Consider the following 144,179-nt stretch of genomic DNA (forward strand, 5'->3'; position numbering starts at 1 on the left):
GGACTATCACATTCAGATATGTAGTAATTATTGTTCATATGTTCTAAGACTTATGCAGAGGGCTACTTGTAGAAAGTTGCATTGACTCTTCTTTTAAGAATCTTCATAATGATTTTAACTTTTCTTGTCAAGAACGTACTTTTCTTGATAATTTTCCTCATTACTAGATGTTAATACACAAAGAAAACATCTATCTATCTAGATATATATGTATATAGATAGATGTATTTGTCTACTTTATTTCCAGAGCACTTAAAAATGACAGAAACACATAAATGATATTAAAATAATTGTATGCACCATGAGATTGGATGACTATGTGTTTAATCTGTATTTCCAATTTTTCAAGTGACGCCAGGAACAATCAAACTGAGTCACTTCAGTGCTGTAGTTACTGTATATGCATCAAGGCACAGAATTTGTAAGAAGGTGCATATGCACAGAGACATTGTAAAATGGGAAACATGCTCCCTGGCACAGAGCAGAGCACCAAGTATGGACTGGTCCCTGTGAAGGTGAGCATTGCTCAGAACTACTGTTGGAAAGCTGATAGAGATGGTCTGTGGCTTTATCCCTCTGCAAAAACAATATGACGTCCTTTAAGATTAAGAGGGAAGTTAAAGAAGGCAGATACTTTGTTCAAGTGTACCTTAAAAATAATTAGATCGTGATCTCTTTGTTAAAATGTACAGACCTGTGCTCTGCCATGCCTGTCCTGCAGGTGGTCATCAGACATTGTATGCACAGAGGAGTCACTGGGCTGAGAGTGGAGCTGACTGGAAAACATTAATATTGTGGGGCCACGAATTTCAATAATTTATAATTAGTTTTAACTCTGTAACAAAGTGGAATTAGTCTTTGGTTTGTTTTTCTTTTTTTTTTATTCTTTTTAATGAAAAAACAAAGGAAAACCTAACATAGCTAAAAATCTTCAGTATTGTTTTTTGCAGAACAGGAGAGTATGGATCTGATGAATTATTTAGACGAGTGGTTTGAACACAGATTTTGTTCCCATAGCAAATAAATATTAGATCTCATAAAGATGTGACATCTGCCTGTCTGACCATTTTTTCACATTTCCTTTATCTATCTGTCTTTCATTCTCTTATTTTGACCAGAGTTTTCATCCAGGATGTAATAAATGTTTTCTGAACAGAAAATTATAAGTTTCAGGGAAATACTTCGGTTTCATTAAAGACAAAGTTTTCTTCAGGTCTAGCTGACATTGCAAAAATATATTCTTCCTGTAACTTTGAAAAAATTAATGATCTAGTTTTAGAGAAATACAGCAGAAGGATTAATCTTTGTGCTCTTGAGTCACCCACTGATTGGTATCTTCAGGCCACTTTGCTTCTGCTTCTGTTAATGTCACTGCTTGCACTGGGAATTACTGAACAAATAATTTTGCTTTGTTGAGGCTATTTTATTTTCAAATCAGTACAAAATATATGTTTTAGGAACTCTTCACAACAACAAGAAGCAACATTTTGTCATTATCGGGCTAAGGTTTTTTGGTGTTGTTCAGCTTTTCACAGTGGAAAATATCAAAATTTTTACCATGGACTTCAATTTGAAATTTAATTTTAAAGGTAATTTTGTCTTGAACAAGCAGTTCTCCCACCAGAGGCAAGTTGGATCAATGTATTCCTGCTGTGAGAGACACAACATCTGAGAAGAATTTACTAACAAATCTGCATGAGTAAGAAATGTATATTTTAGGAAAAACACTGGGATTTGCTTTCATTCTAAGACTTCTGAACAAGTTCTAAAAATAGGATCATAACTGTTGTTTACTCTGTTTAATTCTTAGGACAAGATTTTCTCTGTTCCAATGAAGTGATTTCTGGTGTAGATGGTGTTTTACTTTCATTGTTCATGACAAAATACAAGGTTCAGCTTATTCACCCAACAGGAATCTATACATGGATTAGTTTTCTGCCAGTCTGTTGAGATGGATCAGCTCAGAGAGGGATCTGCACAAGGTGCCAGAGATAGCAAAAGGCAAACAGAAGGTCAGTGGGATGGAGGAGAGTGGAGCTGAGATGAGGGATGGAAACTCTTCTGCTTGAAGGCAGTGAGTAGCTTGGTTAGTTCACCCCCTTCTGTGAAACAGCATCTACAGTTAGGTGAAACATGCCCACAGTTGGATTTGTATCTTGATTATCTGCATCTGAACAAGAAAATCCAGACAGGTTTCAAAACTGCTGTAAGTGGTCAGTGGTGTCCAGTGACTTCATAGTCTGTAAAGCAGACTTCTGGCTCAGCTCTGAAGAAGGGAAGAAATGACAATCATTTTATCTTGATTTCGCTAAAAATCAGGAAATCACTAATTATTAGATTCTGAATAGCCTGAAATAAGTGTTTACTATCACTTTTCAGGTACCCCTAATGATCAAATGAGATTCCACAGAGACTTCTTAAGAAATAATTATTGTGCAGAGAAGGTCATAAAGGGTTTTTCAACTGAGAGTATTGGAAAAAAGTTATGCATGTATGTACATGACTCTTTCTTCACACCTGAAGATTGAAACACTGAACTTCAAGACGGGCACAGATTTGTAACAGCCACTCAGTTTCACTAAACTATAATAATAATAATGTTTCAAACTTTCATTAGGCATTTGCTGACTTATGCAGCGTTGGGGAGTTTTGGTAGCGTTGTCTTGGAAATGTGCTCAGCAGAAATCCAACAAAATTCATCACAAAAGTAGCTGGTAATTACATGTGATAGGGGTATGAAATGAGCTCCTCCATCCCTGTGGATTTACATATAACAGAACAAAGGTAAGAATCACCTTGCCTTGAAGGTTCTGGGATGTGGGGATGGTAATTGTCTCGACCCTTGGTTTAGGGCAAAGTCCCCACAGACATTAAACAGCCCAGCACAGTGGAGATGGGGCAAGTGGTGGATGGTGAAGGGACTGTAGGCAGGAAAACTGCTAATGCTTCTGAAGAGTTTTTATTGCCAACTAGCAGATTTCCAGAGTATGCTTTGGGACTGGGGGCTGTATAGTTATACAGAACTGGCTTCATCCCGGGGAATTTAATCTCCACTTTTCAGATGTCATTGCAGACTTGAGCATTTCATGTCAATTTGTTGTTTTTTGAAGGCAAACTGCTCCTGCGAAGGGAGAACATACTTGTACTCTGATGTACCTGGTAAAGACTGGCTGGCTAAATATTGTCCTCTCAGGCCTGAAGTAGTTCTTTTCTTTGTGCAACAAAGTTTTCTTTGTTTTTTGCCAAAATGTTTTAATGAAGTATTTCTGTCAGAACTGCCAGAGGCATGAGATGGGCATTCCCAGCTCTCTCAGCTCAGCTCACCCTCTCTGGATGGGATGGGATGTGTCATACTGTCTATAGAACAGGGTGACTTCACAAAGATGGAACACGAATCATGTGTTCTTGGAAAAACTAATCATTTTGGGTTAATCTGAAATTAAGTTTTCTGGAGTTTTAAAAAAGTGCTAAAATATTTCCATTTCATAACAACTTTGTTTCAGCTGTTGTTTTTTTTTCTCTCTTCATTTGGGCATGAACAAAAGAGGCATTATTCATACAGCTGTACATTTTAAGTCACTTGCATATTTTACACTGCACATATCATCGTTGAAGATAAAGGCTTTTGTCTCTAATCCTTTCAAAACATTCTATCATTCTGTGTTTATAAAATCTAAGTCAAGAAAAATAATCCAGAATTTGAGTATTACATTTACAGGATAAGTTGCTATTAGTATCTCTGGGTTTGCAGGTGGAATTCCTGAAATCCTGAGAGATTAAGACACTCCGGACCACACAAATAGCCCAAATGAGATTCTGCATAATTTTTGTGGTATTTGGCACAAAACAGCATCATCTGTGTTTCCTTTGCTATAGGAAGTATAATTACAGAAGTTTATGCAGATAAAACTTCAAGCGCACTTTATCAACTTATTTTTTTCTGAGGTATTGCTCTGGGAAATCGACCAAAACCAGCAGTAAACAGCAATTGATTTACACTGAGTTTTTACTAATGCTCTCCATGTTTTCTATATTATAAATCTTTATTTTATGGCACTCTTCAACTTGGTGATTTGGATAGGAGCACATATGCATAGTCAATTTGGCTCATAAAGTACATAAAGCAACAGCATTTCATCTTACTCTAGGAAAAGATTATTATCTGTTTTCAAGCAAACAGAGGCTGCTGATGCATAGAAGCAGCCTCATACATTTCTCTATTCTTGTTAGTTTTATCTTTCACTGTAGAATTTCCATGATCAACAGTTTGATTTATATCTCTCAGTTGCTGCTCTTTTCCTTTACAGGCAAAACCAGTGTTTAAAGGCTCTGTTCACTTCACGTGCATTACAGCCTCCACAGTTCTATCTGCAGGATGCATTTTAAATTGTCAGATAAAAAAGTATTTCACAAAGTACTGAAAAAAAGTTCAGACATAATGAAGCCTCTGTCAGCTTGTGAAACTTCTCGTTTGGGGATGTTTGTATGAAAAGGAAATATCGCATTTGAATTTTCAAAAATACCACATGATTAACTGAAATGTAAGCATAGCCTGCTATTCTTTCAAGGCACCATCCAACCAGAAGGAGGAGGGATGGGCCTGCCAGATACATTCCTGCTTAAGCATGGGTAAACCATGGCACTTTGCTCTTTCTCCATTCTTGGTTATAAACTGCAGATAATCTAGATCTCATAAATACTCGACATACTTAGTAATATTTCCTTGTAATCCTTTCTTCAAAGTGGATATTGAAGAGAGTGTAGATGGAGTCAGCTGGATTTTTCACATTAATTCTTCTTTAAAAAAAGAAAACAAAGCTTTTTCAAATTTTATTATTCTTTTTGTAGGAATATGTGCAATGTTGTACACAAAAGTTTTAATATGACCTTACCAGAAATCTTTTCTCCCCCTGAATGCCAAGCTATAGACAAACCTAAATCAGATTTGTATGGATTGCGTGTTTTGCATATGGAAATTTATATCATGATATGCAAGTCTCGCTTAATTTTGAAAGATGGTTTGCTTGTGTAAAATAACATTAACATTAGTAAAACATGAAGATTAAACTTCTAATTTTTTTCTTCAATAAAAGACTTTAAGAAAAAAAAAATGCTCACCCACATCACAGAACTATAAACATTTCAGGCCCATTTCAGGCCTGTAGCAGATCTGCAAAAAAGCACAGAGCATGAAAGATCCAGAAATCTGCTGAAAAGTGTTCTAAGAGACTGAATGCCTCATCATTTGGGAAAATGGGGAACATTAAAGAATAGTTAGTTAACTCAGACTTTTGTATAATATTATAATCAGAAAGCTGAATTGTTGCACAAAATCAATGGAAACAAAGTATGTGTTTGAGTTGGTAGTGTTGTGTTGGTGCATCATTCACAAGTCTGTGTGCTGAAAAAACAGGGCTGAGCTTCTGCATCAGCCAAGTAAGGGAGTTCTCTGATTCTGCTGCTGTAAAGCCCAGAGGCTGGGTGGAGTTGGTGAGGAAGCATTAAGGTATATACCATCAGAGGACAAAAAAATCCATCTGGAAGTAGTAGGATTTTCCTTCTAAAAAGTAGTTTTACACCAGATAGTGGCTATTGAGGCAAGGAAAAATTGCTATTCTCTGTCTTTTGTTGGGATTCACTTCATCCAGCTTCAACTATCTGGTTTGTGCAAGGTGACTGGTGTCAACAACAGAATCAATATAGGAGAGGAGAGGAGCTATGAGAACACAATGGAACAGAGCAGTGTGTGTGTGCCCGATTGCAATTTTTAGGACATCCAAAAGAAAAACCAAAAATATTTTAATGAAGTTTTAATATGTACTATTGGAAGGTTCTTTCATGGTAAACTGAACTTTTAAAGTTCCTTTAGTAAAACAAATAAATAAACAAATGGATGGTGTCCTAGGAATTGGTAGTGGTTAGCTAAGTTTGTGCATGTCCATGTGCTTGTGTGCACGGACAGTCATATAAACACATGGACAAAGCTCAGTGGTTCCCTTCAGTCTTTTCACACCCAGAACTGAGAAATCTCTGAAGTGAGTATCTTGTATTTGAAGACCTGTTGTCAATGCTGCTAAGCATATAGAGCACCCAGTGCACTGCATTCAAATTATCTTCTACATGACAGGAAAAGGACGCTGCTGTTCAATACAGGAGAACTTTCTCAACATGTTCGTTGCTCAAAAAAAGACAATGAGCCTTTCTAGAAGGGCTTTAGAGATAGCAATGTTGTTGCTTGTATACATAGAATAGGACAGGACATTCTTTCTCAAGAAAACCATCTCATCTAATGAGCAAAGACGTTATGGACTTGAGAAACTGTAATGGGATCAGACTTCTGCTCCCGAGTTTGAATTTATTTTTAATGACAGTTACTGCCAATTTGAAGACTACAAAAGGATGAAAAAAGAGCCTTTGAGAGGCTTTTCAGGCAGGGACTCATATCTCACACAAAAGATTTTAATACTGCATGGACAGTTGTGGTAAATCATGCAATGGAAGGCACAGGGGAAGAGTTAATATACATAATAGAAACAGAGAAAATTTATTTGGGTGAGTTACAAAGACAACCAGGAATCTTGATGCAGACAGTGCTGTTCTTCTTTCTGCTTCTCATCTGTATTGAAATTGATTAAATCAAAATTCTTCTGTGCCTTCATTTATCCATAATTTATTCTTGTCTCTCGAAGTTGCTTCAAAGATTCATTAATTAATTTGTGTTCATGTAGTAATTAAAGTCCGTAGCTGAAGCAATTTGTAAGTGCTGACATGATAGAAAAAATACATTTTGAAACCTATAGAAACTGAGGAGGGAGTTCAGTGGTAGTGCATTTTATCAGATATCAAAATAAGAAATATAGGATTGTTGGTAGTTTTATTATTTATATTGCATGAGAATGGGACTGTAAAATAAAAAAATATAAAATCAAGCCAGTAATTGCATATGATAAAAATTAAATATAGTAGCACACTAGATTTGACATTTTTCAATACAAGAAATGTAAGAATGCTAATTCCCACAAATTAATTATTTAACACAGATGGTTAAATTATTCCAGTTTGACAATACACAAAGCCATGCATGGCAAAACTTGTTGTGTGTTACACAGGAGGTACTAAATCCTCTGCGAAAAGCTCTGAGATCTTCTTTCAGCCTTTGCTCAGCCCAGACTCCTATCACAAACTTCTAGTGGAAACTTTGTTGAGTGAGGGTAACATTGGAGCATTCTGTGAGGATTTCACAGTAGCTGAAGAAGGTTTAGGTGAAAATAAGTATCAATTGTTTAGGGTTTGATGATTAAGAGAGGAGAAATCAAGTTCTTAAAACTACTCAGATCTAAGGATTTCACTGGGAAATAAAGCTTGTCTGGGCTGTTCTTCTAATACCCTAATGGTAATTAAGAATTAATGGTTTAACGTGACAGCTTTAATGTGCATATGCAAACTGTGATGCAGCACTAAATCAGCACCAAAAAAAGACTGGAACAGACTCATAAAAAAGGAGTGCATAATAATTTCATAATACCATGTTTCAATATCTTCAGAAACAGACTGCATAATAGTGAGTTATTGCTAATGGATAAATAATCAGGAACTTAGATTGCCTCATTTAAATTTGATATATCATGCACCCAATTAGGACTGTTGAACAGGTTCCGTCTCTACCGTATACCAGCAGTAACATCTAATAGCCTACTAAAAAATGGTCATTATGCTTGGGAAATTGTATGGTGCTGTGAAATACCACCAGGATTTCTATGCTTTTGTCACAGCTTCAGAACTGCCAGCGGTTTCTGCCTAAATGATACAATGAAATAGCTAGCAGTGTTTTAAATTTTTAAGGATTCTTATTCAGATAAACTTTCACACCTCCTTTCCTTGATTAAGGCAAAATAAGCAGTTAGCTCTTCTTCAACATTTGTTTTTGGCATGCTTGAGAGTGCTATCTGTGTCATACGGGCGGAGAATGTAAGGCATGGGAAAACAAAATAATATAACATCATACAGCAGCTAATGGCAGAATTAGCAATAGGTCCCAGTCAGATGCCAACAGGTCCCAAGCCTGTGCTCAGCCCAGTAGATTGCGTTTCATCTGTTACTAAACGCCTTCATAAAGTCAAAATAAATGGTTTCAATGGGACTGAAGATGAGAATGGGAATCGTTTCCATAATTCTTTGGAAAGCTTTGTAATTCCTCTGTTGCTATGGTGGTAAATGAGATCCTGTGCATCACATGAAAAAGAAGCATAAATATGGTAGTCAGGGATTCCTTTGTACTGAGGTAGTTACAATACTTGCACCTGAATCTTTATGTCGTTGATATTACCTTTTTTTCTTTTGATTCAACATGATCACTAGTCTTATCATGACTTGTCATTCCCCAGATCAGCACAATCTTTGCAGTCATAAGGTAGGAAGGTGTTGGTATTTGAATGAATCATATAAAATGCAGCACTACCATGAAAATAGCTTGGAGAGCTGCCATAGGCCCATTCAACTCACTCCTTTGCTTCAGGAAGAACTGCTACAAGAGATTCAGCTCACTCCTTTGCTTCAGGAAGAACTGCTACAAGAGATTTTCCAGGTATAAGGTTTAATTCCAAATGTAAAATATAGAATATTTCACTTCAGGTAAAATTTTCAAAAGGTGCCATTTCAGAAGCCAAGCAGCAAGGCAAATGAGCCTATGACTGTACCTTCATTGGTACCTGAAGTAATTTAAAGCTAATGCCTATAACCCTTTACTACTCTGTCATTAAATAGTTGGCTGATAATACAAGGGAGATCAGGGTGCTTTCATGCATTGGTCTATGCACAGAAATTTATTTCACCTTCAATTTGACTTAGACTTTCAACACACAAGTTCAAAAATTACAAATGTCTTTTTGAGCCCAAGTTCACCAGTTCTGAAAATCTATCCAAGATATGTTTATCCAGGAGGGAGACAAGATACAAAAGAGAACTCCTGAAGTGTGTCATCCAAGTTCCATGAGTACCATACCGATTTTTCTCATAACGGACAATTTTTTCAGCTAAACAGAATTTAGCGACATATTACATCTAAAACTGAAATGAGAATGTAAGTAAGGAGCAGCAGGGAACTAGGAAAGGCGCTGTGACTATAGTGGCAGTAGGATCAAGTTTAAAATAGAGATTGTCACCTGGTCTTATGGTATTCAAAATAATAAATAGCTGTGTTAGAAATCCTTAGTGTGAAGAGATTTAGCTAGTATCTGTCCCTAAGGATAGCTTTAAGCTGCTACAAAGCCATCAGGTACCCAACCTTGCCACTGGAGCCCAGAGCAGATGGACTGTGAACAGGGACTCAGGATGCTTTCTCAAAGCAGGCACATCAGCTTGTAATGAAAGCTTAGCACTCGTAAATGTCCAGGCAAAGGGTCAGGACTAAAGCTGTTACACCTGCCCTATTAGGGTTTTTCAGGTAACTGTTACAAAACAGCAAGCCAGTAAAATGGGTCAACAAAGCAATCATAGCTATAGGAACATATCCCACAGTTGTAATGTCTCTGTTAACTCCTTACCTTGAGGATGAACTTGTTTCAGACTTTGGATCCTCTTTCTGCTTACGGTTCTATAGGTTGTATGTATTTTGTAGAACAGGTGAAGTTTGCTCTCAAGGCACTGGAGGAGCCTGTGCAACCTCCCAGCTGTGGAATGAGAGCATTGGTGACATCAGCAAGTGTTAATCACAGAGAATGCTGCACTCTCAGTTCCCCTAGAAAGTAGTTCTGGACTAAATTATTACAGTTGTGTTTAAATCAGAATAAGAATCAATAGTGTAGGAAAAAATATTAGTATTTCTAAGAGTAGAATTTGGAACATATGATTTACGGACTACCCAGTTGTCAGAGACATATATTACCTTGTGTATTATTCTTATATTTCTCTTTCGCATCCTATGCAATGCAGCAATATCTCTGTGTTTGGGAATTTATACTTTCTCATATCCTTGAGCAGTTGCTGCCTGTTCTCAGCAGAATGGCAATGGATGTTGCTTAACATATAATTTTAAACAGAACTGTGTAATTGCATTTATTACAACTAAACTATTTGAATTTTCTAAATCTATTATGACTGATTGTCAAAGGCCAACTCCAAGACTTCTCAGTTCCACAACTGGAGATTCAGCTTTTCTGATTTAAATCCTGAAACCTGCAAAAAGAGCATCTCAGATCTTCTCAATTGCAAGATATGGTTTCAAACACAACACTTCATAGCTGAATATAATTTAACACTAATTTTAACCTATGTGAAAAAAGAGCTTGGAAAGGCCCTTTCATTGCTTTTTCAGTGGGTAAGAACAGAGTATACAGGCAAAAGGAACTTCCCAGAACTGTTGTCTCTAAACTGGGAATCTCTGAATTTATTTTCCCGCTATAACTGGAACCAATTCCTATTCTGCTTGGAGTCAAAATTAATCTTAACATTAATTATTTTTTAACATTATTCCCAAGAGAAATAGGAAGTGGATTTTTCTTTTCAAGTCCATCTTTGCAACTCAGAGTCCTAGAAGCTTTTTTCACTGAGAACCCTCATGCAAGTAACATGGTCCCAAGAGATGATAAGTGAAGATGAGCAGATTCTTTAAGACTCAGGTTTCCAAATAGCAATTTACAATATGCAACACTTTACCCAGAGACAAATAACACCAGAAAACAGTGGTTCAGAAAACAGTTCCATGGGAATTTCATCCATGAATTTATTAAATAAATCAGTTAAACCACAACAACTTAGTGTCTTCAGTGAAAATGAACTTCTGAAGCAAACCATTGCCTGAAAAATCCTCTTTAGAATGCTACTGTGATCTTGGCAACCTTAGCAGTTCTTAGAAATCTCAGTGTTTCAGAAAAAAAATTAAGGGAACAGAACCTGAGGATTCATTTTTTGCAGGTTGCTTATTCCCAGCCTTATAGCTTGCACGTTCCTTTCCAATGGAGCAACATAGACTCTCAGAAAAGTATCACAGTTGAAACAACTTACCAATATTTATCCATGGTAAGTATCTTAGCACAGAGTATTGATACAACCCATTATTATGGAATTTTAAGAGAAATTCCAAAAACCTTCAGTCCTGCATAATTCATGTATTGAGAACTTAGCATATACGTAGTGCCATCACAGTGAGCAAGGTTGCCTACATAGACCTAAAAAACCTATAAAAAGTAATGATGCAGCAACCCATTAGGAATTTGGTGGCTGAATCTATAACTGGTGATTCTAAATGCATCCATCAAACATTCATGATATAACAGATTATAAAATTGCAAGCAAAAATAATTCATACAATGACAATTTTCAAAGTAATTTTCAACAATTCCCAGTAAGCAAGGCCAAAACAATAAAATGTAATCCCTGACTCATAGTTGTCAGAGTTTTTGGTGTTATTACTAAACATTAATAACATAAAGATGCTGATCTAGCTCATCCAGACAGATGAGATTTGCTTAAAACTTTGTCTCAATTCTGCTAATACTCAGGACAAATTCTTGGTTCTGTTGTAGTCCATTGATGGCATGATTTCCATGGATTCCAGTGGGATCAGAATTTTATATCAGTAGTTAGCTTTCTGGTGGACTATCTATGGGGGTTGAAACCCGTACTTTGTCAGTAATTCAACGCTGCCTGGAAAAATAAAACTGCTAATTAATGGGGAAAAAATCGAGTTTATTTGGCTGCTTTAAGTATTTAATTCTGATAGTGTTTAAAGTACTTTGAACTGATTTCAAAATTTCAAGTGTAATTACTAAAATCCAAATAGAGTAAGCACAAAAAAAATAATCAAGGGGATATATTTTGAAGTTACCAAGAATGGTTGTTTTTCAATTAGGAATTTCATTTCTTTCCAAGAAAAAAAACCCCTCTCAAGTAGCAACTGAATATTTTGGCAAGTCTATGTCTGCTGAACATTGCAGAGAAGAGTTTTGTGTGAAAATTTGCATTAGCTCTAATTAGAATATAATTAGCATTATGCAGGTTAGCTCATATAGCTTGGATATGCAAATAAAGATTCAACATTTATGTATTTTTAAATTCTTCAATATCCTTTCTTTCTGACTTTTCCATAGAATTGTTTGCTAAAGGCACAGATTACTTTGACAGAATAAAGTAAACCTGTGGCAATGGATTTGCCATATGCAGGATGGAAAAAGTCCTGTCAGAGATGGGCTGGTGAGGAAAACAGCTCTAACCTTATGGAAACAGAAGTTTTTACTGTAGTTTAAACATGTTTCAACATGTTTGTGTATTTTCTGCAGTGTCACTGTCTCCCTCTTCCAGACACCCCCTGTGAAGCTATTGTCTCCCACACAAGGTGTCCTGGGAAGGTGTCCTGAGGTGTTTCCCATTGGTCCTTTGTTAACCCCTTCCTTATTGGCTGTTGACCCCTTACCTGATGGTTTTTTCCGTGTGACCCTGAACTTGTGATTGGTCCCCTTTGACCCTCCCAAGAGCTATATAAACCCCCATCCCACAATAAACTTCCTCTTTCGTCCGTCCCTCCCTGGTGGTCTGTGTGTGCTCCTTGCGGGGTCACCGGGCCACGTGCAGGGGTGGGGGGAAGAGCATTCACCTCGTAGGTAATGGGGCAAGCAGCTTAAGGCCTGGAGGTCTCCCCCATTCTCCCCAATCCGCCGTATAAACCCTTTCAAAATTAACTTATTGTTGTTATTAATCAACATGAAGCAAAACTAAGGGTGTTGGCTACTTGGCACAATGTGGATAGTTTTGTGGGTACTATGTATTTCAGGTAAGTTTTTGGTTTGCCTTTGTTTTTTCACAGAAATGTGATCTACAAAAATGATTCTGTGGAGACCAGCAGAAAGTTTAGTTAGTTGTATTTTAAAAGATGTAGAGCTAAAAATACAGTGGTTCATCTATTTATATTGACAAGAAGGATTTTTCTAAGAGGAGACTAATTGATGATGCAGTTTGGAGGACACAGACAAGATTAAAAGATTAAAAATATATCATACAGCTCTGGACCCATATAGGTGACATGGAATGTAACAGGATCAGTGCAGGACAGTTGCATAGTTTTTATTACAAATACACTCCTTTTGGAGAAAAATCTCAGTAACATCTAATTTAATAAAAAACATCTCAGAATCAAGGTGAACTGTGCAGAACAAACAGTGTTCCACATAACTGACATGTGGGTAGCTGTGTGCAGTAGATCACTGCTGTAGTTTGCATATCGTTAATGTATTTTTCGCAGTCTGTTTTCTTAAGCTTTAAGGAATCAGCAGATTGGTGAGAATCTTAGAACTGTGAAGTCTGGGACATGATATTTTGCAACTGTGAAGTTGTTTAGTAACTTCACCTTGGTGAAGAAAACAGAGACCTGTTGAATAAACATTCAAAAATCTGTTAAACTTTAACTGGAAATATTGAGTGAATAGCTCATGTCTCAGTACGCCTGATTTATTCAAATTTATTTCAATATATTTCAAATATTTAAAAAATTTAAAAAAAACTTCTTATTCCCAGACAAACTTTCTTTGGGAGAATTTCTTCAATGTATTAAACATAAGTAATCTTTCAAAAATTGACCATATCCATAAGACTTGACTTTCAATCCCATCTTGTTTTTCACATACGTATTCATCTGTTCTCCATTTATCCGACTTGTCAGGAATGAATTGAACATCCCATATTCCTTTTGTGGTGTTTGTGCATATTGATAGCTTGCAGGATCTCATTACACATGGTACATCTGCTCTCAGAGGATAAAAGGAAATCCCTGCGTTTTCACTGAAAGGGAAATGAGCATAACAATTCAATGCATTCATCTTTACATGTTATTTCTTTGCTAGCATTATTTACAAATACACTCACCATGCAGATACTTTACAAAGCCTAAACAAAAGTATCCAACCAGATTTTAATATTGCCATTTTATTATTTGTTGCTACCAAATGTAAGAAGTCAGTATTTTGGAAAGTCTTACTAGATATCAGTTTTCATAAGAAAATGGAAAAAACCCTAACCTTTCTAGAGATGTAGATTTTCTCCAATTCTTAACGAATATTTTTAATCAGAAGGGGAAAACAGTATTCCTTTCTTTTCTTTTCTTTGAGGGTTAAGTGGTCATGGCATGAAATACAGATACTATTTCATCATTGCCATTTGCAAAAGGGGAGTCTGGAAATATATTCCTGTTTAACATTTTCTCAGTTTTGTTTCTCATGCCTTCATGGGATGTGCATACATCTATTACTACAACATGGTCTAAGTTTTATGTGATGACTACTGTGTGAGGGCCTGTATGGTAACAGGTGAATGATGAACTGTGGACCAGAATTTATTTTGCTTACCTTTTATACATTTGCAATGTACGAATCTACTTCTGGGGTACTTATCTAGGCTTCTCTGAAGATCATTGGTGGAAAATTTCTTCCTGTAGTGTGCAATTAGTCTTAACCTAAATAGATAGACAATTACCTACAGAAGAAGCCTAAATAGCTATATGTCTGTGTTGTAAACATCTAAAGATAAGTGAAAATTACTTTCCCCCGATATGATATTCTTAAAAGGCTAAGGACGATGTATCTCTGCCTCCAAACATACCTTACATCTTTTATTCCCAGCCAGTATCAATTCATTGTTACTGCAGATATTTTGGTAACAGATTAGGCAGATGAACACTGCAACGCATTTTGGAAAGTCCATCAGAAGCAAAGCTTTCTTTAGAGAAACTGCAGGTGGGTCATGATCTATTTCATATTTTAACTTTTCTAGATTGAAATAGATTTTACTTACATGATACTGTTTTAATGGATATATTTTTCGCAGCTTTCTGTGGACTGCAAAAATTTTGTATGTTCTTAGTTGTCTGTTATGGTGTTATGTAAATCCTTCCAAGCTGTCAAAATTTTCGCAGAACAAATAATAGGAAATTTCGTAAAGCAAACGTCCTGACTACAAAACAGCTGTGATCCAGACGAAGAGGTGTGTCTTTTATCCTGAAGTGGATCTGAAAATCTGTCTTAAAGAACAGCCTGTTTTATGGGCTTTGCCTTTACTTCCTGGAAATATTAAGGAAGAAAATCCTCAAACCACTAGACTTTACCATAGCTTATAATATATTTATATCAAAACTAGAAGTTGCAAGCCTGAATCTATCCATCAGTTAAACTAATAATACCAGTATAGGACACACTTCAACAGCGGAAGTAGCTTTGTATCTAACAAAGGACTATGAGCCATTATATTTTTTTTAACTAAGTAGTTTGTTCTGGATCAAAGAAATTTCACAAACTATGTAAGTAGTGACCAACTTCCCTAAAGTGCCATGATGTAAAAGGTGTAGGTAAATGCTATGCATTGTGGTGTAGACAAACTTCTGGCACCTGTGAATTACTAAAATAGTGCCATCAACGTCAGCATAAAGTATTTTTTGACACTGTGGTGGCATAGCCATACACAGTGAATAAGCATCTTGCTTATGTCAGTGATCTAAACTCTGAAGGGGATAATAATTTAATATTTTTAGAGTGATCCTGTTTGACAAGATCAACTAATCTGTCAAAACTTGTGTTCTGCATCTGACAGTAATAGATGCCCAAAGACAGTGCAAAATAAAGCAAACATAAAATGATACCTCTCTTTTGTTTTTTTCCTAAAGGTCCAGTGAGTAATGTCTTAGAAGCATTTCCGGGGTCAGAGTTAATATCCTTTGCTTACTGAAAATTGGTATTAATGCATTGAACTAAAAACTCTGCTGTCAGGGTAGCAGTGTTCTCTGATTATAAAGACCAAGCTTTTATCATCTGACAACTCTACAGTGCCCATTCACTATCACTTACACCATCTCAGGGATGCCCAAAACAGCGAGGCTGGTGCTCATGGAATAAAACATGTTTGTCTCTCAGAGGTGCACTAATTGCTAGACTGTCATGCCATGAGCAGAGAAATATTACAAACAGACATGATGATTCCAAGCAAACAAAATGTAAACAAAATCTACAGAAATGCTGCATGTTTTCTGTCCTGAAGTAATGCCATTTTTGCCCCAAACCAATAGCATAACAGTCTAACACTTGTGTAGAGACTGGCAGCATCTAACGTATTTTTACATCTCGTATTCTAGAGTTTATATTTGACTGAATTTTAGAAAGCAAGACTAGCACTTTCAGAATAAATGGGGTGAATAAGACCCTGCCTTCTTTGATAATTGCTACAGAAACTAACAAATTTCCCAAGGGAGATCATGAACAGAAATGTTATGACATAAAACTGAAGGGAAGGAATGACATGAAAGTCTTCCATGCTCCACGTCACAGTTCATACACTGCTACCACATGCAATTTCAGTTTCATAAACTACAGATAAAATTTAATTAATACCTGACTGTCCCATGTGGTGTCAGGGCACAGAGGGACTGCTCACTAAGATCTGAAGTCATGATGGGTAAAACTGATTGTTGAAGCATGTCCTGATAGATGCCACCACCGCTCAAACTACTGGAAGGAGGACACATACAAGGAGAATATATTTGTAAAAGACTTTATCTTATCCAGAATACTGGGTAGAACTTGTCAAATTGTTTGTCACAACCCCACTATGTAGCAGATTGAGTTGTCTTACATTTTCTGCATCAGCCCTGTTTTCTTTCTCAAGATATATGTATAGCTATGTTATATATAGTATGTATCATATATTTTATAATTCAGTTCATAGAATTCAACAATTAAGGTATATAAACAAACTTCATGCCAGAAATCTGTTTGTATGTGTTTTTTCTAAAGTTTTGATAAGCAAATTATTATTCAAATTTTATTATACTATTTCTTCTTTATGAATGCATGGTGGAACTTTAAAAAAAGGAAAATAATCGCAGCAAGTTAAGGATAGTAACTGTCTTTTCTTGAATGATATCAGCCACACGTAATCGTTGTGTGATTACAGGCAGGAATTTTCTCTCAAAACAGTTATTCAAACAAACCCTTACTAATCTAGAAATATGTGAATGACAAATAATGGAAGGTATGAATGTAGAGGAACCAGAGAATCAGTCAGATGCACCACATAATGGAGGAAAGCCTATAGCAAATAAGAGATTATTTGTAGATAACTTAGAAAAGATATCTTTGACAGATAAATGGTTGTGAGTTATCATTTTTAATACAGCAGGATGAAATCAGTGGGATATCAATGATTATAAATTCCGCCTTGAAGGCAGAATGGTGATGCTAATATCCATCATGCCAGGGTCTCTAAACAGTCTCTAAACCTGACATAGCAGTTCAGGAGGTACTCACTACAGTTAGTCTGCTTTTAATATAACGAATCTCTTCTGTTGGTCTCCTTTCAACATGTTTTTCACATTTTGTGTTTTTATCTATTTCTCAAAGGAGGCAGCAAATTGCTAATGTTATGATGGGCAGATAGCTGATAACTTTTATATGAGTATCATTAATAAGTATGATATTTGATTTGAGAACTAGAATAACTACTGGTGTCATCTCTTAATATGACATAGAGACAAATCTTGAAAGGGCTGACTCAAGATTTCTAGTATTCACCTGAATAAAAACCAGAAAACATTCTTTTCTCATTATTAGAAGCTTCACACCTTCAACTTGCAAAGAAAAATTAAAATTAAAAGGAAATAGAAAATTTTGTGACTGTTATGAACCACATCATTGTCATGGCTGTAGGTGATCATGTCAAGTTAAACAGCTTGTTATTAAAACATGCTTCTTTGCCAGCAAAGGTTACACATCAGCAATAGTTGTTTGAATGTTCAAGAACCTATTTTTTATAAAGTTCTAATTTATTTGTCATTATTTATTGTTTATCCTTTATACATTTCTATGTCTAAATATCAAATCTCCAAGATGAGCATCACATACTGATTCTGCAAAGTATGCATGTGAAAGGCTTCAGTGTATCATGTTCTTTACTCCTGTGATAAATTTAGGTGACATGTAGATATGCTTTGAACCACTTGGGCAGGACACAGAAGTTAATATGTCTTGCATGAACATGAAACGGACATTGAAAAGCTCTTATGTTAGTCATTAAAAGGGAAAATTGAAAATATTTCTTTCTATAATGAAAGAAGATAGAAAAAAAAAATCTAATTTTTATTTCACTTATGGTGTAAGTCTATTGATTCCTGTTAAATTCGTCTTGCTTTTCATAACACATGTGATCTCTGGTCCAACACTCCTTTCCATACTACACTAACTGGAAGTTTAAATACTTTTCCATTTCCTTGGAAACTTGCAAGACATTTTCCACTGGATTCTATCTAGTTTTGACTTCAAATGTCCTCCTACTTACTTGGAATAGAGAAAGAGTATCTTATTATCTTTAATGGGAAAGAGGTTTGATGACTAGTAGTGTTCTTTATCTTTGAGCAATAAGCCTCAAACTGGGTTGAAAACACAGTATTTATTCAAAACCTACAAAATTGTGTGCAATGAAACTGAACTGGATTTAATGACAATATTTCAATTGCACTGACTTTCACAGTGTAGATAGAGTACAAGGGGGTGTTAGTGCATTTCAAAATTGTAAAATTAACTGACAATAATTAATTACACCATGTAAACCAAGATAAATGTAGCACGACAGATCTTGTGTGAAGGTGCGTAGAGAACAATTGTGTGTTTCTGACAGCGAAAAAGGATAATGGCTGAGTGGATCCTGTAAGGTGTGTGTGTGTACACACGTGTAAGAATCCCTAGCAGTCCAGCAATAATGATGCTCCTAGAAATCTGTCTCCCCACAGAGTCTTGAATATAAATGTCCATGTAGGAACACATCACTAAATTCATTCTTTCTCATTGCAGACCTTACTTCTCTCCCCTCTCTCTTACAGTGCAAAAATCCTTCAGTATCTCTGGCCCCTGAACATCCCAGGATCTTCTTAGCCAAGACATTTTGGACAACTTTTGACCACGTTCCTACCGTTTCCAACCTCCAGGAAGAGGGCATCCACAGCTCCTCTGGGCAACCTGTTCCAGTGTCTCACCATTCTCATAGTGAAGAATTTCTTCCAAATATGTAATCTGAACATGAAACAGCATGTTGGATCATGGCCAGAAGAGACTATACAAGGGAAGAATTTTAGAAATAGGGGAGGTTTCTTGGTTGGCACAACAGGATTCTGTCCTAATTCACATTTAGACAAAGACTAATCACAGAAATTAGTTGTGATTAGAATTAGTAGTTGACAATGGTTATTCCATTTTTGTTATAAAGAGAACTAATAAAAAGTAGAACGGTTCGATTTTCAGGCTTTCTAAAAGCAAGCCTTGAGTTCTGTACTATGCAGTAGGAAATAATTCCATCAGGCAGGTTACACATCTTTCACACTTCCAAGAAACCAACATTCCCTTGCTGTATAGCATTGCTCTTTTCTTTTGAAATGAGGCTCACACCCACAGCAGTGACACTGCTTAGCTGTGGCACAATTACACTGACTTGCACCCTTCCTGTTTTATTCAACAGTGGTTTTGACAGTATTCCCGACGCAGAATAGAAAACCAGGAAACTGTGACTGTGGCATGTGCTGTAGTACCTTTGTTAGTACACTCTAATCCACTTATGTAACAAGACTTTGGTTAAACATGAGCAACCAAACATCATTCCATGAATCCTTGAAATTTTCCCTGAAAGTACAGGTTAATGTATCCACTTCCCTTTGTTTCTGAACAGGTTTAGGTTAGTCTGCAAGTGAACAACACAGGTGCACATATAGATATTGTACTATATAGAGATAACCTTTATGTAAGTTATTCAGTGAGACTGAATCATGGTACTGTGCTATTCTGCATGGCTTCTTTTGCAACTTTCATTTCCATGGTACCCAAGTGACTTCTAGTAGTACATTAAGCAATCTGCCTTCACTCGTCAGGAGACTTCACTTCATCTCTCCTCCTTTCCCTTGTACAGGGAATAGGAGCTTTCAGCTTTTCTTTTTAATCTTTCTGAGTGAAATATCTCAGTCACTAGACTTGACTGAATGAATGATGATGGAACAGTTTGTAACTTGCTGTCTGTAATAAAACCAATTAAACCAACTCTAAACTACACTTCCATTTCACACTAAATGCATCAGTTCTTATCTGAGAAGACAGATGTATTTTCAGATTATGTACTAAAAAAGGTTCACATAAGGGAGATAATAAGCAGGTAAATGTTGCAGGGTTATATATTTTTTACTTCAAAAGAATGAAAGGTTAACACGTGTACAGGTCAGATAAAACTCAGTGGTGGGTTGACCCTGACTGGATGTCAGGTGCCCATCAAAGATATTCTATCACTTCCCTCCTCAGTGGGAGATTGGAGGCAAAATATAAGGAAAGGCTTACATGTCAAGACAAGGACAGGGAAAAATCATTCACCAATTACCATTATAGGCAAAAGAAACTCACCTTGAGGAAAATTAATTTAATTTTTTACCAATCAAGTCAAAGTACGATAATGAGAAATAAAATTTAAATCTTAAAAACACCTTCCCTGCAGTGGCACTGGGGGACAGGTAATGGGAGTAGCGATCAGTTCATCACATGTTGTGCTGCTCCTTCCTCCTCAGGGAGAGGACTCATCACAGTCTTCCCTTGCTCCAGTGTGGGTACCTTCTGGGAGGTGCAGTGCGTCAGGAACAGGTTGATTCAGCATGAGTCCCCTTCATGGTCTCAAGTCCTGCCAGCAAAGATGCTTCAACGTGGGCTCCTCTCTCCCCAGGGCCACAGGTCCTGCCAGGACCCTGCTCCAGTGAGGGCTTCCCATGGGGTCAACAGCCCTCTTTGGACACCCACCTGCTCTGGCACATGGTCCTCCAGGGGCTGTGGATGGATCTCTGCTCCACTGTGTGCCTCCGTGGCCTTCAGGGGCAGCTGCCTCACCATGAGCTGTACCATGGGCTGCAGGGCAATCTCTGCTCCAGAGCCTGGAGCACCTCCTCCCCCTCCTTCTGCACTGACCTTGGTGTCTACAGGGCTGTTCCTCTCCCATATTCTCGCTCCTCTCTCTGCCTGCAGTTGTTCTTGTGCAGTAATTCTCCCCTCTTCTTAAATCTATTATCCCAGAGGAGCTACCATCATTGCTGATGGGCTCAGCATTGGCCAGTGGTGGGTCTGTCTTAGAGCTGGCTGGCATTGGCTCTATCATACATGGGAGAGGCTTCTGGAAGCTTCTCACAGAATCCATCCCTACAGCCTCCCTCCTCCCACTACCAAATAATACACAAACTATGGGAAATACCACCTTGAAGATCTGATAACTTTTTCCAGAACAGCAATTTCATTGTAATTCAATTTGCAGTTTAAATGTCTAATAAAACACTGCATAAATATCAATAATGACTAATTCATTAAAAACAGCATATGTTCCTCTTTGCAACAGAAATACCAAGGCATTAGCAAAGCCAGAGTAATATATAAATTTCATTTTGGTGTTGGAAAGACCTGCAAGAAAGATAATGAGTACTTAAAGTAATACTCTGATAAGAATCTCCTTTCTTGTCTCTCACGGAAGGAAAGGACCACTCCTTGCTTCTTCATCCAAGCATCTTGGCATCACAAGTAATTCTCTTTAACCTCACTAGCTTTCAGATAGTTACAGAATGGAGTCATCATCCCTAGACTATTACTCAAAAAAGGAAATAGATGCAAGTTCACTCCTCTGCCCTGGAACCATTCCAAAACAAATGTATCAAAAGGACTGTAAGTACAACAGGACACACCACCTTTAGCCAGGGTTCCCATCATCTTGTGACTCAGACATCAGAAGACCTGTGTTTATCTGGCCTCTAGTAGAAGTCTGTCCCACTTCCACAGTGCTGCATGTTTTTACCCTGTAAACAGACAGTGGAGACTAGAGAGTTGCTACAGTATGTTGAAAGAGAACTTTTAAAAATACAAATCAGGTTGAAAAGATTCAGAATTTCAGCTTAGCATCCTTTTCTCTTTCAAGGGTGCTGATCATTTTATGTTCCTATGACTTGGTCTGCCCAATGTTTCTGAAAAATCACACAGCTGTGTCATCACTGCAAGTTATGAGTGTGACTTCAGAGTTTGTGAAAGGTTTAGGACCTATGAGAAAGTAGGAGTACCTCTTGGAATACTAGAACTTATGAAGTTGAAATAAGAATGAAGACCAAGGAAGGTTTGGGATCTAGGACAGGCTGCAACTGAGAAAATGAGAAATGTCACCTGGAAGCTGAGAGAGATGCACAACTATCATGGGGAAGATGGGAAATAATACTAGGGGCAAACAAACAGTAAGCACAAGATTGAAGGAAGCAGCAAAATAAAATGGAGAAAGTGGCCATGAAGGCTCTGAAATTAAAGGTAGGATGGTATTAGCTTTAAGAACAAAGAAAATATTCCAGAGGGGAGCAAAAGAAGAACAGAGGGAAGGGGGGTAAAAAGGTGGCTGGAAGAAAAGATTTGAAATATCTATCAAATAGACTAGTTGAAATGAAAGGGAGAAATAAAAAAAACCTTCAAATATTTTGGGAATATAGAAAAAAACACTAAGTGGAGAAGCACTGTATCTTCATAACAGAGTAGAACAAGTGAAATTAAATGGTTATGCACAAGAGCAGTGGAACACATTAAAATTCCTCCCATCACAACATATTCTGTTACTGGCAAACAATTTTCTTACAATAAAAATGTGAGATATTATCAACAACATATTTCTCAAATGCAAAGACTGCACATAACTTTGTAATATCTGTTTTTATAGTAATATGAAATAAGAATCAGCATGAGAACTATAAAATACACATGGTATCATCGGTACTAAACCTCCTATTTAAAACAAAATATTCTTTAACAGAAAAAAATTATTTGCAAAGAAAGGAAGATTTCTAAAACCCATTAGAGAGTGATTTTAAGAGCCATAACTAGAAGGACAAAAGAAATTTCAGAAATTTGACTACAGGTATTTCTGAACCTCCTCTAAAGACCACATAAATGAGCTGTGGATCTCTTTACACACCTTCTCCTCTTGCAGTTCAGTAGGTGAAACGAGTCTCAGTGGCTCAGGCTCTTGTTAAAACCATGGTCTGGCAAGGCCTGGTGGAGAGCACAGGCAATGTACGCCTGCTTTGTAAATGACTGTACTGGGGTTAGCCCAGTTATTTTCTCAACACATCACCAAATCAGGGGAAGGTGTGCATGCCTAAAGAATATAGGGCTGTGTGCTGTTCCAACACAAACACTGGCAAGAATTTCAATATGTGAACATAGCCAGGAATGAGGGAGCAATTTTATTTAGATGCACTAATTTTTTAACTTTACATTTACATCATTTAACTCTAAATATTCCCTTATGAAATAGCAAGTATTATATTTAATGTTAAAGATGCCTGTAGGTCATATGTTATCTCTTCAGTGCCTTACGTTGTTTCCTAGTAAAGCTGTAATTATGTTAGTATATTTCAAGTATTACGATGTATCTAAGTAAAATATCATCGAACAAAGTGCTACCAATGAAACAGAATTGAGAAATACAAGTGGACTGAGTTTTGCTAAAGGTTATTACTGCAAAACTATTGGGTTTTGGTAGTTCTTTTTACTAAGATATGTGATATTTTGCCCCTGGACTTAACTGAAATTATTAGAGGTGATTCAAAACTGGTTCTTCACTGAAACAAGTGAACAGCACTTGTAAAAGGATGTTTCAGAGATGAAAGAAACAGGCAAAAAGCCTGAAAAGGAAATGGAATTTGCAGGGAAATATTTCAATTTCTAGGGAAGACTTAAAGTTGCAGATTTTCTGCGTTTGCTGGATTAGCATTAATTTTCACTTACGCTCTTCCTAGACTACTTACACCAGAGCACCAGCACAGAGCAGGCTGAATTGCCAAGCCACAATAAAGTCGAGAGTTCTGCTCCCCAGCCGCAGGAGCCACTCAGTTGCTCTGCCGGTCCTGCCGAATTCCCAAGGAAGATTTCGGTGGGATTCATTGTAGACCACCGCGGGCCGTGCTGTAGGAGAGCGGCAGGAGGTTGGCATTGTCCCCGCCGACACGGTCAGCGGGACATGGCCCCTCTCCGGGGCAGCGCTCCCGGGCTGGGCTGCCCAGGGGGCTACGCCGTGCGGTCGCAGGTGAGGCGTAGTCACGGCCACCTCCGCTGTGCTGAGGTGCTGCGGGCCCGGCCGCCACCGCCGTGCTGGGCAGGGGCGGCCGGGAGCCGGTGGGGGCGGCGCGGAGGGGGCACCGAGCGCCCCAGGGGAGCGGAGCCCGCCGCCCTCCCACCTCCCGCCCCTTCCCGCCGGCCGGGAACAGCCGCGCCAGCTGACGCACCGCAAACTTTCCTGCTCCCGCTCCGAGCTGCGCCTCGCCTCCGGCGCGGCGGGCGGCACCGGCTGCCGGTGACCCCTCGGCGCCGGGGCACGCAGGGAGCGGCCCCGCCGCGCTGCCCGCCCGCCCGGGGGACGCGGAGCTCCGAGGGGACACCCGAACCGCGGTCCCGTGCGGCGGCGGCTGCCCCGGGGGAGCAGCGCCTCGGCCGCGGGACAACATGAGCCAGGCGCAGCCCTACGGCCCGCGGAAGAGCAGCTCCCCGGCGCCCGGGACCCGGCGGAACGACAGCCAGGACTACCTGCTGCTGGATGCGGAGCCCTGCGAGGAGAGCGCCCTGCCGCCCTACGCCTTCTACCCCGTGTGAGTCCCGCCGGCCGGAGCCGGGGATCCCTCTCTCTCTCCCTGCGCTGGCGCGGAGCTCTGCGCTGCCTCCCGCGGGAAGGGGGGAGGCGGCGGCGGGACAGGTGGTGGCCGGCGGGGGGCACGGCGTGGGGCTGGGGCTGAGCCCGCGTCAGGGACCTGTCCTCTCCCGAGGACGAGTGGGGTATTTGTGTTTGGGAAAGGCGGAGGAGCAGCGTTGGCACCGCCGTGCCCAGCTGGCACCAGTGTCCTCTGCGCAGCCCGTGGTGCCTGCCCCGCTGTAAGGGACGCGAAGGGTGGCTTGTGTTCAGCTGTGGAGAGTGGGGCGAGAGACGTCGGTTGTAGATAAACCCAGTAGATACCGTCAGTTTTAATATAATTACAGAAATTTTACCTCCTGCAATCGGTTGCTTTCACTGACAGAGCACACATGGCAAGCGTATGCATAAACCCGTCCTCCTTTCATTACTACATTTCCTCAAAGTCATGTAGCCTCACATAATTTCATTATGTGAGTTTTGGCGGGTGAGTTTTGGCAAGTAGGTATCATTTAAAGCAGGGTATAAGGACATATGCAATAAAGCTAAATTACATGAGCATAAATTTCAAAGGTTCCATGAACTGCAATTTTTTAACATCCAGGTCGCTTGATGTTCAGTGTTGACAGTGTCCTTCTGGTTATGTGTGATCAGCATGACTTCTGTAATTACCACTTGTTAATGCTTCTGAGGAGAAGCTATCCCACAGAGGGGGAAAATGGGTATTAAGCAGTGTAAGATGAGTCCTAAAATCTCAGATGATTACCAGAAGATGTGTACTTTCCTTTCTACAAATTGTATTTTGTTGCTTAACTGGTAAATTTCTATTATCAGTCTTTCCTAATATTTGCTGCTTTATCTTTGAGCAACTTACCAGCCACTTGCCAGCTGCCTGGGTACAGACAAGGAATAAAAGCAATGAAACTGGGAACACTCACAGTGTTTGAATATTTATAAACTCAGCTAAGAACAACTAGAGTTTTCAGAATTCACTGCTGTTATTGCTATTCCTAAGTATCTTTGTGCATCACTAATACACTATGCTCATGTAGCTATAACAGTATACATTATGGCACATTGGACTTAAACCTCATCTCAAAATATATTTGAACACACCTGTTTTATGAATCCTTTCAGAACAAAAAACCTTATGATGGTTAGTTCAGAGATTGGTTCTCACCAGTAGACTTCAGCTTTGAACTGATATGGCAATTCTGAAGTTCCTTTACCATTTGCTCATTCAGAATGGTTGTGCAGCTCTGAAAGGATAGATCTGGCATACACGTTTCAAAGCTTCTCTTCAAAAAAAAATCCACAAGTCTGTGGGGTGCTACTGTCTTAACTTCAGGAGTATAAGGTCTTGGTCCAGCACACTCCCAGTGTGGAGCTTGCCTCATCATCTCACAGTGGCCAAAAGGAAAGCCTACATCCTAATCAAGTTGCTCTGTGGAACAAGGCTAGCACTAAACACAGGAATTTATCTCCAGTTATGTCATATCAGGGCCCTAGATGACTGCTTCTGTTGTACAGGTAAGTCCAGTACCCTGGAGTCCCTCACTGATAGAAGATGTTTCCATCAGTCTTTGAGAGAATAGACAGAAGCTACCTGATATGCATAGGTGGTGTTAATTCGAGAAATGTGCCCCTTCTCAAATTTATATAATCGCTACTTAAAAAGGGTGCTTTAGTAGGCAGTGCTTTTTTTTGCATGCACATTAGGTGTGCGGAAGCTGTCCTTTGGGGTTTCTCTGGATATGGAAAAGAGCCACTTCACATACATCCATAGACAATGTGTACATGTGGCAGCTGCCAGGACTTCCTTGGCTGGCAGGGATGAATGCAGTGAGTAAATAGGCTCCTCCAGGATACAGTGATTACCAAGCACAGTTTTTGAATTTTCCTGCCTAAATTCCACCCACATCACATTTGAGGTACATTTTGCAGATCTGTCTTTTCAGCCAGAAGGCATTAGTTTTGTTAGTGGCCTTCATAAGGCCAAACATATAATCAGATGGGCAATGTTTAGGATATAATTTTTTTTTACTCTTTATCATTTACATTCAGTAATAACACTTTTATCTACTTTTTTTTTTAAATCCTCAAATTACTAGTATTTCCTGATACTATTATGGTGATTAATGCAGAACAGTAATGCAGAGTACAGCTGATGTCCAAAAAAAGCTGAGTTGTAGCTCCTTTTAAACATTGCTGAGAGGGTAACATGCTTACTGGTGTAATATGGCATGTGACTATTGCTTGAAAAGTAGTTTGATACTAAGGAATAGTTTTTCTCAAGTGGTGATTTAGTGCTAATGCTGTCTGGGTGTGTTGTTTGTAGAATATATTTTTCATATGTTGTTTTGTGACTGCTGTTAAGTGATATACTGGCTGGATAATAATAAACACCCAAACCATTTATAGAGAACCATTTCCGGTGGTGCTAGCTCCTCTTTCTGGAGAATAGTTCTATTGTGTCTGAGGTAGCTGCTACCTTTGTTGTAAACAAGACTTCAAGATGGTACCTTGAGCTCGTCAGCTGTGCCAAGTAGGGTCACACTGTCCTGTAGCAGTGGATAGAAGGTTTTTATCTTTATTTGTGGTATGGTGCAAAACAAAATTCTAATGGAATTTTGTGCCGAAAAATCTTGCTTTTCTTTTGAATTCAGAACCTTTGATAAGAAAACCAAAATTTGGACAATCTGCAGAATTCTTTTTAAGAATTTAATAATTATGTATTATAAATTATATGCAAGTAAATACTTTCTTTCTAATGGTCCTCTTCCATCTTGACATCGTCTTGCCACTTATGTGTCAAAAAACATATTGCAACATACATGTCAGAAGATTGACTCCTGAAATACAAAAATGTGGATATGTTGGTTTTTTCCCTCTTGTGCAAGTATTTCATTGGCAAAGAGCCCCATTTTAAGTTTTAAAATAGGATGGAAAGTGCACTTTAAGGTCTAACCCCAAATCCTAGTGCTGATGTGCAATGGGATTTGAAAGTGACAACACTTGCATGTAAACTTCCCTTCCGAACAAATGTTCAGAAGAACAGATTGCCAGTGTATTAAGCTAGTCAGAAGACACTAATTCAGTCAGACATCTGCTTATATTGCTTATTTTTACTTTAAAGTATTTTGTATTGTGAAAAATAAATGTTTTCTTATACATGTGAGGAGGGATAATTGTGTATTAAAATGTCAGTTGTAAAGTAAATGAGGCACACAAATTATCAGATGAAAACAGGGGAAGAAAGGTTCTGTTGTGCATAACTGTCTTGAGGCATAGATTATTCCTCAGCATTTGTGGTTTTCTAATCAAGTGTTTCTTGGCATTATTAAACCTAGTACATTTAAGACCCATTCTTTGTTAAATAATATATTTTATGATTTCTTTTCTGCCTGCAAGATAACAGTGTTTGCTATTGACAGCATAATTTTTATCTCCAGTCTCAACTGTCTTGCTTGAAATGACCTGTAAAATTATCTTCCAGAATCTTCATTAGACATAATCTCTTCAGGGAGTACTGTACAATGTGGCAGCTGTGTTTCAGATTGCCAGTCTCTTTGCTGAGATGGTATGTCTTCTGAAAATATGCTGTGCTAGTTTTGTTGAGATCAAAAAAGTAAAAAAGTTGATATGGAGGGGAGTCATTTCCTTTTATAGCCTAGTGTATGGAACACTTTCCTATGATTTAGGATGATTTAGGATGGATCTACTTCGTACTGGGCACTGGAAAAAAAATATCATGTCTGAATCTCTCATGTTCTGGGTGACTGAATGTAGTCCCTGAGGTCTTGAGTAAAAGAACAAGACCATTATTTCGAAGCCCCAGAAAATGCAGCCTTTAGTTTGCTTTGCATATCCTGCCAGTATTAAGAAGAGAATGCTTCATTTTCAACATTAAGCATATCTTTATTTCAGTTAGGCTTTTTTCCCCACATATGTTAATTTCTGGTGAAGGCTTGTGGGATTTCTTGGGTTTGATTGTTAGGTACTTTTGTGTTCACTATGTACACTTACTAATTTAACAGTGAACCTCTGGTCAGCTACAATATGTGAACAGTTTCCTATGCTAATACTTCATAATCAATTTTACTTGAGCCGTTGCAATATATCTGTAAGTTTATTTATACCCTAGCTCTTACGTAGTTACCAAACAAATGAAAGTCACCTCCCTGTGGGACCTAATTTTATAAAACTGGAAGATTTCCATGAAAATATAAGTAATTTTTTAAGTTTACATGAGGAAGGTGGGGTAGTGATTAAGAAATGTGTGGGATGTATATGGGATACTTTTCACTGTAAATGTTAATAACAAGCATGCTCTTTGTCAAACACTCTCCCAGCAGTATTTACCACCACAGAAGCTGAAGGTTGTAATAACTGACTACTTGAAGAATTCCTGCCAACTATTGGTATCCCCAAATAAAGGCAACTTGCATGGTGGGTCTGCGTCATCAAGCTGTGTTAGACTTTCCAGCTTTGCAAACATGAACAAAAGAAAATTTTGGCAGTTAAACTGTGTTCATCAAATTCTTTATAACTTGGTTTCATACTTCAAGCTGTGATGCAGTCCAGGCAATGAGATAGCAAAAAGCTTCAAATTTAAAGTGCATGCAATGAGTCTTACATACATGTTTGTGCACATACTAGTGAGTGTAGCCACTCGCACACAGGGTCTGCTCAATGGAAGGCTTAAAGGATTTGCGTTGATAAGCAGTATTTAAATGTAAGTTTTGTTAATTAAATGTTGGCAAAAAGCTTAATGGTAATTAAATGACATGCAGTTTTCTACTGAATGGATTAACATTTCTGTCTTGCAGTAGCATGGTTATTATTTGTTTAGCACTGGCAAATACACAAGCAAGTATACTATTTTTAGTGAATAAGTTGTGGAGAATAATGTGAAGATGACTGAATGAAATCTGGGTTTATTTTTTATATCCGTTTCTATAGAACTACAGTTTTTCATACTATTAGTACAATTGTCAGCACGGCTCTATTGTACCCCCCCAGCCTAATATGTTTAAACAAATATTTGTCAGTATTGGGGGTAGGAGGGAAGCAGGCTTTGACACTAGGAAGGAAATGTGAGATTTACTACAAGAGTCCTGAGTAAGTGAAATATCAAGTGAAATATCATTTTTAGGTGTGTTCTCAAAGCAATGTGGGAAGTGTGGATAGCTTGTTTTCTGCAAGAATTGAATGTAGCTTCCTTTTATTTAAAAAAAAGTTACTGATCTGAACAAAATCCCAGTGTTGTAGATGTGGATTTGCTGAGTGAAAACTTCATTGTGGATGAGCTACTTTTTTAATGTGGAATTGTAGTGATGAAATAAAACATGAAAAATAGTAGTAATAATAATAGTAAAAGTGAATCACGACTAAGCAGATGCGACGCCCACCTCTTTGCTCAAACATTCCTTCAGTAGTGCTCTTATTAATAACATTGTTATTAATTAAAAAAAAATGAACCTTGCACACTACCAACTCAGAATAACATGACTGGAGTACTTTTTTGTCCTTAGAACTTGATTAAATACTGGTTTTGATGTCAGTATTTACCTTATTGAAGAGATTAAAGAACTAAGGATATTTTAAAAAATATTTAGTATCTGTGAGGCCTTACTATGCAGGTAGAAAGAAGGATCATAAACCAAAAGATCATAGTTGATGCAGAGAAAACAGAATACAGACCAGAAGGTCTGGTGCTGCTGCAGCACTAACAATTTTGCAGAATATTCAGTCCAGAGGGTTTTTATGAAACTTTGTGTTTTGTTACAAAATCACAGAGTCATAGAATGGTTTGGGTTGGAAGGGACCTTAAAGATCATTTAGTTCCAACCCCTCTGCCACCCACTAGATCAGGTTGCTCAGGGCCCAACCAGGTTGGCCTCATATATTTCCAGGGATAAGGCATCCACAACTTCCCTGGCCAGCCTGTTCCAGTGCCTCACTACCCTCTGAGTAAAGAATTTCTTCCTAACAGCTAATCTAAAATCTCTCCTATTTTATTTTAAAGCCATTCCCTCTTGTCCTATCACTATCTGCATGTGTAAAAAGTCATGGTCCCTTGTTTTCATAAACCCCCTTTGAGTACTGGAAGGTCTCAGTGAGGTCTTCCTGGAGCTGCCTCTTGTCTAGGCTCAACAACCCTAACTCTCAGTCTGTGTTCATAGCAGAGGTGCTTCAGCCTGCTGATCATTTTCGTGGCCTCCTCTGGATCTGTTCTAACAGGTCCAAGTCATTCTTTTGCTGAGGACTCCAGACCTGGGTGCAGCACCTGCTGACCATACAAATTTTGAAAAAAACAGTGGATCTCTTACAAGCGGCACCTCATATTCTTTTGATTTAAGTCCTGATCTATTGAAAGTCCTGGGAGTTATGCTGGATGGCCCAGGCTTTCAGCAGATTCAAATTACAAAATGACTCAGTTGTAAGTGACCCCCAGCAGCAGCAGACCCTCCTGACCTTGTGCACAAATAGGTGTTCTAACAGATCTGCGCTCGACCCAGTGTGGTACGCCAATAGATGAGCACATGACAGGTTTAGTCCCTGAGCTGCACAGAAGACCTCATATATTTCCAATCAGGGCAAACTGCTATATGGTTGAATTGTTATTTTGGAGAGAGAGAACCTTGATTTCACCATAACACATAGGGACACACCATGTGCAAGAAGGCAGTGTCTGACTTGGAGCTGCACAGTAACTAGCCTGAGACCAAGGAGTCATTGGAAAGACTTGGCAACCACAACCGTCTTGTTTTCTCCTCAAATGTATTTTTAAGCTGATCAGCTTAACTGGCAAATAGGTATGTGCCCAGCAGACTGAAGGGGTGGACTACTGAGCTGGTCTGTTGCCTCCTGTTGTCTGCTGTCAACACTGGTGTTAGTTCAAATGGACACTTGGTTGTGCTGATTTTCCTCCTGGCCCAGTCTGGGTTTATCCTGTTGCGCTTCTGATTTACATTTTCTTTCTCTTCAGTAAGATATTTGACTGTGGTCTACATGTTTCAGCTTTTCTAGTCATGATTTTTCTCCCCTTATTTAGAATAGATAGCCAAGTAATACTGGTAAACTTTGTTAGTCCTACTCTATGTGTACATGTCTTAGGCCTGCCAAGTGGTAATAATCCAATACTTGGAGCTTTTTGTAAGGCTCTTGACGTGCATTGCAAAAAGCCATATTTCACACAGTCCAGCTGTCAGCCTTCCAGCTGCTGGGTGCTTGGCAGCAGAGAGCAGTTCTTACAACAATGCTTTAAATCATGGATTGCATCAGTCAAACACCTCTACAGCATCTGGCACGTCACAGGAGAACGTAACATCAGTACCACCAGTGTGAATCTAGGAAATAGTTTTAACTGAGGTTCAGCTTGTGGGAGGATACTTTGGAAACTGGCATCATGAAACTTCGAAGGTCTGTGCCATTGAGACACAAACTGTGAATGTCACAATTAGCATTTCTGTGCTAATTGTGGTGTGGGAAAGTGCCTTCCCTTCCCTATGTGCCCACGCCCAAGTGACATGTAGCAGAAGCCCACTTACGATTGGGGGCTTGTGTTGATATGTCTGATCATTTAGCAGTGGGCTCCTGCATCTGTCCCCCATGGAACAGCAGAGTATGAGAGAGAAATACATTTTAACTTGCAAGTCCTGCCACACAGATAGCTTAGTGCCATGGATAATCCAGGTATTAGTTAAAAAAATGGATTTTAGTTTTTTTTCTAAGCATTTGCAGTATGTGCCCATGTTTACAGTCATGAGTTTCTAACCATATTTGTAATTTATTTGAGATCAGAAGCATTGTACTGATGATTTTTTTTCTTGGTAATTCTTTCAGAAAACACGGTAAACTTCTATAAGTTTACTAGCTAACTGTTTTTCAAGACTGAAGACTATAAACTGAATTTCCCTTTTGTTTTTCAATGCAATTTTTGATTTTCTATACTAGTTTAATTACACCCTGCTAATTTTTAGTTTTATGCTTTACCTCCTTAAGCAAATCTAAATTAACTTTCAATTTTCAAGTGTTTTAAAATTTTTCCTAATGAAATATCACATGTACTAGACATTTTTAATTTATTATCTGCACTTGCTAAGTTTTTTGGATTATACATGAGTTGAAAACATGTTTCTTTTGTTTTTTTTTTTCTTTCTGGATTTATTAATTTGTAGTTAATTCAAGTAGAACTACAATGATGCAAGTACATTAAGTACAGAAAGATTTTGAAATGGTAATTGAAAGGTTATAGAGCTTTATTGGGAGACACGCAGGAGAGGAGTTTTTAAAAGTTAATGTCATACCCCTAGTATATCATACTAGGGGTGCTTATTCAAAGAGAAATACTGTGCTCTGGGAACTCTCAAGCATCTCTTAGCCCTGAAGGATAAATCTGTATGCTCATGGATCTGCCTGCACCATGTCCACTGCCTGTGTTTTGCTTTCCTCTGTCCTGTAGGAGCACATAGACTAGGGTGGTCACTCAGAGGACTCAGGCTATCCACAGGATCATCTTGCTCCGCTGGTGAGTGAATTACCTAATTAGCTTGACAAATCAGATGCAAAGGACAGGCTAGGGGAAGGCAGCAATCACTCTTCCTCTCCTTAGATTCTCTATTCCTCTCCCTTTAAGAACAAGTTTCCTATTGATTTCTCAATAGTTTTTGAAGACTGCTGCTCTTGTACCTCTCTCAAGCGAGTCTTTGAATCCTACTTTTCCCCGTGCAATACACAATTTTGTTTTCCTCTCTCCTTAAGTGTAGAAATCTGAGCTAAAAAATGCAACCAAAGTGCAGTAGTGCTTACAAAACTTAAATAATATGACTTATTTTCAAGTAGTGGGCATGGATGAAACTTTTCAAGGATACTAGGTGTTTTGTAAGGCTTTATGTTGGTGTTCTCACATTAGGATCTTAAAAACTAAAACACGACATCAAAATCCTTAGAAATCTCGGGCTGTAATCTGTATAACTGTTCAAGTCCCTTGGATGTTGGTGAGGCTGAGAGTTTCTAACAGCCTCTTGCTGGCCAGGGAAGACTAAGGAGTTTCAGCAACATGGCAGTTATAGTGGAGCAAGAATAGCAATATCTTGAACTGACATCTAAGCAACAAATAAAACTACCAAAAATTAGGAGGGGAGAGGGACTTATGTTTCTGAAGATACAGTCTGTATTATTTGAAACATTTTGTAGGGCACTGCTAACAAAAAAGTCAGCAATAGCAGTATTTCCAAAAGGTCTGCAGAATGAATGCTGCCCATGGTACAAAGCTGTAGAAGTTAATGTTCTCCATGTTTCTTCAGAAAGGAATTTTAGAGGTTTAAATCATTTAGCTCATCTGATGTGAGTGCATAGGTTGGTAGAGAGCAAATGATGTGATAGTGAAATTTCAGCACTCCTTTGTATGAAAAAATACAATACTTAACAAGTTGATATATAAAATATACACTGAGATTTCTTACCCCACAGCCACATCCATCCCAGAATTAACAACAACATTTAGTGCCTAACAGGAAGAGAAACTTAAAAAAATAATCTCGGCAGGGATTTACAGAGACAGCAAGGCTAATGCCTCTTGTCCTACAAAGCTGTCTGAGGATCTTTCATGACCTCATAGGTTTCTATGTTAGATTTTACATCAAATCTAAAAAACAGCAAAAATTTCTCTAGTTATCAGTGAGAGCACTAATAATGCCTTAAAGGGAAGGAATTTCCTTTGCGGATTATCTGGTTTCATGCAGGATTTGTGACATGACTCCCTGGATGAATGAAGAAGGTGCTGCTGGCAGCACTGCTGGGTATGTGTGTGCCTTTTTCAACCTCTGACCATGACAAGAGTTCTTACTCCCTACATACAGGTATTGATATCTCCAGAGGGTCAGAAAAGGCATGGAGGTACACGTCAAGAGGAAGGGGAAATAGAGACACTCACTGCAGGAGATTCAGGAGGTTACGGTGCAATTCCTGTCTGCAATTCACTTTTCATTGAAACTTGAGTGGTGGGTAGGAGGGATGGTGCATGTCCAGGTTTCACCCCAAGGACAGTGTGCATGCATGTGCGCAGGAAGATGCAGGAACTTAGGAGCACTTCTGTTATTGGTGATGTATGCTCCTGATTGCTTCATATTCCTAAGTTCACCAGTTCCTGATTTCATGAGTTTGAACTTCTAGATCAGGTTCTGGGTATCCCATATTGTGGATAAAGCATAGTAGGATTGATAGAAACTCCACATCCATCCATGGTTTGTTTTCAAATCCTTTATATTTTAGTAAAAATGTCAGGAACTTTACAATTTTCTTTTGCTTTTGATTTAGTCACAATGTTTGGGATTGGAAAGTAGAAATCTTGCTGGTGCCTGCCTTTATCTCAGAAGTGGTTTCAGGCTTTATTTAAAGATTGCTGCTCCTGAGGCAGGAGCGGCAGCAAATGTAGGAGATGCCAAGAGATTTGTCTGAAAAAAAACATCCAGCCTGGCCTCGTGGTCTGGGCTTCTTCTCTATTACACGAAAGGAACAAGCCCTGAAGGGGCTTGGGAGATCCATCAGATCTCTTTCAGGACTAGGTGAATCATACAGGTGAATAAAATATTGTGGAAGGAGTGTTGATGAATGGCAAATCTATATCACTCAACATCCAGATGCTCTGGTGCTAACTTCAGTGGAATTCATGTCCATATGCCTGTGGAGAATGCTATCCTCATTCTTCATATCCCTGAATGCATATTTTGTCCTATCTTTCACTGTTTCTGTTGTAGTGTAACTCAATGATTGATAAGTTAAATAAGGAAGATGATCTATTTAAGGACTATGAAAATGACAAATATACAGTGAAAATCAGCATGTATTTATTTGATCAAGGCTAAATTCTGACAGACGTGAATTTATACAGATGGATTTTCTGACCTTTGACTACTGAACTATACAACATTTGGACTTACGTTTTTTTTTTAGAGGAGAGAGTTAAGAGGAATACTTTGTGTGTTAATCATGTAGTCTTCTGTACTTAGCAAGCAAAGGCAGGAAGAAGAATGTGATATAAATGTAGACCTGAATGGCTTTATCTTTAGAGAAAAGTAATTTTGTTTCTAATTTAAATTCAAATTTGAGCCAAACAATGCACAGTTTTCCGTTTTTACTAAAAGCTTTACTTACAATTTGCAGAAGTATTGGATCTGATTTGTTGAAAAGAAATAAATCATAATGGTAGATTCCATAAGCATCACAAAATATTTTGTAAACTTTTGGATATTCTTTCCTGATTTTCCTGTTGGTTGTGATGAATAAAGTAGTATCGTCAATGGTGATGTAATTTTGTCTCAAAATAGAATTTCCTACAATTAAGGCTGCTTCCTAATATTCTTTGATGTCGGACTGCATTCTCTCATTTTGAGTTCCATACGTGGCTTGTTGACATCACCTTTCATTAATTTAATGCTTCTGCAGTCTGCATGCAGGCTAGTACAAGTTGAAGTTGAGAATGTACGTCAGCTGTAAGCAACATTTTGCTCTGCAATTCTTTACAATTTTAAAACATTAATTGCATAAAATTTGCATAAAACCCAGGAACATTTTCTGTTCATGAATGAATAAAAAAAATCTTAATTTTTAAAGTCTTGGTGACCTATCTGTTCATACAAAATTATTTTCTTCCATTAATAAATTATTTACATGTATACAGATTTTTGGTTTTTTTTAAAAAAATGGCTAGTGGCTAGTGACTGTCTGTGGAGTTTAAGGAAGGATCCTACCCACTACTAATCAAAGGGGTAGCATAACGTTTTTTCCTCAGGCCTGAAAGATACCAAAGAGTCACATTTAGAGACATGAGGGCTGTTTTGGGAAATCAGAATTATATGACAGATGCAGCCGCAAAGTGTCTTTTCTGACTGAGATGTAATTTCTGAATAATTTCTATATCTGGAATAGTTCTTTTGAATCTATCAATATTATACTGGGAGAAGGCAAAGGTTTCCCCAAATATGAATTTCCAGCCAGACAGCCCCCAGGCAGTGGTACAGTACAGCTGACTGGTCTTTATGGTAAGAAGTATGGGACAAGATTTGTAGTGCTGAATGTTGCCAGAAATTTCAAGTGCGCCCAGCTTTGGAAGCTCACATCCAGACTCAGAAGGAGTTCTGCTGCTTGTAAAGAGTGTGGGATGATTCTTTCGGTGTGTAATGCAAGTCTGGGATCCTGCCTCTGTATCTGCTGGGGTTGTAGTGCTCTGCTGTGTGACGACAGCAAGCAGTCAAGATCATTGAAACTTTATCATCACATTATACACCTGTTTGTACTAGGTGAACATACTTTTTGTAATGCTCATTGGACCTTTTCTCATGTTGCTGTACTTAAAACATTTTTCCTGAATATAGACAATGAGTCATTAGTGGAATGTACTCACAGGTATCACTGTCTTACCTGAAGATAGGATCGCCTTACCTCTTGCTCTGCTTGATAACCCCTAAGCCCAAGACTGAGACAGATGGTAGAAAAAAACAAGAAAGCATCTATTACTGTTCTGTATTCTTGAAAATATCAGTTCTGAGAATGTAAGAGGTAGTAAATATCAAATTATGACTGCTTAATACTTACAAAAAAAAAAGGCAGGGTGCTAAAAATGCTTTAACTAGAAGGGACGTTTAAAATGAATTTCAAAAGTTAGGGACGTACAAACTAAGAATGCTGTTTTTTCCACCTGTCTCCCAGTCATCAAGCAACAGTTTCCTAAAAATTCAAGGTAATTTCCAGAAAAAGCAAAGCCATGTGAAGCTGCTGCTGTATATTCTCATGCACTGGAGCTGGATGGCACAGAGTGAGGGAGAGAAGCAGTGAAACTATTTTCATGACACATTTCATATGCAGCATCTAGAGAAATGATATGTTGACTAGACTAACCGTATATCCCAGAATATTACTGCTGCATGAGAGCATGATTCTCTGTTCTTCACACTTCTGCACTTACTGCTGCTCCAGAGAGTAGACAATATAACACTTACAAGAGGATCATGAGGAAAAATACCCAACTTCTAAGTAAACAAAAATTTTGAGTAAAACTCTGAAAGTGCATGTTTTGCCTTTTTTTCCCCCCCTTCTTCTGTTACCTTACAGGCTTGGCAAAGCAGAACAATTTCATTTTTCTGATAGAGAATATATGTGAAGGCTGTGTTCCCATTTCCCAACTTCTATTTAAAAATGAAAGCTGATTATCTTTGGAATTTCAGTTCACGTAAAATGTTATTGGTTTATGTACCTGTTTTCATGGTTAGAAAAATTAGTATTTCAATTTTTTTTCCGAATAAGTCTTGACAGTGTTGTTCTCAGAAGTATTTACCTTTTACTTTTTGATCAAAAGTGTTTCATTATGTCTGAAGTAAGAATGTTTGGCTTGTTGAAGCCACCATAAATCATACATGAGTCAATTCAATGTTAACTGCTTTTGAATTCCCCCTCGGATGTTGTATAGAGGACAGTCTCAGCTCTCTGCTGAACTCTTTCCCTCAATGTGTACGTGACTCGACTCCCTTGGCAGTTAACAGTATTCAGGGTGTATCTGCTTGTTTGTGTTTGGCTGATGATGTTCTCTCAAGAGACCAGCTCAGGCAAAGCAATTGTGACCAAAACTACAATTCTGTCTCCTTTCAGTAGGAAAATATAGCCCATTGTACTGTGGAGCTGATGCAAAGGGGTGCATTTCATTTGGAGTTACAAAACAACCACATGAATGCCTTCTTCTCTACACCATGAAATTTTAGATTCAAGTAACAGAGCTTCCCCTTCTCTGCTTCATTTTAATGTATTTGGTTAAAATCTGATAAGTGAAGTTAGACAGTTAGACAAGCAAGAAGAATTCCATATGAAAGTTTTTGATGTTCAGAACCTGTATTCAACCCAAATAAATGAAAAGGCCACTTTGATTCTTATTTTTTTCCTGGTTTAGTGTATTTCTCCAGCAGAAAAGTTTCCTTCCATCCCAAAGAACTACTGCTGGATGGGTCTTAACTCTGCTAGTGTACATGCAATTTTATGCTAAAAAATGCTGTGCACTGTTATTCTGCTTTGGTTCACTGAATTCTCTGGATGTTAGAATCATCATTCTTTATCACTTAACACTATGTAACTAAAAAAAGTTTTAATTAAATTATAGTTCTTCTCTGGAGTATGTTGGAAAACCATATAATTTGCTAGTAAGTAGAACTATGTGAAAATTGGTTTTGCTTGGTATTTGCCTTGCATTTGAATGTCAGGGCTCCTAAATCTGTGCTTATGTGTCAGTTTGAATAAATATCCCTTAGGAAGATTTCTCGTGTCTCTATTTCACCATAGGGAATTATTTAGTGGTAAGGTATATTTGTGGGGTATCAAAGACCAAGTTGCAAGACTTATTTCAACTCAGGAAGAACATAAATTTGAATCCACACCTGCTACCTGCCAGAAAAATGTCAGCAAGTTGGGACCATTCTTCTGCCTGTTTCTTATGGTTTTTTTTTTCTTGAAGATAAGGGTCTCAAGGTTTTCTCTGTATATTCTGAAACTTTATTTTTCCCCTGTGAAAGTAAACCCCTTGATTTAATTTTAGCTATAATAACAGTCTTAGTCAAGTAATTGTAAAAGCCTCTCTGTGTTATTCTATTATTATTACCTAACTGGAGAGCAACAACAGCTAACGATATTGTCACATATGCTAACTAGATCATGCATTTCTGCTATTCTGTGGGATCAGAGGTAACATGGTGTTCAGTGGAGCCCAGGGCTTTTTAATCTCTGTTGAGTGGTGGGGGGTGGAGAAGATTCTTTAAATTTTACAAATGTCACAGGAAAATATTCTGCAATTATGAAGTAGCAGTAACTGTTAAAGGTCTCATTTTATGTCTCTGATCTATCAAATCAGATCACATCTCTCTTTTACGTTGTACCATGTAATGGAATCACCATTACATGTCAGGTCTGAGAAAGGCAAATGATCTTTTCCTGATGGAATTGCGTGAGTGACTTGCCACCAATTCCGTTTTCACTAAAAGTGTCACTGAGGTCATGATACCAAGTACTTTATTTGTGCATAGCAGGGAACAATAAACATAATTGTTTCTTTATTCTTATAAAGGAGTTAATTTTTAATAACAGTAATTACAAATATTAGAAGTAAACCAAAGTAATTCCTTTTTTTAGATTGTTTTGCCTTTTATGTATGCCCACATTGAAATGCTAAGCTCTTCTGCAGGAGCTCTTCTTTATCCTGAAGTTATATTGCGCCAATTTATTTGGAATTCGTGTGTGTGTGTGTGTGTACATAGAAAGTATATTTTTTCAACCCACTTTGCAACAGATAATGCAGAAATAACTCCGCTCCCTCCTTTTTTCATGGAATTCAGTTCCATCATTTTTAACTCTCCTTAGTTTTCTTCTGAGTCACAGCATTCATGTTCTTTTTGTTGAATACTGCTTTGTTTTTAAGCAGTTTTAAGGTAAATTTTATCATATTGCATGGATTCTCCCATTTACATAATGAAAATGACTTTTTTCTAACATAGATGCAGGAAGAGTATATATAGGCACATTTCATTATTTTTCCCACAAACAGAGGAGGAAAAAAATGATCTCTTGTACATGAATGGTGTTTATTGTGCAAATCTTTATTTTATCTAAGAAGGAAAAATTTGTTTAGATCTAGAGTTCTCTTTGAAGTTGTTAAAAAACAGAGTTGGTAGTTAGCGCCAGCATTTCATCATTGGTTGAGTTACAAATGCAGTTTTTCAGTGAAATTTTAATTTTGTAGAAATATGTGGTTAGACCAAGATTCATATTAGGTGATGGATACATTTCATTGTGCTACAGAGTATAATGAATGAACAAATGGATACACGTTAAGTTCCTGAATAAGTAAAATATGACTGCTAGAGTAATCTTACCCATTACCTTTTTTCAGTTGTATTTGATATATTATTCCATATCTGTGTTACGGGAAACACAATTATCTCTAGGTTAATGACTGTCTGGAGTATAGTTATGCTCTCTTCTGCTTTTTTTGCAAAACAGAGTCAACATGCTGTTCGTTCTTCCTCAGGTGCCGAGCAGAAAATGTACATGCTGCTTCTGCAGAAGGGAGTTCTCTGTCATTAGACCCTAATCATTCATCCAATTCCAATAGGGTTTCCTGTTGCTCTTTTCAGACCTTTGAAAGACCTTTAGTGCTTTTTCCTGTGCTCTGAGTAGTCCTGAGGCTGTCAGTTGTCATTTTCTTAATCATTTGTTTACATGGCTTTCATTTCATATCCAGTCCATTTATCCACAATTGCATCCACTCATAACCTACCATATTATTCTAGTTCTCCTTCAGTCATGAGACATGTATTCAGCATTGACGATCTATGATGTTAAAATCCATATTTTTCTCCCATCCTTATTTTATTGGCAGTTTTCTTCAGTTCAGAGCCCTCACCCATGACAGGTCGAGATCAGTGAGAGATACACAAAGAAGAATAGCTTGAAAGATATATTTATAAAAAAGAATGTGATCTGAAATTAAAAAAAAAAGGCTCTGAATAATATTTCAGCATGAAAAACTCTGAATTTGGGGACTATACCTAGGAATTGATGTTATTTGATGAGATCTTAGGGTTGTTATGTTTCATATCTGCAGTTCTTAGTTTCTCAGATTTCAGCTACATTTGATGTTAATAGTCAGATTTTCAAGAAATAAATACAGACTGAATAAATCTGAGGATAAAAGAAATACTCAGTTTTTGGTTACAACCCAGAAGCTGACAAATCCGATTAAAGCATAATTTATTCTTATGTTGGAGTGCTAGTTCAGTGGTGACTTGAGGGCATGCTGATCTGCAATATGCCTGTTACAGGCTCACTGGTTTTTGTTGTTGGATAAAACATGTAGGTGTATTTCCTCTCATTCAATTAACCATTTTTTCATTTTTTTTCCACTCTTTTCTATCTTCACTTGCACTGTATTTGAAAATAGATGGCATTAAATGAAATTTAAGGAAATTACCCTTTGTCATTAAATGGTCAAGGCAGTGAGAGATTAGCAGAGCTCTTGGCAATGCCAGGAGAAGCTTGTGTTATCCTGTCAATATAATTTCATGTTTCTCCTCATCTGCTGAAGAGTTCTGTGAGTAGATGGTGGCTGGACCTTACATGGTGTGAGTTGTGTAAAGGCAGTCAGGAGTTCCTTCTCCTTCCCCATCACATGGCACCACTAAGGGACCTTGCAGCTTCCGAGCTCAGGAAATGTATGGCACTGCTGGCAGAATACCCTTTAGCAGGGTTGCCAAAAGATGCAGAGATGGACAGGGAGAAGATCAGAACATGTCTCTCTCATGCTCATAAAAAAGTGGCCAAGGTAGCCAGCCTTGTGGGATGTAGAATAAGAGTTATTTTCCACCTTTTACATACACATTTTTATTTTAGTAAGTTTTTGAAATGTGATGTTAGCCACCACATGCCCATCCGGATCTTGTAAATGCCAGTTGACATTGTTTAGAGGCTTGGACAGCTTGAGCATGAGTTTAGGGGGAGCCAGCATGTCCTAGCATCACACCTTCTAAATAGAAGTCTACAGAAGGTCTGAAGCAGAAAGTCTCAGTGCCAGAGCATCCCCTGTTATTGCAATAATATAACTAAATGCTGTGCTCTAGCATTTGGCAAGTGATTGCAAACATAAGCAAAGCAGTTGAGTCAGAGTATGGCAAATATGGGATTTTTCAAACAAGGTGCTACAGAGCTAAAGACACAAATATTTACTGCTTGATCTTCAATCTGTTGTCTGGAAAGAAGAGAAGATCCTAGGGTCTTTCTGTTGTCCAGGCATATAAAGTTGAGAGGAAAAATGAGTGCTGGCAAGCATTGTCACAGATGGGTCTTGTTTGCAAGGCTGAAATCAGTTTTACTTCCTCTGTTTCAGTGTATGCTGGCTAATAATTTCGTACTTTTTTGTGGTTGCCAAAACCAAGTTGTTATGGAGAGAAAAAGAAAGAGCTCTGTAAAGCTCACCTACTGCTGGTAAGTCATGATATTAATAAGGCAGGCAGTTAAATAATGTTTAAATATTGAAAAATCAGCATATGTTGAGGAAGCTGAGAACTGAAGAGTAAGACATATAGCTTGTAAACTTTTTTAAAGAGAAATGTACTAAACATGCGACTGCAGCAATGCAGCAACCCAGCAGAATGTCATAGAATCAAGTTTGACAAAAGCAACAGTAGCTTTATAAAGCAAGTGATAAGATGGAGGATGCCAAAGTTCTCCTTCTGGCTTATCCAGTTTCTTCATTCTGCTTAATCACAGCTGCCAGCCAAAGCAATATTTGTGTCCAGGGAGGCTAAATCCCGGGTAGTGTTACAGAAGCTGCTGCCTTGTCTGAGGCTGTCTCTCAGTATGGGGGCTCCATTCAAGAAGAATAATTCCTAATTTGTGACCAGGAATACATGAAAGAATTGTTGTTAGTAGTTTAAAAATGAGTGGATGTCCTAGTTAGAACAGCTGGGACCAATTCATCACTGAATGGGTGTAACCCAAACCTATCTATTCTATCGCCTTCCATGCCATTTCCCAGAAACTGTTATCAATAGAGGATTTACACCCTCTGCCCAGAGCAGCCTGACTCCTCAGGCTATAAACTAGGCGTTAAGAGGCCTGCGAGATAGGAAGATGTTCCTGTCCTCACACCCTTTTGTGGAATTCCCTGCTCTGAGGGAAGGACTGAGCATTCCTGCCTGAACTGGAGAATATATAAACTTGGAGTTTTGGAACCTTTTTACCACTCGTGGGATCCAGAGGAAGACTGCAGATCACCGCTCTCAACCAGACTTGCAGCCCACCACTTTTCAACCAGACTGCAACAGCACTCTCACCAACAGGTTTTCCCCTCTCCTTTCACTTTGGACTCAGGACCCAAAGAACACCACTCTGTTCATGCCCCAGGATGCTGGGTTATACATTTGGGTTTTGCAGGTTAAAACCAATTATTTGTCTGTATAATCGTACTTATTGTATTATTTTATTAAATTGTTATTCTGACTTATAATCTCTCTTTTGAGTTGAGTTCATTTCCCCTGCTGGTTTACCTTTAAACCAGCACAGTGGACTACAAGGCACTTGATAACTTAGTTTGTTTTGACAAATGTGGTTCTACGGATTTAAGTCAGTTCTGTAAGCTTTTGAATTCATCTGTGCACAAAAGGTGTAGGGAGCAATGTAAGTAATATGAAAATGTAAATTATTTAAGCGTACCAATAAATGTGTATTCAACCTTAAGACCCCTCCAATTCAGAAAGCACTCGACCTTGTGATTGTCTTAATGTTTTTAATGGAACTAAGGTGAAAAGCACAGTTTCTTTTATGAACTTAGAATTCAGTAACAGTAAAGGAAATGGAAAGAACCCATTCTGATATTTTACTACTCTCATGCTTCTACAAAAATATTTTTTCTAGTTTCAGATGTGTAGTACATTCATTATACAGACCTTAAACAAAAACATAGCCTTAAATATATTAAAACAATTCATTTAATTTTCCTAGTGTGTATATTATATCACATTCCTGAACGTGATTCTGGCATTCAGTGCTTCTAAAATATTTTAATTATGCTGATATTTATATTTTCTATGATTTATTACATTTAGAAGCAGTAAGTTAAGTTTTCTGTAGTATTTATTTGAACATTAATGAATAATATAATCAAGTTGATAATAATATGAATTTGAAATTTTGAAAGATGTAAAAATCTAGTTCCAGCATTTAACATTAGTGAACAGTATTCATATGATTTGATAGAAGGATGGGTAGTCATGGCAGTAGTACGCATATATTGAGCTAACCTGTTTCTGTATGTGGATTTTATAAAGCATGTTATAAGGCTTTAATGTGCTTATCAGTTTTGGAGATTTAAGGGGGTTAAAACACAAGTTGATGTGCATAAATAGAGATTGACAATTGATTTAGCATAGATGAGTAGTAGGACTTTTATCTGCTCAGAGGTTTTGTTGATTGTAAAATATTAGAATGAGAATTAATTTAACACTGATGCTTTCTTTTTGCTACCTGAGATGATTCAAACATGTCAGCACTGAGTAGTGGAGAATCACAATGTTTCCTACCTAGTTGAAGAACCAGAAATTGATAATAAGGACTGTTGATTACAGGAAAAAAAATCATCCACTGGATTAATTTCAAAGACCAAATGGAAATATTTAAGCACTAAGAAGCAAACCTAGATATATCTGAGAAAGTCTTTAAAAACACAGTGTATCTTGGCAGTAGTCAAGTTGTTGAAGTATCTACTTCAGCTGTTCTTACAGATGACAGTGGAAATGGGAACACCAGTGCTGTAGTTTTATAGTTCTCCCGAAGTAGCCTTGAAACTTGTGTTTTATACAGAAGTAAGTTTCGTCTTAATCTAGCTATCTCACATCTCTGCAGATTGTTTATTGCAGGTAAACTGGATTTGACTGGGTATTGCTGTACTTATGCAACACTTCTTTTTTAGTTATAAAAATTGTGATATTTTTTCTGCACTTCTCCAGATATTTAGTGGTTGACTTTTTCTTTTGCAGGCTGTGTGAATTCTCGATTACCTGGATGACTTACATTCTTACTGATTAAACTGCCTTTTGTGTGTGTGTTGTGAGGGGTGTTGTGTTTTGATTTGAGAACCTTAACAATTTGCATTTTTAGTAGTTAAGTATGACTGGATGATTTCTAATTTGCAAAACTATGAAAAAATAACTTATTGTTATCCACTTTCTTTAATGACAGTTAAGGCCTCTTTATGGTTATCTTTAGAGTTCCTGTCAATTTATAGAAACAATTCTGTAGGATAATGGTACAGTCAATGTCATAAATGCAATAAAGTGAGTGACAAGTAAATACTGTGGTCATAATGGGACATTTATTCATGTCAACTGGTAAGGTTTGGAGACTTGGCAGGGAGCCAGCTCCAACTACCACATCAGCATAGCTGGGAAAAGATCAGTGGTCTTGTAACAGTTTACACCATCTGGAGATTACCCTTATTTATGGCATTTACGGCTCCATTCCCTGTGGGAAAGCAGTAGAGTTTGACAAGGTTTATATAAATGGACAACATTGAGAAACATTTTATTTTAAGACCAACTTATTATGAAATTTAAAAAGCCATTTTTTCATACATGCAAAGCCCTCCAATTAGTAGATTTATTTTAAAATTATGAAGATTAGTCTTTCTGATTATGGAAGTTCTAGAATGAGTAACTTACTGTATGGGCAATTATAAATACTGCAGAAATATATGTCCTCAGTTTTTTGTATCTGACATTGGATTTACAAGATTTCTGATTCTATGACTTTTGAATGTATTTCTTAAGCTTCAAGGTTTGATGAAGTTGCCTGTGTATGATCGTGGCAGTATGTTTTTATGTGCATTTGGTCAAAATTTTATCCTGAATCTAAAAATTGTAATTATAAGTCTGTCAGCAACTAACTACTCACTTAGCTATATTTTTTCAAATACAAGTGTAATAACTTCAAGGAAAGTTAATGGTGACCTTCAAGTGTGAACAACACTGAAATATTTTGAAGTTACATCTCAAGATATACAGTACATGTACAAGCTGGGAGCTTTCATTAGGGCTTTCTATACTGTGAGTTGATCTGATTTTGATTTTGGGGGTTTCTGAACCAGATAGAGGCCATTATTTGTTTTTCTTCAATAGATGAAGTTTTTCAACTCAGGGCAGATGTATACTCTTTTACAGCCTTATCTTAAGAGTGAGCTTAGTGAAGCATTTATAGTTGCTTTTCATATCCTTTGCTAATTGTAACTTTACGCAAACTTTGGTTTTCCAATCTGTACGTGATTGGACAGTATCTTTGTATTGAATCAAATAGCTTCCTCCTTATTCTATCATCCCTTTTTACACTTGCACTCAGGACATTGTTATTCATCCATGCTGGCCTCCTACAATGCTTGTTTGATTTTGGTATACCACAAAGGGCTGTTTTCATGCTTTTGAGGAGGGTGTCCTGAAGACAAAGTTCTCCTTGACTTTTTGTCCTTCTACAGGATACTGCCGAGCAAGTCTCTGAACATTTGCTCTCCTGAAGTTCAAGGCTAATTCCGATGTCTGTCTTGCTACCTTCTTTCAGGATTTGGAACAGCACAACCTTCTGACAAGGCTGTTGTTGACATGTTGACATATCTTTAACCAATTCTTTCTTTGTGAGTAACAAGTTGGAAAGCTCCCTGGCGTGCTTTTTGCCTAATCCATCTACAGTTTCTCAAGCAATTCCCTTCACAGTTTAGGAATTAGGACTGTTGCTGGATCTGTTCCCTGTTTTTGGTTTTCATGCAGCCACCCTGTTTTCAACAGTAAGAGAGTTTACTGAACTGAGCACAGTGGTTGTAGTGCGGGCTACTAGCAGCCAATTGGCACTAGTGACCTGAAACATTCATTTTAACCTGTGTAGACGTAGCTGAGGATTAGCCTCACAGACCTGCTGTACAAGCAGTTGATTAAAATTGTGAAATACTCTGTGCCAGCTAGTGCCAATTAGAAGAACATATTTCTTTGTTCTGTAAAAGAAGACTTTCTTTAGCTCTATAATGGGGAAAGATACAGAACAAATGACAGAGAAATTTAAGTGTGTGTCTGTACGTGTTCCCCCAAACACTCAACCAGTCCTGACCTGGGGAAGTTTTAAATAGAGAGTTTGTTGATAATAAGAGACAAGTGGTCTGTCTTATCCCCCCCATACCTCTGTTGCTATATCGGTTTTCCTTGCTCCAAAAGTTTCCCATTGGACTTTAGTTTGCTCTATGCTGATTCTAGAAGGAAAGCCTGAAAGAATAGCTGATGCTCTTTTACTCTGTCTAAACTGGTCTGTGCACATTTCCAAAGCCCTGCACCTGACATATGCCCTTACAGGATCAGTGTGCTTTCCCAGCTTCCATCCTCCCCACTCCTCTCCTGCCTCCATTTGGCATTACAGGAAAGCAGCTCTTATATGCAGGTTGGAGGGAGCCATAACTGGAGTTTTCTCAATGCTTAGTTTTGACTTAGTCTTAATAAATAAATCTTCTATGACAGTTTAATTTAGCTGCACAATTATAGCCACAATGTAACCATTGAAAAGAATCTTCTTTGACAATACATTGAAAGGTAGTGTATTTATAGTTGTACAATAGAAGTTTAAATGTGTTCTTAAATCTCTCTAATAAAAATGTGTTGCAATTAAAAAAAAAAGAGAAATTGGCCAGAGGAACACTTACAAATTTATTCTATAATAGTATTTAATTGAAAAGTTACTGTGAGAGTTCTTGGTAGAATTTATGAGTTTTTTAAATTTTAAGTATATACTTTCACTGTGATGTGCAATCTAGTGGATGTTTTACTTCCATTAACTCCTCTATAAAATACTCCTTAGACAGAACCCCTCTATGTGATACTTCTTATCTGTAAGTGTATTGAAACTAATTATGAAGTTTTTCATTTGTAGTGCTGAAATTTAAATCTGTATATTGATGTAGTTCTGCAGTGAGTGACATCTCATTCTGGATGGAGATGCTGTAACTTGTACTGAATTGGAGCTCATAAGCCAAGACAAGTCAGAGCTGGCCACTGCAGAGTCACCATCTCAGCATCAGTCAACATTGCTGCAAACATGTAGTAGCTGTGTACTGCAGGATGTGGCTTTACTGTACCATGTTTGCTTCAGTGCTGCAGTCAGTCATTTCTCATGTATCCCAGAGTGCTGGGACATTGCAAGGAGTCCTACAGACTCAATAACTCCAGTTTCTTCCCAATATGGTAGCTCTAGGCTGGCTTTGTGCACTGTGAGTATCTGCAGCACACTCCCACTGTGCATATTGTCACAGCTTCTTCATTACCTTTGCAATTTTACAGTTTGCAGAAAATGAAAATTGCTTCTGTTCAAAGGATCATGGAATGAGATTTCCTGCAGAATTAAGTAGCAGCCAGATCATGACTGAAAGAGATATCCTCTACAGCTCAAGATGTATATAAGGTTCATAAATATTTCTTTCTGTTGTGAAAAAGTTTCTTATGGGAATTTTTGTTGTTAAACACAGATTGTTTTCTTACTGTTGTGTGTGATATGTACATTCCCCTTGTTAAAAACAGATAAACCAGAAAACATTCTGAAAGGAGATGTGGAGACAGGACATAGCTAAAGTCTGCAAATAATTACAGAAACAAGGCTCAAATGCCTAAAGTTTAGTTGGTCCTGGAGGATAGAAAAACTTGCTAGATGAATAACAGTGTCTTAGAAAGCCCCTCACATTTTTTGAGTAGTATCTCCAACATGAAAAGCCACCTAAAACCCTCTTTCAAACCCTGTAGAAGAGATTTGCAAATACTTTATAAATAATTTTGTTTCAATTTTTAAAGTTTTCTTTAATTTCAAAACTAGTTTTTTTAGTTTACAATTTTCATAGATATTTGTGGTTGACTGTCTGAGAACTCTGGTTTCAGCAGATAAGTATAAAGAATTCCCATCAGAAAATTGTTCGATATTCCTCTTTTCGTATAAGTAACTTCTATTACATGGGGCTGGATTTGAATATGTATGTCCAATGTTTCTTTGTAACGTAAGAATGAGCAACATTCCAATAAAGTGTGAGAATGATAAAGTTAAGAATCTTTTCCTCCTCCAGTATATTCACACCTGAAAAGTGAACGTAGGTTTCTTGAACCTCAAAATCATTACATCATCAGCACCAATGAGAGTCTGTGGTGACAAGATACAAGGAGTTACACTCCTGTATAACAAATTCAGATCCACTCTATGCTGTTAAAAATGCGGGAAAGATCCTTGCTTAAATAAAAATGTCATACTAAATTGAACTTCAAGAATCTAACTTCAAAATTTTTAGTAGTCTCTTGCTCTGCATTCATAAGAAATTTGCATTCTCATTTTAATTTCATGGATACTATCAGCATATATGACCTAATATTTTTGGCTGTTTACAAAATTAGGTATTTCATATGCATTATATAAATAGCTTACTGTTCCCACAGACAACCTGTACATGAATACATATGCACAGATATTCACACGTGGATGTCAGCTTGGCCTGAACTTGCTGTTAGCTTGTAAATGCCATTGGTATGGTGCAGCATTTGGGTTATGCACTCAGCTGGAAGGCGGATGGCTCAGACTGCACTTGTGGGTTAGCTGTGGTTACTCACCTTTGCAGTTGGTGGGGGTTCACATCAGGCCAGCTTAGAAAGTCAGCAGAGCGAACTCTCGCCTGCAGACAGAGGTTATACGGTTGTCAGAGTGTCATTTTTTATGTCCAGTAGTGTATCTGCCCAGGAACTTTGATGTGGCTTTTTTGACTGCATGAAGAAAAGGGAGAATCTGCAGTGATTACAGGTCTATGATCTATTCTACTTCTACCATTACCTTCACTATAATAAAGGCTCTGGACTGTTACTTATCAATAACATATTGATTACAATCTTTTGCTCCCACTGAAACATTCCTTTCCTTGCAGTTTTGTTTTTATTTCATATTTAAGAACATTTTGAAAGCCTTTTTTTCTTTCTACTGCTCTATTTTTCCACTCATCTCAGTACTTGCCATCACAAATGGGTGAAAGATTGCAAATTACCTACATAGAAGCATTCAAAAGACCCAAATGATCCTGATTTGGTCATTAGTTGTGATGGAATTGCTGTGCTGTCCATTTTGAGTGACTTTTCCTCATTTTGTTCCATTTTCTAGAAAATATCTTAATATATCATAAAACATTTGTAGTCTTAGAGATACAATTGAAGTTTCAGTTTCTTTCAATTGTTTTAATTTTCCATTCTTCCCACTCCCTTCTGTTTACAGATTCTGCAATGTTCACACTAGTGCAGATCCCTTCCAACCATCTTCTATTTGTAAAATAATATTTACATTTTACATTGCAAACAGCATGTCCAGGAAAAACAGATGGCTATTTCTTTTTCTAATAGATGTAAATCTGAATTGATTAAGAAGGAATTAAGGAAAACTGGAAAGAAAAGCTGCTACTTCTTGTATGAAGGACTCTTGGTTTTAGAAATGTCACACATTTGCAATAGCTTGGAGACCTCAGGTTTTTTATCTCACTCTCCTCTCAAATTCATGAATAACTGCACAGCATTCTTTCCTTCTCTTTGTTTTGTTTCATCACTTGTCCTTGGAAATATATGGGGGGAGGGAAATCTTGTCATTCAGCTAGTGATGTTTCCTGGGATATGCAAGGTTTATTATTTGTTTTGGAAACAGGAGCTTTATTGAGGTTATCCTTGGGCATCTGCTCTCTCCATATTTTTCTTTCACAACCAAATATGCCTTTTTCAACTTTTTGTGAGTATCCAGGAGTTTCACAAAACACCTCAAACAGAATCAGTAGGTACTAGGAATTGAAAATAAATTTATATTTTTGTCTCCCTTGTTAACCCGTCAATCACAAAGGTACTGTCTTTTCTTATGTGTCTGGACAGCATCTCACACAACAGGTTTCTGCTCAATTGCTAGAGTCCTTACACTGTATCCGTATGAATAAATTAGTAAGTGCTAGGGAATGTTCCTGGGCAGCAGAACTCGGTCATCTGCTAAATTGTTAGCATGGTGTCTGGTATGTTTTTGGGCTAAGCCAACTAGCACTCCCAAATGTTCCCATGCACTACTCAGGAGTTAACCCATGCAGTAGAAAATTTCCATTAGCTAGTCTGAATGCTGCCACTCTGTTTTCATAAATAACAGAGTTTAATAAGGGGTCAAGGGCTGTTCAGCACTGGTTCACTTCAGTGGCTTCAACACACCTCACTTTTTAGTGCAGATACAACACCAGTTCCCAGATGTGTATCCCACCCATACTGTTTAACTTCATGTCAGAAAAAGAGCCAAGAACTCCTAGTTTTCTTCAGCTTTCCCTCCCATGTCTTGAGACTTCCAAAGAAAGAAAGTGCATCTTCTGGCTGGAAGGCAACCAAGGACAGGACTAGGACAATGAAGTACGGAGCAGAAAGTACCTACCATTCTCTTTCTCTATAACCTCACATAATGTGTCCCATTTTAAGCACAAAACAACTATTTCAACTCTTGTTTCCTACATTACAAGAGTAGAGTCTATATCTTCCTGGGAAATCACTTGTAGTGCAGGAACTTGAAGCCTATAATTCTTTTCAGGACCCTGAGTGCCAGAGGCAGCTCATTAGCCTTCCCTGTGATCCAACAACTCACTGCATTTGGCATATGAGACCAAGTGTGAATGAATACAACAGAGTGGTAAGCTGAAAGTAAGAGAAATGAATGAGCTTCATCCTCTCTATCTGGAACATTTATATCTTAATTATAGAGTTAAACTCAAGTACACGCTTCTACCAAAAATGTGATATGTAAAATTTGTAGTGCATCAAAGTAGAATACATTTGTCTTTTAAAAGTTGTCATTTTGACAAACAGTTAAGTGAAATCCCAGACTCAATAAAGTTCCATTGTCTTTGATAGAGTAAGAGTTTTATCCCTGTTTTGGGTTTTCGTGGGTGTTTGTTCATTTGTTTTGTTCATTTTACTAATGTTGATGTTCTCATACAGTGTGGTAACTAAAGTAAGATGGTGGCATATTTTGATAGTGATTCATCTCTTCCAAACAGATAGTATTATTTCGTCTCATCACAGGACTTTTCAGACCTTTTTTGACCAGTTCCCACACATGTCAGTAACACTCGGATCAGATCCAAAGAGATGTTTGGCTTTATCTAGTTTATGCTGCCATGGTACAAATGCAACTGTGTGGGGAATTTTCACAGCATTATTTGACCTTTTGCAAGAGCTTAGATTGAAAATCAGAAAAGTGTTTTTAAGAGGGCATTGGTTCCTATGTAAACCTCTGGGATCCATGTGTTAAATCTAATTTCTGGTACAACTTCAAGCATAATTCTCTGCCTTCTGCTTTACAGATAAAGAGGCACAGTTTGAAAAACTAGTATTCTTCAGGTTCCAGTGGCAATGTTATACTCAGAATGATTTAAGTGTAGCGTTCACGTGGACGCTGTCCTTATATGATAAGGAATAATTACACGCTCTCCGGAGCTGGTGGAATCAAAGAGCCTTTATTTGAATTTCCCGCACTGTTTTATATCCCATAACCATGTGACCCCTTTACCCAATGGGGGCTGTGAACCTCGGCGCATGCTCCTTTGGGCCTCTCTGCCCCGGTACATCCCCTGTACCTCAGACACACCCCTACATTTAAGTATGTTGGCAAGATAAGTTTTCGGAACAGAGAACCAATTAGTGTAGACCCGAATCAGAACATGAAAAAGGCTTAATCTTCTCAGGTAACTTTAGTGAAGTATATGTAGGTATCTACATCTCAACTAGGCACGCTTAGCTCTTTTACAATCAGTGGAGATAAATAGGCACTTCTAATGTGCAATTCAATTTAGATGTTTATGTGGGGCGATGAATCACGCTGTGGAAGGCCTTATTTCTGTCCATCAACAGTGTTGGATGTTTGGGATGCCGAGCTCAATTGCAGATGTCTGCATTGTGTACATCTATATTTAGTCAAATCAATCGTATCATATTGTATCACACATAATGGATATGATTAGATATTATCTCATTTTCCAAGTCAGGTCTGGTGTCAACATGACTATACTTCATTAAAAGCATCAGATTATTTTCTACTGTGCTGAATGACTAATGTTTAAATTTTTTAAAGAAAGCTACACCATACTGACATACAGTATGTTTCTTACTAGTGGATTTTTTGTGCAGCTAAAGTCAGAAAAATCTAGTGTAGTGACATAGACTATGCACAGCAGGAGAGAGCCTGCTTGACAAAAGAGCTCCCTCCAGATCTCATTAGCAGTAGAAATGTGAATGAATCAGCATTCTGAGTCCTTTGAAGGAGTATTTGGAAATGCCTTGGGTGCTCTGCTCAGGTGCTTGAAATATGTGTAACAGTATGAGGACTAAAGGCTAATATGGTCCTTCTATGCAGAGTTGCTGACGTCAAACAGTCCTTCAGAAATTCTGCAGCCACTCAAAGGAAAGTGATCACTTTACTAAATTCTATTAAAGAGCATTTAATAATTAAAATCAAAACAAGGGGTGCTAAGGAACTTGTTGCTCTCTGAGTTGTAATTTAAAAAAAAAAGCATTGATTTAGAAATAACATTTATGAAGTTATAGACTTAGTCATACCAAGCACTGCTAAAGCTTGAATTTGATGACGTATTTTGATATTTCCCCCAAGTTTTCACTCAGTATCTGGACTTCAGCATTGGGAACAATTACAGTACTTGTTCTTGTAGAGTACTGGTTTTAGCAAGGAGCCTATAGTGCCCTCCAACGAACAGCTTGATGAGATATTTAGAGAAGTTCAGGCAGAGATGTTTGTGGGATTGCCTTGTATTGTGTTGGCAGCTGCTTACGCATGGATGCACCTACAGAACCAGTTTTTACTCTCTGAAGTTAGACAATACTAAGGACACCTGCAAGATAATAAAAATAGAAGTGTGTTACTAAAGGAAATTTTACATCTGTACGGGTCTCCCCTGCTCTGACTCACCCTGGGCATCACAAGGCCTGGATAAGTGGCCGCTGCCAAGAGGTCTCAGCAAGGCAGGTCATCCCAGAAAGAGTGGTCATGTGTAGGGCAGATGATTTGAATTTTGTCCCTTTATGAGCTAAGCTAAAAATTGAGCTGGTTACTTTGGAAATGAGATGATGTAACATTTTAAGGAGAAAATGTTCTCTAAAACCTCTCAAAATGAAACCTACAGAGAGTCAAGGTCATTAATGATCATATAAGTCCTATATTTTCATAATATGCTTACTTGTAGCCTTGTCATAAAGTTCATCAAGGTGACAGGGCATGTATAGGGAACCCAGAGACAGCTGTGATAGGTCATGACTGGGTTTGATTGTCAGTTTGTCATCTTTGAAAAAATGTTACTATGACAGACAGTGCTCATAGAGGTTTAAATCAAGATTTCTCTAATCTTGAGGAATTCCTCAAGATTCCTCTGATCTTCATAATCTTCCGAGTCTTCCTGGATGTCTGTGGAGCAGCCAGCAGAATAAGAATCAGGTGAATTAGGAGCTATATCACTAAATAATCATTAGGGCAAAACCTTTCTCATAAATCGAGTGATATTTATTTAGTTTTGCATATTATTTTCAAATAACTCCCATTGCATCACTGAACTCAGTGCACATGAAGTGGACGTGAGTTTTTATTCAGGCATAGTGTCAAAAGTGGCTTTGATGTACGCAGGCATGTACCTCATGCAAAGAGCTGTTGCTGTCCATCACAAAAGCAATTTTAGAAGCTCAGGAAATAGAGCACAAAAAGTGATGTTTCATGAAACACAGGACATTTATTAGTTCTTTACCAAGGCAGCATTCAGGAGATACTTCTTTAATCCTAATAAAACAGGCAATTTGGGAACATTATTTAGCTTCTAACAGTGTTCAACAAAAATCTACCCTAGACATAGCAATGTCTACTGCCACATAGATGTAAAAGGTTGTATTTTACTCCAGATTGGTTTTATGATATATATTATTCAGTTTCTAGTAGTTTTGCTTTTACAAAAGGCCTGAGGAAAAGCGCACTTGCTCGGGGATCTGGTGACACAATTACATTATTTCCAGAAGCAAAAGCAGACAGAAATTGAGGGTTACATCTCTGGGCCAGTAACACCAAGGATGTGACACAAGACTTGTTTTTCCTTTTAAGGCACAAAAATGGCAATTTAGCAACTAGCTTGTGACCTTGATGATCAAGATTAAAGTATATCCTTTTGACACTGAGCATAGCACTTAAGACTTTTTAAAATTTTGCACTGATGGGCCTGCAGTGAATCCCAAGTTAATATTTGGATTTTTGCTCCATGTCTGCAGTAACTAAAATTTTTTCATTCCTCACTAATGAAGTTCAAAACACACACACACACACAAAAGTGTTTCACTAGAAAGTAATGTTTTACTTTACTACCTGCAGGTTTTGGATTTGAGTTGCTGGTGTTTTGAGGGAAGCAGAAACAGCTTGAATTGTTACTTATTTTGGGAAACAGAATCAGCTAACAGATATAAAGTCAAGTAGATTATGGATGTTCCAAGTTCCAGGTAGTGACACCTGCAAGTTTCTTTCTTGGAGTTTAGTTACTTTCTTTTTATTTCCCCTGAAAGAGTAACTCAGGTGGGAGGTCCACTTGCAGGTTTTCAGTATTTTTGTGGAATTTGGAATAAGCGTAGGAAACCTTTCCTGGGTACTAGGTAGCATGAATTTTGGCAGTCTAAGAAAGCAGCATGTTCAGACTGCTTCCTTATATGTTATTGACATTGCCCGCGTTTTCATGTGAAAATAATAACCAAAATGCTACACCACCTGCTATTTCACTGTTTTTGTTTTCATTTGGGTTTTTTTTTGTGCTGCACACAGAGACCGTAAATAGTATCTCTACAGCTGTGAGTAGAACTGGTGTAATCCTGTTATGCCAGACCAAAGCTTCAACCAGGCTCTGTTGATTTTATGATGCAAGACGAGAAGGGTGGCATGCAGCCAGAAAGGGCTTAACAGTGCATTTTCCTGGAGTGTGTATGATCCAAATTCTAGCTGCCTCTGACACCCATGGACTTCAGTTTTGCAAAGAAGTGTCCAAGACAGTACACTGCTTCAGGAAACTGAGTTTGTATTCTTGAGTAATTTCCTGGCCTGAGGTTGTTAACTTTTCCTTTAATTTTCTCATGCTCTTCCCTATTTAAAGAACATTTTTTCCCTTTGAATCAACTGACTGCCATCTTGTCATTTTTTAATGTGCCTTAAATAATCCAAGTGCCAGCATGAGAAGTAAGTTTTGAGCCAAATTTCTTACACTGTATTCCTTCTTGTCAACAGGGTTTCCTGATAGAGCTGTGGTATGATAACACAACACTTTTAGGTTAACCAACCAATTTTTTATGGGCCAGTTCAGCAAGTCCTACTCAGAAGGCTCTCAGACTTCATTCAGGGGCTTTTTTTCTCTAGGAAAAAAAATCCCTAATTAAGATTCATGTTGATGTTTCCATGTTATTGTTTGATATTTGATATTATTTATTTTGATTGTTTATTTCTGATTTTAACTAATTTAAAAATATTTTCCCTTCCTTGCCTTATTTTAATGTTTGCTTATCTTTTTTTTATTAATGGAAATTAGTCAAAAACTTGAGAAATTATACCTCAGAGTCAGCAGAAGTGAAAGGAAATATGTAGTCTCTGTCTTGGGATTGTTTTTCTTCTGTAATCAATTTGTAATAAATTTTACATCCGTTCAACGAGTTCATTATTGCTCAGTATTGCAGTACCTTGGTTTAGTATTGTAAAGCTGTCACGATTGCTCTAGCAATTACAGTAGGCTGCAATTTCAACAGAGGTGCAGTGAAAAGTTATGCAAAAGATAATGAAGAGTTAGACCACGATAAATTGACTGTTATGTTTGATGACGCAGATGTTTGAGAAGGCACGCAGGATCACCCTTGAGGAGAAAAGACAACGCAGAAAGAATTGAGCCTTGCAGAATATACCATCTAAGGAGTCTTTCTGCTGTGCCTTTTGCAACCAGACGTGCCTATCTCGTATTGGCCTTTTTAGCCACCAACGCGCTTGCAAGAAACGTGGGTAGAGCCCTTCCCAAATCTTTGTTCACGAAGCCTAGCCATGAATGTATTAAGCTTATTTTCTCCCTGCCATAGCAATGAAAACACATTGATTTTCTTGGAAAAGATGAGACTGACACAGCAAATAAGCATACTTTTGCTATTACTGACCTGTGTAGAGAGTGGAATAAACTAAAAATAAATAAAACAAGTTCTATTAAAATCTCTGACCCAATTTTCAGAATGTTTGTAAGACTCCAGTTAGAGAACAATGTAGAAACTTATGAATAGAGGACAGGAAGAAATAGTATAACTCATATATTAAGACTCGATAACAAGGTCACTAGGTTTTATATTTGTGCATTATTCTGGGCCACTGAGCAATTCTCCATACAAAATGCATTAATCAGGATAAAGGTAAAACTGAATGTTTTTTATAAGAAACATTGAGTAGTCATATCTTTACATCTGTTGTTTCCACTGTTTGCACTTTATTTCATCTTTTCCTTTTATTCAGTATTGAAGCTATTTTTAATTTGCTCTGAATTCTTTAACTGTTTCTGTAAATTTTCTTGTAATGGATGATAGAAGTCTGTTCTTTTCTGCATGATTTTTTCAAACTCTTATAATACCTTTCCTTTTCCCCCAGCAGTCTTTTTTCATTACTGTCTAATGTTTTGAGAAATAGAAAACACAATACCCAAAAGCATGCAAACCTCAAAAAGAAAGACCTGAGATAATCCATCTTAATCTACATAAAATTTTTAACATACTTCTCCTGGTGCCAGGCATTGCACAGCTTTAAGGGGACACAAAAGGTGCTTCAGGAAGAAATTAATCTGTTCTGAAAGTAGAGGTGGCACTAAATGGGTCTGGTCACTTTTTCGGATAGCTGAACTAGTTTGTGTACAGTGAACTTGGACCAGATGCTTCATATCACTATTATTTATTCAAAGGCAAAATATAAAGTATTTTTAGAAAAAAGGAAAAGCTCATTCTTTACTTACAAGAGTTCTTTATTTAGATCACATAAAAAGAAAGAGTGGGAAATTTTATACATACATTTTATACATATATTCATTTATACACAATATAAATGAAATGTGAATAAGAAAATGTAGTTTTATCTGTGTTTCCAAAGATACCACTCTAGATTCAAGCTGCAATGAGACTTGTGGCAAAGTAAGGAAAGGATAACAGTTACACCAGACGCAAGCTTCTTTCAGCTGAATTCAGCACACCTCTAGGCGATCAGAATTTCTTTTTCTGCTTCTAAAAATGAGATAATCAGATACTTATTTGCCCTTTAGTATTAAGTACTGGAATGCTTTCACTTTGGTTTTTGGAGAAGAGATCATTTTCCTGTTGCTTGTCTTGTATGTGGAGATGTAGGTGTCTCTGTAGAAAAGTTTTCTTCAGCCAGTGTACAGGTGTTATGTGAGGAGATTTTGTTTATTGGCATAATAAACCAAAGTTTAGACTTTAGAATGGTGACTTTCTCTGCTTACTGCAAGACAAAGCAATTCAGGGTGAATCTGGAATAGTGAACAGCTTGACTAATGTTGAATAAGCGGTTGAATAGGTTATTAGATAAACAGCCCAGTACATTTGCTTAATATTCTTTATCAGTGTGGAATTGAAGTATTGCACAAACTCCTAGAGTAAAATGACAGGATTTTTTTTTTTTTCTCATTCTCTCCTACTTGATATTCCACTTTTTTTATTTTGTGACTGTTATTTGTTATATATGACATCCACTAATTTTTCTGCATGCAAAAACCAATGTACCAATGAACCAATGAACATCAAAGCTCAGTGCTCAGCAAGGAGGTGGAGTGGCCGCTCCACTGACTTCTGCTGCAGCAAAGTCCTCTGAGTGGTGCTCTTCTCCTTAAGAGAAGATTTCTAAATATTTTAAAGCCTTTTTGATGACAGCTTGTGTGAACATGATTACCTTATTTCCCAGTCTCTTACATTTTTTCTGAAGTTGTGAATTTATTTTCACCAAAACTGGCTAAAGCATAAGTTCACTTTTTTATTTATTCCTGAAAGACCAAGGCTCACATAGATTTTAGGTAGAATTATTGTTTGTATTGAGAGACAGATTTTTAGTGCAATATGGAGAGAAATTTTCTTCTAAGTAGAACAGAGCTGGAGACAAACAGCGGTGGTTTAGTTGTTCTCAAATACAATTTAAACCTGGAGTACTTCAGTGCACCTTTTACTTGCAGAGGCAATTTCAAACTGATTCTTTTCAGTCTTCATATATCTACTTCATCTCTGTATCCACAACAATTGCATAATCATGAAGTATATTCAGGATGATGGTGGGTAAAATCGGGAATTTGCATCAGGAAGATCCAACTAGGGATATTCTGATTCCTCTGCATCACCAGTAATCTGTGAAAGCTCAGCCAAAAACAAGAGCAAGAAAATTGAATGCTTTAAAAGGAATGGGGAGTGGATGTATTCTTTTATAAGCTTAATTAAGCAGTCTTCAAAATTAATTGCTTGAGGTGGTTAGTAAATCTAATGACGAATAATGATTCCCCTTTTTACTCTGCAGAAAAAGTAATGACTGGTCTTAATATAATACCCATGTTATTACTTAAAAAATTGTCAGTAGTGCTAGAAGATGACCTGCTCTTTATACGGGTTTAGCACTGTTTGCTATAAAATATGTGAATGGAAATTTGGCATTCTTGAAAGTGGAAAGTAAATCCAAGCTTTGTGTGGCAAGCCCATCTAAACTTACAGCTTGTGTTCCTCCTGTGGTATGTCCAGGTCTTGTACTTCAATGGCCATCTTTCATTCTGTTGCTGAAAAGAATGGTTTGGTTTGTGGGAAAGCAGCTATATACACTGTGCATCGCTATAATATTTTAATTTGATAAATTGTTTGTTATATGAACACTGTGAAGTTTCTATGGCTTGAGGAATTGGAGAATCCCTGAAAATAAATCATCTACTTATCAATAGCCAGGAGAGTTTGAAAACAAGGGACCATACCTTGTTAATTTTCTGAAGTCCTTTCTAAGCACCATAAAAATGTTGCATGAGTTAAATGCAACATACCTTAGAGGTAACATATTTATGTTTCCTAAATAACTTGACAAGATTCCTTGCTGGAGATTATGAGCTGTGGTAAAATGCTATTGAATGAAAGCTGAAATAGGACATTGGCTCATTGCCAGAAGCCAGGTAACAGCCATAGATGAATCTTTTCCTAATGGAAAGGAGCAAGATTGGAGTAATCCAGCAACTTGTTCCTATCAGAAGAGAGATTTTATTATACTGCTTGTCTTCTCTCTCTCTCTCAGAGGTGAAAGGCAGTTGAAGAGTGGTAATTGCACAGAGAGGAGAGACAAACACTGTTCTACATCATGAAAAAATTGTACTATGTGCTCTGGGAAAGTACCCGCTGTATTTTAAAGGATCAGAAATAGAAATGGTAGATGATCTTTTTTTTTTTCCCCAAAAATATAATTGATTACAATTGTTGGAGTTTAGGTGCAAAACCTCTACATTTATATCTTACAATTACAAGGCAAGAGATTTTGAGCCCTGATTACCTGGGTAGATTGTTTTCTGTCTGCCAGAATCTGGTGCATCTCCGTGCAACTTTTTCTCTGTGTATATTCCCTGGGGAATTTCAAAGTAGGGTGCCTTTTCTGCACGTTCTGGTTTGGTTGATTGTTATTAACAGCTATTTTCTAGGCTCAAATCATGTAAAGTACAGCCCATCACTGCCTTAAATACCTTTGATGTTACACACAAAACCAGAACCCAAAGTACTGGGAAAAATGGTGCATTGTTTTTCATTTTTTTCCTAGTATTTTAGTTTTATTGTATATCATTATTTCCAAGCAATTAATTAATATCTGCTGGCAGTTTTTGAATATGGACAAAGTAGGTGACAATATTGTCTCTAATAACTGTTGGTTTAAAAATAAATGAAGGAGTTAAGAAAGTGCTTGGGAAGAAACATTTCACAAATGAGGTTAATTATCACATGTCAGTAAGCAGAGTACAGTTTATGAAAAAAACCCAGCAGAATGAACAAGGACTGGTAAAAAGGCACAGTTAAAATAAACTGAAGAGAAGCAATGCTAGCAAGTGTCAGAAGTTTCTCCGCTTTTAAAATGTCTTCCTGAATGTGGCAGCATTACAAGCTGAAGTGAAATTAATTTTTAAACAGATTCGGATAGCAGCTCTACTACTATCAGAAGGCTAATGCCTTAGGACATCATATCTGAAGCATGACTTAAATATACCATTCCCCAGCATTGCTTGAGTTTTCTCTCTGCTTTCCATTTTTTTGGTCAACAGTATTCAACCAAGACCCTTTTTGTATCTCTGTGCAGTCTCCACAGTTCTTCCTATTCTACCAAGCAAACCAGAATACTGCATTAAATGCTGTTACTAAAGGCTGATAAGTTGGGCTTTTCCATTGTTTTACAGATTTAGGCAGTCTTTTACGTGCTGCACCTACCTACAGTGTTCAACTGTGGCCATCTGGAGTCTTAGCCCTTCTGGTTCCACAGCTGGGATTTTGCCGGAGCTCATAAACGCGTAACATTACTCAAGGGTCCTACCTTTTCAGCCCTTATTCTTTGCTTTGGGGAATATGAGCTAGTGACTATGGATTGTATCATTTCCCTGACTGCAGACAGCCTGAAACCATAGCTCCAGTAAGTATGAACCACTCAGTTGCCTTAAATTAGATATCTGAGGTTTCCTGCCTTTATTTCAATATTACCTGGTCCCAGCAGCATTAAGCTTTACAAGTAGTAAAGCACTATTAAATGGGATTAAATGTACCTCACTGAAACCCCATGTAGTTGCCTCTTGTGTTTTTTCCCTCTAAAGGTCAATATATACTATGTAATGTGTGTTTCATTCATTATGGTGTGTACTATTCAGAAGAGGGTAACTACTTTTAGAAGAAGGTTCTGACTGTGCTGTCAGGTACTTTAAAGGACTCAAAGGACTCGAAGTTCAAACTAGAGTTGGAGAACACAGGGAAAGATTTTCCTCATCTGCATTTTTTGCAGCTAGTTCCTCTTGTAGGCAGAAGTTGATCATCAGAATTGTGAGACTTTACAGCTTCTCTAGCTGTGAGCCATAGTTGTATAAGATTTTGCAAAGGCAAGAGGAGTGGGATTTAGAGGATGATGGATGATGGCATGGTTCATCAATGTTTCTGCAGAGTTTATAGGCTGTTACTTCAGCATTGAGAGCTCATGCTGTTGAACTTTAACATTTCAACCTTGGAACTTGCTGATGAAGAATGGACTGCTACAGAGATAATCAGTTAATGGCTGATCCCCCATCTTTCTGATACACTGTACTCAGATGTTAGGGTCTTTTAAAGCTATTGTTTAATTTCAGACATTGATAATTACTAGAGAGGAACCAAAATCAAGAGCATCTGTCTGAAAACTTGAGTTCTTCAAATTCTCCAGCAGCATTGCAACTCAGGACAGTTTCTAATCCTTATATTTATTTGCACTAATCTCTTGAGTGTATTTTTTCTCCTAGGCGTGAAGTGATTTTTTTAAACATGAATCCATTAACTCTAAAGTACCACTATACTAAATCAGATTCCATGTCTCACTGAGAGATTTTGGCTTTAGAGGAGCAACACAAATGTAATTTTGTATATATATGTAAAAATATATAATATATTATATATATTGTATATATGTAATTTCATCTGGTATATAGATGTACCTTCATGTTGCCTAATTTAATAATCTCTATCCATACTCAAGTTTACATAACAAAATGTTCATACAAAAATAAATTTTTATTAAGCTACATTGTTACAACATGTACACATCTATGTGATACTTAAAAATAGTAAATTTATTGGCCTAGCACCAAAGCTATTCCAGTCCTGATCAGAGAAAAAGAAAGGAAACAATCCTTTGAAGAGGCACCTGAGTTTTTCTTTTTTATGAGGCACAAATAGGAAAACTGTCATCTCTCAGGATAAGCTCAACAGCCTCAAAACCGTAGAGAATATGCCAATGTGCTTGTGGTACGCTCTCCCTGGATGAATGGTAGGTTCCTACCCAAGCCACTCTGTCATTCCCCTCCTCAGCTGGATGAGAAAGAGAAAATATAACAAAAGACTCGTGGGTTGAGATAAGGACAGGGAGATCACTCAGCAATTACTGTCACCATTGCTGATGGGCTTGACTTTGGCCAGTGGCAGGTTTGTCTTGGAGACGGCTGGCATTGGTTCTGTGGGACATACGGGAAACTTCTGGCAACTTCTCACAGAAGCTAACCCTTTGTCCCACCTCCCCACTATCAAACCTTGCTACACGAACCCAGTGCAGTGCTCTTTGCTGCCATGGGGATCAGAACAGATTATAACAAAAGCTGTTAGAGTCTGCGGTAGGCTATGCAAACAGCTACGGGCATGAGAGTACGTTTACTGAATCTTTCTGCCCAGTATAAAGGATTCAAAAAACAAACTACTAATTTTTCTCAGTTCTACTTGTGGTTCAAGAAAACCTTTTCAATCAGGAACCCATATATAAATATACACGATTAGGTATGCACATGATTCTGCATATAAAAAGATGTATAAAAGGGGTAAATTACAGACCTCACAGTATCCTTTCTCCAACAGGGGCCAAAAGCAATGTTTAAAAGAGATTATAAAACCAGTGAAGACAAAAAACCATACTTTCCTAGCTTCCTGCAGTTTACTGCTCAGATACTTCAGAGACTTGGTATTTAATCCCAGCAGTGGATTTATGTTTGCTGAATTTGTCTAGTTGCCCCTTGAACCTATTGTTAGCTTTTAGCACCTGTAGCATTGTGTGCAAGTTCCCCATATTAACTGCACAGTATAGGGTTGCACCTCCTTTGGCTTGCCTTGAACCAGTTATCTGCTAATTTACTCACTGCTCTCTTTTCTTCAGTTTCTTTTGTAGGGAAGAGTTACAGGCTGTGCTTGTACTTGTTACTGGAAAAAAAAAGAAGGAGAACAGGCAGTATAAGTCATCAGTGCTATTTAAAAACATGTCTATGTGTGGTCAAAATCAAAGAAGGAGCGGCAGAAGGAAAATACACACTATAGAAGCATGATGTTGCATTGCCAGATAATTTTAAATATGTTGTTCTGTCAGTTCATTGGCATATGCTCTCTAGAGAGAAGGTGTGTGTATGCATGTGTGTAAATGGGGCTTTGCTCTTTATAAGCTCCTGACAGATCTCTTGAGTCCTCAGTAGCACTTCAGTAGTTGCTTTAAGATGACTCAGAGATTTGAGCAAAAGAGCTGTGCATGAGCAGTCCTTGGGGCAGAGAATCAGAGAAGGGCACTGACTGCAAGCATCTCATTTGTGAACTATAGACAGTGAGCAGTAAGGCATTAAATGCTAAGAAAATAACCTGGACCTTCTGAACACATAGGTTTCAACCTGTTTTCTGTTTAGGATTCACTGAAACTAGAGATATAATTGCTTTCAGGGTTGCTTTTTCAGATTTTTCAGCTGAGGTACCACTATTACTCGTTTAAATATAAATAATATGCCCAGGTTGTGTTTATATGGTTGTGACATGGGCAAGCACAAACTAGAGCTTGATAGAGAAAATCCACATGAAATTACATTGCCTGTTCTGCTGTCCACCTGTCTTCTAGGTCATCTATCTAGTCACTTCATCATCATCGTAGATAGATCACTTGATGAGTGAATGAAAAATACTGATTGAAAAAAAAAACAATTTTTTGCATCATAGCCTGTTGTTCTGAGTAAGAGCTCACAATGGGGTAATTGAATGTACAAAGGAGGAGTACAAGAAAAATACGAAGTTGTACTAAGCAACTTGGTAGACAGTAGTCTTCATGGTACAGACCAGTATCACTGTAGATGTTTGTTAGGTAGCATTAGTCTATAGATGTCCAAACACTTTGGGGTGACCTTAACAGGCGCTGTCACCACAAGAATCAAGTATCCCTCTCTTCTTGCTCCCTGGCACTGATTCCTGTCCTCACACTACCTCCCACCATGGTCCAGTGCAAGGGTTTGCATCTGTATAATAAACCGAGTCGGACACCTGGGCTTAGAGTAAGCACTGTTTTGTTGTTGTTTTTTTTTTTTTTTTGGGGGGGGGGGGGCGTGGGCAGGTGTTTATTTCAGAAAGGTTATTATTAATTTAGATAAGTTCCTTGATTGGGGTCAACATGGAGATGCCCCAGTACTTCTGTCAGAATATGGAATTACACGATGCGACAGTACCAATGAGCAGCCAAAGCACAGCAGAGTGTTGGGAATGTTTCTGCAAGAATGCACATGAAACAGCATCCTGACCTAATTTACTAAGCAGTTAGCAAAACTACTGCACCATGTAAATTGTGACAGTACGGGAATTGACCTGTTTAGTTGAATAGAAATTTATTTTAATCCTTTTGAAGAAAAAAAAAAGGAAATTCCATTTGTCCCTCAATCTCTATGGGATCAACATTTTGTGCAACAAGTTTTGACTTGGAGAAATAAAACATTGAACCTTGTCTGTAATCTTTTGTTTGAAAGACAGTTTCTCTTTAAGAATCTTAAAGTTTCCAACAGGGGAGTTGCTTGTATATAATAAAATTTTACTTTGTTTTTATCCAGTTTTAGCATTGGTACAAGTATCCACACTCTATTTTAAGTGCTTTTATTTATAACCAGTGGGACACAGCACTAAAGCACGTGCTACATGGTAGTGCAATGTTCCAATGATCTGCAAGAGAAATGGGTTTTGCTTTTGTTTGAACTTCTTGTCACTTTGTTCCTAAGGAACTCAGAGAAAATAACAAGGGATATGGTGTTGATGTCTGCTACTTCATTACTAATGTAATAATGTTCTGTTTATAGAGGCATGTTTGTCATAGACAACCAGCTGTGTTTGTGTTACAGCCATTATATTGATTGTGATCCTTCTAACTGAACAAAGTTTTAGCTTCATTTTAAAAAAACATGACCTATTAGCTTTAGTGATTTAATCTACAACTCGTTGAGAGTAGTCTTATGATAGTAATAATGATAGGAGTTATGGAAATTTCAGTGGAGGAACTTATATGAGCTAGATGTACCTTTTCAGGGGCCCATATCTAGGTAAACAAATGGATCCAAAATTGCGATCTCAGATGAAGTCAAACCTTGAATTTTTAGATTGCTAACTGCAGTAGCTTATTAATACAGAAACCCAAGTGATCTGTAATGGAAAGGAGAAGCTTGCATGAGGCAATTGTTATCTACACTAGTCTTCCTAATAGTCAGCTCATGTGAGGTGAGTAATGAAAGCCAGTAACTCACCAGAGATTGTGAATACAGCAGACTGCTTGCACAGTACCTATACTGTACAGTTTTAATAGCTCTGTAAAAGACATGGCTTAAAACGGACAGCAAGCGCTTGACTAGAAAACTGAGTTTCTGAAAGGAGAAATAGTTCCAGAACTAACAGAAGTTACCTCAAAAAGAACCATCAGCTGCAACAGCTGCAATGACAAAGCTAGACATTGCCAGGTAACTGAGGAAGGAACAAGGCATAGGACATTACATTTACAAACATACAAGCTCAGATAGACCTGTACAAATTGTTTTTAGCCCCAACTCCAAAGCCATATAGATACATGCAGAATTGAATAGTTATTTACTTCATCTCAAAATGTCTATACATAAGACTGTAGGAATACAGAATTTAACATAACCCTTGGAATACGATGTAAATGGAATACCTCTGGAAAAGCCTGGCAGTGAAGACTGTGATGTACTTTAGCTTTTCCAAATAAAAACTACAAATTAAGAAAGTAGCTAGCTGCTAATTTATGCTAAAGTCATACTTTGTATTTCATTTACTCCTAATTTTTCTTTTATTTCCCCAGTCTTGTAGATAAAATACTAACTTTAATTTGAATTAGTAAGACTGCTTGATCTTTGTTTCACTGTTCTGAAACCAGTAAACCACCAAAGGGTAGAGGATGTAACACAAGCTATGCAGTGGGTACCAAAAGGAACTTCCTGGAGAACACGTAAGGAATTTGGAACTATAGGTTTTTTCTTGAGATGCTGTGTCTGGCAGGGGATAGTGGTGTTATCAAGTGCCAAGCTTAGTAAGGTGTTCCCTCTGGTGGGCACACACCAGTATTCTTTGGCGCACTGCCAGAATCAGTCCAGAAAAACAAAATGCTTCCTATCTTTAAACAACCTCAGAGTAATATATTGATCAAATAAGCTGTGAAAATAGGCAATTACACTTAAATTAAAGTGTGTTTTAAAAGATGAATGCATTCAGCTTTTTTACAGTTGAGGAAAAATATTTGAGCAGGTATTAGATAGAAAGGAGCTAGCTTTGCAGACATAGCTAGATACAATTCTGAGCATGATCAACTACTGGAAAATAGGAATTCAGTTTTTCAGTAATGACACTAAAATTAGGCTTCAAATGTTATATTTAAAGTTTATTGTCAAATGTTTTCAGCAGCCAACATGAAATTATGCGTGTGCTCAGATACAACATGATCCTCAGACCTACAAGATCCAGTTCCATAGTATTTTATGGAATTTTCCATAATTTTAAGGCTTAAAATTATAGTAATCCTCAAAGAAAGGGATAATAAAATAAAAAGATGTCTTTTGACGCTCCATACTGAGCAGTCTCAACCCATTTCTTCACATCATCTGCCTTGCTTTACTGTCCTATGCTGTTTAATCTGCACTGTTTTATTTCCCTTGCAAGTATGGTGTATAAAAGTCTCTGGGTTGGTAAAACAGTCTCTTCTTTTTTATTTTTAGGAAAGAATTTAGAATCTCATTTCTCTGTTTAAAAGCTTCAAGCAATCAGAGTGCTTTTTTCTTTGTTGTTTCTGATAAATCTCCTTTAAGCAGACTCAGTTACAGGTTTCCAGGTTACCTTTCCTCCTTGGGCCATTTTTCTCCAGACACTGTTTTTGTAATCATTTCCCTTAATATTTCTGTTTACTTGTGATTCCCATTTCAGTGGTTGGCAGCTACTGGTTTTATTACTCGAGGGTAAAAATTAGGGTGAATGAATGACAAGTGAAATGAGCCTGTGAAGTGCTTGTTTGCCTTATTTTGGGTGCTTTGCTGCATCAACCATTAGATAGCCACTAACTTTCCAGGAGAGAGAGAAAAATCTTTTGTTATTTGCTGAAAAAAATGTTTGTCAGACCATTACCCTTTCAGATTCTCAGACTGTGATTGACAAAAGACTCTCTAAAACATAATTGCTTTTAATTACTTCTGTATAAAAGCTTTGCACAACATAATCAATCAGCGAGAAAACACTTCTCAGCAGTCTGTAGACAAAAACCTTTGACAGTCCAGGTCTCAGAAGAGCCTCTAGGGCAGTCGCAGAAGACACATCAGTTTCCACCAAAATTTCAAATAAAAGTCTTAAAGATGACATATTTCATACTTTGTGTTGGATGTGCATCTTCTGATAAAAGCCCCATGTGAGTAAAGTTATTCTTATATGTACTTTTTGTCTGCTACAAAATTAAATACTTAAGGGATGTTCATTACAGGGTTTTCTTACTTCTAACACAGTCACTGTCACTGATTATTTGTAAATTTTATTGTAAATGTCCAGAGACGGTTTTCACTTGTTACTTACAGCCCACTTACAATTTACCACCATATTCTAAGGGTTAAGGGGAACCATGGATCCTCATGCAAAAGGATGGAAAATCTAAACATTTTCAGGTACTTGTTTCAAGATGTTCCCTGTCTTTATATTTAGAATTTCAATCTAATCTTCCTTTCTACAGACTGTCACTTTCTGTCCCATAGCATGGAATTGTATAGAGGTTGAGACCACATGTCTAAGCTCCCATCCTATCTGTGGTTGGACTAAGTATATATTACTTAATTTTATATATGCAGCTATTATTTTATAAAGTTCAATTAGTAATTTTATAAAATACATGTTTTGGAAATTATTTATAATATAATATTTATTAATATACGTATAATATATATATAATATATTTATAATATATTATTATGCTACCTACTTCTAGCTAATTTATTCTTGGGTGTTTTGTGCTGATGGTCTTGTTTGGTATTACTTCTTATCTATTCTCCTAGCTAATTACTAATTATCTACAATTTACCAACAGCATATGAGAATTAAATTTGAAAATGATTAATTTAGTTTACATTGGCTTTTTTCCTTTTTTTGTAAAAACAGGTTCATGACCTTTCAAGTTTTATGGAAGCTTGTACACAGGGTTGGTTGAGAAGTGATTACTAATGGTTTCAACATTGTTTCAGCTGTGAACTTGAGTTTGAATAAGGAGTGGATACTGTTGTCACACTTAATGATTGGCTGATTTTCAAAATTCTTGACCTTCACAATATGGAGGAGTTTGTGATTAAACCCGAGTACCAACATAATTCTACTTTCTCTATTTAGTTTTCTTCGAGAGTATTTATCCCTCTGACTTTTTTTCTTTAGAATTCTGCCAGTAGTCTCAGCCTCCTTATTTCCTTCCTTGCTTCTAGCCTGTAGATTCGCATTGCTGGCAGTGTACATGAGTACATATTTGTTTTCTCTTCATGAGAACTACAGGCTTTACGCCTCATTTTGCATTAATATACTCAAATAAGGGACTTCAGTGTAGTCTCTTACTAAAGCATGCTCTTTATAGATAGAACCAAAGTTGGATTTCGTGAGTTTGTATGTTCTGATTTCCTGACAAGTTGTATAGTCTTCTTCTAAAGCTAATAAACTTTTGAAGGGAAGCCAAACCTCAGGTTTAAGTGTTTTAATGGAGTACTCTTATATGGTAAATTTAGAGCATAATAAACTCTTCTATGTGAGTAAAGGAAGAAGAGGAGGAGTCTGTCCTGTTACTATGCAAGATTTTTCAGCTTCTAGCAGCTACTGCAAACTCTTCTAAAAAGTATTTTACTTTGGATATAGTGCTGTGGATGCTCACAGTTGTTTCCCATGTCCAAACTTTCCCAGCTCCACAACTCTTTGTAATGACAGTCTGTGTCCTCAAAGGGAGTTCAGGGTCAAAATCAGATCTTCCAGCACAGTTCTTTCAGTTCATAAACCCAAAACTCACTGTCTGACACCTGATTAAGGAAACTGAGCAAAGGCAGAAGACATCTCTGGCTCACAGAGGAATTGTGGTGCCTAAAAGATTTCTTGGATGTAAATCCACCAGAGAGATAGCTAAAGACACATTACAGAAAAAACAAGGTGACTAATCATTTTACTGCAAACACTGATGCAAGAGATTACTGTTTTCAGTTTAGAAAGTTCTACTCAGGCAGGTTTTTGTTCTGTGGCAGATTTAACTGCATGGATGAAGCAGGAAAAGAGATGAGCTTAATGTAGCTCAGCAAAATGAAGGTTGAGAGAGGATATGATTACTGCGTGTTTGTTGTAGGTAACCACTGTCAGGGGAAAGTGCTACTTAATTTGAATAAAATAGATCTAAATTGGTGATTTTTAAATTTTGGCTGAAAACTAGATTAATTCTGAGTACTACAACAGTCAAATTCAAGATTAGCCTTTCAGTGGGATTAGTGAGAGAAAATAAAATTTCAGCAAGATAGTAATTTCCTTTAAGACAGAATCTGATATTTTAATGGGAATTGTTTGAGGTGATATCTGTACTTGTAAGGACTTGACTCCATCATCCTTCTGTGCTCTATATTGCTGCTAAATTCTACACATTAAAGTAGGCTTTAATCTCACTGGATCACTGATTAGCTAAAATTCTTTTTGAAACAATGGAAAAATATAGGTGCTCAATTTAAAAAGGAGGTAGAAGAAATGTCTCTCCTTTATATACGGAGAAGATCAAAATGACTAATTTATACTTGAATTGTACCGATCCTGTGGTAGAAGTGAGATGAGTACCATCCTGTACGTAAGATTGACAAAATCAATCTTATTATGCTTAAAGTGGAAAATACAGTAGAGACTGTGTGATCTCTGCTGCTCTCTTCCATTTAATTTCTTATTTTTTAGAACTCCTTCCTGTAATATGATATCCAAAAATTGACACTATTCCAGGCTTGGTTATACTGGCTCTTCAGTAGTAAGTGGTGATAAGTACAGTCATTTAGACCTTATCTGCCCCAAAGTGCATTAATAGTCTGTTGCAACCAACCATTAAAGTCTGGGAAGGATGAGGTTTCAAGTGGCTTTAAGACTTGCATGGCCACCATCTGTGACAATAGATGCCAACTTGGGCATCTTTTTAATAAAAAATGGACTGGAAGGAATTTAGTAATGTTGAAATAAATGTAAGAACATCAGAATACAACAGGACTGAACATAATCTTTCAGATTGTCAAATTCCTTTCCCTGCTCTTGGAGGCAATCAAGTGTCTTATAAAATTTAGTTTTCTTTATTACAGTTAAACATATTTATGGTCTCATGCTGCAAGAACCAGTTTTCATTACAGACCATTAACTTTAATTAACTGTAATTTCAAATGGACAAACCAGGAAATTTATTTCATACCTATGAAATATATTGATGCAAGGAAAGTGGATTACACTGAGATTCTAGAAGTCTGCATCAGACATGCATTACAGCATACATGTCCAGCAAACAGTGCAAAAATCTTCTATTTCTTTCTGCAATAGGTTCTAATCCAGAAGATGAGCTACTATCGAAGGAATGTATGTGCTCAATCCCCCATTTAAGCAATGATTTTCTTCTAAATGCATGCAAGGAAAGGGGGAGTGCTACTAGACAAAGCTAATTCTAAGTATTCTTCACTATTGTTTTGATAAATCATACTGAATGTGTTGCGAGAATAGACATATAATCTGTTTCCATTATTTAAAAAATGAAAGAGAAAGTGTTTAGTGAACTGCAGTTTTTGTCTGTGTATTGAGTCAGTTCACCACCACAGGCTGGTTATTGCTGGTGGACCCAGTGACAAAGGACACAGGTGAGATTGAGGTACTCAGTGCTTTCTTTGCCTCAGTTTTAAGTACTACAGTCAGTTGAACAGTGTGAGAGACTGCAGAAAATGATCACTGGCTCAAAACAACTAAAGTGAGGGTGGTGGGGTAGGGCAGGGCAAGTTCTATGTGAGTGGGATGGTGCACTGCTCCACAGCCCTCCCCTGGAGCCTCTAGTCCAGCCCAGAATGGCTAATAGCCACTGGCACACTGAAAATCCCACCTGAGGGGAGGGCCCCAAGAGACCAGAGCAGATAAAAGCAATTGTGCAAGTCTACATGTGTAATGTCCATGTTGTCTTGGATTTTATAGCAGCTGAGACCACACTGGAACCAAGACAGTAGCTACATCTTTCTCTTATCTCTGTCCTTCTCCTATTTTCCTCTTCTCAAAATCTGGGTAACTTGAAGTTAAGTGGGTTAGAGTTTATTAAGTCAATGTTTTGTGAAATACTTTATTTTGATTGAATATTGCTTTAGAATTTGCCAAGTACCCTTATTTTCTAAAGTTTGCCAGTAAAAAGTTTGTTTTTTAACCTCCTGAGTCACATTCTCCCTTGCACCTGCCTCAGGGAGTACCTGAGCCCCCTTTAAGAAACTTACTGAGTGAGTTTGGGGCTTTGCAAGTGGTGGGTGCACATGAATTCCATTAGTCTTCCATTTGCTTCCAGTGTGCTTTCAGAAAGCTTTTCTTGCTGCTCTTCACCTTCTTTGCTACTTTTAACTCCAGCCGAACTTTAGCTTTCCTAACTCCATCTTTGCATGCATATGTATTGTCTCACTGCTTCTGTCAAAAGTGAGAATCAGAAGGATAATTACAAGCAGTACAGTCATGTTAATATGAGTTGAGCAGGTGTGAGGACTTTAGGCTATTTATCTGAGGGTAATGTAAGTATAACATAGCTAGTGTTATGTTGATGATGTTAACCACGATATAGGCGGTTCCTTATGTACAAAGAGGTGGAGTTCCTACTCTGAATCCTGATCTCATGTAAAGGCATCTCGGTTTGCCTTTACTGACTGCAGAAGTTTGAGAGATTGACCTAATTAAAATAAACTTAGTCTTAAATGCAGATCCTGTGAACTATAGAAATGGAACACAGACAAAAAGCTATATGCTTTCTATTTTATATTTATTCTAGTTTTCCTGTATATATGTGTTGAATCTTGTAAGCTTGCTATATTTTCACAATTCAGAGTATTTCTGTGACATCACATTTGTTGAAAGTTTTGAAAGCAGTACAAAGTTTTTGTATCCATGCTTTATCAATTAGTTCTCTTGCATTAAAGAAACTTTCATTTTTATCAATTAAGCTATAAAATCCAACCATGTGTAATTAAATTTGGTAGCAACATACATACATGTACAAGACACATAACTACACTATGCATTATTTGTTTTTTCTTTAGCTCTAGTTAATTTCACTATGAAAATGATTTTTTTCCCCCACACATTGCACAATTTGGATAAACAATGGCAATGGTGAATGAAAATCAGTTCTGATCAGTTGATCAGCATCAACTTGATGTTTTTTTCTGAAAATTTTATGACTTACTCTGAGCCTCTTTTTTTCTAGGAAGCTATAAAACTCAGGAAACATACAGCCTGGGTAAAACCCTCAACTGTAGGATTAACTTAATTGGTGTAGTTAAGTTCTTTATTTTTTGAGCACTGACTCTCTTACAGAAGTTAGGGAAGTTGTCTCCTTGTCTCCCTGTGGTGTTGCTATGGTCATCTCTAAAGAGTTATTCAGTGCATAAATCTTAAAACCCATAAGGTTTGGAAATTTCCCCTTGCATTCTTTTCTCTCTCATTCTCCTCCTCCCTGCACCTTCGTGCCTTTAGCTTCCTTCTCTTTCCTGACACCCAGTTGATTTTCACCTCATCTGTAGTACACTGATATATTCCGTGTGTGTGAAAAAACTGTTCAGAATCACATTAGAATCCTTTAAGGTACAACTTTGAAAACTGGAAACCCTGGTGTCTGCTTTCTCTGTTGTGATCTCTCCTTCCTAGCATTTCATCCCTATTCCAATTTATGACACACATTTCCAGTCAAACAATTGTAGATATAACAACAGACTGGCTTCCATTTAGTGAACTTCAGATTTTGGCACCAATAGTGTCATGAATGCCAGTAAAATTTTCATTCATTTAGTTTTCATGTTTTCTGTGAAACCTCTCCAAAGGCTGTCTTTTCAACAAATATAAATATACTTTTTAAAATATCTGGAAATATGCATAGAAAAATTTCAACCAGCAATATAGCATATCCATCTGTAAGACATTAGCATATATTCATGCTCTCTCATATGCTCTGAACCTGCAGTAACTGAGACAGCCTTTGCAGAGATCTCAAGGAGTAGAAAATGGGGTCTAACATTGTTCCATATCATGAAATGACCGACATAGTGCAAACCAAGGCTGTAAACTTGCCATTGCAGCACAGTATTAGTCCTGTTACATTGACCGTTACTCTTGTATGTTGAGATATATTCCACATTCCATACCTATTACTATCTTACACAAAAATTGTCCTTCTATATGTAAGATTTTGGCAATTTGAAGCATTTCCAGTGCTGCAGAGAACTGTATCTCTGGAACTGAGAAGGTAAGAGGAAAAAAAAGGAAATTTATACTAAAGTTAAATCTAGACATTTAAATTCATATTCGTTAGTAAGTAGTTAATGAATAAAATATTGCTCATGGTTAGTATTTTATGGGAAATACTGAATATAATGAAGTGTGTTTGAACATATGTATGTAAAGAATCACTAAGCTACTATTCAATGAGAAAAAAAGATGAAGTTGTGGTGAATATTATGTAGTTTAGCAGAGTAATTCTAAAAGAGAAAATTATTCACAACTGAATTTCTATTCAGGATTGGGATCTTAGTTGACTGAAATAATAACAGTTGCGAATTAGATTTTCTTCTTGTTAAAGAGAATGTAACATACTTTGTAGCATTCCTGAATAAACTTAACTTTGATATAGTTCCCTTTATGTTTTAATCATTAAATAATTATTAATGAAGTAATTAATAATTACTATAAAAGGTTAGGAATTGCTAAGGGTTTCAGTAGCAGCAGACTGGACAACATTTCAGAAGTATTGTGAATCAAGAATCGGCAGGATGTGTTGGCAAGATACTGAGTGAAGGAATAAATAGTATATCAAGGTTATGAACTGTAATAATGAAAAGGATGGTGGAGATGGGGAGTAAGAAATGTCATACAGTGTAATTGTATGCTTTTATCTTGTCCAGATTCAATCTATGACTGAACATTCAATTACAGATGTGAGAAAAACATCAGGGTGAATAGGAGAAACCAGAGCCCTGCTGTCTTGAGCAATCCCTCATTCCTAATCCCATGACTGCTGATTCCTTTCACCTTGTGGCTTGTTTTCACTTTGAGCTGTGAGGACAAAATAAGGAAAAAAGTGTAGTGTTAAATTATGACTGATTGGGGCTTTTTCTTCCTGTTGAAATAAAGTATCTGGCTAGTTATTCCAGGGCTGTGTAGTGACTGTGGTTACAAAGTGCATCAAAGTCAGTGTTTCTGGTCTTCCTGATGCATTAAAAAATATGCAGAAGATAAAGGTTTAAAGTACTTGTATTAATTATTATTTAAAATGGATATGCCCTTGCATAAAACTGAACTGATAATTTTTCTATTTCCACACAGCCGAGGCAACGAGAACAGACTAGCGCTTCGAAGACAGACCATTCTCCGGGAGAAGGGGAGGAGGCAGGCCAGTCGAGGGCCGGCATATATGTTTAATGACCACTCAACAAGTCTTTCCCTTGAGGAGGAGCGCTTTTTGGATGCTGCAGAATATGGAAATATTCCAGTGGTTCGCAAAATGCTGGAAGAATGTCCCTCACTCAATGTGAACTGTGTGGACTACATGGGACAGAACGCTTTGCAGCTGGCAGTTGCCAATGAGCACCTGGAGATCACAGAGCTTCTGCTGAAGAAGGAGAACCTGTCTCGGGTGGGGGATGCCTTGCTTTTGGCTATTAGCAAAGGTTATGTTCGGATAGTGGAAGCCATCCTAAACCATCCCGCTTTTGCCGAAGGCAAGAGGCTTGCATTGAGTCCTAGCCAGTCAGAGCTCCAGCAAGATGACTTCTATGCATATGATGAAGATGGCACACGGTTTTCCCATGATGTTACACCAATCATCCTGGCTGCTCACTGCCATGAGTATGAGATTGTCCACACTCTGCTGAGAAAAGGAGCTAGGATCGATAGGCCACATGACTATTTCTGCAAGTGCAGTGAATGCAATCAGAAACAAAAACATGACTCTTTCAGCCATTCCAGATCCAGAATCAATGCCTACAAAGGTCTGGCCAGCCCTGCTTATCTGTCTTTGTCCAGTGAAGACCCTGTAATGACTGCCTTAGAGCTCAGCAATGAGCTGGCTGTGCTTGCCAACATAGAGAAAGAATTCAAGGTGAGTAGAGGGATACTGATTCTGACAGACACAAAATTACAAATTTCAATCAAAGGTTTTCTCCCATTCCTTGAACAATAAGAGATCAGCATTATCTTCATAAATCAGCAGGATAATTTCGGAAAAGATATAATTGTTTAATCAATGGAGTATTTAAATCCTTGGGAATGACTTATTGCTGTGTGCTGAGCGTAATTCTTGATCCTTGTGTAGAATGTGCCAGTGAACTAATTTTCTACTTCCTATTAGACAGGATAGTAAAGAAGGCCCTTCAAACCCATGCTGAAGCTGTCTTAGGGCACGGGAAAGAGGAGACTAAAGTGGTACCTTTTGGTACTGTTTGGCAAGACAAGTTGTGTGATTCTATTAAACACTTGCAGATTCTTATTATTTTCTCATAATTGGACTGGAGGCTTTCTCATTCCTCACAAAGTTTTGCATTTATTCACAAAAAAGGACTCTAAATAAACATCCTTCTCCTTTTTTAATGTCCTGCTTTCTTTTTTCTAGTATTTCTAGTAACCTCTTCCTCTTTTTTACTTACTTGTGGTTCGTTATATGGGAACTCTCTAACCTTAAAGACTTTTTCAGTGTTATAAAGAATTTTTAATATTTTACAAATGCTTTTGATTTTGAAAAAAGTATGATTAGTTGAGACTTGAAGTGTGAGTGTTCTTTGTTTCATTTTTTTTGTTATGTAGGTGCACAACCTACAGAAATATTTTCCACAGTTCATTTGTGTTAGGACAGTAAGAATGTAACTTTCTTTCTCTCAGTAAATGCAAAGTCAGGCTTTGTGCAAACATTGCCATTGTTAATTATGACTTAGGTTAGCTAAAATCACTTAGACTGGGTTTGCCTTATGGGACCCTGTTGAAAGCAGATGTTACTATATAGACTTCACTAGCAGGAGATAAACCCCCTCCAAAGCAGTAATAGAATAATTTTCAACATTATGTTAGGAAGAGTTTGAAGTTGGCATGATCAATATTTAATGTTCATCTTAGCAGTGGCACAGTTCACAAGGCCCTGAACCTTTCTTGATTTAGCCAACCTGATCTGAGATGCTGAAGTTCTGAATAAATTACTCCTGAGTTTTGTTCATAAGGGTATCTTTATGGCACCAATCTGTTGTAAGAAGCAGAAATATTTCTTGGAGAGGGAAAGTAAGGAGAAGGAATGTGCAAGATGATCTTAAAAACAACAGCTAAACCTCAGAAATTGGAGCAGAGGAGAATTTTCATTTTATATCAATTAAAAATGGTGGGAGGACCATTTCAACGTAATGCAGAGGATGCATGTCTGCCTTATGAACTCCCTGAGAGAAATCCTTAGGACCTCAGTGGACTGAGATTTCATCCACTGCTTTCATGTACAGTTCAGAGGAGAGAATTTAAACCACACACTCATTTCTTTCTCTTTAGCAGCTGCTGATGGGAACAAAAGGAGTTGATTAACTTAAAGAGGAGTAAATTTAGAACAGAATAGAAAACCATTTTGCATACACCATAAATGCAGCCTGTTAAGTTCACAGCTATGTTGAGATAATAGCATGTCTGATTCGTAGGAACTGTATAGCTCCCTTTACCACAGTTGGAGTGACACAAACTAAGATTATTATAAAGATAAACAAAATCATCATCTGGAACAGTCAGCAAGAACTGTCTTTCAAATGTACGCTGCAGTACACAGTCAGTGGGATGAATTGGGAGCACATTGTCCCTGGTACCACCAGGCAGGGAATGGAGTACACAGGTGAGAACAGGTGGGCTGGGTCACAGAGCAAACTTGTACAGCCTGCTCTGAAGTGCCATAAGAAGGTCTTTCTTCAAGGACTTCTTTTTTTCTAGTTCTTCTTTTGTTTCAGTTGCTTTCTCGAAAATTAGAGCTTAACTTCTAGTGCAGTGGTGTATAAAGAATTTCAACAGGTACTGTCCCTCAGCAGAAACAGGAGGCTAGATGAGAGACAGAGCAGCTCCACATTACCAGGCATTAAACATCCAGGCTCTGCTGGGAACATACATACTCTTTGAGTAGAGTGGAGGTGGATAGGTACTGTGAGGAGCAGGAGCAGTAGGCAACACAGAAATTTCACTCTCCTTTAATTTAAGGTTTCACCAGGAGCAGACAACATTGGGTCTTTAGGGAATGTTTTTATAGGTACTAAAATCCCGTGGTGGTTCTGGATAAATATTAAAGACCATTCGCATTTATACGTGAATTATTGAGAGTTAACATTTACAATTTTGATAAGTGATTAACATTTACAGAATCTAGACAGGCTAGGGACTTGACTGCAAAATACCTGACTTAGTTTCAGTGGAGGCAGTATAAGTGTGTGCAAGTTATAGGAAATGGTTGCTGTCAGCTTTATTGAGTGTGGGCTAGCTTGTGCTCCTGCAAGCTCATATCCCTGCTTGCAGCAATTTATCTAAAAATTGTTAACCTTGCTTTATTTCAGGAGTTTGCTGCATAAAAATGTGGGTTTCCTAAAAACGTGTTACACGTGTTAGTGTAGTCAGAACAAGTATATTTTTAGTGCATAGGTTAGCTGGGCATGGCAAATCTTTAGTTCCACCTGGAGTTTGCCTTAGCCACTTGAAGTATTTCAAACCTTACCTAAATGGAAATTGAACTTTCTGTAATACACTGTTATAACAGTCACCTATTTTATGGTGCTGATGGGGTATTGTTGCAGGAGAACTTTCAAGTGAGTGTCTACAGCAACCAGTGGGACAGATAATTCCCAGATCTTCCTCAGAGGCAATAGAAAGGGTCAGTGCTAAACTGGATAGATGTGTCAATCACAGTATAGGAATGTTTCTGTAGCAAACAGCTAATTCAGGCTTCCCAAGTAATTCTGAGATCTTCTTTGACTTGCTGGTCAAGGTGCTTTTGATACAGCCCAGGATATCGATGGCTCTCTGGGCTGCAAGCACATATTGCTGGCTCATGTTGAGCTTTTCATCCATAAACACCCTTAGTCCTTCTCCCCAGGGTTGTTCTTGATCCATTCTCTTCCCAGCCTCTGCTTGTGCTTGGGATTACCCTGACATGACTAAGTATGCAGTTTTACAAGGTTTGATATTATATAGAATATTTTTACTTTTGGATATTGTGATCATGTTTTCTGTCATCTCAATCATTCGCCCACCCTAGAGCTAATATCTCTATTATGTCCATAAAGATGTCGATGATATATGACAAATGTCCTGCAGAGATGTGGCCTGGAGTTTTGAGAGGGACAGGTGTGGCCCAGTGCTGTTCAAAATGGATAAGATAAGCATTTAGTACAAAGTCCATTGCAACTATAACGGCAACAGACTGGTTTATTGTGTCATGGGATGGAATGGAAAATGTATTTTTAAGTTAAATATAGATATGTTACTGTTTACTGTAAATTACTTCCCCTAATAAGGTTGTCTGAGTTTGGTTTTCTGATAAGAAGCAAAATTCAACGTATCAACTCAAAGTCTGATTTTCTTCTGTTTTGGTTTTTTTCTTTTCCTTTATACAACCCCCATTACAGAAATTGGATCCCAGTCTTCATTACAGCTATAGTCATATTTCTTAAAAAAAAAGGTAACATCACCTGCTGGAGAAGAAGGACTAAGGACCTTTATAAGGGAAATAATGTGTTTAGCCACCTACTGAGATGCCTAAATCCAACATTACATCCCACTTACATTCACAAAGCACTTTGAAATACTAAATCCACTAGGTCCTAAATTCTAATTCCACTAGACCAGGATTCTCAAAGGCCCATCTGATAAACATAGTTTCTGATCTTGGCCTCTACAGTTCTACTAAGCAGGGCCAGGATATGGTCTAGAGCACTGCTACATCTCTTCTGCAGGGTTCAGTGTCAACCTGCATCCTGAGAGCATTCTCATCCCGGGCATAGTCTGGGGGGGACAGTGGGAGCCTATGACCGGTCACAGGAGACTGTGTGAAGAAGGACCTGTTTTTCTGAGAGAAACAGTTTTGGTGATGTTCTCCTACTCTCCTGGCCACTAACATCTTGTTCCCCCAGTTCATCATCCCCCATAGCACTCACCCCAAATCATCACCTTCTTTTGCAGGGTGGGACCAGCTAGTGCTGCCCCCTCATGCTTAGTGTGGCGAAATTTGGCAAAATTTGTTTTTTCCTAAACTGCTGAGGAGCCCTGAACCAATGTTTGTCACATGCATAAGATAAAACAGACATGCTTTATTGAAGAATTAAAGGTTGATTCTTTTTAGAGCCTCCAACTATAATTTAATTTTTAACTCCCTTCTCAAGTATCCCAAAAATGCTTTATTTAAAATTCACTGAGTTTACACTTTGCAGTAGAGGAAAACTCACGGAATTATCCATGCTTTTGGCCATTTTCAAAAATAAGTTAAGCCAAACAAATTGCCACATTCCCTTGGCTCACATTAGTGGTAGGAGACGTGAAACTCTGGGAGAGGGGGAACTTTCTGTGCATGTGTGATAGAGAGACACTGAAGAGTGTATCAGTCATTTTTGCTGTCATTAGACATTTAAGTGAACTAAGGAGACAAGGGGCAAAAGGTGGCCCATGTAGTAGTTTCTGCAAATGAACACACATGATTTCTTAGAAACAAAGTTCAGACCCTGACAAATTTTCCTGTAGCAGTTTAAGACTTTATCATCCCATCTATCCTCCATAACCTTCTCTGAAAGGAAAAATTCTTCGTAAGAGAATAGGTCTCAAGACAGCAAGCTGTGAACTGGAACAGGGAAGGGCTCTGCCTTCAGCTGACTTTGCCTGCACCACAGCTGAGGTGGAGGCAGTGATGGGCAACGCTCAGTTCTCCAAAGGTTGTTTGCCGCAACCTGACTGCTGAGGACTTATCAACTCGGCTATCACCACTGATCACAGCTGTGGCAGTATTTCATGGGAGAGGAAGCTATTTTATTGCATTTGCAAATGGGAATATAAACTGATGGAGTTTATGGATGAATTTACTGGGTACTAATACATACTGTGGTACTGTGTACGAACCTAGATTCAGAAGGGATAATTTGGCACAGTGTGAACAGGGAATCTGGCTCTACCTAAAAAGTGCCCCTCCAGTATATATTTTGGTAAATAGTACTACACTCAGAAAAAAAATCATATTATTCATTAGAATAAATTATCATATATGATGTTTTGAGGCTACCCAAAGACATTGGACTCCCCTGTGGAGTTCCTCACATACTGTTTTGAAACTCCATGTCAAGTCTCACTCATTTGAGCTGTTAAATACTGATGAAGGGTGTGTGTGAGTGTGGATGATTGTACATATCTCCTACCAGAAAATATGCACATACTAATATATTACAATATTTTGTAATAGTTATTATGAAGGTCAAATGATTTTGTTCCTATATTTATTGAAAATTATTCATTTTTTCATTTGATGTTCAAGGGTCAGATATCATTTTGGTACCTAATCATAGAAGGATGTGTAGTTGCCTCTATGTTTGTCCTTTGTCTGTGAATCTAAAATGGTTAATTTTCCTATCATTTTGAAGAGGACATTCATGTGTTAAAATTTTTGAATAATGAATGTTAGCTTCTGCCACAAAAATGAAAGCCAAACAGAAGGTGATCTATTACTTGCAAAAAATGTCTTTCTGCAGTGCCAAAATGTCAGGATTTCAGTTAATCCCTCTTGTTATTCTTCTGAAGAGAAGGAAAATAAATAATGCAATAATAAATTATACAGCATGACAGGATATGGTTAGTTTTATTATTTATCTTCTGTTGTCTTTGTAGATAAGTGACATTGAAGTGCCTTTGTCTTTTATGACAGATCTGAGCTATCTTGTTTATGTTACATTATTAAAAAAGTAAATCGCTAGCAGTTTTATGTAGATGTACAATACTGTCTGTAACTATTTGTCTGGGAAGGTTTGCATCCATCTAAGCAAAGTGAAGTGTAAAACTTGGATGCAATCATTTAATATATCCAAGTAATAAACTGTTATTGTGGTGTTGTGGTTAATAAAGCACAGAGATGCACGAAGTACACCCTCAGCAAATAAATTAGGGTATCCTGACTCAATAATGGTTTCTCTTCCAGGATGAAGCATTAAATGCATTAGATGACACTTAGTAGGAGGGAAGTAATTTAAAAAAGGGGCTAAACAGAGAGTACAAGTGGGAGAAGGGGGAATGCTATGAAGAACAGACTGGAAGAGCTGGAAATGTGCCACTGTAATAAAAGCATTCGTAGAAAGTTACTTTGAATATGCAATGGAGACGCCATGAGCAGTCCTATATGGTGTGAGGTGGTTGGAGGATTTTTTCATTCTTTTGTTTAGGAAATATTTTAAAGTAATTTCATCTTTTTAAGACATTAAAATTAGCAGAGATGACAAAAATAGCAAAAGTTGTTGGCACATATGTGACTAAATCTCTCCTAAGAGAAATTTTTTAGCTTTAGATATACATCTGTATCTACATCCAACTCCCTCTCTGTCTAGCTATATTTGTCTTTTTATGACCCAAACACAGCTGCATGTAAAGGTGGTTAATGAACTGTGGATTGCAATGATCAAAATACCTGTGACTGAGGAGAACACTTGGTAGTTAAAGGAATAAGCAATGGAACCTGCAGTTGCAGTGCAACATTTTAGCTGACATAGTGAAGTCTGTTGTGAGATATTTGAGCTAGAGAGCAGAGTTGCAGTTAGAAATGTGGTATCACCACGCTAACTGTGGCACTGCCGACAGTGTTGTTTGAGAAAGGCAATCTTATGTTTCTAAGCTAGAATAGATGCTGGAAAATGAGAAAGATGAAGTTTACAAGAATAAATCAAGACCTAAGAAAATTCATTATATTTGTGCAATTCTCAGGAAAGTTGGAAATTTGTTTAGATGTGTTCTGTGTAGGATACTCATCTTGTCCAATTGAAATCTCTACAGTGCAATTTTCTAGATCTCAACTGGATGTCTAGACTGCTGTGACAGAGCATAGAAAAATTTCCCCTGTGCTATTCATCTCAACTTGAACAGGCTATAAAAATATGTCATACAACATTTCTGAAAGTGGTTTTTTTTACTTTAATGGCCTCAAAAGCAAGTCTAGAGAAGTGACTCAGGTGCAGAACTTGATAAGGTAGATATGCAAGGTAACCAAGGTGAGACAAATCCCACTCTGATCATTTGGGGGGGGGGAAGCTCATAACAAGATGCAAAGAAAATATTCACAGAGGTGTGGCTGGGATTTAGAACTGTTTCTGTCATGGTGGATCCAAACATTAAGTCTCCTTCTTTCTTCTGTTTTCTAGAATGATTACAAGAAACTGTCTATGCAATGCAAAGATTTTGTAGTCGGACTCCTTGATTTGTGCAGAAATACAGAAGAAGTGGAAGCTATTTTGAATGGTGATGTAGAGATGAACCTCAGTAATGGAGAACACGGCCGCCCCAGCCTTAGCCGCTTAAAACTTGCCATTAAGTATGAAGTTAAAAAAGTAAGCAATTATGTTGACCAAACAGACATGTCATGATAGTGGTATTAAATTGTGCTATTATTAAATGTTTATGTTTTGGTAGCCTATGACAAATGAACATTAGGGCCCTTTAGCACAGTGTATTTTGCAAACAAAAGAATCCTTGCCCCAGATAGCTTGCAATATAAACAAGAAGCAGATATTCAGGGTGGATACTGGTCACAGTGAGTATGAGAGCAAATGAATCTAAACCAATTTGTAGCTATGTGCAAAATAAAAAAAAAAAGGCTTCAGGCAGTGTCAATTACAACAGTTATCATTCCTTCTTTGTCTTGCTTTCATTTCTACTGTCAGTTTAATACTATGGTCTCCATCTGAAAAGCTCTCAGTGAAACCAGCTGAGTTAGTAGCTGCACAGAGACCCTTGAATTACCCAGGAAACTTGTCTTGGATAATAGAGGTTGTAAAATTCTAGGTGGCATGCGTGAACCAGGGAGAAATGATTTGTGTGATAAATCTTATACAACCAAAGATCAAGAAGATACAGATCAGAAGAATACTTGAAATGCATGTTGCCCTAAAGTAGAGCCTTTTTTACAAAAATTGAGCTCGCATCTCTTACATGAGAGGTGTATTTATGTGTTCATGAAAGGAAGAAAAGAAGAAAACTATTTTGGCTGAGCACTCACCAGCAAATGAAAACACTGCAAAACACTTGGCAAGTTATGGTCACTAAAGAGAGATGAAGCAGCTGCTGAAGAGAACATATCACAATGAGTTTGTCCTTCATAGTATTTGAGTCTTAATCCTTCCCTGAATGTGAACTTTCTTGCACAAGAAAGTTCTTTCTCTTATCTCAATAAAGATATTTCTTGCACCTGCAGCCAGTCATCCTTTAAGTATAGAGAAGATTATAGAAAAAAACCAGCCTAGATTAATTTAAATTTTTAGTTCTATTTACAGGTTTAGATATAAACATATACAGTACACAAGGATCTACTATTTGTTAATATCTACCTTTGTAAGGTGCTTCTTATACTACCCAGAGGACACAAAGGGGGTTATAGGGTAGACTTCTCAGTTTTGCAGAGTTTGTCCAAAATATTCCAGAACCAAGTTATAAACAGTCCTTATCTGATTTCCTGCAAATATGACAGCTGTTTTCTTATGCCAGCATGTTAGCATGTGAAAATATGTCAAAATCTTTCTTTCACAACTGAAGATTATATAGCATTTTTTGCAGAACAAAAAGACTTAAAGTTTTGGAATTTCTGAAGCAGTAAATTTAAAAATATAAGTATAAGAAACTTATAAAGTTTGACCAGATAAATTTTATGTTTAATTAACCTTAGATAAAATTAATAGTTTGTGATTGAATAATAAATAATAAATGTGTCAATAAACAGTAGTTTTTTAAATTAAAGTATTTATTGTTGCTGATGGCAACATATCTGTTTGCTGGGAAATTTAGCCTGTCAAATAGTTTTTCTTATGCCCTTGTTAATTCTCCTTTGAACAACTCTCCTGAGTTGTTGCTATTCCAGAATTCTTAATGTGCTTCATATAGCTGTATTTTAATAAAGGTTATTCTGATAGCAATATTATTTTTGTGCTCTTTTTCTTTATTATAGTTTGTAGCACATCCAAACTGCCAGCAACAACTTCTCTCAATTTGGTATGAAAATTTATCAGGTTTACGACAGCAGACCATGGCAGTGAAGTTTCTGGTTGTTCTTGCTGTTGCAATAGGACTGCCCTTCCTTTCAATGGCTTACTGGATTGCTCCTTGCAGTAAGGTTAGTCTGTGAAATCTTGTAATGGCTTTTTATTAACTCCTGTATCATCTATACATAGATTCCTGTCTGACAAAGACATGCTTAGACAATAAAAGTTATTTTAAAGCCAAGTTAGAATGGAACGGCTGCAAGATTGCATGTTCAGACAACTGTAATAAAGACAGGTATATGTGTTGTGTTAAATGTAATATATATTAAATTAAGTTACAATAGTTGAGCAAGAGTTACCTTGTAGAAATCCTGCTTTACGAACAACAAGTCAAATTGCTATCATTTAGTTCTTGCCTCTATAGGTAAATACCAAGGATACTCTTTTTCCATTGTTTCAGATTTAGACTAAGTTCAAGCAGGGGGTTGATTCCAATTATGTCAAAGGCAATTTTATTTTTCATGATGAAAAATAAATAGATAAAAGTCACCGAAATATGAATGGCAGAAACCAAAACAATCATCACTTTTCTAGAAGTCAAAATTAAATGTGTTGGCTTGACAAGACAGTGCTAATATTCATCATATTTCATGAGGTCTCCAAAGCAGTCACACAATCTCCCCTGCATTGATTTACAATGCACTGTCGGGATTGGGTGACAATCTCTGACCTCGCTGAACTTTGTATTGAATCTCTGTTTGAGTTGGTCACTATCCATTTTGAGTGGACACTGATGGAAAATTTCCCTTGAAGGTATGTTAGAGGGAAAAAATGGCATCCTATAAGGATCATTCACCATGTTGCAGTATAATATCCCCAACTCTAGCAGGTCAAATCCTTAGCACATACCATGATTTCAGGGGAAGAGGAAGGTTGAAAGAGAGGACTGAGGTCTTTGTGTGGGGTTTTTTTTGTTGTTCTCTGGAGGAGAAAAGTGAGCCTTTTTTGTTTTGCCATATTTTTTCATTTCTTTCAGTGTGGGCAATAAAGATCAGTTATATTATTTTCACTTTCCTGTATAGTGACTGGGGTTTTATGAATACTTATTTCTTAAAACACTCCTTGAGATTCAACACACTTTATTAATTGATTTTCTACTATAGCGGTGACTTATCTATTTGTCATTTTCCATTTTCAATGATTTATTGGATCTTAAACTAAATTTGAACCATTGTACATTCTGAAAAGTATATTTCAGAGTAGCTTTTAAAGTCAAGGTACAAGTAACAACATTCATTAAGGTTTCAATTCTGTCACTATTTAATCAACTCATCATGTGATTTATGTGTTGAATGCTTTTTGTTTCATTGTATTCTGCAAATATAATTTAATACTTTATGCTTCACTTATACTTGAGAAGTTTAATCTGGTTTTTGAAGACAAAAATTTTCAGTGTATAGTCTCAAGATAGGATGGCTTCGATATAGAACATCATCTTTATCAAGGGTCCATTCTGTGTACGAATTGACGGAATTTTACGTCTTCTCTTCCTACCGAGATAAAGTACGCATTCTTTTTCCAGATTTGGCAGTATAAGGTACAGTGACAGAAGAGAGAGAAAATGTTCACAGTATTTCTGGTGAAAATAACAACTTACAGTAGAGTTCTCACACATTTCTTTATATTCTCATGCCACGGCTCTGAAAAGGCAAAAATATGTTTATGACTTTCGCAACATCTCAGTCAGTTGCCTGTAATGCTGACCAGTTTCCTCTTTGGGAAAAAGTTAATTTGAGTTTGGACCACAGACTGAAGGTTTGAATTGAAGGTTTCAGATGTGAAAAAAATTTAATGGAAATATGTGGTCAGTCCTGTCAATTTGGAAGGAATTCACTACTGTCAGATGCCAAAAGGCGTTAAGATTGCCTCTTATTTGAATTTCAGCCATTGATCCTTGCAGAGGCATTTCAAAATTTTGTAAACTCTTTGCTCTGCATTTCTAATTGTTAATTCAGTGTAACTACTGACATCATTAGCACAAATTTCTAGAATAATATTTTATTACATGACATGGAAGATTAAAACCTTTTTTCAGTTATCTGCAGGAATCTCTAATGTCTCTGCTGTTCAGCTTTAGTAATAGAATTTAGATTTTTAGCTTTATGAACTCATAAGTAATTCGGTCAACCTCTGGCCAAGATGAAGGATCTACATTTGAAACTGAGTCATCTTTTGCTGTTCCCAGTCACCTGAGGTTGGTATTTTTAAAGAAGCAACTTGAAAAATTCCTAAATGCTTCCTAGAAGCTTGTTCTGAGAGTTATACACATTCCTCTTTTGCATTGTGGTAGAGGAAAAAAAATTGAATATTGTGTCCAGTATATGAGGAGCTAAAAAATTGTTTTTACTAAAAAAGTATATGCATAATCTAGGGGTTTTTTCTTAATCAGACCTTTTCTCCTTTGCAATAGATGTGCTACCTGGAGTCCCATTTTATAATTTCTTTATCAATGCCATACTCCATAATATTACAATACTAATTGTTTCTGCAGAGTTACAAGTGGGGAATAATGTGAATCACTTACTACAGACCCCAGCAGTTACAGGTGACCCTCTATACAGACAGATAAGTGTCAGTGTCCACCATGTAACTATTGTATATCTTGTCCTAACCTAAAACAACATATAAAACACTCTTCAAAACTCCATAGCAAACCAAAAAACATAGTATAGAGTATCAGAATCCAGAAAAGAACCCAAAAGAAAACTCTAGATCACTTAAAACACAGAGAGATTCAGAGCACTTAGAAAATTATGTCCTTGGAAGTGCAGTGGAAGGGAATTTATTACGTCAGAATGCACAATGAAAGTGTATGAGGGGGATTCTAGTTTATGGAAAAGTCCAGAGTTGCAAGATTATGGCCTTGGCTTTAGATTCTGCTTTTTTTCCTCCCAGTTCACATTTTCTGACCTATATCTTCTCCATAAGGAAATTCAGAAATTTAGAAGTGTAATTTCAAAATTTCATTGGATCATTGTTATATAGTAGTATCATAATAACTTCCAGCAGTTTTGTAATCACTTCAACCAAAATTCTGCTTCTAGAGAGATTTTGCTATATATATGTAAAAAATACTTTTCTGTTTCTTTAGAAGGGACAGGAGGTGGGGTACTAGGAATTCACTCTCTTAAATTTTATGGTTTTTGATCAAGGGATATATTAACATTAACCTTCTTTAGTATTTTTTCTTCTTTTCTGGTTATGTCTCTCTCTGGCAACTGTCTCCTAACTCATCTTTGTTTATGAATACAAGAATAATACATTTAAAAGGACACTGTCAAGGTACTTTATAATTTTCCAACTCTGCTTTATTGTATGTTGTTTATGACTGTACCTTCCTAGCTTGAAATAAAATTTTTCCCCATGACAATTAGCTGTTCTCTTTGTAGTTCATGCAAAATAATTGGTTGTTGAAGTTCATATCATGAGGCTGACAGACTGTTTTATTTAATAAAAAAGAAATTAATTTAATTGAATGAGAAACATAATAAATGGCATTGGTTTGAAAAGTAATATAACAAATTTATGCCTGCTAACCTTGACAGTGTTCCCTTAACAGTATCTTATATTTACATTTGTCTAGTCTTCCTAATGTGATCTGTGTTTGAGATCTTACCATTGCATCCTTGGCTCCATCCTCTTATTCATGTTTCTGTAAAAGCTGACTGCAATATTCTGATTTTCTGCAGCAAAAATATGAGTACCAATAACATACCTCTCTGTTTCCACCTACTTTTTCCAGGCTACAGATTTTTATATGTTTTAGCTGAGATATGTAACTGCTGATCTGTAATTGCTTTCAATCATTTCCAAGCAATTTTTTTAGATACAAGTACAGTCTTAGTCTAAAATGAAAAAGTATTTTTCTGCAGCTTCCAACTAAGTGGACAAGCTAAGACTTTTAATATTAATACAGCCACTCTCTAAAATAAGGTAAATAATTCCTAGAAATTCAACCTTGTGTGAATTTGTGTGGAACTCTTAGGTTTTTGAAGTGTTGCACTAAACCATTTTAAAGTTGTTCTTAGTCATGACAAAGCTGAGAACTTTTCCATTGTAGTAGTCAGGAGGAAATTAAGACTCTACAGGACTATAAACATAACCTTTTGAGGCCTCACAACTTTTTTTAAAAAAAGAAAATAAATTGGGAAAACTGCCCAATAACTGTGCTAAACTGAGTATCACGTCAGTCAGGAAATGAAATTCTTTAGTCATAATTAATTCATGGTGATAATATTTTTAGTAAGTGTCAAAATCTTGATTTCTTTCTTGCCTCATAAAGATGACTAGCATGTAAGAAATCCAACAACTATAATAGATTTTACCTTGGATTATTTGTAATAGACATAGATACCGCAAACTTATTATGGAATTATTTCAAATCACCGAGTTAAAAATACAGATCTTTTTAATTTCATTATTCTATCAGTGAAACTGATAGATTTTTCTCTGAAAATATCACATCAGTAGAAACTTCTAAAGGCAACTGTCAACATGGCATCATAGTACACAAATTTTTCTAAATATTTGTTCCTTTGCATTATTGAAATATATGACTTTCTGTGTTACTGCTCTTTTTATATATTTTTTATTTTGGAAGAAGTCAATGCAATATCCTTGTGTTTCATAATCTCTGTTGCAGCTGGGGAGGATAATGCGTGGACCATTTATGAAGTTTGTAGCCCATGCAGCCTCTTTCACCATTTTTCTTGGTCTGCTTGTCATGAATGCAGCTGACAGGTTTGATGGCACCAAACTCCGACCTAATGAAACAACAGACAATGTAAAACAGCTGTTTAGGATGAAAACATCATGTTTTACATGGATGGAGATGCTCATTATTTCTTGGGTAATAGGTAAAAAATTTTGCTTAAATTTGTCTTGCTATGATTTCAAGTGAAGCTGAACTAAATTAAATCCTGTGCTATCAATGTTTTGTGAAAAATTGTGGCAAAGGGAGTTTATTCAGTTGTCTGCATTCCTACATGGGCCTCATGTTTTATACTGGATGTCATCAGGACTCACATGTTCCCAGCTGATCACATTCAGATTAAGGACTTAGGTGAAATCTACATCATCCTGAAATCTACATCTACATGAATTCAGTTTTACAAATAACAAAGCAAAGTGTCTACCAGTTTTCCGGGGGTTTTGAGTCACACTGCGACAACTACAAAGGGGAAAGATTTGCACATGATGGGCCAAATTTTTTGTGTCCAATTGTTTCTTTCTGCTAAGATTCTCTTTTTTTGCAAGTATATCTGCAGAACTAACAGTATTTAGCTGAATGTACTGTTGACAAAAGAGAAGAATATAGACCCCTGAACATTTGGCAGTAGATTTTTCTCATCCCAGCATAGGCATGAAATGAGTGCTATGAGTAGTACTCTGAGCTGACCCATTGAATTCAGTGATGTAGTACTATTCAGCATCAGAACCTGAGTACAGGCCCTTCAAAATATTTTGGCTGTCAGATTCTCATTTACAAGTCTAATACCTTTTAATCCAGTGAGGGTTACATACCCAAATATTTTAAGGGTCTGGATTCTGGTTGTTACTTAAGACAGTAATGTGTGAAAGTTAAATTCAAGCTAAGTAAAATATCTTTCCTTACAAGAGCTCTAGAAGTTTCTCTATTAGCTCTACCACAGATCACGCCAGAGTATTTCTGCTCTTTCCATCTCTTCCTGTGTCTGTAACAGATGGTAATACTCACATCCCACTCCTCTCTTTGAAAGCTTTTATAGTTGTACAGGAAAAAGAATTCTTAAAGATTGTTATTATTACTTGCAAGAGAAGAAGTCTTGGAATGTATATGAATTTTCAGATTCAAGGATTTTATTTTGTGTTTGAATTCCCACTGATCAAAATTGTTTTGAATTTGACTGCAACCAAGAGCATGTTCTATATATAATAAAAATATAAAATAAAACAATTGTGAAGATAAAAGAACACATTGTTTTCTCTGTTCTGTCTTAAACAGGCATGATATGGTCTGAATGTAAAGAAATTTGGTCTCAAGGTCCAAAGGAATACCTTTTTGAGTTATGGAACATGCTTGATTTTGGTATGTTAGCAATTTTTGCAGCATCATTCATAGCAAGGTTTATGGCATTTTGGCATGCGTCCAGAGCCCAGAACTTCGTTGATGCGCATATGAAAGATCTGACTAGTCCAACACTGGACCCCAGCATAAAATACTACACCTTGGGTGAGTTGATTGAACATGGTTAAGATTTACTTCTGGGGCCAAGATGAACTGATTTTTCTGTTAATAAGTCTCCAATACCATAGTTCCACAATGTACTACTAAAGAAATTCCCACTCCTTCTCCTTCTCATCCTTATGGTAAATTGAATATGAGTCAGCAGTGCCCTGGCAGCCAGGAGAGACATCCGTGTCCTCAGATGCATAAGCATAGCATCACCAGATGGCCAAGGGAAGTGATTGTCCCAGTCCACTCTGCACTGGTGTGGCCTCACCTGGAGTACTGTGTACAGTTTTGTACATCACATTATAAATAAGACACTAAACTACTAGAGACTGTCCAAAGGAGGGTCACGAGGATGGTGAGGGGTGTGGAGGGGAAGCCATGTGAGGAGCAGCTGAGGTCACTTGGTTTTTTCAGCCTGGAGGAGACTGAGGGGAGACTTCATTGCAGTCTACAACACCCTCGTGAGGGGATGCAAAGGGGCAGGTACCAATCCCTTCACTCTTGTGACCAGGGACAGGACTCAAGGGAATGGCATGAAGCTGAGTCAGGGAAGGTTTAGGTTAGATACCAGGAAAAGGGTTTTCACCCAGAGAGTGGTTGAGCATTGGAACAGGCTCCCCAGGGAAGCGGTCACAGCACCAAGCCTGTCTGGATTCAAGAAGTATTTGGACAATGTTCTCAGGCACATGGTGGGATTCATGGAGTGTCCTGCGCAGGGCCAGGATTTGGACTCAATGATCCTGATGGGTCCCTTCCAACTTGGCATATTCTATGATTCTAAGATTCTACTATTTGATCACAGTTCCCTTGGCTATGCTCATACATCTTTTGGGGAGTGTTCTAAACAGCAGGCACTGAAATGATCTAAGATCAAAATAACCTTACTGTCATCCCACCCCTTTTCTAGATTATTTTAATCTATTCAATTACACAATACTGTCTGCAAACCAATCTGTGTTGGTGCAGTTGTGAATTGAATCTACTGTAATGTGGGGACAAAACTAAGCAATGAGATGCATGAACTTCTTAAACATGCTATGTCAAAATAACCAATATATCTTTTATATATTGTTTTCTCAGAGACTCTGTTGTATTACTTTAATATGTTTCAATCCGCTGTCTTTACCGGTAAGAGATGAAAAATGTTAATAAACTTGCTTGGCATATATGAGAAGTGACTAGAAGCTATTTCGCCCAAATGAGAAAAAATTAAGCTCTGTTGATTAGTGTTCACTCTCAACATCACCACATCTCTCTTACTGTTATTAGATATTTTTTTCTAGATACTGAATTACATCAGTTTCTATGTCTGTTCTGTGCCTCAGATACTATTTCTCTTAAGGTTACATTTCTGCATTATCCAGGCTGTAGAAAAGCAGAGCAATTAATATATAGATTCTGAAACACATTGAATTGTAAGTCTGACAAATTTTACTGGAAAGTTACAGATTTCACGTAAGTCCTAAAAACAGGTGGTTAAATATTAATTCAGTTTTCAGAAACACACACTTGAAGAATGTGCAAACAGAGACTGTTGTTTATGTTCACAGTGTCTGCTTATGACAAGCACAAGTCCTGTAGCTCATTTATGCTACACAATGGTGCATCATTTAGGAAGGCAGTTTCCATTCATATCGGTCATGGGTTGTGACTTTGTTATGCCCTGAAGCACAGTTGAGCCATTTTTTAGTGTATGCATGTACACTGAAGTCTGGTTGGAGAGCACCTGTGTCTGGTAGTGCCAACATGAATAATGTTATTTAGTGCCACAGCTTTTTTCATAGGGTAGCAAACATAACTTGATGGACACCAAGTTGAACGTGAGCCAACAGTGGGCCCCTGTGGCAAAGAAAGCAAATAGTATTCTGGGCTGCATTAGGCGGAACATGGACAGCAGGTGGAGGGAGATGATCCTGCCCCTCTACTCAGCACTGGTGAGGCCACAGCTGGAACGCTGTGTCCAGTTCTGGGCTCCCCAGTACAAGAGAGATGTGAACATGTTGGAGAGAAGGGCCTTTACAGTAAAGTAGTCACAGATAGCAACACTCTCCTGGGACATAGGTAACACATCCCAGGTTAACCTCTTCTCTTTGCCTGAAGCACAATAGCAAATGAATTTAAGCCTGCCACATCATGAGAGAATATCTTGACTTACAGCAAGGAAGTATTCTGAAGGGTATTGCTTTGGACTTCTGACACTTTTCTGTAAATATTTATTTAAGTAAAAGTTTGAATTTAAATGTTCCTCTCTGCAATTGAATGTGTCACATTCCCCATTAAAAGACATTCAAGTAATTCACGAGTACATTAGCTTCAGCAGAAGATACTGATAGAAATGATGATAGAAAAGGTGATGGAAATGGGTGTTTGACGTTTGCTGGGAAAGGACCATTACAATTTCATTATAAGTAAGACAGTAAAGTAGAAAAGATGTAGAAATATTATTGTTCATGTAGTTTTGGAGTTGTGAAGGCCATTTAATTAATTCAGATCCCCACATCAAAACAGTTCATTTTGTCACAGCTCATTTTTCATCACCTGACACTGTAAGCTGAATTTTACTTAAATTCTATTATAGGCAAGGATTCAGCTCCCAAAAAGTTACCTCAGTGATCTTACGGTCCACCTTTATAATCACTGGTGATCTAAGCAATACAGTCAGTGGAACTGTGGAAAGGTTTTAGAGTTAGTTACATGGCTCACTTCAGTCAGCTAAACCTAAGTGACTAGTGCTGTTTGAGTTGCCATGGGTTTCTTCTCTCATCTTGAAATCACAGAATATCCTGAGTTGGAAGGGACCCACAAGGATCATCAAGTCCAACTCTTAGCCCTGCAGAGGACATCCACAAGAGTCACACCATGTGCCTGAGATGTTGTTCCAATTGCTGTTCTGACTGCTGTTCCAAAAAGACCCCCCCATAGGTGCATACAGTTATCTTGAAATAATGACAGTTCTCATCTTTTGTTCCTAGCCAGAATAAACTGGGATCCGTCCGATCCTCAGATCATATCTGAAGGGCTGTATGCAATTGCGGTTGTGTTAAGTTTCTCAAGAATAGCCTACATCTTACCAGCTAATGAAAGCTTTGGACCACTGCAGATATCACTTGGCAGAACCGTCAAAGACATCTTCAAGTTTATGGTGATATTTATCATGGTGTTTGTAGCTTTCATGATCGGCATGTTTAATCTCTATTCCTACTATCTGGGGGCAAAGCAAAATGAAGCATTCACAACGTAAGTACAACTGATTAAAATGTAACTTTTTTCCTTAACAATAAAGCAATTAAATGCAAAATGTAGTAGCTTTGCAATGCTACTATATTTTTGGACATGGGGAACTGAGATCTCCTTAACAAAGCAAGGGAAAATATGTCTTCAAACAGATGGAGATAGATAGGAAAAAGTATCTCAGAAGTTTGGACTTCTGTATATGTATAAACTGATTAAGAGGAAATACATATATTTAAGTGAACTAACTTGAAAAAAAAGTCAGTATGTCCACACCATGGTTTTACACTAAAATTGTGTAATAGTAAAAATTCAGCTGGAGGATTATGGTCTGTGAGACTCATTTTTATGAAAATTGATGAATTGCCCTCAGACATCCTGTTGTCTCACAGTTTCAGAATGTTTGTCATAATAGTGGTGAAATAATTCATACAAAGTGAACTAATGGTACAATTTAAATAATTTACAGGTTAATTATTTTTTATTTACATTAATTTACATTCAGCAGGCTGTAGCATGTAGATTAGTTAACAAGTAAATCATTGTGATATTCTTTCAAGGATGGGTATAGAATTCCTAAACTGAAACAGATGGTTTTATTGTCAGTCTTAAGTTTTAGAAATCTTGTATCATGAAACAGCCTGTACGCATGAAATTAGACAGTCTATTGCTATGCACTGTGGTAGAGTTCTACATTATGATAATGGAAAAATTTGTACACCATGTAAAAATGCTAACTGGCAATTTATACAATAAGAATATACAGCTTTTCTTCAGTATTATATGCATGTGTTCGATTTCTCCTTTTAGTGTTGAAGAAAGTTTCAAAACATTGTTCTGGGCTATATTTGGACTCTCAGAAGTTAAATCGGTTGTCATCAATTATAAACACAAATTTATTGAAAATATTGGTTATGTCCTTTATGGAGTCTATAATGTTACCATGGTCATCGTCTTACTGAACATGCTTATTGCAATGATCAACAGTTCATTCCAGGAAATTGAGGTAAAAACTGATTTTATGATGAAGTATCACCACATTTACTGTTACAAATAATTATATAAATCTCTCTGAAAATTTTCTTGTTGACATCTTGTTTAAGAAAAGTAACACATAGGCTTTTGGAATATATTAGGAGAAAATACTAATTCCACTGTACATTTTTGTTATACAATACCTGCAAGTTGCCCGTGCTTGCATTAGTAAGAATCAGACTGGAATAAGAAAGTGCTGCTGAACTCCGTTATGTTCCTGAAGAGGATGTCTGCATGGTGTGACTTTGTGAATCTTTCACTTGCCTCATTTGTAATTATTAGAGAAATGTCCCTCTTGCTGCAAGGATGTTCACATTCCTATGCCTTGGCCTTGCAAGCAAGTCTCTAACATGCTGTGTTCTTCTTTCATTAAATGACTGTTGCTCTAGACCTCTGCACTGAACAAAACTTTACTTGACAAAGTAATCAGCAAGGCTACTGAAAATCAGTGTGAACTTTTGCATGCCATGGAAAACAGAGGGCTAAATCATTATCATTGTTTTGAAAAAAAGGAAGCAGATCTTCAGGAGCTAGGCCATCTCAGACCTTCCCAGATGATGCCCTTGCCACACGGCTGCATGCTCAGGTTTGACACCGCTCTGGTCCCCTGTTCTAGGCTCTGATTTGGGGCCGTAGCATTGTCTGGCTTGAGCAAGAGCAGCACATTGTCTAGGGAGATTCATATTCTTCTGACTCAGGAAGCCACAGAGCAAACCTATCAGGTTTAGAGCATTAAAAAGCAATCTCTTAACCAAAAATATGCTGACTGGATAAAAACAGCTTCTAAAAACAGGCACAGCAATACTGAGTTATGTCCTTGGACATGATGTCAGTCCTTTCTGCAGAAAACCCTCTTAAACGTTGCAGGGTGGAATAAAGTGATTGTTTTGATGATCCTAAATGTTAAACATAAACCATGGTGATGGTAGCATATCTGGTTTAATCATATATTCCAGCAAGTGGAAGGAATTATCTAAGAATCACCTAATCTTTTTTAACTTCATGTTTAAAGTAATAGAGTAATAGTGTCTGTAGACTATTAACAGGGTCTGTCGTTGTAATCCTATATTGCAGACTAATAGCACTGACCCTGGAGTAAGCAATGTTTAAATTAAATCCATTCTGTTCTTCTGTAATTGTATTATTTTAAATGGATTAATAAGAACAATTCCATTCACTGAAATTTGGTTTTCATGGATCATAAGCAAGTTCTTGATGTGTTTGAGATTAACTTCAGCCATTACATTCAAAACACACGTAAAGTTTAACTAGAGCATCTTTAATAGTCAAAGTGGCATTAACAGTGTATTAACAGCTGTGTTTCCATTTTACAGGATGATGCTGATGTAGAATGGAAATTTGCAAGGGCTAAACTTTGGTTTTCTTACTTTGAAGAAGGGAGAACTCTTCCAGTACCCTTCAACTTAGTGCCAAGCCCAAAATCTTTGCTGTATCTCCTAATCAGAATCAAAAAGTGTATTTCTAAACCATTTCTGTGCCAAAAGAAAAACTTTCAGGAAGATGCGGAGATGAACAAGGTAATTTTGTCCTGTGTATATTGACTGCTAATTTTAAAACATAAAAATAATTTTAACTTCATTTTTGTTGTTGCCCTGTTTTACTCATGAATTTCTCAATATACTTCATCCATACTGAAGTCAGTCACTGACGTGGGTACAAGAATATTCTAGAATACGATGTTAAAACCCTTGCTAAAGTCAGGTCAGAAGACATCTCCAGCTCTCCCTTTATCTGCAAGTCATTTTATCTCAGAATGCCATCTAGATGGTCAGACAGATGTTACTTTTCATAAATTCACACCTACTTTTTCCAGTCACCATCTGTCCTTTTACGTATTCCAAGAGGATTCGTTATTCATTCCAGCCAGTGACTCAAGGAAGGTTGAGTGCCCATGTTTGCTCAGATCATAATTTTGACCTTTTTTGAAGATGGGTTTGACATTTGTCTTTCTTCAGCCTTTTGGGACCTCTCCCAATATCCATGTTTTTTCATAGATGATTCCATATTTGCAAGGGGTTCATCTGTTCTCTCAGCACCTGTGGATGCAGCCCTTTGGGTCCAAGGGACTTGCCTGGGTCAAGTTTTCTCAAGTAAGCCCTATCCCCTCGAATCCCTTCACTGACCACAGAGGCCTGAGAGACTGTTGCTGAAGCCTGAGGCAAAGAAGGCATCAATTCCCTCAGTCTTACTGTCATCCACTGTTGCTTAAATCTGCTTTCCCACTGAGCAACAGGCCCACATTTTCCTTGTTCTCCTTACATTGTTATTGTAGCAGTAGAAGTTCTTCTTATTACCCTTCCAAATGTCAGTTTGAGACAAGCTTTGTCTTTCCTAACACCACCCTCACATGCCTGGACAGTTTCTAAATTCCCCTTGATAGCCTGTCTCTGCTTCCACTGAAAATGCAGCCTACTTTTATAGTAAAGCATTTTTTTTATCTGTTTTATTTACACAAGTGCAGTAAAAAGAGCTTGAGTCGATTCACTGGGCTTGCTTAAGGAGGTTGTAGTCAGTGTATTTTTCCTGCACTGTCTTGGCATAAATCAATCCTAATTGCTTTAGGAGAATATGGAATGTTAGGTGATATTGGAAATTTAAAGACTAGCACTATTCTAGCACTATTATAACATGTTAGGGAAAAAGAACCGTGCAAGACAGCTGATCAGATGGAGCAAGTGGAAGGGTGAGCATACAAAGAAAAAGAAGGTTAAAATTTGTCATGGTAGCAGAAACAAAATTGTCTTCTGTGGAAATTTAAATGTGGAAGGATCTTTGTTAAAATGTGTGGTAGTCTGAGTAGAGGCCTGTTCAATGTTACGAGTTCTTGAGTCTGTAGTCAAGAGTCATTAGCCATTAGACTAGAGAACAGTAAAGAATTTATGTGTGTCTGTCAGTTCTCTGTCACCAGTGTGACAAGCACATTTTCTAACACAGAGTTGAAGAATAGAAGAGAAAAACTGGTTGCAATCCTAGGTGGAAAAAATGGAGTTTTAGGAAAAATACTGTGCCTCTGACAAGCCTCTGCCTCTGGTTAAGTTTATAATAGTTTATGAAAACAAACACAGGTATTACAAACACTGTTACCAAAGTCAAGATTGTTATAAACTTCAAATGTCTCATGTGTACTATTGGTAATTTCTCTAGTATTTCACAGATCTCACTTCATTTTACTTGGGAAATCTAATCTTAATGTATTTAAGACCTGACAGAGGCGATACTTCATTTGCTCAGGTTTTTAATGACTGACATTTACTAAACTTGATTTTAAAACCTCTGTGAGTGATAAAGTCATCACCGAAAAATCATGCAAATAAGATACATATAAACTTAACATTGAGTGATGGTGAGAAACAACAAATGGCTCTTTTCTAATTCACTTGCGATTTTGAAAATCACATAAGTAAGTTAAATGCTTGTTTTAGTGACTTTTCAGCATGAAATTTGTGTTCTTTAAAACAGATACTCTTAAAAATCTCATTTATACACCCTAAGGAAAGAAGTTGTATTTTTATCACTCCTTTCAAATCTAGGAATTCAGATTGCTAGAAGGATGCAAAGTGTAATAATTACCAGTTCTAGATAAAACAGTAACAGGTGTATCAGCTTTTATGGCTGTCCCTCTGAAAGAGAGCTGTAAGGATGTAAACATCGTTTATCAGATTTTTTCCTAGCCCTGAATTAAATTTTAGTCTTCAAATATTAATGCTTTACACTCACTGCAGATTTTAGTGTAACTAATCCTAAATGAAATGTGCTTACTCCCCAGCCAAAGCAGCTATAAAACTGCAAATCAAATAAAAAAAAGAAAGCTTTTATGTTGAAAAACATAAAGCATCTGAGTTGCATTTATTCATTCACCAGCTTTTGCAGCAGGGTGACTGCTATTGCCAGATGATTACATTTTTACTTACTTTTTGGACCACTACATGCTGTGGAGATGACTTTACCTGAATCTATGAGATGCTACCATCCTGTGCACTTCTAAAAAGTAACTAAAATACTTTTGTGTTACTTTTTGACCCACTGTTGATAATTCGTTGTTGTTGAGGCCAGTTAATGGCATCTTTTCAAAGGCATTCTCAGACTTTTGGATTTTGACTTGGGACTCATTCAGTGCTGAGTGTGTTGGTGCTGCTGTGACTGCTGAGCAAGGAGCTACTAAAACGCAATGAGCTGTGCAAAGATAAGAAAAGATTTGACAAGACCAGACCCAAGACCCTAGACTTAATGGCTGTGCTTGTGCTAGCGAAATGTGAAGGGTAGCTTATCTGGGCGTTGAGGCTAATTCAGGAATGGCTTGCCCCTATTTAAGTAGTTTTCCTTGCAAAGGGTTGCTGCAAGCTCTTGTCTTCAGACCATTCCTGTTGCCAAACTGCCTAGGAAGGTAGAAAGCTGTTCTGAGGCAAGTCCTACCTGGGAGGAGAGTAAAAGTTTATTGATAGAAGACATTGCATTGCAGAGCCCAATAATGTTAACACACACTTGAGTTTACTGATTCAGATTCAGCCTGTGGGTCTTTCTGCTGCACAGCCAGCATCTTCTCAGTGCAAAAGCACCAGCAGCTTCAGAGTGAGTGTGAAGACAAGAATTAGGATTGGAAGGGGGGAAATTCTGCTCCTGGAGCCAGCTCTGCCCTGATTATTGTTGGCACAAAACAAAGCCAGATGCTGTCAGTGCTAAACAGCAAGTAATTTACATAGCTGTGTTCAAAGTGTAGCACACTAGAAGTTAATTTCTTGAGACATATCTGTATATAATATGAAAAGCTGTGAAGATGTTTTCTTTCAGGCTGTTGATTAAAACTTGTAGATTTCTTGTTTCAGGCTAGAATTGGAGTTTTAAACATACAGTGAACAAGAAAATCAAACCAAAACCAGAGAGAAATAAATGAAGAAAAAGGAGAGTTTTAAAGAAATGTGCTTTGATTTTTATTCTAAATTTTAAAATTGCCTTGCAATTGAGAAAGTTTATTGTTTAAGAGTCACAGAAATTGTTCATCTTCCTGAGCTAAAAAACAGTAGTTGCAGATGATGTATTTAAACCTTGTTCTTGAAACATGGCCCTTCAGGAAAAAAAATAAGGGACAACTATTTATTGAAACTACTTTAAACCTCCATTTAAATAAGAAAAATATGTGAACTTTTACTTTCCTAGTGCAAAACAATGTTTCTGAAATGTTCGTGGGTGGCCTTAGGTTATGGGAGCACAAACTGAGTGATTTTCTGTGAACACTCCCTTCTGGTCCAAGCATGTACAGTTTTTTGGCATTCCAAATCATCACCTGCTTCTGAAAACTGGGATTTAAGACATTAACAGAGTGGTAAACAAAACAGCTACAATAATTACATTCCTATTCTGATTGCATTCAATTTTAAGTAATACTAGAGAATGATGAAATGAGAAGAAAGTTTAAAGACAAAGGTGTTTTCTAAGAGGAATGATGCACATGTGCTGCATAGAATCATAGAATCATAGAATCAGCTGGATTGGAAGGAACCTCTGAGATCATAAAGGAGATGAGTTATTTTTGGGGGTTTGTATCATTGTTTTATTTAATTTACATTATTTCCCCCTTGATCACTCATGTTCAAAAAATGTTAACTTGAAAATATGAATTCTAGTTCAGTTATCAGTATGACAAGTTGAATGTACTCTAGTAGTAATTTTGGGGAAAAAAAAAACCATAGGCATAAAAATGAAAGAGAATTTAAAAATATTACTTGACATTATGATGAAATCTTGGCAATCTCTGCCACCAAGTGGTCATTCAGCAACAAACAGTAGATATTCTGTCCTGTTAGTGTTACATATAAGCAGATTTAAAGAAGTTACACACTTATGATTTACCAGCCAACTTTAAGGTGCACTCTCTAGCTAGGTACATAACTCTTTCCAAAAAAAGTGCTGAAGGGTAAAAGTTAAGATAAATTTGTTATGGCATGCCTGATTTTACAAATTTGCAGTATCTCACTTAACCGATTTTGCCACATAATACCAGTTTTGCTATTTCAAGTGAAAATGAAGTTGTAGTTAAGCATTTGATTAACTTTTGAAGTGAACCAGTGTAATATAAATTTGAAACTGGTAACCAGCATGACAGATTACTTTTAAAATATATAATAAAATGCATAGTAAATACTAAAAATTTATAAAAAATAAATGAATCTGTAGATTATACATAAACTGGTCAGTAACAGGATCATGAATGATATCATAGCTGCAAAGTCAGAGATCCAGGAATGCTGGGACACCAGCCACACAACTGTAGCCCAAGCTAATGGCCTAGGGCAGATTTACCCAAGGAAACTTCCCTCTGCTACTGCAAAGAAAGTATGCTTTTCCTCTTACTCTACTATATTATTTCCAGAAATAGTGCATGAGAAATCCAGGGGATGAAATAGCAGGAAGATTGTTTTTCTCTTTTAACCCAGTAGTAAAAGTGAGGCCCAGGACAGTATTAATAGTTCTAAAATCCTGAAAGACCTACTGATTAAACAGTTGTGTAAACTCACTAGCCATTCCTTTTTATCATAAATCAGATAGCTAGTTTAAGTATCAATGTTTAGATAAACTTATGTTTTCTAATATATATTCAAAACATTTAAAGTAGCTTTATTCAAGCGAGAAAAAGCAAAAATAACTTTTTTTTTTATACATATTCTATTTAATTTCCATCCAAATGTAGATTAATATGTAAGACAAATATTAATTTTATATTTATATTATTATGTATCTTCTATCATTATTTTTGCTTAGTCAAATAAACATAGTCTGAATAGAGGGATAATGTTTTTTACAAGGATGTGCATACAATTTGTGAATCTTTCTAAAGAAAACAATCCAAGTTCATTGTAAACTTTATATTAATTGCAAATAAATGTGTTTTACCAATAGGTATGAACTTTTCTTCAGGAAAAAATATCAAAATACAAACCTGATCTAGTGGAAGGTGTCCCTGCCCATGGCAGGGGGGCTGGACTACATGGTCTTTAAATATCCATTCCAACATAAACCATTCTTTGATTCTATGAAATGCTAAACAAAATCTAAAAGTATTTAAATTATTCCCAGTGTACAGCTGCATAAGCATCTAACCCTTCCCTGCTTTCCTCTTTAATGAATTATATCCCAGCACATCCCAGCACATAGTGCTTAACAGGCTTCAAAATGCTCCAGTTTGCTTATCTGTAGGTGCTCTGTGTGTTAAGACACAACATAGAGAATTTCCCTGGAAGTACAACAAAATCCCACAGGATCTGAGACACTGCAATGATTGTCTGGTCCTTTAAAACAGTAAAAATTTTATTGGACCATGTAAAATTTCAGACTTTCTCAGTCCCACTTATTCCTCATCAAGATCAATCACTATTTATATTTCACAATCTTTATATTTCTAGCACTACTTGTTGAACTGGCCCTGTTATTTATGTAAAGTAATAATATTTGTTTTGACAGTTGCTGTTCACTCTTACTGCGGCCCAGTCATTCGACTTGAGTCTCAGTTCACCATTTTGTGATTCTTTAGTCCTTCTCAAAGACGTAAATCAATAATGAAGCCTACAAATTGTATCCTCCATGTTTCATCGGGGATTTATGCCCTTTCAGCATGTGTAGTAAAGAAGATGCAACTCAAAAATGTCAGCTGATAATCTTGTTGTCCCTGGCATGAACTGCATAAGCAATTACATTCAGCCAGTGAGGGGAGAAGCAAACTCCTTGTGTATTTTGTGGTAATGGAGGTCACATTAATTACAGGCAAGTGCTATGAAAAAAAAAAGGAAAGGGATAATGCTGCCAACCCTCTTTCCTTGGCTTCTCACACACCTGCCCTGATATTCCCTCATCGGTTGCCTACAAGGCTGTGCCACACCAGTACTGCCTTCCTCCTGATGTGGATTCCCCCTCCTGTGCATCAGAGGAGCAGGAGAAAGCCCAGAGTGACATAGCCACTCTATTATGGTCCCTTGGACATGTTAGGAGCAGGTGAGAGGCAGAGTAAATAGAGAAAATCTACCAGTTCTTACTTTACTACAGCACAGTCTGAAAGTGGTTTTTTTCACTCTTGTATTGAAATTCTGTACATGTATGAGTACTTTACCACAACAAATTAACATTTCCCAGTTGAACTTAACAGTTATTGTTCTGTCACATGATGTATGTATGCACGACACATACGCGATATATCTGTATTTTTCTTTTATTTATTTTGAATTATAAATAATCTTTCCATTTCAGCTTGGTCAAAGGAAGCAATCAAGTATAAGAAGCTCAGATGAAATTCACTTAAACAGTTTAAACAATCCTCCAAGACAATACCAGGTAAAAATCAGTTTATTTTTGAACAAAATCAAGAAGTAGTAGAACTGGCAGAGTGATGTCTTGAGGACAGTTTTGAATTTATGCTAAACAACATCAGTCAGGAATAAATTCGCAGGCCTTGTATATATACCAAATAAATGTAATGATGTAGGTATTTGCAGTACAATCTGGGGGTGTTTTTCTCTCCTCTCTGTTTCTTAAATGCTACCCTTATAGTGTAATATTTTAAAGTGCTTGAGAAATGTTTTTAATTTTAGAGACAGGATGAGTCTTCAATGTACAATGGGAATTGAGAAAACCAAAAAAACCCTCAACAACTTCCTATTATATCTGCTGAAGCAGCTCAGGTTATTGTTCCACACCTCTGTATACAAATACTTCAAGCACTGCAAATATCTGTCAGCCTTTATGCTGTCGATACAGTCTGTTTTTTCTTTGCCTTCTAAACAACAGCAGTGAGCATTTGCGCAGTTAAGTATAAAGAGACCCAGCACAGTCCACCAAAGGGCCAGCTATTCTGATCCAGAGACTGCTACTTTCCTTCCTAAAATACTATACAGCAGGTGGAAAGGAAGAAGCAAGAGCTGCCTGGTAAATAGAACATGACAATCTGAATGAAAAGGGTATAGAAAACAAGTATACTTTATTGACCATAAGACAGAAAAAAAGCTCTTGCCCCTGGGCAGGCTAGATCTGCTCCATTCTTATGTTATACAGTGTCTGCACAAGTCTGTTCCAAAAACTGCCTCACTTTTTCACAGCCAATTTCATTAGGATGCAATGATAGATATTAAGATTAAAATTTTACCCCATAAACATGAAGATGTGTGGCTTTCTATTTGAAACATTCTTGGATTATTAGAATAAACAGTACAGCTGCTGACCTTGCAAGCATGACTGTAGTGATGGTCTGGAACAACTAATCTGGGATGACTCACTTCACAACCAGCTCTGGCTGGTTTTATTACAGTGCAGACAAAAGCAGATACATAAATCTATGTACATTTTATATCTTATAGTGAAAAACATAAAGTATTTTGCTGTCATGGACTACACCATATGAAAATATTAAACCCAAAGACAGAAATACAGCTCCTAAAAGGTGTTTGGATACCTTGTTCTTTTTCAAGTCATTTGAACTAATGGGAGAATCAGGGGCAGAATTCTTTTTTCCTGGAAGGGTAAAATTTACAATAAATTTGTTGCCCTAGGTTCCTCTTATTATTAGCAGAGAGGTTAGTCATTCTCATGGTGTGATCTATTTGATCCATTTTAGTTGTCTGAGGTAAACTGTGCTCTCAGGTTTGCTCTCTTTATCCATAGAAGGAATTAAAGGTGACAGATATGTGTATTTGCATGAGAGAGTATTTGATTAGATGAGTCCCAGCTGACTCTTTAGACTTAATCTAAATGACTCTTAGAATTGTGGGTCCCTTTTTCTCTCAGCCCAACATTGGGAAAACATAACTTATTAAAATAATATCAAAATAGTTTACAATAAACTGATGACAAAAGGCAATTTTTTAGCAATTAGCAATTTTTTTTAGCAATTAGCACTGCTAAACAGGGTCATTGTCACCTTGTGGTAGCAGTAAAGGTCAGATAGTGTCACCTATGTGGAGATCAAAGCTACAACTATATTGATCATTCCTATAGACTCCAGTTAAGTAAGTTAAGCTTTGTGAATTCTGACATTTGTAAAATGGTTTTAGTTTTCTATTTTTCAGCTACATACATGTGCAGAATCATAAAGTTTAAATATCTACTATAGATGAAAGTAGAGATTTTTACATTCTATTTCTTTAACCTGTCAAGTCCTACACTGAAATATCTGAATGCAACAGAAGGTAACAGAGCTGTTGTACTTTAACCCCAGCTGTCAACTAAGTACTGCTCAGTCACTCTCCCCATACCACCCCCAGAACCCCATGGGATGAGGAGGAGAATTGTAAAAGGTAAAACTTGAGGGTTGAGATAAGAAAGCTTTATTAATTTAAATAAAGTAAAATATAATAATAATAATAGTAGTAGTTGTAGTAGTGAAAAGGAGAGACAGAGAGAGAGAGCGCAGTGATTGGCCATTTAAGGCCAGCTCCCCCCAGTTTGTATACTGAACATAACATTCTGTGGTATGGAATATCCCTTTAGCCTGTTTGAGTCAGCTATCCTGGCCATGCTCCCTTCCTGCTTCTTGTGCACCTCCTTACTGGCAGAGCATGAGACACTTAAAAGTCCTTGACTTAGGGTAAGCACTGTTCAGCAACAACTAATACACCAGTGAGTTATCAATATTATTCTCATAATTAAATCAAAATCACACTGTACCAACTAGTAAAAAGAAAATGAACTCTGTCCCAGCTGAAAGCAGGACGAGAGCTCATATTTTGAAATGTCATAACAATACTAGTCCAACAAAGAAAACTTTTTTCTTTCTTTCTTCTCTTTAGAAAATAATGAAACGTCTCATTAAAAGATATGTATTGAAAGCTCAGATAGATAAGGAAAGTGATGAAGTCAATGAAGGTGAGTATGTTGATGAATTGTATGTTTAATCAGAGAATCAAGACAAACTAAAGTGGTTACATATCCCACTCAAAAAAAAATGTTTCCAAAATACTTAAATCACTCAACATGTTTACAAGTGCTAGATATAAAATTACCATGAAATTGAAGTTAAAGAAGAGATGGGATTCCTGTCTCTTGTCTCCCATCAGAAACTATCAGTGATCTGACAAGTTGTCAAAAGTGTTGCTACTTCTAGTAATAATAGAAACATGGAATCATTTGTATTGGAAGGGACCTTAAGGATCATCAAGTTCCTTAAGGATCATCTACTTCCAACTCCCTTGCCATGGGCAGGGACACCTTCCAGTAGACCAGGTCACTTAAAACCCCATCCAACCTGACCTTGATCACTTACAGGGATGGGACATCAGCAACTTCTCTGGGCAACCTGTTCCAGTGCCTCACCACCCTCACAGGAAAGAATTCCTTCATAATATCCAATCTAAACCTACCCTCTTTCAGTTTGAAACCATTCCCTCTCATGCTGTCACTGCATGCCCTTGTAAAACATCCCTCTCCAGCTTTCTTGTAGACTCCCTTTGGACATGGGAAGGCTGCTGTGATGCGCAAGGCATTTCCCATGGTGAGACTGCATTTAATGCAGCAGTTGATTTGAGGCATTCCCGTATGAATTTTCATTTGTGTTGGTATGTGTTCTTATTGTGAATTCATATATGGGGATGCACATGCTTCAGCTTTTTTTGTGTGTGATTTATTAGCTGGAAGCAGCTAGTAAATGCACTTCACAGGGATGTTCTTGTCTGTTTGCACCTCTCTGATGCTAGAAAGATACTTAGTGCAGTAGGAAAAGGAGAGGACGGCTCTCTTTTGGACAATGAGAGGCTTTGTTGCTGCCCAAGAGGACTCAGGCAACCCCAATCTGCCTGATCTGCAGAAAAGGACCTGGTGGTGTCAGTCAATATGGGCTGAACATGAGCCAGCAGTGTGCCCAGGTGGCCAAGAAGGCCAATGGCATCCTGACCTGTATCAGCAATAGTGTGGCCAGCAGGACCAGGGCAGTGATTGTCCCCCTGTACTCAGCACTGGTGAGGCTGCACCCTGAATCCTATGTTCAGTTTTGAGCCCCCCACTACAAGAAAGACATTGAGGTGCTGGAGCATGTCCAAAAAAGGGCAATGGAGCTGGTGAAGGGTCTGGAGAACAAATCTGATGGGGAGCGGCTGAGGGAACTGAGGATGTTAACCTGGAGAAAAGGAGGCTCAAAGGTAGACCTTATCACTCACTACAACTACCCGAAAGGAGGACGTAGTGAGGTGGTGGTTGGACTCTTTTCCCAAGTAACAAGTTACAGGACAAGAGCAAATAGTGTCAGGGAGAGATTTAGATTGGACATTAGGAAAAATATCTTTACAGAAAGGGTTGTGAAGTATTCAAACAGGCTGTCCAGGGAAGTGGTTGAGTCACCATCCCTGGAATTATTTGAAAGACATGTAGACGTGGTGCTTAGGGGCAAGGTTTAGGGGTGGGCTTGGCAGTGCCGTGCTAATGATTAGACTCGGTGATCTTAGAGGTCTTTTCCAACCTAAATGATTCTGTGATTCTATGATTCTGTGATGTCTCTTGCAGCAGAACAGCAGCTTCCATATAAGAGATCATGTGAGTTTTGTGAACTGATGTGGCCTCTTACACTTTTGCCTTCAGATTTGTTTGATTCCTGAACTGCATCTTCATATTCCTGTCTGTAAGCCACCATTCACCAACAGGCAACAGAGCATCTGCTTTTTCTGTTTCAACAAAGAAATACAAAGAAAACCTGTGATAATTGTGAGATATTTGGATATGGTGGTTTTTTATTTTGTTTTTTAATAGTATGATCTTCTAACATCTGTTACAGGTGAACTGAAGGAAATTAAACAGGACATCTCAAGTCTCCGGTATGAACTCCTTGAGGAAAAATCTCAAAATTCTGAAGATCTGGCAGAACTTATAAGGAAACTTGGGGAAAAACTGTCAATTGACTCTAAGGAAGAAGAAAGCAAGAGATAACCGAAATGTTTAAGAGATGCAACAGAATGTTAGCAATTCACTTAAAGCCATATTTCTGTTTTTCTCAAGTCTAGCTCACGTTTATACAGAAGATTCAGAAATTAAATCATTCCAATTCTTTATCGAAAAAACACAGTGACAAATCCTGTGGGTCTACAGTAGGGAGAGGATGCCACTTCCATAAAGATATTTATTCTTTACTTGCTGAAAAAGAGTTAATTTGAGATAATTTAAATACTCAATTTACCTCTTTTAGAATTCCAGTGGAATCTTGATAAGGCCAGTCATGAAAGATTAAAAGCATAAATCTAAAATTTTCCTACATTACTGTTTCTGTTTATTTTTTGAAAATTTCCATTTGTAAAGATTCTTACATATATTTTAGTGAAGCAAAAGAGAAAAATTCCACGCTTTTACATATATATATGTATATATCTATATATATATATATATCTCAAAAACTATTAATTTTTCCAGCATTCCCAACTTGGGGGGGGGGTTGGGTTCTTAAAAATGGATGGGATATTAAAATAATTTAGGAATGTTTCCACGCAGAGGTAAATTATCAAGACATGCATAGCACCGTATTATACTTCTCCCAACTTATCCCTGTCACTGCTGGACTGGACTATCCTGACAGATCCCTAGGTTCCAATGGGAGTCAGTGCATTTATAAATAAGTATTTTTCACCAAGTTTATTGAAAAGCTATTACTGAGACCAGAAAAAAAATTTTTTTAATCCATAATATTTAATCATTGATGTTCTAACCTCTTTCAGAATTCCCAAATTCTCCAGCTTTTATGTCTTGACCCGAACCTCCCAAACTGCAGGGTGGGGGGTTGAATGTAACAATTTTATTTAAGGTAGAAGATACTAAAATGTTAGGTGAAACCCCTCTCTGAATTCTGGTGGTAGCATGCATGGGGGACCATGTTTCCCCATAGTTAAACTTGTTTAAATCATAACATTTTCTTCAGATCTCTCCATAGCAAACAAAAGCATCTTGTTTCAAAAGTTCATAAAATCTCATCTTCTTTGCATCCCTTATCCTTTTTTCCACTGGAGAAAGCTCAGTCCTTGTGCTGTGTTCTTTAGGACTCCAAAGAAGAATCTCCATGCCATCAGCAGAAGCCTCTAGTGCTTTCACCCTGCCAACTGCAATACTTCTATGTCCCTTTCTGTTAAACTGGAGATGAGGTGTCTGTCTCTGGCTGTTAGTTGTGTCACTAATATGTCCATGCAGGACAGTCAGCTAGTTTCTCTCTCTCCAGGTAGATACAGCATAAATTCCAGATAATTTTTTCCTCAGTTAATACAGTAATTTGTATTTCTCACTGATTCTGTGACGGTTATAAACATATATTATATTGGGCATCTCTCTTCTCTTTCAGCTTGGTTGAGATTAGTGAAAGGGTTGTGAAAAACTGTGACAGGGACATTAAGGTGTAAGAATGCACCTGTAAAAGACTTGTATGTTTAAGAAACAAGGATGGAAATATCAGAAATTGCTTTAAAATTAGCTTTGTGAAATTTATTTATTGTGGAATGTATCAGAATGTTTCTGCCTCTCCCTTTTAGGCTGAGGTTATTTTTTAATGAGTTTAGATTAGTTTCCAGCTGAATTTACTGATAGTCCTTTTTAAAATAATTTCTGGAGGAATCACTGTGTATTTTCAGGGAAAAAAACCCCAAATGTGTATTAGAACGGGTTTTGAAATCACATGGAGACAGGTGGAGGCAAAGGTCTGAAGTCAGCCTGTCCTGAGGTTGTTTGTCACAGTGTAGGGGAACTGCTTGGCACGTTAGTTTAGCCACCCAGTGGAGCATGTGGGACAATCGGTGTCCTTGGGCTCCAGGTGTAATGAACTCAGGGTTTATAAACTCCCAAGGCTTCTTCCTCTGAAAGAGAAGAAAGAAAGTGAGGTTTTCAAAGGTAGTAGAGCATGGGCAGTTGGTGTGACCTCAGACTGGAAGGCAATGTGACCATAACTTCACTGCCTTTTGGCTCCTGGACAGTTCCTGGCCATCTCCCTTGGGCAGGACTGGCCACTGATTTTGAGTTCCCACTTGAGTATTTTGGGCCTGGTTTTCCAAAGCAGTGAGCAGTTAGTTCAGCACCATTGAATGACTGTGTTAGAGGCCGCGCTGCTCAAAGCATATCTTCTGCCTGTGACAAGCTCCTTGGAAAATCTGTTGGTCAGAATTTGAGGTAACAGGGACAGTCGACATTTGCTTTTGGTAATCAGGAGTCTTTATTTTTGGTCATTGTAATGTGCAGTTTGGACCTGCTCTAGTGCTAGGTGATGGTAAACCTTCACTCTCCATAAACTCACTGAAAAGAAGTACATGAACACAGTTTAAGATCCAGGCACTTGTAAAGATTTTTATTACAGAGGTAAAATGTACACTGTGAATTTGTTTAAGCCCAAAATTTGGCTTACCTTAAACCAATCAGATCGTAATGTATATATTGTATTTAATTAAGAAAATACATATGGATTTTTTATTTCAACGAATATATTTTATATGTAGTTATTACTCATGGAACAATTTGTTAAATATATTTGAAGAGGTCTATTACCAAATGTAGTGTGACAAGCAATGTAGTATTCAAAATGAGCACAATACCAAATATATTATTCTCTTTTAAAAAAATTAAATGTATCAGACTCAATATATCTTTGTGATGCATTGTATGAACATGTTGGTATTTCACTGGGAACCATTGGCTGCTCTTACTTGGAAGACTAATGTGATAAAATACTTTCATTTGCTAGCAACACTAATACAAAAAAAAGTTTCAAAGAACGAACAAGGGTCTTTTCATACTTGATTAGATTCAAGGCCAAGTATTTTGTCTGCTGTGACTAACTGTGATTCATGCCAGATGTTTCAGAGCATCTGCAGTAGGTAACAGATAATTTTCATCTTATATAGTTCTTCTTTTGGTTTCTAATAAAAAAGATTGATATAACTTTGATGAGGAAGTATTTCCAGATTCATTTGTGAATTATTAAGATAACAAGATAGTCTTGCTACCTATTTATTGTTTCTTGAAATTTTTTGAGCTCAGCAATTCAGTTTCTGTAGCAGCAGCTTCAACATCTAAACAAGACCTGCTATGAAGAAGTATTGCTTTTATATATTTTTTCCCTGAGTATTTCTCAAGCTTGAATTATGAGATACAGTGAGTAGAATCTGTTATCTCAGACATTCTCCTTTCTGTACCTCCAAATGTATTTCACTAAAAGATATAAAAGGGCTTAAGATGTTCTGAAGAGAAGAGAATACAGCAAGAAAATCCACAAATAAATCTTTGTTCAATATTTTCTCACACTTTTCTGGATGAAACAGAATCATGTCTGAATATTGGGGAAAAGCTTTATACATTCTGGAGAACCATGAATTTTATTAGAGAGCAATACTGCAATGCAGGCTTAAGGTACTCAAGATTTACAGTGAGGTCATGAATAAGAGCTGCAGGATTTCACATGAAAATTCAGGCAGGTAAAAATCTGCTGTATTTCACCCTATCTTAGAGCACTTACAGGCCAAGCCAATGAATCCTACTGGTTTTAGAAGTGGGATCTACAGGTTCATCTGATTTTAGATACCAGCCATGAAGACTTCTGCCTCCGAGCTGGTCTAGAATTTCTTTGTGTTCAGTGGATAGAGCCGGTCAAAGGCATGATTTTGTGTCATCTTAAGGTAGACAAGTATCCCAGGTGAGTCACATTGTAGAAATGACCATTTTTCTCCTGTTACTCTGAAGAAGCCACTGTGACTGTTTATGTTGTAGCAATGTTTATATTGAAGTGTGAGAAGTCCCAGCTTGACAGAAATGAGCACTGCAGCACACTGCAGGCCATGAACAAATGCTCATCTGCTTGTAAGTGCTTGAACTGATGAGGACACTCGTGGAGAGGGGCAGGATCTAACTTGCCTTCAGAAGAATGTAGCCCATTCCCCAGAGATGGTGGGTGAGTAGGGTCTTCTTTACTCTGCAGCAATATTTCATTTTTTCTTTCATTAGTGTTACTGTGAGTATGCATAAATGAAAATACCCATTAACCAAATCTGCTGCAAAAGTGAGAAAAACTCTGTTAACAGTACACATGGCAACTAAATTCTTGTTGATAAACTAGGAATTTTATGACAGAAGTTTGTATTTCATGTTTTAGTACATTGGGGTGAGCATATATTTTCAATAACATGTCTTCAAGATTTACAATATACAGCTTGTTCTTGGCAGTACTTCAGCTATAGCAGCTGTATCAAGTAATTTACTAAGAACATGTTCTCATGACTGCCTTGTCCCAAAATGCAATTTAGTCCAACAAAATCTTGCATTTGCTTCTTAGAGATTTCCCTCAAGCTTGAAATTAGTAGCTGAACACTGCAATTAATATGTTGTAAACCACATAATGTGCAACTGTACTCATTTGCAGAACAGTATAACTCGTCCTTATAGTGCAAATTGCTAATTTTTCATGTAAATATTTAATGCTTTGTAAAATCTGTTACAAAATGCCTAGTGTGAATAATATTTCTAAGACTTATGTTCTTAGTTAAATTTTAATTTGGCCTGTGGAAAATAGAACTCACAAAGTTATTGTTTGGAAAGCTACTGGTACTTCAGGAGCTTATACTGAAAGAGAAGTTAAGCAAGGCTGAGGAGTGTACATTAAACTCCATGCACTTAGAAGTCCAGGGAATCCCATGCACTGTTCTTTCCTGGTGTATATTACTTTGAGTACCTCAAAACATTTCTTTTTTTCTCTTTTTTTCATTGTTGCAAAAACCAAGTCTCCTGTTCCTCTTTTTGTTCTTGTCACCATCTGTAATATGACAGTGCAGTAGGGATCACAAAGTACAAACTTTTAGTGGTTTCTCTGTCCAAGCAACTGCATTTTCGTAGGATCTGGTTTTGTTTCAAGCTTTTCAGTATTCTGTGATTCAACTCCTTCACATTTATTCTTTATTCCTTTAATTGATGGACCTCCAATCAAAGCATTTTAAGAAGATCAGATCATAGTGTATGCAAAGTGCATTAGATAAATAATTATCAAAATTAATAGCAATATTTTTATGCATTTTTATACATGAACACTTTTATACCACTTTGATATTTCATTGTGCTTTATAAACAATGAGTATACTCTAATAGGTTTGGACAGTCTGTCAAAAAGGGCATAAATAAAATGACAACCGGTCCAAAACCTACTCACTCTTAAATACAAATAAATTTAATTTCCCATGACCTTTGTCAAACCAGATCAACTCTTTGTTCCTCAGTTTCTTCTTTATGCTAGGTGAGAATGATACTAACTTGTGTCAACATGCTTAAATAAGTAGTTTGAGGAATTTATGAAAGAGAAAACTTTAGTTCTTTCCCAAAGGGAGTATTTCCTTGTTTCTGCAGAAGATTTTGTGCAACTTTACCAGAACTCTGATGGTTTAATCAACTTCAATAGAAAAAACCCCACAGAATTTCATGTGTTTAATGTCTTCACAGCAAAAGGCACTGCTATGGGATTGTTCCTTAGAACCGCAGTTCTAAAAGTTCCAGTTAAGACAATCTGTCCTGTCAGTAGCCCAAATATTTAGTCCCCATCTTCTCATGGTAAACTGAGGCTCTGCAGCTGGGTTATAACCTACTCACTTTTGAATGGAGAAATATCACTGACAAAGTAAATTGTTTAAAAAACATGAACATGAACAAGTCTTTCTGGTGAACAGAAAATAAGGTACAATATCAGGTTGCTATCAAATCATGTTGGTAGTAAAAGATTCAAGACTACTTTATGTGGCTTGTGCTAGAGCACATATGGTCTCTCCTGACATGTAATTCTTTTTTTCAAAAGAAAATATTTCTCCTAGAAGTGACCTTGGCTTGAATTTGTCAGCAATCATCATTTAAGAATTCTCTGAGTTTCTTCCCTCTGAAGTGGACCTTATACTATATTTGCACTTTATTTGAGTAAATGAAACTGCCTGATACAGCAGTATTAGTGGCTACATTCCTTCTGCGGAGGCTTCTCTCTGACCCTACAGGAGGACTCGGACCATAGTATATCAAGAGCGTTAAAGACAAGCCCTGGCTGGACCAAGAAATATTTCTCAGTATCAGACTGGGAAGAAATAAAAAGAAAATCATTCCCAAAGAACCTATGGTTCTTTTAATGTTGCAAGTTAGCCTGTATCCAACTGTCTGGAAATTTTGTCTCTTCTAGTTTAGATATCCACAGTACACATAACACAGCAAGCTATCTAGGCTCCCCTTCTAGTCTCTAAAAACATACAGAAAATTCTAGGGCACAGTTTTAGATATCTGTAACATATCAGCAAATCTTGCTTTCAAAATACTTCTTTCTCTCCACTGTTAAGTCCCATCCACTGCCACAAACTCCTAGTTGTGAATGTTTGTGTGAACACAAGAGCACAGATCACCAGCACCTTCTGCTTCAGGGCCTTTGCTCAACGCAGGCTTTTATTGCCTGAATGTTGTTTCAGAAGTAAATATTTACTTTGAGTGGAAGCGCAACCTTGACCCAATCTATTGTAGTTCAAAATCTTGAGAAAATGGGAAATCCCTTGCTGGGTGACCAGCAAGGTCCGCATGAAGTATTGAGCCAACAAGAACTGCTGGCAGTTGCATGTAAAAATATGATGAGTGCTCTTTGCAGATGTTCACAGCTTCAAATGGTGTACTTTAATAAGACCCATATTTTAGATAATTTGTGAATGTTACTAATTAATCTCCATTACACTTGTCTTTAGAATATAATTTCCAGCAGTTACAGTTGATCTAGTAGCTGATCACTCAACCTCAAATTATTCAATTGTTGCATTAGGCAAGCACCAAGATGTTTTTATTTCATGCAGGTAAATTTTCTCATCACCAGCTAAAACTAAATATGGAGGAGACTGTGTTGGGGATAGGATGTTTATTGATGATCCCAGTGAGGTATTCTCACCTCCCTGCTCCACCATCATCTCATAGGATGATGGCATGTCATGTCCTCAGGGATTTTCTTGGGAGCTCCATAGGAAAGAATACAGATATAATTAAAAAGATTGAACAGTGTTTTTAAAAGATGGTCCTCTTGTCAGGCTTCCTTGAAATTACTTCAAATGCATGAATTTCTTTTGTTTTATTTTATACAGAGAAGAGTACCCAAGCTGCAGAACTGCAGTCAGTGTACTGCAGTAGCTTTGGAACAAATAATTCCAGTTCTTCTCTTCATTAAAAAAAAAAAAAAAGACTTGAAAAATTTGGAAGCAGTCTTTGCCTCTGCAAAATTGACATATACATGCCTCTCCAGTAAACTATTTCTGTTTTACTTATCCCTTAGTTTCATCTATCACTTCTTTTGAAAAGTAAATTGTTAAGGTTACCCATTTATTTTTAGGTTTATTGGTTTACATACTTGGTTTAGGCAGGAATTCAACTTTAAATAAAACAATTGTATTTCAAGTCATCATTTTCAATGTCTATAAATTTTATGGTGTTGTTGAAGCATAGTCAACAACTGCTAACCAAGAGTTTGTCATCCTGGGCTCCTTTCATGCACAATGAATACCATCAGTTGATGCAATGATAAGTAAAGCCCTCTGTGTACCTGCAGATTACAGGATGTATGCCAGAAAACGAAAGATGGTGGTAGATATCCATCTTATTTAACAGATTACAGCAAAGATAGCCTGGGATTTCTGGCAGGTAAACGGTGTTTGGATTCACAGAGTACGTTGTAGAAGAGCTGCTACTGCAGACTTTGCAGAACCTAGGTGAAATTAATCCGTTCCAGTGACTTAGAGTGAATTTTTCTTCCTCTATACCCAGACAATTTTAATTAACTTTATAATGAGACCGAAAAATATCTATATGCACACTGTTCTGTGTGATACAAACCTGTAGATGTTTGTCAAAAGTAAATTCGGTCTAATAGCCAAGGTGAAAACAACCTGGAGAAATTAGTTTTCAAATACAATCTCAGGTGTTTCTCAGTTCAGGTGACTTGGTAGGTAAGAGGGAACTAGAGGGAACTGCTACAATGGGGGTTGATTTACAGTGAAGTCCCTGCAGGACTGTGGGTAGGCCCCCAGAGCTGGCAAGAACGACCCTGGAATCTCTAGTGACAAAGTTCAGTAACAGTTCTGAATTTCTACTGCCAAAAATTGCAAAACAAAGCCTTAGAATATTTCCATTATAACCAAAGTATTAGTGACTGCCTGAAAGACAGCTTCTAGCAACTCCTGAGGTTTATGGTCCACCTGACATCTTAGGATGATAAAAAAGCCCCAAAAACATGCAATAGTGGGTGTCTATCTGTGGACAACAGAAAAAGAAACCGTTGACAACTCATCAACTTGGATGAGTTGCAACAACACTTTTTCTTGTAGTGCTATACTACCACATGAGACCCCTGGTGGCCTAGTGGTTAGCATGCAGGACTCTCACTGCTGCAACCTGGGTTCGATTCCTCGGTCTCCTGGGCAGATGGAACCCGTTAGCCCTGTGAGGCCATCCATCTATGAGAAGGTCACTCTAAACAAACCTACGTCCTGAGGACCTCACTGCCATTGTCCAAGCGTGCTTAGCCCCGGCAGATGAACCTTAGGATTAAAGGGTGGGCTCAGTTCAGCGCAGGCTGTGTCTCACCTAAAAAATCCATTGCGCAGGCTGGAAAGGTAAAAGACCTTTCCCCAGATCTTCGTTCGCGAAGACTGGCCATTATTATTATTATATACTACCACATGTAAATACAATTGCTGTCTGGATCAAAGAGAAAAGATATGATGTAGCCCAGAAGCATATCACATTTTCTCCAGTTTACGGGAATTACATTCCCTCTTGCTACGTTAACACTGTCCATGAGTCCCATTAAACTCTACTTTCTTCTCAGTTCACCCCTGTAATTGTCTTAACTGGGTATGTAAATACATGAGCTATCATTCTCTTTCCAATAAAGCAAGTATTTTAACAATTTCATTTCTCAACTGCATTTCCACATTCCTTCTACTCTTTTCCAAATAACAGTGAGCTTGAGAACAATAATATCCCACATCATTGCCTTGGCCCTGCCACCATAAACTTATTATACTATGGCCAGAGGTTTGAATTAACAAGTACAGTTAGGAAATAGATATATTGATTCAGAAATGACTATGATATAAACTACTTATCCTTGTGCAGTACATTTATCAAGGTCATAGCTAATTGAATTTAGGGCATCAGGTTTCCAGAAATCTTGCTACAAAAAGGGGAGGAAGAACAAAAAAAAACCCCACTTGTTTGAGTAAGCTAAATTCTGAAAGTCAGAACCACTGTCCTCATTCTTATTTCTTGTTTAAAGTATAAAAGAATTTGAGTATTGCAAACAGGCCCTTAAAAGCCCAGTTTCTGCTGGGAGAAGTTATCTTTAGTGCTACAAGTGGCTGTAAGCAACTGCAATATAGATAAATCCCCTTCAGTAGGATGCATCCGTATAGAATTAAAGTCTTATAGCCCTGTTCATATTTACATGCACCCTCAGGCTGTAACATGGATGCCCCAGCTGGACATCGCTGTAAATAAAATACATCAGCCCCTGATGGTCTGGTGGCTTTCTCCATCACTGCAGTCATCAGCTCCGTTTTCCTGGGAGTGTGCATGTAACCTGCCTGCCAAGCATGAACACCAACCTTGATGCAAGCCTAAAACCTGCCACCCATTGAGATTGTTTGGATGAAAGTGTTTGTTAAGAAAAAGCCAGGCACAAAGGCTGAGCCTACATGTACCTCCAAAGTTCAAGATTATTCCTAGCTAGAGTATGTATGGACCTGACACAGGAATATGATGTTCGCCGGGCTGAGGTCACTTTAATGATGCCCACGGTGCCATCTCATCTTTTGACTCCATATGGCTTACTTGGGACAAATAGATTGATCTATAATCCTGTAAATCGGATAAAATCAGGCCTTATCAGTCATGCAGGTGAAAGAATTGCAGCCATCTAAGGGCAGCAGTGATGCACAGAGCATATCAGTGTACATGCTTTGGGTTACATGAGCCTGTGGGAAAACACAGTGTGGCTAGAGCTAGTGCCTCTGTGAGGTCTCTAAGGCACAAGAAGACTGACTAACCAAACCACAGCAAATCACAAGCACAGACACCACTTTCAATGAATGTGCTAAACAATCTGTGTTGAACTGATTATATTAATTTGCAGTATATTTTTCTGTGTACGACTTCTTAAATAAAAAGCACAGTATGACTCTTTTGGAGCTGCATAGTTAAAAAGCACACCTATTATTTGAGGTTCAGGCAAACTGAAGTAAAATTAAACCAAAACTCTGTCTGAATTTGTATCGATATGGTAAGGTTTTAAGGACAAAAGTAAGATAAAGTTCAGTGAATTCAAGACCTGCAATTTTCAAGGCCCTTGCAAGAGCACGATCCACCACACTGGGGCAGTAATGCCCTGGGTTTGCCTAAAAAGCAAATGATGGACTGGCTGGGCATAGCCCTGCCAAACCTGTCATCTCATCTCATTGAGCAGTGCTGACAAAACACGTTCAAACTGACACAAACACATGCTTTGTTTTATACATATACACGTATGTACATGTAACTGTACATACATTACATATATAGGTGTATGTTTGAATATACTACATATATGTATATATTATACATACAAACATATATATATTATACATATGTACATATTATTAGATGTACAGACACCACACTTATTTGAGTTTTACAGTGCACTAAACATTCCCATGCAGTGTTTCCTATAAAGCAGACTATCAAGTGAAACTATGACTGCAGTAAACCCACTCAAAGGCTGTGGAAATAATTTCAGACTTACATCTCAATCACATGATAAGAATAAGGGGCAACGGACACAAGGTGCAAGACAGTAAATCCGGGTTAGATATTAGGAAAAGTATTTTTCCACTGGACATGTTCAAACACTAGCACAGGCTGCTCATAAAGGCTATGTAGTCCTAATCTTTTCAGATTTTAAAAAATTGACTGAACAAAACCTTGGGCCACCTTAATAGAGTTTGGATCTACTTTGACCAGGAGGCCAGTCTGGAAGAACTATTGAGCTTTCTTCAAAACTATTCTATAAGTCTCTGATTCTTGCGGATATCTTTAAATGCATTTACAAGCCCCAGAAACTGAAAGTGCTACATGTATTTAACCAAAGCAACTCTCTGGGATCCTGGGCTGGCCTTGTTTGTAAAACCTCTGGTTTGTGTTCCAGTAATTGAACGGATGCAAGAAATCTGAGATTTCATAATTTGATTTTTCCCTTGGTGAGTTTGGGAAATTTATCAATTTTTTGTGCATGTCTTCTTTGTCTGTGAATAATCACTTCCATCTCATCTAAACACTGCAGATTTACAGTATTTGTTTATTTTATTTCCCCAGCCAAGGAAAATAACCAAGGAACAAACAGCCAAGCAAAAGCCCCAAACAGACAAACCAATACAGGCAAACAAACAGGGGCCCATCCTTATTTGGGAAGGCTGGAGACTGCAGAAAATAACATTTGTATGTACCATAAAAATTATTATTCTAATCTAATGCATTAGGATCAGAAAGCTGCCTAGAAAATTGTCTTACCAATTCTTTAGAAAGATGCTATATCAATTTTTTCCAGTATCATGAAAATGAAGCTCTGTGAATAAAGCCACACCTCAGGTATAACTCAATATGAATATTTAAATCCCTGAACATGGAAACTTTTAAGTGTTAAAATACATCTGCTGTCATTCTTCTGGCTAACACTCCAAGTGTGAAATGGGTTGTGCTCAATCTACTCCGCCTATTTTCATATTATCCCGTTTCAAGAAACATAACTCCAAATTACTTTTCTCTTGTGTCCTATCTTGCGCCACTTTTTTCCAACAAACCCTTGATCATCAATGTTTAATACTACTTTTTGAATAGGTGAGTGGATGTGGGAGTTTGATGGAGCTTGTTCAGGATGGCAAAAGCTAAGGGAGAGAGAGAAGCAGAGAACCTGCTCTGGATTTACAGAAGAAGGTCAAGTGAGTTGGATTTTTGATATCTTAAAGGCCACAGATCAACTTTATTAGGTTATCAGTGAATATGAGATATATTTTGATTCCTTCTTTCCTTTGTTCCAAGAGTTGTACTAGATTTGTTATTTTTTTGTAAAAAAGATGCTTTACTATGATCTCCATTTCTATTCATTATTTCTTCATTAATGCAAATATTTCCTGATTCCAACAGCCAGCCAGTGTTGTAGCTTTGTACAGGCCTTTTACTGTATTTTCCCCACTCATAAAAGATGGAGCCAGAGGTTTCTGAGAGAAGCCCCTGAGTAAATGGCCTCTTTGGGCATGTATAAGGTTTAAAAATTGAACAGGAAATTTGACCCAGCAGCCCTGGAGCTCAGGGACCAAACAGGGTCCTGGCCTCTGCCCCATACAAGCAGTAAAACTTGTTGACCCCATGGGAGAAGGCGTGATTGCCAGAGCCAGTACACGTTCCAGCTCTGCATATATGCCATGGCTGGTACTCCTCATCCCAATTCTCGGTTGCTCTGGCTTTACAGAGTAGTCATTGAGAATATAACCCTCAGCTCCATGCTTTTAGCTCTCCCATGTTAGACACGTTTACTGGCTCCCAAATGGCTCTCATATCAGAATAGCTGTCTTCATTTTATTAATAGAAAATAAAACATTCCAGCCACCTGTCCCACCATCTTGAAGCCAAAGAGAAATCCACAGTGGTGGCACATGTTGAACATGCTGCATGATTTTGGCTTGGATGTATTTCCTCGGCTCATGCTGCAATAGTGGATGCTGAACACTCCAGTGCTGTCAGGCTGTGTTTTTATATTTCTCATCCTTGCCATCCCACATATGCTAATTGACTGCCCATTGCCTCATTTATACATACGAATTTTAATTTTAATGTTCCCTGTCCTTGTGACTCACATTTTATGTCTAGTTTCTTCTTTTGGGGCTGGAACACCTACAGTCCTGGCAGGGTCATGAGGGTTGAATTACTTCAGTATCTGGGTTTTATTCTGCAGAAAAGTGATTAGGTGACACAGCCTTGTGTCTATTCGTTTTCTTTCCTTGCTGTTAAGCCTTGGCAGCAGAGGAGTGATGTGAGTAAATTGACCGCAAGTTTTCTATGCCTGCTAGAAGATAAGCTAGTTACCTGGAAAAACCACAGTGATTTATTGCTGTATTGTGTTTTAACACTTTTGTTTTTATAATTAATTTTACTAAAGCCAGTGCTGCAATTTTCACACTGAGGTTCAGAAAGGTAGAAAGAAGCAGGTGGCCTTTTATCAAACTTTGTGACTTATCTTTCCCCAGGAGTTTCGGATCTAGCTGCAGATAAGGTTTGTGAAATTATGTGGGATATAAGGAGGACTCAGAAGAACAGAGTAAATACATTTCCCTATTTATGGTTGGGAAATGTTCTTGGTTTTGCTAGGTTTTTGGGAAGGACAGGTAGACAATAATGTCTGAAAGCTGCTTCCCAAGCCCTAAGCGAGGGGAGTTGTATGGAACAAGTATATGAGAAAGTACATGTCTTCGCACTAAAAAAAATTACCAGATCAGTTTACCTGATGGAATTTTGAAAAAAAAAATAATTTCTTTAATCTACATCAGAGAAATCAGGGTATGAATGTCTCATTGCTGTATGTTCTGCACAACACTGATGCTCAGTAAGGAAACACAAATTGACACCCCGCAGCTATAAACTGCAAGGCTGGGGCCTCTCTCCCCCAAAAGATGGAGTTGACTTGTATGTATTTGGTGCTAGTGCTTTGTGATGAGCAAAATAAAGGGCATTAGAAGGCTTTCATTCCTGAGGCAGAAAAAGCATTACTTTTGAAGGGAATAGTAAGCTCTGTTTAATAGTAAGCTCTGTTTACTGTCAGTGTAGCCCAAAGCATGGTGCTGTCACCAGCTTCTACTGTCATTAGTGCTGATTTCTAGCATCAAAAGGAGCCCCCATTGGATTAGGAGTACATTGGGAAGGGGTCTGTGTGTCCTTACTGCCAAACAGGACTCCCAGCAGCAGAGTCTATGCTTGTGGGAATCCACCCAGGACTGCCTGCCCCAGAGATCCAGTTGCCCCTCCATGGGCTGTTCCCGAAAAGTCTAAAGGTCCACACCAAACTTCCATGTTCTGGACCTGTTTATTCGATATGAGGGGGGAAAAATTATATTTTCATGGAAAAATAGTATTACTTTCATTCACATTATTATTCACTGCACTTTTACATAAAGTTCCTAGAATCTGACCTCAGAAAGCATCAAAATGAAAAGAGAGGGACTGGAGTGAAAACCTGCCAGCACTCTAGAAACACTCAGTGTGTTTTTTCCCTGCAAATGGATAAAATAGGCTGAAATGGAATAGTGAAGGTTTATTATCTGTCTTTTTATCAGGAGAAAACTTTTTTTCTATTCACTAGCACTATTTCCTATTGCTTCTGTATAGCAAAGGTCAGAAACTTTATATAACTACACTAGATCAAATTCCTCATTGGGAAAAATGTACTCTTCTCCAAACATCCTTTTTAACCTTCTCGTCTTCTTACAACTTTTGTATGTTTAGAAACATGTATATGCAATAAATATGCCCCCAGGCACACGGTGTGACTCTTGGGGATGGTCCTGTGCAGGGCAAAGGGTTGGACTCGATGACCCTTGTGGGTCCCTTCTAATGCAGTATATTCTGTTCCTGTGATTCTGTCTCTGCATATATGTATCTATACAATGTAATTTGTTTAACTATATCTGCATCTATATTTGTATAAAGACAATTTTACACTTTGAATGTAATCAAATGTCTATTGCGCTCAAAATATTAAGGACATATTACTCTGATTAAAAATCACTGTATTTTTAAATGGTTTTCAGTGCCAAAATAGCAGAATTTTCACTCTGTGGTTAATTCAGACCAGGAAAAGGAGGCATTTTCCCTTCTTAGTATGAACTAAATGAACTATGAATTCAGCGTTCTATGAGTAAAGTGTTTGACAAAGTATATATGTCTTCTAGACCTGAAATGTCACCAAGATGTTTGCTCACAGCATTATAACTTTATTTTTTTCCAATCCATCACTATAAATCACAAATGAAAGGGAAAATTCCAAGAGCAAAATACATCTCCAGTCAAAATAAATCCTTTATTTTGTGGTTGTTGATGTTATTAAAACTGATTGAGACCCACAGGACACAAAATGATTGAAGTTGTCAGAAAAAAGTCATTACCCTTCAAAACCAGACACAGCTTCTGTATTTTGGGTACTGAGTAGGTTACTCTAAATGAACTGCTAGACTGAATTGCAACTGAAAATTCAAATGGGAGCAGTTTTTTTTCTGACTGGAGCTCAAATCCTGTAATTTCTTAAAATGTCTTGGAAATCTTTCCCCAACCAGCTCCCAGTGACATCCATAGCATCACTTTGTCATGCTCAAAGTAATTCTGTAAGTGACGCTCAAAGTTATCAGTATTTAGGGAATAAACATGTAGGGAGTTAGCTCTTCTCGGCAGAGGGTAAAAAATGTACTTATGGATTAAACTACCTGCTATGGCTTTATGGAAGTGGTTTCAAATCTTTGTTTTCAAAACCCCCCTGCCATGGGCCATGGTCAGAGACACCTGCCATTTAGACCAGGTTGCTCAAAGCCCCATCTAACCTGGCCTTGAACATTTCCAGTGATGGGGCATCCACAATTTCTCTAGGCAATCTGTTCCAATGCCTCACCACTCTCACAGTAAAGGTAGCCCCCTTTCGGTACTGGAATGCTCTATATCGTCTCACCTCTACTCCAGGCAGAACAACTCCAGCTCGCTCAGTCTGTCTTCATAGGAGGGTGCTCCATGCTTCTGATCAGCTTTGTGGCTCTCTTCTGGACTCTCTCCTGCAGCTCCATGTCCTTCCCATGTTCAGCACCTCAGAGCTGGATATTGCGCTCCAGGTGGGGTCTCACGTGAGCAAAGTAGAGGGGGAGAATTCCTTCCCTCGACCTGCTGGTCACACTGCTTTTGATGCAGCCCAGGATATGGTTGGCTTTCTGGGCCATGGGATCACTTTGCCTGGTCATGTTGAGGTTTTCATCCACCAAAATCCCCCAAAAAGAGGGGTAGAACTAAAGTTCATGCCCCTGCAAATGTCAGTACTGATGTATCTCACACCAGCTGCAAATACCTTGATGGCACAATCAGGTCAACATGAAGTTAACAGTGGAGTTTTTTGTTTCTCTGGAAATCACTAGAAAGGTTTCACATGGAAAATTGCAGAGACTTAATGTTTCTATGTCTGTTTCTCTTTTGGTATGGGAGAAACAATAGCCTGTTTTTCACTCCCATCTTATCTCTGATAAATTCTCTAGTGACGGTTTTATTTCAGGCTTTCTTATGTCTCTCACAAGTAGAAGTCTAGAGGGCTGGAAAAAACCACAAGAAACAGCTACAAAATAGGAATAAATGATGAAGTGCCACACTATTACAAGTTAACCATGTGGCCAAAAAGGCTTCTTCAATGTTTTTTGAGTTCTTGTCATTGTGATGCTCTAAGCTATTTGCTGGGGCTAGGATGAGGGAATCACTGGCAGCTGCACCAGCAATCCCTGTCAAGACCTGGCCAAAGAAGTCATAAGCCAGAAAGAGGGAGGCTTTTTTGCTTTATCTGTAATTTGTTTTCTGTTCATATATTTCCTTTGGGCGTTATGGGACAAGATGTGAATGCAAGTGTTTAAAGTGAACTGTTGTTTTCCAATTTCCAGACCTCCTTTAGGATCTTTACCAGTTCTTGTTTCTCTCTGACTGAATATAAGCATTATCTTTTTCTGTGAGGTCTCTGAGGACATCCACAAGTTCCTGCAGAGTTCAGTGGGAACATGACTGGTAAAAATCTTTGATATCTACTAAAAAACCTGCTCCAATGGGGTCAGGCTCCCCCAGATTTGTTATGTACTGTTGCTCACCTGCTTTGCCTTAGAATGGTGTATTTTAGCAGAAAAAGACTTGCAAGTATTTTAAAATATTATCTGCATTGTTGGGTCAACAAAACCAGCCAGGAGTCAGACTGGTCTTTTAAAAACCTGTAGACTGGAAGCCCATCCCTCATCCTGACATGGGATCAGTTTTATAAATATCTTGTCTCAGTCTGCTTTTAAAACCTCTGATGCTGATGACTTCACAGCAATCATAACCCACGCCCAGGCTCTACTGCTCCTAAAGGTAGATTTTTTTTTATTTTTTTCATCTGAAGTTGTCTTGCTACATTGTCAGGCCATACTGTCCAAGCACAAAGAGACAGAGCATATTACTCATTATTCTCTTCCTCTTTGCCACTGTCTCCTATGCATTTGAGGACAATTGTCATTTCAGTCAATTCTTTTCCTCAAAAGTCATGCTTTTTAGATTTTTCTTATTTAAGGTAATTTCTTATGAATTTTTAATATCCCATAGAAGATGTGGCTGTCCAGCTAAGGCCCTGCCAACACAAAACAGAGCTGTAGTATGACTGTCTCTTACAAACTCACCTTCAGTTTATTCTGGTCTTTTCCTTGAGAGCATGTCACAGGTGACATTCATTTCATTCCTCATCTACCATAACCTTTGGATCCCATTTTTTGGGCAGAATTCCTACCTAGTCTGTTCCTTCCCATAATGAGTCTTCAGATAAATGTAGATTTCTGCTCACATTGTAATTGAATTATATTCTCTTTGGAGTTTTCCTCAGATCATTTCTCTAATTTCTACATATGATTCTGTATTCAGCCTACCTTCCAGAGGTTCTGCAGTCCCTCCCATCTCTGGGAAAGGACCATCCTGAACTGAATGTTCTTTTCTTTAGCAGGGTTGATGCCTGAGGACCTTTCTGAGTCCAGGAAAAGCTATTCTCTGGTATAACACCACTAACTTCAGCTGGGGCCTGCTGTTCCTCACGTTGTCAGGCTCAGAGCTGGAGCATCTAAATCAGGTTTTGTGAGAGGTCTGATGATGCTGCTGTCCAGCTTGCCCAAGGAGCTCCTCTCTTCCCTTACAAGGCTGGAGTGACCTAACGCTCCTCTGGTGCTAGAAGAAGGATCTGCTGCTTGCCATGCTCCTGTCCAGGCATTTGAGATGTGCAAGATTTTTTGCAAGGTTAAAGGGACAGCTGCTGTTTGCACATATTTATATAGTGGGTTATGGATGGTGTTGAACGCTGGCACCTGCTGCTTGAGGTTCTCACAACTTCTGTCTGCCTTTAAAGAGAACGTTCTCTGCCTTTGTTTTTGTATTGGAAACGGACAACAGCCCTCGGGAGACCAGCTGAAGTCTTGGGCAGGATTGTGAACCCCTTATCTCATTGGCATGTAGTTATTTACACATGGAGTAACTCCACTAACATCAAAGTTGTTTGTTTGTTTGTTTGTTTGTTTGTTTGTTTGTTTTTGGTGACTCACTTTACCTTGACTGAAGCAAGGTCTAACTTTTGCCAAACACATAAATAAACAAAAAAATAAGTTTCTCCTTCTTCCTCCCAATATGTTTGAATTCTAGTTATTTCATGGCTCACTTGTAATAGCAACTTAAAAAAAAGAAAAAAACCCAACCAACCAACCAAAAAAAACCTCCACCAAAAGCAAATAGACCAGATTTTATTTTCTCTAGATTCTCGTATAGCAGGCATCCCTTCCCAAACTGCATGATTTTTAGACCCAATTCATAACTGTTAATTGTTAATTTGTAGTGTTTCATGAGAAGCTTCCTGTTAGCTGCATTGTTGAAGGAATGCATCATGAATTTTGAAATCTTTCAATGCTGCTCTTTACAAAGCAACTTGAATTCACATTTCCAGCACCATAGTAGAAATAGAGGGTTGAACTTACAACAGTTATGATAACATGCCCTCCAATTGAGCTTTTCTCATTTGTCAAACTGATCTAGCTCCATCCACTTTCCTGAAAGAGTTTACTGATATATGTTTCTTTTCTAGATACTAAAGCAGGATTAAGATGAAGTATCAATACCTAAAACCCAAACTGTTATCATAAATCTTTGCTCAAGTAATGCCTGAGATCTCCAGATGCCTAAAATCACCAGATCAACTCTTTACTTTTCTGTCAGCAGCTGAGTATACCTGTGAAATTCATACTTGACAGCAGTTACAGTGCAGCATTTCATGGAGTTTCTAACACAACCTCATGTTTAGATTGGAGTATTGTCTGCCCAGGTAAAGAGAGGAAAGACTGTCTCCACTCCATAACTTTAGTGGTGCAGTGCAGATAATCTTCCATGTTTTCTTTCTCCTTTGGGTGATGAGGAAGGTGAGAATGCTTGGAACAGTGTGGGAGCCATAACCAGCTGCCACTGAGCCTTCTTCCAGGTACTATCGGTGACCTCAAGAAGGACTGCTGGAGATTTCCCTAGTACTGATATTGCCAGTTAACTTCATATGCTGTCTTTCTCAATCTTTCTGCAGTTTCTAGGCCAGATGATTTCCTTGAAATACAGCTTGTAATCTCCTGCAGTAAGGCCTAACCTCTCCTTGAAGGTATATTTAGAGCCATTATTCCATCATGTTCTATACTTTCTGTGCCCTCCATTCAACTCGACTTGAAGGGAACCAGCATAAGATGCTTTTCTCTACCAATACTTCTCAATAGCTTTGCCCTTCTGTGCACGCTGAATTGAGGCCAGAAGCCCTATTAAGTTGTTAGAGCTCTAGTCTGGTTAGCTTTTTACAAATCCAGATCATTTCCTGGCAGAACAGACTATGCAAGTATTACTACAGAAAATAATATGTAATTTAAGGTATGAGATCACTCAAGAAGAGCTAAATATAGCACAATCATGGATCTGTTGAGGAAAAATCTTTGCAAATCTGATGTTTTTTCCCCTGTAGCCCAACTTTGAGGATTCTTAATTTGGCAGCAGAGTGTGGTCTGTGAGAGAATTGTCCCTTTGTCTTTCTCTGAGTATCATGCACTGATTTCTTAATGAAATGTTCATAATCATTCTGAGGATTTGAGCAGGTGGTTTTCTAGCATTCTCTGATATTTTTGGGGGGAAAAAAATCCAGAAATAGTTCTCATAGTTCACTGTTTCCATTACCTGATTGCACAGATGTTCTGTTATAGATTTATGCTGCTTTATTAGTTATATTTTCCAGATGTAACATAGAGCAATGTCTCAGAAATCTTTTAGGGCTTTCATGTTTTATTGAGTTGAGAGCTTGCTAAGTTATCAATGTGGAGGGCCTGGCCTCTGCTTTAGTCGGTTGCCTTGGCAGGGTCCCTCACAAGATTTGGATGTTATTTTTGGTGTGGGTTTTGTGTGGTGTTGTCTGCTAGTTAGATGTAACCTCTGCATATTCTACAGTTTTTCTCCACTTAGTTTTGTGAATTACAAGCAATTCAACTTCAACTGACTTCCTCTTTGCAAAGGATAAACTGTTTGGGAAATGTTGAGCTTCTGGCCCTGTCCTGCTGTTGTCACCTTCTTCTGGAAGATCATTGTTTTCTTTCCCTTCACTTACTTTTAGCTGAGTCAGAAGGAATTGAAGGTAAGCACATAGAAGATCTGGTAGTTTAAGCAGCTTTACTTGTGCCAGTCGTTACATATAGATTTTCAAATGTCCTGCTCCTTGGACTTCATGCCCCTTTTGCACCAGCTGAATTACTTTTAGGAAATGCTTCTTCCCTGCAAAAATCCCCCTCAAATCTTGATGGCTCATCTCAGAAGATATCTCTTGGTAACTCTTAGGATACAGATCCCCTCTGACATGGACTGAAAATATTTTTTTAGCACTGGTGTTGGGAATGTGTATATAGATGGATATGCTACTGTTAATGTAAAAACACACTACAAAACATGAGAGGTTTTTTGCATATAGGTCTTCCAATACTTGCTGTGTGATGGATGTTTCTCATGTCAATCCTGACTGGGATACCAAGTTTTGGTCCTGGATATCTTCCTGGCAGTCACATTATTTTGTTTGTGTTCTTTGGAAACAAAGCTGCCTTTCCTCAGAAAAAGTCCTTCTTGGAGATATTTCATCTTGAAGAATATTTACAGTTCAGGGCAACCATAATTTACTTCTGTGGCTAAATAAGCCCGGATCTGTTTTGGTGGGAAAGAAGTTGAAGGATTTGTCTGTCTGGTGGATTCTACCTTTTCTCATAAATGCATGCTCTTTTTTTAAAATTCATAATAATCCTCTCATCACTTCCTATTGCCCTTTACAATTTATGGGCATAAACATGTCAAGAAAATGAATATAATTGTTGTTGGGATTTTCACTAGAAATGCTAATTGTGATATCAGGTACCTCCAAGAAATCATACATCTAGTAACTGGAAAGCTACCTGGTGGAAAAGAACCTGGGCTGTAGGTCAACAGTGGCTGAACATGAGCCAGCACTGATACAAGTCCAATGAGCTATTTCTGGGACTTCACAAATGCTTAACAAAAAAACCTACTAAGTAGAACTGTTAGGCAAGCACTGGGGGAGAACAAGGGCCTTCTCATAGCTAGGGTAGATCTGTGTGTGATATGTAGGAAACCTGGTTTAGATCCCTGTTCTCTCTAATTGAGTGCTTTCCACCCAGGTTTTCCCCTCCTGTACCTTAGGTATAGACTAACTTTTCAGGTATTTGAGATAAATGCCATCCAATCATTTTTATTATTTTTATCACATCAAGCATTGATGCTCACAAGAGCAGGAAGCCACAGGAGCATTTAAATTGCACCTCCTCCATCTGAAATTAAATCTTTGAAAGCTTCAGAAGTTTTTCATGATCATTTCCATGACTGCCTAACTCTCCCCAGGGCTGACTGACCTGGAGATGAGAATACCCCGGGCTCAGTCCCCCTAAATGTTGTTCATCTCAGTGTTGCAAGCCTGAAGGACCCTTATGGTTTAGCCCTTAATCTGTCTTCTCCATTCATTCCCCACAGACATAATGAAGTTCCTACTTCAAAGCCCCAGAGGAACAATGTATTCTGTGCTTGTGAAGAGCTTGGTTACTATAATAATGGAGATAAAAGCACACAGACCGGTGGATATTGTATAGACATTTACCCCAATAGCACAGGGCACTGCATACATGTTAAAAATCACTTTAATTTATTTGAGGGCAAAAGAGGTTGAAACCATACCTATTGAAAATTCTAGCCCACCTTCTTAACAGAGAGAGATATTGCAAAGAATCCAGTTTCATATTTGATTAGGTTAGCTTGACACGCTTTCTGAAAATCAGAGAAAAATATATACAGATCAGCTAGAATAAAAGTTACCTAGGAAGCTCTTACAGGAAAGTTAGACTGACAAGAACAGTAGCAGAGTGCTTGAAATCTCAAAAGTGGACTGTGAGGAATTACAATTATCATGACTGCAAACTTCAGACAGGAGTTTTCAATGCTGAAAATAATGCCAAGAAAAAAAAAATCTTGGGTTTTGCTGATTTTAAGGAATACAAAAGTGTCAAGAGCAGGGTTTTAGCATGGATCAGCCTCAGAAACAATATAACTGCTTCTGAGTCTTTTCCTTTGAAACAATTGCATTTGTACAGGATTCAAAAATTTAAGCTGCAGGCTATGAATATCTTTAGATAAAGGTACATGTGACATAACATGTGCCTCCCAGAGATGAATCTACAAAACAATGGTCCAAGAGGGTGACTTAATTCTTGTTATCAGAGCACCAGGCACCCAAGCAGGAATAATTAACTTATTACCTGTTTTGATATCAGTGGTTGAGACTGGAAATACCCTAAAAAAAGTCTCTGGAAATTGGAAAGCGCTTTGCAGGGCCTTGATGAAATACAGAAAAGTAATTGCTCTACAGAGCAATGAGACCGGTTTGGGCCCAGCCATGACACTATAATTCCTCCCAGCCATAAATATTTCCTCACAGACAAGTGTGATCAGAAGACTTGCCTGCTGGAAAGGACGCCTCCTGTTTTCATATCTCCATGCATGTGGGTGAAGATCTGAGGGTTCAGATTTTAAGCCATAAATCTACAACAGGAGTTAAGACCCCTACAAGTTAACTCAGTCCTTCTCCCTCCCAAGAAATTTTCATTTACTTCAAGCTATCAAGGAAGACCACACAGAGTAGCAGCTGGGACAGATGGGTTCCACTCAGTGTCTTGATCACCAAGAAGCCAAAGAATAAGACATCTTTAGTCACCTAGGACAGAATTACATGTAACCTAAAGTTAAATCAAATTGTTAAAGTACTTAAAGGTCTAGAGTCCTATGAAACAATCAAATTTAGGGATGTGAAAAAGCATAAGTAGTTTTATCATTTCCATGAAGAAAACAATCAGGAAAAGGCAAAAAAGGAGTGTAGATGAGTAAGTCACATGCAGTTCAGTGTGGTAAACTGTGATAAAACATGTCTTGTTGGCTTTCATTGAACAATGTCTGCCTCCGTCACTGCAGAATCTTATTCTTGGTAAGTGATGAGGGTAAGTGCAAATAATGATAATTTAGGTACCTCACAGCTTTCATTGCAGCCTTTTTAGTTCATGAACCTCATCATTTGGTCCTGCTGGGGCTCAAGAAGAACAACATTTTTAAGAGTCAATGTTTACTGTACAAATGCATGATAGACCACTGAAATACAATGTGACAATGAAAAACTAGCTTGTAAGAATATTATTCATTGCTTCTTAGCTTATTTTATTTTACTACTATAAATTATTGCTGGGCAATAACCTCTGATCGCTTTGCCAAGCGATCAAAGATGATGTCCTATGGATGCTTCAGAAAGCTCATCCTCTGGCTGACAGTGATGCACAGAGGCACAGTCAGGCCTCAGAATGAGAGGAACGTGTACATTTTAAAGTCAGTGGCATTTAATGAGCCACAAATCTAGCTCAATTTCCACATTCTCCTTCTTATGTCTCATAAAGTTTTCAAGCATTTTTCTTAGCTTCAAATAACACTTCCTCTGGAGGCGAAAAAAGGAGAACATCTTTGACAAACTGAAATTCACTGGAAAGTTTGTTATCAGAGCACCCTGGCTTTGTCCCTACATGCAACTGGCCATGTCCTTACTTGATGAAATTGCAAGAATCACCGTTGTGAACACAGCTGCAAGTGTGCACAGGCCAGTACTGGTTTGAGCAATATTTGATGAAGTATAGTCTGCTACCCTCCAGAAACTGCTGGAATTGCTTTGGTTAATATCTGTTTCACACAACATATCTTCTGGGAATCCTGCCTTGGTGGCATAATCCTAATAAATTTTTTTTTATTACCTAATAAAAGGGACTTTAAAGACCATGTGGATCTGTAATTGAAGATTCTAGGCTTAAAGAGAGAACAATTTTATAGGAGCACAGGGACATGGTGTTTGTTATGAGAGCAGAACCTACCCACATCATAATTTCTGCACAGCAGATGTGGAACAGAGTGATACAGAGGAATGGCTGGAGACAGACCCCTGCTAGCCCTGGATTGGTGCTGAAAAGGTAGGAACAAAAACAAGTGAAAGAAGCCTTTCCGAAATTTTGCTCTTTGTGAGCCCCTGGCGAGTCACCGTGACTCACCGACCCCTCTCCTGCAGCACAAATTCAGTTGTGTTGGGGCATCACAGGCACCTCACAGACCAACATAATCCCCAAATGGCTCCTTTCAGCCTCAGCTCTGGCAAACTGAGCTGAGCAGCAGCTTAAATCTGGGCCCTTTCTCCCCCTACACACATGCACCTTCATTTGGCTCCAGCAGAGAGAGAAGGGTGGGAGTCTATGGGAAATGTCCAGCATGAACATGATGCCCTGCTACAGGCAGGCTGAGTTCAGGTGTCTGGCTTGAAATGAGAATGTTTCAGAGGTGTGAGGTGCTTGGCTATGACAATGATGTTCTCTATACTGTGTTCTTGTCAATAACTCAAGTGATGACCTCTCACTGCATCTCATCAAGACTGGAGACTTCTGCAGAGTGTGGTGAGTTTCCTTACACATCCTGCTGCTGAGCAGGGGCCTTATTCTGTCCTTGGCCTGCATTTTAAAAAATGCATCAAAGTCAGCCCATCCTGGGTCTCTTAAATTACAGGTTTTTACATTTAAAAGTTCTGCAATCCAGTTGAGCCTGGTTATCTACAAAGAGAGTTGATTGATAAAGTATTCCGCAAGTAATCTTCTGTCATTGAATATGTAATTAAAGTATACTGCACAGGTCTGTTGCTATTTTAAAGAGGTGAGTTACTGTTGTTTCCTTTTCAAAAAATGGCTTGGTTTATAATTTTTTTTTCTGATACCACACTGTGCCATCTTGTGTTTAATTAAACAAATATGGACACACATGCATCAGGGAGAGGGTAGATTTATTCATAACAAACACATTTCCTATGTGCCTTACCAATTCATGCTTTGTTAGTTTGTACTTCACAAAAATTTCCTGATATAATTCTCTTCTGGAGGAATCTTGACTGAATTACCCTCATGGGCTAAAAGATCACAAGTTAGTGTTACACTTAAATTGACTTAAATAAAATACAATTTCAACTATGCCTTACTTTGAGTTTTTTATTATTTCAGCCTACAGTTCAAAGGAAATATTGGAAGGGAGAAAACTGTTGCAATCTCCTCTTCATCAAAATCTGCTAGCCTGATGATGTTATCCGAAGTCAAGATGATACAGTGACACAAAGACTGCCTTTAATGTGGAAATGATGCAGCTCAGATTAGAAAATGATCAAGAACTAAATGAAGTGGAGACTTTGTGGACTGAGCATCAAACAGTTTGATTGAAAGATTAAAGTGAAATTCTTGAAGGAGCTATTTTAGGTTCTATTTTTATCAATATCCTGAATGATTTGTCAAGATACAGGAGGATAAATATATGAAGGACAGGAAGAAATACCTTGAGTACACGTTATTGTGTTTTAAAAATATAGTTTGGGAACAAAGCTAAATGGCAATATTGGCACAAGAATGCATAGGTATAACTTCACCAGAAAGAACTATAGATTTCAAATTAAAATAATGTGTCTGATCATAAGACCAGTAGGGATCTGGAATAACCTACCAATTGGAGTAGTGGAGACAACAAAATATACACACCTAACCATTATAATGCTTTTTAATAGATATTGTCCACTATCACCCTCAGTAAGTGAAAGTACTTTTTCATCTAGAATGGCATACAGCTGCTTCTTCCCAGGACCACAGCAAGATTAATTACTGAGTGCTTTCTCTTGGTTTCTGGCATTATGGCATACATTAGTTTTATGATTTCTTCTGTGCCTGACATATTTAAAAAATGGACTTAGGTTATACTCAGCCCTGCTAGCACATTTTTCTACCGGATGTCTTGTTCCTCTTCATAGTTTTTAATTTAGAACAATCATGATATTTTTATTGTGTCATTCTATTTTATGCACTGAGTTCTCCTTTAGCTTTGCACTTGGGTGAAAGAAGAATTCCCAAACCTGCTTTGGTGAATCAGTCTACTTCCTAATAAAATAGACTGGCAAAATTCAGTTTACTTCCTAACAAACTAGATAAGAAGAACTGTAAAAGCGGGGTCAGGAGGAGGAAAAAGCATGCAGAGACTGGAGCTTCTGTCATTAACATCACTTTGCAGGTGGCATGCTGTAAAACTAGTTGTGAGTATTGGTTGCTTCTACCATGAGTTTCTCTGTTTCCGTGCCATGGAGATGAATAACGACAACAAACTGTTTCACCTTTGCCTGCCATTTCATGGCAAATCGTGATGCCTGCCCGAGCACTCAGAAAATTACCATAACTTGTCTGAAGTCAGAATAACTGTTTCCAAACTGTGCTGGAGTCAAAGTCACCCCTCTGTTTCAGGTCTGACAGAGTCCTTGAGCAACTGTTTGTCTGTATTTACTGACTGTGATAGTTGTTTAGGTACAAGTATTGCCTCTCTCTATAAGCCTTGTCTTTCTTAAAAGTGCCTATGAGAGCTTTAAGAATGAGAAGAACGCTACAGGGAGCAGAAATGTACTTTTATGTGACTATACAAAAAAGTACAGACAAGAATTAACACTTAAATCATCACGGGCTAAAACAGTTCCCACCTGCTCTCCCTTCCAAGCTCACAGCTGTCAAGGTTCTGATGGTATTTATGAGGTTCCTGATATTACTCCTTGCCCTTTAGAGCAATGTGTCCACCTTCCTCTCTTCAAATGAGAGCAACCCAAGCTATAAAAAATTTTGACCCCATGTGCACTGCATTGGCTGAGACTCCACAGCCTCACTCTGATAAATGCCTGTTTTGAAGAACCACTCTCACACATTTAATGCAAGATGTAGCCAGTGCTGGATTCACTTGTGCCTCCTTCTTATGTTTCACGCTTGTAGAAGTCTTTGCAAAACAAATTTGCTTGGTCTCCCGCACAAAGTACTTATCTGTACTGCCAGCTCCAACATTGCCTGGGAGTTATCACTTTAGAGATACTCAAGTTGTTCAGCCTGACACCATTCACTAGTTTAGAGCCAACCTACAAAATTATTCTTCAAAACCCAGGAAACTTGAAATGCTGAATATGAAATAAAAGAGGCCTTAAGAGTGCTTGTTCAAGGAATCAAACCTAACCAGATGCTGTGTCCAGGTGCTGTAAAATTACTTGCCCTCAGAGAAACAAATAATCCACTGTTACTTACGTGACTGATTTGCCAGCAAAATCATATTATTGTCTCTGCCTAGTGAGCCATGTGACATCAATACAGTGAGTCAAATGTGAGGGACCCTGCAAAAATGTAACCCCTTCAGTTGAATAAGTCGTGAAACTTTCCACTTGTTCATCTATATTTCTGGCATACGCTGTAGCTATAACTTAGAGTCAGTGATCTGTTTGAAGTGTTAAACTGTACATCCAGGTAACTTGCCATAATCCCAACTGACTGAAGCGCAGTACATTTCACAAGGAAAATACGGAACACAGTGACCTGTAAAGCTTTGTGTTGGTAGGCAGTAGATCCTCATGGCAAAACATCAAACAGAGGAGGTGTTGGTTTTTAACTCTGTATTGGTAATATTTTATTACCTACTGCAGCTCCTCTCCCAAGCAGTAACAGAATGACAAAATGATGAGCCTTGGCAATTTTAAAGTGACATCCAATTGCTGTTTCTGTTAGAACAGTTTTTATTAATCCTCTTTTTCATTTTTTTCTTATTAAAAGTTGTATTCAAGTAATGCGCATGTAAGCAAGTGTTTGTTCTGGGGTTAGGACAAGTGCTGTGCAATGGTCTGTGCATAACTGCACAGTCCTTCAAAGGAACTGCCCTTCCTTGCCACCCTATTTCCACACCCAAGCATGCCCTGGGGAGAAAAGCAGCATTTGTTAAACCATGATATTTCAGGGACAGAATGGAAATCAGTTGTCAGCCCTTTTCCCATCTAATGAAGGCTGGCAGGAAAAAGGTTTTCTGGATCTTGTTGCTAATTTTTTTATAGATGATAGAATGTATGGTGAGATGTTTTCTTAGAATATATGGTGAGCTGTCTCTTGTACAGCTGTGCTGTCTACATCATGCTTTAACCCTGAAGAACTAATCTCCTGCTTTGCAGAGGATGTTCAAGAAGTAAAGCTGGCAAAGAGTAAATGTCAAATGAATTTATCCTACCTACTTACTGAAGCAAGGTCAGAGAAGGATGAGAAAGTGATTAATTTATATGGTCTCAGAAAACAGAGCCACCACTGTAATTCACTGTTTTAATGTGTTATTTTTAATTACCTGGCTATAAGCATCCATACTATGAAAGTAAAGTAGTTGTAAAGGCAAAGTCAAGACACTGACAAAGTCAAGTACCTTGATGTATTGCAAGCAGAGTGCATTTTCATAGAAGTCTGTCAATTTGCAAAGGGACCTAAAACCCATTACCAGTCTCCTTTTCTATTGCCTTTCCAACCACATGATCTATGAAAAGCAAATCATTTTGAAAGCCATCTTTTCATTTGAGCCTTGATATACTTTAAATGTATTTAAACCTAATTTCTAAATGACTGCTCAGTAGATGTTACTGCACAGGTAGTTGACTGTATCAGCAACACAGGATTTGTGGGAATTCAGTTCCTGGAGGAATATCTAACCACTGATTTTATGTAAAGTTTTTAAAGCTTTTGAGCATTTTAAAACTTTTTAAAAAATGAGAAAATTTTGTAAAGATTTGGAAGGAGAAATTTAGTTTTCTCTTTCTTTCTTTTTTGTTCAATTTCTACATCAGTTTCACTTAGAATAGATAAGTAACACAATTTAATTTTTATGAAAAAAAAAACCCTCCAGCAAAGGAAAACATGTTCATTAATCATTTACTTTTTTAATACTTTTTATCATCTCTTGAAGATGCTTGGAAAATCCTTGAGATTACCCAACACTGAGTTTAAGCACAAATACCCTGTTTCTGTTACTCTATACACCACCGATCTTTGAAATCACTTTGCCCTTACTTGCTGCATGTATTTATTTGGATGTCTCAACAATTAGTAAAACAGTGAGTCACTTCTCCACAGATAAAGCAACTTCATACACACCACCATAATCTGAGATAATACATATCTATCATCTCTGACTGGGGCAATCAGAAAGTTAAGAAGTGATGTCACAGCTACACTAAACTTAAGATGACAGTACGTTAATGTAATTTGGATACATAAACTGTTGTACCTAAGAAGTGAATAAACTTTTTTTTTGTGACTTCCACCACTGTTGGTGCCCAGGTCTTTGTATTTCATAACCACTTGGGGCTGGTTTTTGAACTAAACAGCATCCAGGAATTTTGATGCATGACAGAAGAGATAAGCTTTAGAGATTCAGGAGGGAGTCCTCTGTATGAAAAAGGATAAGATTGACTCCCCAAAAATTCATTGTATAGATGTACCAAGTCATACACAACAACAGCAACACTTATTGATACATCTAAAGGTGGAAAGGAGAAACCATACAGGAAATAGATAATCATATTATTGTTCTAGATATCTGCTCAGCAGCTGTCACAATTGTTGATAGCCTCAGAATGACTAGACAAGAGAGCAGATAGCACTGTTATACCACTGTCTAAACAGTGACTGCAAAAAAAATGAATTTCAGTGTGAGAGGTCAGATAAAATGTCTGCAAACAAAACACATAGGTTATATCTCCAAGTTTTAAAAGAATTGGTTTTGGGAGGCATAAATTTGGGCAAAAGCTCTATGTAGTGCTAGTGAAATCATCACTAGATGACATTGCAGTCTGAAAGATCACACATCAGGGCTTCATGCTAAAGTCTGACTTAGAACACACAGTTTAATAGCTGCCACACATAATGTAATTTATGTATTTTATTGTTATAATTTTCTAATTTACTCAGGAGTCTGCAAGAGAGGGAAGCTTTCTTAAGTACACTTTTTATTTTTTAAACTTGTTGAACAAGCAAGAGAAATAAGATAAACTACCTTGTTCTAATCTCCCCAATCAAAGCAATACATTCACATTGGAAAACAAACAGAAAACTATTTCCAGCTAATCACTTAAGAAACTCAAGGAACAAACTGAGTTTAAATTGTGAAAGTGTTTTCCCAATATTCCTTTACTGTGGAATGCAAGAAATAAATAACACAAATGATAACAAGAGTATGTTTGGAAATACTCCTTAAAATGTCAGACCAAACTGAGGACATGTAGAAACTCCATTAATATCTCCATTCTCTTGTTGTACAGATAAACTGTACAGATTATCTTTAATACATGATTTGTTTTCAGTAAATTAGGTTTGAAAAAGACTTTTTCCTTTTTTTTTTTTCCTTTCCAGTGGTTATAAGAAAGCTATTCAAGCTGACGAAGATCATATAGTCAACGTCCATATGCTTCAGGGGCTTCAGAGGGGGGCCATGAAACCAATGCAAGTAATGAAGAATACAATATTACTTGACTCATTGTAAAGAAGGTTGAGAAATGGATCCTACTCTGTAAGTATTTTCCCATGGATTACGTAGGATTTTTCAACATAAGTAATTAAGCATAATGAAATGCTGTTTCCAGATGTCAAAGATAAGAAATTCAGTCTAAAAATACAGAATAAGTCCACAGTGGTGAATTAATCACCACTTAATCTTTAGAAAAAGATGAGATTTTTCTAGAAGACTCTTCTTGTAGAGGAAGTTCTGTGTCTAATATGTACCCACACAAGTGTGTTCTCAGGGTACTTGAGGTTTAATAATGCCTGTTAAACTCTCTGTTAAAAACATTTTTCTAAGCTTTGGTCGTTGATATAACACTTAAATTAGTTCTTAGGTTTGGGGGTTGCAAAAATTCCTTCTTCAGACCCGAGATATAAGGGTACTTATGTTTTCCTCTGTTCATCTGTTATGAGCAAGGCACAGCTAATCTGTTATTTAGATGACCCAGATTAGTAGCACCCTATGCCTTCGTACTGTCGGACAGTAGAATACTTCATCCTAGTGACTGCAATTTATGCTGTGGAAGTCTTTACAGAAGAATATTTGTACAAAACACAATGACTTATAATGGTACGGGTCAGAGTAGAATATGCCGTACTCCCTCATGGATGTAAATCGTGTGTAGTGAAACATTCTATGTGTTGTACTGAAAAAGCAGCATGTGGATTTGAGTAAGAAGGTTAAGAAATGGCTTATGGCATATTTTTAAGGGGCAGCACGACATTTGTAGTTAATAAAAGTAGAACAAATATTTTTTAATTTAATGTACATTAAGAGAAAATATAAAAATAAATAAGGGTGTACTGACCCCACCACATGTTGCTATTTTCATTGAATGAGCTGTCTTGAAAAAGAACAGGAAGATTTATGAAACCAGCAATACTCATACTCCAGACAGATCTTAAAATAAGTAGACATAGATAATCAATGACCACTTCTCAGCCTCAAAGCACAGTATTTGTCATTATGTCCCACCTCCAGTAAGGCACGTTTAGGCACCACCTACTCCTAACACAGTTACTCCCCCAAAATATCTATGCTATCTGTCTAATCATTAGTCAAGAGCCCTTGCTCTCCCATCAAATATTTTATGAAATAGACGAAAATGAATTAGAAATAACAGGGACACTGAGAAATGTTTTCATATTTTATTATTCTAAAGGATAAGATTGGTTTAAAGCACTTACTTTTAAAACAGGTGTGGCTGAAAACAGCATTGCACTTGTAGAGTTTTCCATTAACATAGGAAAAAATCTTTGTCTAGAATCATCTAAGCATTGAATTAGCTGAGCCTGTCTGGCAGAAATAGCACGTTATGTAGCAAACGCTGAAGATATGAGAGGCGGCGTAACACTAGCATGAACGGGGGATGGTGGTGTCACTGAACCCACTGTCCAAAATGAGGTTGGCAGAACCCCCTTACTTCGGGTGAATCCGTGTTTGACATAATCCCTATCAAAAAAAAAGGTCTATGATGGGATGGCACCTAGCTAATGGATTAACTCTCTGCTCATTTTTTAATCCTGAGAGAACAGTTCATCTGCCCAGCCATAAGGTGTCCACTATAGGAACACTTAATGGACAATTTTTTTTTGTTTACTGGTTTACCTTCAAGTTACATTGACATCCTCATGTGTTGAATCTAGCTGACATGGTGTTCATTTCCCCATAGTAGCCCTCACAGTGCTGTCCTTTGCATTGGTGTTGCAGTGTGTTGATAACACACTGGTGTTTTGGTTACTGCTGAGCACAGCATCAGCACTGTAACATTTCTTCCTCAATCAAGGGCAAGATTCTGGGAGGGTACACAAGTAGGCCAGCTGACCCAAACTAACCAAAGGGATATTTCATACCATATGATGTCAGCTTAGATATAAAAGCTAAGGCAAGGAGCAGGAAGGCAGGCATTCATTGTCTCCAATGGCTGCCTGCTGAGAAACCATCATGCGTGCTGAAGCCCTGCTTCTGGGAAGCGGCCAACTGTTGCTGCTGAAGGGAAGTAAAGAATAAACCATGTTATCTTTTGATTTGCTTTTGTGCACACAAGCTTTTGCTTTGCTTCTGCTTCAATAAACTGTGTTATCCATACCCATGAGTTGTTTTCAATCTTTCTCCCCTGTCTGGCTGGGTAGGGGAGTGGTAGGGTGGCTGGGTGGACACCTAGCATCCACCCAAGGTCAACCCACCACGCCTCACAACAGTAATTTAGAAATCTTCTCAGTAGCACAGGGACAATAATAACTGTTCCCTTTAGTTTTTCTCCCTCTGCTGCACTAGCCCAGATTATCAAGTACAGTGTCCAGTACAGCTTAACTGGACAACATAGCTCTGTATTTATAGGAATTTTCCTTTTGACCATTGGTTCCACCCCGTGTTTGATTCTTGAAACAGAATGATAAATTACCAGCTTTACTTACATGTTCTGTTGGTTGCCAATCTTCCCCTCTGCCGTTCAGCTCCCACACTGAGAAAAAATGTTAGTGATAACTCATAGTATGTTTTCCTGGTGATTGAACTACAAACACATGGCACTTTGCCCAGCATTTAAAATATTTTTCAGCTGAGCCACAGTCCACTGTGGGATCTTTGCCCTGCTCTAGAGACATATCAGATAGAAAGACACATAACTAATGGCCCACATATGGGACCAGCAGGACAACCCCTTTGGCTTGTGAGTTGCAGAAAAGATGTCCCTACAATCCAGGCAGCATCTCACCAGCTGGTGTGATGAATCTCACTGGGCAGAGGTTGCATGCAGTCCCAGCAGCTGCCTGGCTGTCCACCAGCAACACCAATGTCCCACTCATGGGATGCGCTGAGCTGTCTATGCCATTTCTGTCTTCAGGGCTGTTAGTCCCTGAAGGTGGCTTACTGTCCTGCATGAGATACACGGCTTCTGCAACCTGCCCATCTGCAGACCACCTGAGTGCTTCTCACATTTCCCTTTCACCAGCTGCTGTCTACAAGTTCAGGTGTTCTCTCGGTAAACTTGAAGCAACAGGGCTTTTTGTAAGGTGGTTCACCCATTTTGACCTGAAGTATGACAAAAGGTTTTCATAATTTTCTACTTAAATTTAATGCAACATTTTTTCAAGTTTTTATGAGGACTTTTGCTAAAAACCCTTCACAGGCTGCTTTTGTGCTGAAAATCCAACAAGTAATGACTACATGTCAAGCTGAAACAATGGAATCCTTCCTTAGGTAATGGTGTTTCACATGGTTGCAATTAAACTGCAGTCTTACTCATTAGTACTAATTTAATATTGATCCTACTCTGATAGCCTTGTCATTTTTATAGCTATTAATTCTAGGAAGATTTGGAGAGAACAGCTTATCCCACTGATCTAAGGAATTAATAATAATAATAAGATTAAACATAAATTATTAATAATTTTAGTTTTATCAAGGCTGTAATCAATCAGCCTTACAAACTTACATTTTTCCCAGTCAGAAGAATGGGGCTTTTTGCAGACCTACAACAATGCGAGGGAGTAGAGTGATATGACTTTAATGCAGCTTTAACGGACCCATATTTATAACTCACTCATTTTCCCCTGTTCTCTGAAAACTTATTAGATACTATATGTATTTTCTTTGTCTTTGTGTCTGAAATAGTGGGCAGGTTTTGAAACAACTTACACATCTTATTCTGGGCATCTGTTACTACTGTCTATATATTGTTCTTTTGGTAATAGGCGTATGTACCAGACTCAGGAGTCTCAGTGGCTGAAGTGCTAGTGCTCTTTTGGGTTCCAATTTAGCAAGACTGCTAATAGTTATTATTCAAAGAAAAACTTTCAAACTAAACCAGGATAATGTACATTAAGTATTTTTGTGATTTGAGAGAAAAAATAAGGCAAGAAAAGCTGCTGAAAATCTTTCATGCTGTGGTTATGATTATGAAACAGGACCTTGCAGAAAGATACTGGCTATGGTGAAGGTATAAAAGTCACTTTG

At 37.7% G+C, this 144,179-nt stretch overlaps 1 protein-coding gene across 1 annotated transcript; it reads left to right on the plus strand.

Moving 5' to 3' along the window:
* The first annotated feature begins 24,509 nt into the window (after positions 1-24,509).
* Positions 24,510-109,744, plus strand: TRPC6 (transient receptor potential cation channel subfamily C member 6). Its single transcript, XM_027677360.1, has 12 exons — positions 24,510-24,652; positions 75,975-76,749; positions 84,035-84,220; positions 85,831-85,995; positions 90,567-90,780; positions 91,908-92,135; positions 95,111-95,375; positions 96,180-96,375; positions 97,739-97,942; positions 104,661-104,744; positions 107,192-107,267; positions 109,165-109,744. Exons 1-12 carry the CDS (start codon positions 24,510-24,512, stop codon positions 109,314-109,316), a joined length of 2,688 nt encoding a protein of 895 aa, XP_027533161.1. The 3' UTR covers positions 109,317-109,744.
* Positions 109,745-144,179: the final 34,435 nt, after the last annotated feature.

This window comes from Neopelma chrysocephalum, unplaced genomic scaffold, assembly GCF_003984885.1.
Source record: "Neopelma chrysocephalum unplaced genomic scaffold, ASM398488v2 Primary Assembly neopelma1_43, whole genome shotgun sequence".
Taxonomy (NCBI): domain Eukaryota; kingdom Metazoa; phylum Chordata; class Aves; order Passeriformes; family Pipridae; genus Neopelma; species Neopelma chrysocephalum.

Coding starts and splice junctions, on each gene's coding strand:
- TRPC6 (XM_027677360.1), top strand. CDS start 24,510: ATGAGCCAGGCGCAGCCCTACGGCCCGCGGAAGAGCAGCTCCCCGGCG. Junction 90,781..91,907: donor CATTATTTCTTGGGTAATAG/GTAAAAAATTTT, acceptor TGTCTTAAACAG/GCATGATATGGTCTGAATGT. Junction 92,136..95,110: donor CATAAAATACTACACCTTGG/GTGAGTTGATTG, acceptor TTTTGTTCCTAG/CCAGAATAAACTGGGATCCG.